This window comes from Simochromis diagramma, unplaced genomic scaffold (assembly GCF_900408965.1).
Source record: "Simochromis diagramma unplaced genomic scaffold, fSimDia1.1 OVJJ01000321.1, whole genome shotgun sequence".
NCBI classification, from domain to species: domain Eukaryota; kingdom Metazoa; phylum Chordata; class Actinopteri; order Cichliformes; family Cichlidae; genus Simochromis; species Simochromis diagramma.
In genome coordinates, this window is record NW_024386772.1 from 1209422 (window position 1) to 1349272 (window position 139851).

At 42.6% G+C, this 139851-nt stretch overlaps 10 protein-coding genes across 19 annotated transcripts; 4 read left to right on the top strand and 6 right to left on the bottom strand.

The window, feature by feature from the left end:
- The first annotated feature begins 1732 nt into the window (after positions 1-1732).
- Positions 1733-16326, top strand: LOC120739138. Its single transcript, XM_040040828.1, has 6 exons — positions 1733-1808; positions 3011-3488; positions 4335-4338; positions 10982-11426; positions 14839-14913; positions 15684-16326. Exons 2-6 carry the CDS (start codon positions 3042-3044, stop codon positions 16198-16200), a joined length of 1488 nt encoding a protein of 495 aa, XP_039896762.1. The 5' UTR covers positions 1733-1808; positions 3011-3041; the 3' UTR covers positions 16201-16326.
- Positions 16327-17601: 1275 nt separating this feature from the next.
- On the bottom strand, positions 17602-22760 carry LOC120739979 (dynein light chain 1, axonemal-like). Of its 2 annotated transcripts, none has more exons than XM_040042020.1 (8): positions 22671-22760; positions 22200-22238; positions 21482-21591; positions 21239-21294; positions 21096-21151; positions 20444-20570; positions 18893-19033; positions 17602-18813 (listed from the first exon to the last, which is right to left on the bottom strand). In XM_040042020.1, the coding sequence occupies exons 1-8, from the start codon at positions 22671-22673 to the stop codon at positions 18764-18766; spliced, it is 582 nt and encodes a 193-aa protein (XP_039897954.1). In that variant the 5' UTR covers positions 22674-22760; the 3' UTR covers positions 17602-18763. The 2 variants fall into 2 exon arrangements, with proteins under 2 accessions (XP_039897954.1, XP_039897964.1); XM_040042030.1 differs by lacking the exon at positions 22671-22760 and adding an exon at positions 22404-22632.
- A 2660-nt stretch (positions 22761-25420) lies between these two features.
- On the bottom strand, positions 25421-31429 carry LOC120739911 (gastrula zinc finger protein XlCGF57.1-like). 3 transcript variants are annotated; one of them, XM_040041907.1, is made up of 3 exons: positions 31332-31429; positions 30648-30906; positions 25421-28652 (listed from the first exon to the last, which is right to left on the bottom strand). In XM_040041907.1, the coding sequence occupies exons 2-3, from the start codon at positions 30841-30843 to the stop codon at positions 27148-27150; spliced, it is 1701 nt and encodes a 566-aa protein (XP_039897841.1). In that variant the 5' UTR covers positions 30844-30906; positions 31332-31429; the 3' UTR covers positions 25421-27147. The 3 variants fall into 3 exon arrangements, with proteins under 3 accessions (XP_039897841.1, XP_039897832.1, XP_039897824.1); XM_040041898.1 differs by having other exon boundaries at positions 30648-31030; positions 31332-31423; XM_040041890.1 differs by lacking the exon at positions 31332-31429 and adding an exon at positions 31134-31298 and having other exon boundaries at positions 30648-31030.
- A 669-nt stretch (positions 31430-32098) lies between these two features.
- rab40c (RAB40c, member RAS oncogene family) lies at positions 32099-54226 on the bottom strand. 2 transcript variants are annotated; one of them, XM_040041986.1, is made up of 7 exons: positions 53944-54226; positions 53041-53222; positions 46012-46072; positions 42265-42325; positions 42114-42191; positions 38645-38867; positions 32099-38141 (listed from the first exon to the last, which is right to left on the bottom strand). In XM_040041986.1, the coding sequence occupies exons 2-7, from the start codon at positions 53180-53182 to the stop codon at positions 37867-37869; spliced, it is 840 nt and encodes a 279-aa protein (XP_039897920.1). In that variant the 5' UTR covers positions 53183-53222; positions 53944-54226; the 3' UTR covers positions 32099-37866. The 2 variants fall into 2 exon arrangements, with proteins under 2 accessions (XP_039897920.1, XP_039897909.1); XM_040041975.1 differs by having other exon boundaries at positions 53041-54226.
- Positions 54227-56885: 2659 nt separating this feature from the next.
- Positions 56886-70253, bottom strand: pigq (phosphatidylinositol glycan anchor biosynthesis, class Q). Of its 2 annotated transcripts, none has more exons than XM_040041877.1 (14): positions 70198-70253; positions 68090-68280; positions 67712-67898; positions 67165-67334; positions 66833-67029; positions 65753-65884; positions 65537-65657; positions 64645-64771; positions 64368-64521; positions 61216-61327; positions 60203-60283; positions 59350-59464; positions 59194-59255; positions 56886-58229 (listed from the first exon to the last, which is right to left on the bottom strand). In XM_040041877.1, exons 2-14 carry the CDS (start codon positions 68240-68242, stop codon positions 58077-58079), a joined length of 1764 nt encoding a protein of 587 aa, XP_039897811.1. In that variant the 5' UTR covers positions 68243-68280; positions 70198-70253; the 3' UTR covers positions 56886-58076. The 2 variants fall into 2 exon arrangements, with proteins under 2 accessions (XP_039897811.1, XP_039897804.1); XM_040041870.1 differs by lacking the exon at positions 70198-70253 and adding an exon at positions 69337-69471.
- A 1005-nt stretch (positions 70254-71258) lies between these two features.
- On the top strand, positions 71259-74696 carry eef2kmt (eukaryotic elongation factor 2 lysine methyltransferase). Of its 2 annotated transcripts, none has more exons than XM_040041954.1 (8): positions 71259-71401; positions 71837-71899; positions 71974-72054; positions 72157-72258; positions 72433-72566; positions 72644-72888; positions 73024-73173; positions 73712-74696. In XM_040041954.1, exons 1-8 carry the CDS (start codon positions 71294-71296, stop codon positions 73810-73812), a joined length of 984 nt encoding a protein of 327 aa, XP_039897888.1. In that variant the 5' UTR covers positions 71259-71293; the 3' UTR covers positions 73813-74696. The 2 variants fall into 2 exon arrangements, with proteins under 2 accessions (XP_039897888.1, XP_039897898.1); XM_040041964.1 differs by lacking the exon at positions 71259-71401 and adding an exon at positions 71409-71714.
- Positions 73821-79978, bottom strand: alg1 (ALG1 chitobiosyldiphosphodolichol beta-mannosyltransferase). 2 transcript variants are annotated; one of them, XM_040041930.1, is made up of 13 exons: positions 79512-79978; positions 78208-78276; positions 78010-78113; positions 77640-77788; positions 77406-77495; positions 76801-76914; positions 76509-76615; positions 75822-75860; positions 75679-75738; positions 75481-75591; positions 75260-75374; positions 74977-75052; positions 73821-74393 (listed from the first exon to the last, which is right to left on the bottom strand). In XM_040041930.1, exons 1-13 carry the CDS (start codon positions 79888-79890, stop codon positions 74259-74261), a joined length of 1548 nt encoding a protein of 515 aa, XP_039897864.1. In that variant the 5' UTR covers positions 79891-79978; the 3' UTR covers positions 73821-74258. The 2 variants fall into 2 exon arrangements, with proteins under 2 accessions (XP_039897864.1, XP_039897855.1); XM_040041921.1 differs by having other exon boundaries at positions 78199-78276; positions 79512-79971.
- A 1156-nt stretch (positions 79979-81134) lies between these two features.
- On the top strand, positions 81135-90092 carry cunh16orf89 (chromosome unknown C16orf89 homolog). The gene is made up of 8 exons (XM_040041942.1): positions 81135-81524; positions 83284-83436; positions 84008-84158; positions 84449-84566; positions 85168-85327; positions 85910-86014; positions 87221-87310; positions 88538-90092. The coding sequence occupies exons 1-8, from the start codon at positions 81344-81346 to the stop codon at positions 88639-88641; spliced, it is 1062 nt and encodes a 353-aa protein (XP_039897876.1). The 5' UTR covers positions 81135-81343; the 3' UTR covers positions 88642-90092.
- On the bottom strand, positions 89907-108728 carry flr (fleer). 2 transcript variants are annotated; one of them, XM_040041849.1, is made up of 20 exons: positions 108533-108728; positions 108110-108175; positions 107143-107352; positions 104509-104565; positions 104244-104379; positions 103607-103711; positions 103379-103507; positions 100447-100496; positions 98917-99069; positions 96669-96734; positions 96482-96535; positions 95372-95437; positions 95045-95121; positions 94725-94932; positions 94573-94620; positions 93796-93867; positions 92956-93059; positions 92650-92728; positions 91027-91156; positions 89907-90453 (listed from the first exon to the last, which is right to left on the bottom strand). In XM_040041849.1, exons 1-20 carry the CDS (start codon positions 108578-108580, stop codon positions 90317-90319), a joined length of 1995 nt encoding a protein of 664 aa, XP_039897783.1. In that variant the 5' UTR covers positions 108581-108728; the 3' UTR covers positions 89907-90316. The 2 variants fall into 2 exon arrangements, with proteins under 2 accessions (XP_039897783.1, XP_039897793.1); XM_040041859.1 differs by lacking the exon at positions 94573-94620 and having other exon boundaries at positions 108533-108727.
- Positions 108729-109722: 994 nt separating this feature from the next.
- Positions 109723-117376, top strand: si:ch211-76l23.4. Of its 2 annotated transcripts, none has more exons than XM_040042008.1 (4): positions 109723-109859; positions 114321-114452; positions 114776-114905; positions 116014-117376. In XM_040042008.1, exons 2-4 carry the CDS (start codon positions 114335-114337, stop codon positions 116282-116284), a joined length of 519 nt encoding a protein of 172 aa, XP_039897942.1. In that variant the 5' UTR covers positions 109723-109859; positions 114321-114334; the 3' UTR covers positions 116285-117376. The 2 variants fall into 2 exon arrangements, with proteins under 2 accessions (XP_039897942.1, XP_039897933.1); XM_040041999.1 differs by having other exon boundaries at positions 109748-109879.
- Positions 117377-139851: the final 22475 nt, after the last annotated feature.

The window sequence follows — 139851 nt, forward strand, 5'->3', positions numbered from 1 at the left end:
CAACAACTTGGCCTGAATTGTAATGCTGTGTGATACCAAATAAATAAAGGGAGCTTTATAGAGGAGAGCAGTGTTTCATGATTTATGAGGTGAATCACCATCAACACATTTGAATGATCACTAAATCAGTGTGATTTTCACTTTCTGCCATAAATAACACAGTGAACACATCTTTCAGCTTTCATGTACATAATTAAACAGATTGTTTGAGACCTGGAACAGAAATGTGTCTGTGTCTAAAACACTTTAGGCCAGCTTCTGTTGTTTAAATGTGCTATAGACGTTAAATAAAATAGACGTGACGGGGAACGCTGAAAAGTTGTGACATTTTTCACTTAAAAAATAATGGATCATTTTCAGTGCTGAACTTAGACGATAGAAACAAAGTATCGACCCAGCACTGAAACCCTGTTGATAGCATCGATATGAACATTTTGCTACTTTGTCTCTGTTTCTGTCACCGTGATCACACTGGAGTTTTTTCACTGCTGTTCCACAGTTTTCTTTTATAAGGCAGCCCCAGTACAGCTGGTCAAATTTTGGTTTTTGGATGAGCATATAGTAGGAGTCAAACCTGATTTTCGACATGATATTTAAGTGATATTTGTTACCGCTTTCATTGTCTGAGTGCCAGCATGCACCTGCATGCACCAATTATTATCAGGACATCCTTTCCTTCTCACAGTAACCCTGACAGGTACATGAAGGTCGTTATCAACTTTGTAAAAGAGAATATGTTGACTTCTCCTCAAGCAGCAGAGTAAAAATTATAATTAAACAACACCTTTTCTTTCTAGGGAAAGGCCGTATAACTATATATCTTTGTGGTCTCCTGTCAAAAACGTGGATGTGGGACCTGCTGTTCTGCTAACCACACCTCATGAATACCATGACGTGTGACTTACAAGAAAATGTACAAGACCTGAAACAAAAGTGAAACTTGGATTTAAAACCGGTTGAATAAGCTAACAGGTGGCTGTGTTACTGAGAAACAAAACAACGATGATTTTTATTCCCCGTCCTCCCTTTAGATCTGCTTCTCCTGCTCCCTGTTCGTCACCTTAAAGAAGAAACAGCATTTTTCAACTCCTGCTTCATTCAAAGTGCATTTATTGGGTGTATTTGGCGATTGAAGAATATTCCATGTCTTTGCCTCGAGGTTACTTTTGCAGTTTGCTGTGGGCGTGCACTTTAATTTGACTCAGATCTTGATTTTTAAAAATCTTGACTGGATTTTAAACCCACTGTGGTTGTGTACAGAGGCAAAATTACAAACGTGTGCCATTTTCCAAAAGTCCAGGCCTAACAGCATGTCAGCCATATTCCCATAAGATGTTTTATGTGATGAGAAATGTAAGAGAGGACACAGCAGAGCAATGGAAACTTTAATACTGGTAGGAATGTAGTTGGACAGGTGATTCCCGTTTGCACATTTCCTTCTGATATTTCTGACTGCCTGTAATTCGTCTTACAGACCTATAGGAAAATGTACATTTTGAAAAGGCAAATTTGTGCTGATCATAAATCTTTCGTGGAGGAAAAGAAAGTTCTCGTAAGCCCGTTTTGTCTGATAGGCCCTGGGTGGTGTGCAGTTGGTTCTCAGGACTGAAACCTATGATAACTCCTGTACAGACCACTCCCAATAAATAACATCATCTACAATCTAAAGTGAAGGACGTAACAATGTGCAGAATCAGCTGATAGAAGGATTTCTATTCATGGTACTTCCTCCTGAAGGCTGAACATTGTTATTTAAATGAAGCAGACTGAGACACAGGCTGCACTTTTGGATGAACCTGGAGAGAGAGGTACGTGGACTCAGCTTTTCTTTTTTCCTCAAAGTCTAGATTTTCACAGATAGTTCTGTGTACATAAAGTGCCAATTAAAGTCCAGTTAGCTGCTTATTGACTAATCAGCTTTGTGACTCTTTCAGATGAATTGTTTATTTCTAGAGTTTCAGTCAATATTTAGAGATTATCAGAGCACAGAAACAACATTAGTGAAGGTTACCAATGACCCTCTGAAAGCCTCTGACAGTGCACTCTCTGGACCTGTCCTGCTAGGCAGCGTTCAGTACCAGTGACCATAATATTCCTCTGCAGACAGTCGAGTACTTTGTACTGTGGGTGTTGGTGCTGAAGAAAATGCAATGCACCTGTTTGGATAATTTCTAATAGGTTCTAGTAGATTCTAGTAATTTTTCATGTAAATATTCTCGTCTGTCTTCTTCACCCACAAAACGTAGTCACAGAGTTGCACATGGTTCTTGGGTTGGGACCAGTGCTTTTTATTTTATACATACTTTCCATAGGTGCTGCTTATTACAATAATACATACGACATACCCGGGCCTGTCTTAAAGACATAAAGGTCTAGATGACCACTAGTTTTTCTGCTTCTAAATTCTGATTTAACTGTTATTGTATTTCCTGCGAATAACCCTGAGAAACCTGGTGTCTAAGCAGATACTGACTGGATGGTATTACCTCCACTTAGAGGTCTCATTTTTATCTGCATTAAGATACCAACACTGGTATACTTGGTATCTACCCAACTGTGTTAAATAATATATAGAATATATTCATCTTATGATATTTTAAAATTGGGGGGACAGTTGTTGGATTTAATGAGATTTGCATTTTATTTTTATTATTATATATTTTTATCATTATATTCTGTTGGCTTTATGTTGACATCATAAAGCCAAACTCCAACTGAAATGAATCAAGTGTTTTAGTCTCTGTCTTTTTAAGATTCATGTTTTCCATTTTTTTCTTAGTATATTATTGTATATGTGGATTTTTATTCCATATGTTTGGACTGGAAATTATTTAAGATTAACTTTACTTAAAAATGAATTTAAAGTAAATTTAAATTGCTTTTCTGGACACAACTTTAAATTACTTGACATATAATAATAATAAAAATAAGCCTTTTTGAACCGTAACCCTTACCCTGTTTTTGTCTTAATTTGATGATGTCTTCATCACAATAACCCTTCTTCCTGCAGGGACACTGACACCGATATCAGAAAATAAAAAATGAGCATTGAGTGGGCTGAAGATGACGGTCTTCCTTCTGGGGTAGTTCGAGTGGACCGTGAAGGACCAGAAGATGGTAAAACCTATGTCATGTACCATGGCACAAAAAGGGCAAATGTTTCATCGATCCAGAAGTCAGGTTTTACTCAGTCTTCAGGCGGGATGCTCGGTCGGGGCGTTTACCTCAGCAGAGACCTGGAGAAAGCGAGTCGCTATCCCATCAATCACCCTGAGCATGACAGGGTTGTCATTAAGGTTAAGGTCAACGTGGGAAAAGTGAAGGCCATCAATCGTCAGGACCACCCACTTCAGAAGACCTGGCATGACCACGGATACGACACCGCCTGGGTGCCGCCCGGCTGTGGGATGGTGCCAAGTGGCCTGGAGGAGAATTGTGTCTGGGATCCCAAGCGAATCACAATCATTGAGACCATCAAACCAAAACCTGTCAGGGATACTCGAGCTGGTTCAAGACCGATCTCGATGAGAGAATTAACTTACTCACTCCCAGACCTCCCACAGCATAATCCCTACTCATATGATTATGATGATGATTATGATGCATGGTGTGCATGGATGCACTACAGGTAAATTCCACAAGCAGTTATTGTTGTATTTTGCATATTTGGAAGCGTTTTATATATTTTGATGTAAAAAAAAAAAGACATTGAGTTTTGTATGTGTCATTGTAGTCCAGCAGGATTTCAGGCCATGGGGTGGAGCGCACCAATGCCAGACAGCAGTTCTGATAGTGAAGGCGGTCGTGGTGGTGCTGGTCGTGGTAGTGCTGGTCGTGGTGGTGCTGGTCGTGGTGGTTCTGGCCGTGGTGGTGCTGGTCGTGGTAGTGCTGGCCGTGGTGGTTCTGGTCGTGGTAGTGCTGGTCGTGGTGGTGCTGGTCGTGCTGGTCGCGGTCGTGCTGGCCGTGGTCGTGCTGGTCATAAAGACTGAGCTTGGTTCATGTAGCCTTTGAACGACACTTATTTTGTTTTGTGTGTTTCTTTCTTTTGGGGTAAAATACAGGCTTGTGTGTCTTTTTTGTTTATTTATTAATAAAAACCTTTATTCTGTTGTCAACTTTGCCTCCCTGTCTCCTTTTTCAAACTGGATATTGTTATCTCGGTAACATCAGTTCAATATTTATTCATATTAAAGCATTTTTAGAGCCTACTATCTTAGTGAGAAGACCCCATCAGTGAAGCAAGACTTGGTGACAGTGGGAAGGAAAAAGTTCTAACTGGAAGAGACTTTTCGTACTTCGTACAAAAAGGTAAACGTCCATATATTCATTAACAGCAAAGTGCCTAAACGCACTGAATCCTCCCAAGTGATTGGCTGATTAGACAGTTTTGCTACTGTGTTTGCTGTGACACCAGCTTACAATAAATTTCTATCTGGTCAGACACTGTATAACTTGGTAACACAAAATGTTTATAAAAATGCATAAAATTAAAATAGTTGGAGACATGAGCACCACAGAGATGACAAAACTAAAAACTATAATGATCTTAAAAAAATGTAAAATCATAAAAAAGAAACAAAGATGTTCAAAAATCCAAGCAAAACAACACAAAAAGGGAAAAAATTGCTTATAAAGATTTTTTTAATAGCAAAGAGGACATAAAATAGCCCCCAAAAAACAAAAGGGGGTTTGTTGGGGATCTTGCTTTTTTAGGAGGCATGGGTTTGCTTTTTTAGCTTAAAAAAATACTCACAGACATTTGAAAGTGTAAATATAAAGTTAGCAGTAACCTTAAAGTTACAGTGATCACATTTATGGGAAATATGTTATTCCGGTAAACTGGTTTATGTTGTGTAAACGTAAGACAGCCTGCAGCAGAAAATGCAGCAGGAATCTGGCTGGGTGGGCGGTGCCTGCTACAAGTGTCCTTTTTGAGTCTTTTGATTCTGAATGAGAGCATGAAATCGTCACCTACAGCACATAAAACCTGGAGTCATAGTGAAGATCTGAAAACGTGTGAACATGAAAAAAATTCATAACAGAATTTAAATGAGTAGATTCATGTGAGTGACTAACAAGTTCATCCATGTGGCAGTGATTACTGTAGAGCCACAGCGCCCCCTGGACATGACAGCAGGCATTACTTTAAATTAATCCAAAATAAAAAAAAATTTAAATGAAGGAAAATATAAAGAATTTACACTAAAGTTCATAAAAACTGACAAACTGACGACTGGACCCTAAGAGTTAGTTTGGAGGTTTCTTCATATACAGGAGAGCAGGGATGTGAAATAGCACCAAAGTGGAAAAGTCAAGCACAGAAATTGAGAAGCAGATGGAAGATTACTGTGAATTTAATCAAAGATACGAGCAGAGTCTGAAAAGTCCAGAATAGTCAGATTGAGCTAGCTGAGCAGGAAACTGTGGCCTGGGCCAAAGCGAGCGTGCAGATAAGAAGATATATTCACTTTATTTGTTTTACCCAGACTCACCAAAGGTTTGGACTCAGGTTGAGTCTGTCTGCTGCAGCTCAGTCACATCTCCACTTCATGTGGGTCGTGTATGTGCAGCAGTACTAAGAAAGAAGTCTCCTGGTTTTCAGTTGGCCAATGAGCTGACAGATTTTTACTTTACCTTTTCTTATATCTTCCTCTTATCACTCCAGAAGCAAAAGGTTCCAGAGCTTTAGAAAATGCTCCAGTTGTAAAGACTACAAACCCCACATCACTAAATGATTTCAGGCCTGCTGCTTTAACGTCTCTAGTGATGAACATCAGGGAGGAGATTCTGCAGCAGGTGGAAGAGCTTCCACTGATATTTGCATACAGGCCTTGTATATACTCTACTGGTTCATCACAGTGATGTTGTCTCTCTCCTCTGCTCTATATTCTGTAATAGAATGACTGTCAAAGTACACATGATAACAGTCATTGTAAGTCACGGGGCTGTGGATGAGTTTGCTTCTTGGCGTCATTTTTAAAGATCAACACCCTGAAAACTGAAGACATGGTCACTGACTCCAGGGGGTCAGGCCCCATCCTGCACTAACAATAGTAAACGGTGCCAGCAGCCATTGAACTGGTGGACAGTTAGAAGTATTTGGAGGGTAGTTTTTGATGTTCTGCCCTTTGAGTCACATTTTGCTGCTACAAAAAAAGGTCCAACAACGGCTGTGTTTTTAAGGAAATTGAGTATTTTTATGTTTCATCTGAAATTATGATACATTTTTAATCTGTTCTAATGTTTTGTAGCGTTGTTTGGTACGGTAATCTGTCTCTTTGTCTCGGGACCGAACGGACTCAGGCTCTTAGAATGAAAAGTCAAATTTTCAGCTGCTTCCCTCAGGTCGTCGGTGAAGTGCCTGCAGTGAAGACCTGCTGTTGTTGCCAACACTGTCGCACACAGCATTTCCCTCAAGATTCAAAGATTCAAAGTGTTTATTGTCATGTGTCCAAAGAATAAAAAAGACATTTCTCTGTGCAATGAAATTCTTTCTTTGCTGTCCACCCACAGATGCCGATTAATATATGCAATAGAAATAGAACAGCTAAAATACAAATAGTACAAATAAATAAATGAAGACAGAAAGGGAGACAAAAATATTTTATTCTGAAACAGATGTGTGCAAAAGAGCCGTAGCTTAATATGCAGGATGGCCTGATGTGCAAAAAATTATTATTACTGTTCGAAAATAGGTCAGCTGTTCACGAGTCTGATGGCGGTGGGGAAGAAGGAGTTGTTGAGTCTGGATGTTCTGGATTTCACACTCCTAAACCTCCGTCTCGAGGGCAGAAGTGTGAGCAGTCCATGTTGGGGGCTGACATACCAAATTTCCTCAGCCTCCTCAGGAAATACAGCTGCTGCTGAGCTTTCTTGACCAGCTGTGTGGTGTTCAGTGTCCAGGTGAGGTCCTCACTGATGTAGACGCCCAGGTACCTAAAGCTGCTCACCCTCTGCACTTCAAGGCCCCGGATAAACAGCAGCTGGTGAGGCCTCCTCTTCTTCCTCGTGTCCACTATCATCTTCTTTGTCTTGTCAGTGTTGAGGGTGAAGATGTTGTCCTCACACCATGACATCAGACAGGCCACCTCTCTCCTATAAGCGACTTCGTCCCCTCCAGTGATGCAACCGATCACTGCGAACTAGAGGATGGGACTTTCTTGTAGCTCTTGATAAAACTTGGGCTGTTCTGTTTGTTTGTTTGTTTTTCAAATGTCTGTGTTGTTTGATGAGTGGACATGCTGCAAATCAATTTCCCATTGGGGACAATAAAATGATCACTGACCATTGTTATCAGCTCTATACACTGACCCAGGGTTTCCCAGTCCACCTATAAAGCACAATCAAAAAAAGAAGCAGTGTACACATCATATGACCGATCACACGCCTGGTCTGCCAGCAACAGGACAAAGTTATCAATCACAAAAACAACAACAAAACAAAGGCATTATAAATGTAAATCTGTGTGCCCTCTTGGGGAAAGTAAAACAATGAGTCTGCCACTCTTAACCGACACATCCAGTCTGCCTGAAGGTGAAAGACAAAGAAATCTGCAACAGAAAAAGTTAAACATGGATTTACAACAGGTTCAACGACATGACAGGTAGCTTATTGTTAAGCAACAGAACAAACACACAGGTGAGTTATTTATTCCCTTCCACCCTCTCTTTGTTCTAAATATTTTATGGAGGTACAATGGTAAATACCAAAAGTCTCATCCTGCCTGAAAACACCTGATCTGTGTGTTGCTGTGTGGCAGGAGTGAAACCTAATTCACACACTGACTATGGAGTCAAGAGCCACGCGCATCAAAATAAAGAATTCTGTGCTTAAATAATAATTTGTAGAATAAATTCTGCACTTTTAAATCCATGTTTGAATTCCAGTTTAATAAACTTCATTTCAAACCACTCTGAGACATCCTTCTTTCAGTTTTGTTTCACGTGCTGTTGTTAAGTCAATATTTACTGGGTGTGGTCCTAAAGTGACTTAACAACAGCACGTGAAACAAAACTGAAAGAAGGATGTTTCTTTTTAAACAGAGCAGAGTGAAACACAGGTGAGTTATTTATTCCCTTTCCACTCTTTCTTTGTTCCAGGTTACATTGGTCTTCCTCACCTAGACCACCTTGAAGGGAAGTTCAGTTGATTACGTAATTCATCAGGTGAGATTGATACATGAGGTTGTATGTGAGGAGCAGCCAATGAAGGGAAGCCAAAACAGGAGAAATCTCTCTCTCTTTCTAGTCCCTGTCAGGACTCTTGCTGCAGCATTTTGGATTAACTGAAGGTTTTTCAGGGAGTTTTTTGGACATCCTGATAATAATGAATTACAGTCGTCCAGCCTGGAAGTAATAAATGCATGAAGTAGTTTTTCAGCGTCACTCTGAGACAGGATATTTCTAACTTTAGAGATGTTGCACAAATGGAAGAAAGCAGTCTTACATATTTGTTTAATATGTGCATTGAAGGACATGTCCTGGTCAAAAATGACTCCAAGGTTCCTCACAGCGTTACTGGAGGACAAGGTAATGCCATCCAGAGGAAGAATCTGCTTAGATACCATATTTCTAAGATTTTCAGGGCCGAGTACAATAACCTCAGTTTGATCTGAATTAAACTTATAGCTCTTTTTCACTAGTACCTACTTGGCTCGACTTGACTTAACTCGGTTCCGGTCATGTTGATGTAATTTCTGTGCGACATGAACGCCACAACAGCACGTTGAGGTGATGGTAAACCTGCTGCTCAGTCTGGGCCTTTGTGTCAGACTCGGGGGCCACAGTGTTGTTTTTTTCTGTACACATTTCCCTCGTTGCCAGGTTTCAAAATGGCGGTTTAGATTTTTGTAAAGGAGAAGCTCTCAAGACTCATCGAGTGACACCACTGACTAGCCAATCGGTGACATGCCGTCTGGTGACGTCACAGTTTCGTATCACCTGGATCCTCAGCCGAGTAGGTACTAACAGTAGGTACCAGGCACCACCACCTAATAGAAAACCCCAAAAAGGAGTCGAGGTGTGCAGAGCCGACTCGAGTAGGTGGTAGTGGGAAAGGGTTATTAGTTACAGCACTTTCAGAAAGACGTCTGCTGTAATGAACTGTATACCCCACAGCTGTATAACCCATTATCGTAAATTGAAGTAATGAAAAGACAAAAGAAGACTGTTTAATGTTCAGTTTCTATGCTATCTATGCTAGCAAATGTGTGACTAAAGACACTGATGGGCTCTTTTATATTTTGAGAGAAGTCAATTTAGTGTAATAATAGATTCAGGCCGTCATTTTCAGCATCAGTTAGCAGGAGCCTTAGAGCCATAGCAGGAGCTAGGTAATATAGGGAATAGGGAAATATATCAGCCAAATTCCCGTAAACTTTCATTGGTCCAAACGAAAGTCAGTCTGCAGCAGAACAATGGAAACATTTGCATATACAGCAGGAATCTGACTGGACGGGCATTTCCTGTTACGTGTTTCTTTTGATAACCTGTGATATAACTCATCTGCATCTGAACAAGAGCATAAAATTATAAATATTAAGGAGACAAATTTCCTTTAATATCACAAAACTTTTATGGAGGAAAATTGGAAAGTGCCAAACGTTTCATTCTGGCTGAAAACACCTGATCTGTGTGCTGCTGGGTGGCAGGAGTGAAACCGAACTCACACACTGACCACACCTAGTACATATTGTCTGTAACCTAAAGACAAGGACGAGCAACAGCACATGAAACAAAACTGAAAGAAGGACGTCTACTGTTAAAAGAAGCAGAGTGAGGCACGGACTCCATTCTTGGACCAACCTGCTGAGAGGTACGTGGACTCAAACAAAGTCTGAATGTTTACAGTGAACGTTGTCAGTTCTGTGTGTATGAGGACATATTTAGACTCCGCTGTGAACTTCCTGACTAATAAAAGCAGATTTATGTCAGTTTAATCAGGACTAAACGATCCAGTGAGAAGCAGCAGAAAAATGTAACTTAGCAAACCTGAGCTAGTTTTAAATTGTACTTAATGGCAACGTTTCAATGAGTTCAGTGTTCGAAAACTGTCATTTGAAAATGTATGATTGTCCCCAGACTTTTACACCTATTATATTTACATTTTGCCATAAAAACATTACAATATTTTGGTATCAGCTGCTCAACTTTAATGTCACACTGTTTTAAATTTATTTGTATTTTTACTTTGAGTTAATCAAAGTAATTTGGTTCTTAGCAGGTTCTAAAATGATTTATAGCCTCAGATGAACAGAAAATTAAGTGAAACTGCACAGTGTGGAAATCTAACTACACTCTATCATTCAGGAGCTTTTTGAGGGGTCAGAGGTCAGACTGTCATTTATTCTGCACTTGATAAGATTCAAGCACAGCTTTTAATGCACGGGCTTTTCGATCAGTGTGACTCGAGTAAAAATCTTTCTGGACGACTTCCTAACTTACAGGACCCAGAGAGTAAACAGTGTTGTGTCTGAGGTTGTGACATCGACTGGTTCAGCAGAAGGATGTTCTGTCCCCTGCTGTTGGTGATTCTGTACACAAACCTGTGTCGGAGCACATCTGACAGTAAAACCATTTGAACGTATGCAAATAACACGGTTATTGTTAGGTGTTTGCACGGCAGCAAAAACCAGCCACGGATTTGTTGTTGAGCCCTGATCACTGATCTCCAGCTCAACATATTGAAAACCAAAGACATAAATGTTGTTTGTTTTTAGAGAGAAGAGGCTTCGTCCTCTTTTTCTAATTGTACTGTCATGAACTTTAACCTTTAACGTGCTAACTCAGGCCTGTAGAGTCACATGGGGTACATTTGCTTGGACGTTCACTGAGGAAAATTCTTAATTTCATAGCTAATCTTATCTGTTTTGTCTTTTTGGCACAGATGTCAGTAACATATTTTTTCTACAGGGACACTGACACCAACATCTGGATCTGAAAAATGAGCTTCCAGTGGGCTGAAGATGACTTTTTGCCTCCAGGTGTGGTTCGAATGGACCGCGAAGGACCAAGAGATGGTAGAACCTACGCCATGTACCACGGCACCACCAGTAAGAGTGCTCGATTGATCCTGAAGTCAGGTTTTCAGCGGTCTAAAGATGGGATGCTCGGTCCAGGGGTCTACCTCAGCAGAGACCTGGAGAAAGCGAGTCGCTATCCCATCGGTCACCCTGAGTATGACAAGGTTGTCATTAGGGTTAGGGTCAACGTGGGAAAGGTTAAAGCCATAGATTGTCAGAACCACCCACTTCAGAATACCTGGCATGACCATGGATACGACACCGCCTGGGTGCCGCCCAACTGTGGGATGGTGAAGAGCGGCCTGGAGGAGAATTGTGTCTGGGACCCGAATCGAATCTCAATCATTGACACCATCAAACCAAAACCTGTCCATGGCGCTGGAGGCAGCGCATGTGGCTATAGGTAAACTCAGGAGCAGGTTCTGATTATTTTGTACGTTCAAATGTATTTTTATATATTTGGATAAGAAATCATAAAATGACATATTTTGTAACCATGTCAGTGTAACCTGAAAAATAAACGTGCCATAGAAATGACTTTACTATTGTGTTCATTGCAATATTCATATGTAAATAATTAATTATTCCATATTTGTATGCATAAAAAACACCGAAAACACATCAGATGTCTAAACTGAGACATTTTACTGTTTAATAAAAAGAAATTGTTGGAATTTGATGACAATGACACAGCTAAAAACAACTGGGATGGAGGAAACAAAGGCCTGGAAAAATTAATGGTGCTAAAGAGAAACTACAAGAGCCACAGTTTGCAACCGGCCAGCAACATGACTGATAAAAGAAGCTGAGAGTTGCAGTGGATCTAAGGAGCAGATTTGCTGGTTCATTAAAAAAACGTAGCCACCAGCGGGCATTGGTTAGAATGAAACTCCTTTATTGAAATTGCACTTGCAATTGCATTTGTGTGTTTGCTGATGTTTGATGAGCTGATAGAACACTTAAAAAAAGTCACTCCCTTTATGCTCGCTGCTCTTAGTAGAGCTGGATGCCACCAGCAGTTTCCTCAGGCAGTTTTGATTGGCTGTCATTTAACAGCAGATTTTGCCTATGGGAGGAGGCTGCCCTTCATCTCATAAAGATTCATAGAAGTAAATATGTGCAGGGGTTCCTCAATCTCCACAAGGAACAGAAAGTGTCTGCAAGTTGCAGAGCTGTTTTTAAAATAATCCTCCTCAATCTAAACCTGTGAATACTTTGAATATGTCATCATGTGCAGTACATAATATCATCAGAAGAGTCAGAGAAATCCTGGATGCATATGAAAGACTTGTGAAAAACATCTTTGGCAGGATTTGAGAAGCACTCAGACTTTAAATTCAGGATTATTTAACTCTGATAAGATTAAAGCTGAGACTTGGCACTTTAACACTATCTCTACTTTTAAGATTAGGCTTCAAACTTTCCTTTTTGCTAAAGCATATAGTTAGGGCTGGACCAGGTGACCCTGAATCCTCCCTTAGTTATGCTGCAATAGACGTAGGCTGCCGGGGGATTCCCATGATGCATTGAGTTTTTACTTTCCAGTCACCTTTCTCACTGACTATGTGTTAACAGACCTCTCTGCATTGAATCATATCTGTTATTAATCTCTGTCTCTCTTCCACAGCATGTCTTTATCCTGTCTTCCTTCTCTCACCCCAGCCAATCACAGCAGATGGCCCCGCCCCTCCCTGAGCCTGGTTCTGCCGGAGGTTTCTTCCTGTTAAAAGGGAGTTTTTCCTTCCCACTGTCGCCAAAGTGCTTGCTCACAGGGGGTCATATGATTGTTGGGGTTTCCTCTGTATCTATGAAGCGCCTTGAGGCGACTTTTGTTGTGATTTGGCGCTATATAAATAAAATTGAATTGAATTGAATTAATGGAGCATCCATTATTTTATTTCCTGCTGAATGTGCTGAAAGTGAAACAGCTGCTGTGTGGATGCGATCAGGCGTATTTCTGATTTATTCTGTGTAAACATAGAATAAATGAATAACATAATATTAATGAGTAGATTCATAAAGAGCCTGTGAGTGATTAACAAGTTCATCCATGTGGCAGTGATTACTGTGGAGCCACAGCGCCCCCTGAATATGACAGCAGGCATTACTCAGTGTTCTTAATCAGGAGACACACTCAAAAAATAAAGTGTAGACACAGGGACCATGACACTGACCAATAAGACTGGACTGGGTAACCTGGTTAAAATGGCTGGTCAGACTTCAGGGAGGTCTCAGGTCCAGCTTTTGGACTTTTATAACAGGCAGGTGCTGTGGAAGGCGACCTCTGTCATGTTAAGTTTAAAACAAACCGTCTCTTTAGAGATTTTCAGCTGCTTCCTTCAGGTCATCGGTGTGAAGTGCCTGCAGAGAAAACCACGAGACATAGTGTCTTTATACCTGCTGCTATTATCGTGCTTAACAACACTAAACCATAACTGTTGTTGCCAACACTGTCACACACGGCACTTTCTTGCAGCTCTTGATAAAACTTGGGCTGTTCTGTTTGTTTTTCTTAAATGTCTGAGTTGTTTGATGAGTAGACATGCTGCAAATCAATTTCCCATTGAGGACAATAAAATGACCACTGACCAGGGTTTCCAGTTATTACAATAAAGCAATAAAGTGACACCAGTTAGATTCAAAAGGACCAAAGATGTACAAAAAGAAAGAAAATATCACAACCGCAAAGGTACAAAATTTTAAAAACATGCAAAGATGTAAAAATATCGACACTAAAAAAGCAAAGAGGGAAAAATGACTGTCGGGAAATACACAATGGTATCAAACAGACAGAAGAATGACACAAACACAAACTGTGCTCATAGTCTGTGTTGGGTCACCTTTTACATGTCTGTGCACACAAAACAATGAAAAAATATAGTTTTAAAAAGATGCTCAGCGACCACAAGAAGCTACAAAGCAACACAACGAGGAACAAATTAACTGCAGGAAGATAAAAGAGACGTATGAAACAACACAAAGAGATCAGCGTCGATGTCTCTGCACACAAGCCCTCATCACTACAGGACATCAATGTGATGATGTTGATCCTTAGAGTCACACTGATAATGGGAAATATGTCAGCTGTATCCCTGTAAGCTGGTTTATGTTGTGCAAACGTAAGTCAGTCTGCAGCAGGACAATGGAAACTTTTGCAAATACAGCAGGAAAATGAGTGGACTGGAATTTCCTGTTTCCTTTTGAGTCTTTTGATAACCTGCTGTAGAGCTCATCTGCATCTGAGCAAGACCATAAAATTCTAAATAAAAAAGAGACCAATTTCCTTTAAAACCTTAAATCGATCATGGAGAAAAACTGGAAAGTACCAGAATTCCTGTTCTGCCAAAAAGTCCCTGATCTGTGTGCTGCTGGATGGCAGGAGTGAAACCTAACTCACACTAAGTACTCCAGCACATACTGCCTATAACCTACAGTGAAGGACTTAACAGCACGTGAAACGAAACTGAAAGGAGGATGTCTGTTTGTGGTATTTCCTCCTGAAAAAGAAGCAGAGTGAGACACAGACTCCATTTTTGGACCAGCCTGCAGAGAGGTACGTGGACTCAGCAAACACACTTTTCTTCTTTTTTCCTTAAAAAGTCTGAATGTTTGCAGTAAACGTTGTCAGTGCTGTGTGAATGAGGACATATTTACACTCAGCTGCGAACTTTCCGACTGATAAAAGCAGATTTATGCCAATTTTATCAGGACTTAATGATGAACTTTTCAACTGTGTGAAAGAACTGGGAGAGGCTGCAGGAAATGTGATTCAGAAAACCTGAGTTTGAAATTCTACTTATTGTGAAACAACTTTTCAGTGAGGTGATGATTCCTGAAATAAACGTGAACATTAAACAGAACATCGTCATCAGGCTTTCACAGCTACATGGACAGTGAGCCAGTTCAAACTTATTCTATTACATGTTTCTTTTTCTTCAAATATTCATTTTTCCATTAATAACAGTCAAATTAAGTCAGAAAGAGCCGCTGACCTCTGAGGCCAGACACTCATCTTTGGCACAGCAAGTTTATCTTTTGTTTGTTTTTACTTTATCCTGTCTGTCAGCTTTTGCAGTCAGAACTATAATCTGAACACACTGTTGTGCCAAATACGGTTTGCTTTTTAAAGATCTGAGGAAATAAAAAGGGGGGAAGAGGGGAGAAAATAAGAACATGACAGAGCACAGATAGAAATGCACGATGTATCACCAGCTGCTGCACCTGTGAGAAAAAACAAACATACAGCACCTGAAACACAAAAGCATGAAAATGCACAGATACATAAATCAACAATCTTCTTGTGAGTGTGTGAGAGAGAGAGAGAGCGGCATGAGCCAGAAACAGGAGCCCAGCACCCAGCAGAGCGTCCATGCCCACTTTGATAATGAAGTGATAATTCCCAATTTGAGAGATAACAAAAAAAAAGATTAAATGTATCTCATATCGTCAGATCTGATGCAACACAACGAAACACAACACCTGCCTGGACTGGAAAGTATTTAGGATTAACCACTGTTATTTTATAATGAGTTATAAATACTGTAAAAATCATTTAAATCACCTGATTTCTTATAATAACTCCCCATTTAATATAACTAACTCTCTATTTTAAAGCTCAGGCTTCTTGTTCTTAACGCTGTGATGTTCTCATGATTTCCTGCAGAGACAATCACACCAACATCCGAATCAGAAAAATGTACTTCCAGTGGGCTGAAGATGACTTCCTGCCTCCAGGGGTAATCCGAGTGGATTGTGAAGGGCCAAGAGACGGTAAAACCTACGCCATGTACCACGGCACCACCAGTGCGAATGCTAAAAGAATCCTGATGACGGGCTTTGGCCAGTCTAAAAATGGGATGCTCGGTCCGGGGGTCTACCTCAGCAGAGACCTGGAGAAAGCAAGCCGTTATCCCATTGATTACCCTGAGTATGACAGAGTTGTCATTAAAGTTAAGGTCAACGTGGGACGGGTGATCGTCATCAACTATCAGAACCACCCACTTCAGAAGACCTGGCAATACAGTGGCTACGACACCGCCTGGGTGCCGCCCGGCTGTGGGATGGTGAAGAGCGGCCTGGAGGAGAATTGTGTCTGGGACCCGAATCGAATCTCGATCATCGGCACCATCAAACCAAAACCTGTCCATGGCGCTGGAGGCAGCGCATGGGGCTATAGGTAAACTCAGGAGCAGGTTCTGATTATTTTGTACGTTCAAATGTATTTTTATATATTTGGATAAAATAAATGACGTGTTCTTCTGTAACCGTGTGACTGTAACCGAAGAATAAACGTGTCATTAAAGTGAGCTGCTCTCTGTGTGTGTTCAACACGATTTTTATATACAGTAGAACCAGTCATATATGAAGCCAGGTGAAACTACAGGTGTGTCTTAGACATGAAGGCCTGGGCGACCTGTAATTTTCTACTTTTAAATTAAGACGTCTTTAAAACATTTGGCTCTAAAAATCAGACACACGGTGTCAGCACAGTGAATTACAGCTGCTTTTCAGGCTGAGAAAGACACTTTCTCTCGTCTTAGTGGACATATGTTAACTTTGTATGTCACATTCTTTTGCAGCTTCGTCCTTGAGCTACAGAAACAAATGAAACACTGTTTTTCACTGATACCATCCAAGCCAGTCTTACACTGTGGCTTTTCAAGGACGTCACGTTACATCAGGTCACACTGTGCTCACACTCTAGTGTCTGTGTTGAGTAACAATAATAATCTTCCAAAGACAAAGAAGCAGCTTTATGTAGCACACAGGACTTCATCAGTGACTTCAAAGCTGAGCAGTGTTCATGAGACTTGTGATGGGAGGCTGTTCGTCCATCCTGCACGTGCAGCTGTTTAAATATCTGTCTGCTTTTGAACATGGACCACACCTCCCAGTTTAAATGCATCCCTGACTTCAGTTGCATGTGGACGCTGGCAGCACCTGCAGTTTGATCTGTGGTGGATAAACTTTCACCTCATGCAACCTTGTTTATAAAGCTGGGTGTAGCTGCCAGTGTTATTAACAGTTAGATGCCTTTGTGATGCCAGTTTTGCAGGCTGTGACTCACCCCGAAAGACACAGCTGCTCATAAGAGCGCGAAATGAAGAGGTAGTCAGCGATCAGCATCTGTGAGGTGGTTTCACAGCCCAAAGTCTCTGTGCTGACTTCATAAATCCAGCTTTGCACTTCATAATCGTTGCATTATTTGCCTCAGTGCCTGTATGCTTTGTGAGTAATGCTCGAATACTACGAAATTAGTATTTCTGTGTGTTTTTGCTTCTGTGACAGCCTCTCGTGATTTGTTTGGATTCATATAAAACACCTTCCACAGATGCACCGCAGCCTGAGCATTTCTGCACGTTGGAGCTGAAGTTGAAGTCCAAATGAGTTAAATCAGACATTAAAGCTAAAGCTGTCAGTTTGCCAGTGAACGGTCTGTGTAACTTTGATCACGGCTGATGAGAAGAGGAGCTCACGATGCAGTCAGAAACAAAACAGCACCACTAACAGGCTGATCGGAGGTGCAGGGCACTGGGTATGTTCTGGGCGTAGGTTTGTTGTCTGCTGTGAGTAAAGACATGTTACATCAACAATATTTATTAAATCATTCCAAGGACCATAATAATGTACAAACATGAAATAACTTAAAACACATGAGAGAGACAGTGGTGGATAAACGAGCAGGAAACACCTTCTTCTTCTTCAGATTTGTCTGGTGAAGCTTTGCAGCCTCTGCGGTGGACACACGCCGAGTGACACACGCCGAGTGACACACCGAGCAGAGGAGGCTGATCTGAGGCAGCAGCAGAGCGTAAACAGAGATATTCCCTTTGTTTCCCATCAGAAGCTCAACTTCTAAGAGGTCAGCTGATATCAGTGCACAGCAGGACGCCACTATTGGCTGGATTATGATTGACACATTTGAGAGGTTGCTCACTCCAGAGCCAGTGGGCGGAGCCTCACCTGGCCCAGCCTCACACTCCCACATCGACATCCTCTGATGCACGATCAACCCCGTGAGTCGTTTTTAGACCTACGACCTCAACGTTAGTGGGTTGTAGGGGTGGCAGTTTCAGAAGTGGTTAAGCTCAGGCACTAAAGGGGTCACTTACAGGTCACACACAGTAACCAATGAAAGGCAGGCGGCACGTTTGGAGACAGCCTCTGGTGGACATTAGAGGAACTACAGCTCCATTTTTCAGCCTCAGAGGCTGGAGTCCAGGGAGGTGGGAGGTAGGCTCTGCAGGGAGCAGCACTCGTTAAAAAGTGGCGTTAACTATTTAACCATTAGTGACTCTTCCAGTGTTTAGTCTTCTTCTATTATTACTCAAACAGCTGCTGACACCACTGCTGAGAAGTTTTCCTTGTCTGATGTAGTGTCTACTTTATAAAGTTGGTTTTAGTCCAGTGTGATGTGAACGGAGGGAACACAGAGTTCAGTATTTACAGCCAGAAACACCTGGTGTGATGCTAACAGTCTGAGAACAGGAGGATTTGATGCTCTTGCACCGTCACAGTTAACAACAATTAGCTTTAAAATCCCAGTCGGTCAGTAAAAGGCTGTAAACAGCTTTTAGGAAATTAGCTTTAAAAACTCTAAAACAAACATTCTTGTGCTTGTTGATCTACAACAAAGTCTGTGCTGTCATTAAAAAATGGTTCATATAAAAGAAAGCACCGTAACAAACCACAGGAAACTCAAAAAAAGAGGAAGACTCTGAGGGAACGCAGGGCTCACGCCTCTCAGCTCTCTCCTTCTCCTTCATCCACTTCCTGCTTGATGACCGGAGTTCCTGAATAATGCAGAAGAAGAGATCAGTTGCGGGCTGCAGCTCGGCACTATGATCCGTTCCTGCTCTGAAGCACTCGTACCGTCCAGTTTCTTCAGATTAGGGAGTCTCTTCGTGGCCTCGTCCATCCACGTCCCCTCGGCCGAGTGTTTCTCCTCCAGAGGATTTCCGACAAACACGAGGTCAACGAGGCACGGCAGCTCCGCCAGCCTCACAAACTCTCCTGCAACGCACACAAAACACAACATTCACCACAGCAACAAGTTAAAACAACAACGCTGGATTCAAGAAAAATAAAAACTTATTTCACCTAAAGAAAACTTTCACAGTAGAACAGCAGCAGGCGCACCGGCGCTCTATAGATACGTTAGTAAATCTTAAAACACGGACTTGAGTAAATATCAGCCGACTGTCCTCCATGTTGTCCTACAGCTGATAGCGCTCTGCTCAATTATAAATCCCACTTTAGAGGACCACGACTGTCATCACCAGCTGCAGTCCAGCATGGAGGAGGAGGAGGCTGTCTGACCGAGGGAGCGTCCAGAATCAGATCAGCCTGCCGGTGAGCAAACAGGAAGGCCTGGAGCTCGATGGTTACCAAACACTGTGTTATTAATAATACCATAGAGCTTTAATGCAATTGCACAGCAATGTGCCATGCTCCGGGTGTTTCACAGAGGGGAAATGATAGAAGTTTTACTTCATGAGTAATGCTCGAATACTATGAAATGAGTATTTTGATTTGTTTTGCTGCTGTGAAGCCTCTGGACGCTATAAACACTACACAGCTTATACGAAAGGCAGATTTCAGTCAGTGAACCTAATCAGCACCACCTTAAATATAAACTGATGTAACAATAATTCACCACAGTGCAAGACTGAGATCACCAAAATCAAAATCATTCCTGCCTGTGACCATCTCCCTGTACAACTCCTCCATCTAATACACATAACATGTTGTATTGTTAAATAGTCTAGCCTGTTTTTGTTCATGTTACCGTGCTTAAGCAACTGTAACCCACATAATTTCCCTATCGATTAATAAAGTAAGCCGATTCTGATTCCTGTAAACTTCATCACATCACTGCAAACTAACCAGTTCGGTCTGCACTAAACTGGCTGGTATGTTCATCCAGAAAATCAGTAAAACTAGTTTGTTTTGCAAGAAATTTAACAAAAACACAATTCAGAGAAACATAACGTTTCTCGTTTGATTTATAAACTAAACTAAAATGAATGAGGCCAATACATGTAAGATCTCGCAGTCCTTAGTGTAAAAATAGTCTCTTATCTGCCCCTCCTGTCCTCTTTCATCTTCCTCCATCCATCTCACACATTGACATTTTTTCTCTCCCTGGAAAACAAAGCAACTGTTCATTTATCTCTCAGACAAACTGCAGACAAAGTGTTTGTGTGTGATCATTGTCGAGCTGTTTGAAATCACCTGACACTTATATAAATATTACTCTATTCACGCTCGCTAGTCTTTTGTAGCTGGCTAAAGGCGCAGCAACGGCAACTTTACATCGGCACCATGAACCCGTCACAGCGATGAAGGAAAAAGGACCGCGGGATGTTTTTGTGTTCTTATTACTGAGCGAGCATCACCACACCTGCTCTAACCCCCGCTTACCCCAGTCTTTGACCAGGTTGTTGGACATGTAGAGGACTTTCAGGTTCTTCAGGCACTGGATTCCCTTCAGCTTCTCTATCTGGTTATAAGAGATCCACAACTCCTCCAGTATGTCACCTACAGCCTCCTGCTCACACGCACACACAGAATCAATGTAAAATAATTCACACAAAAAATGGATCCTAATAAAACCTTGGTTATTATTATTACTTTTAGTTTTACTGTTATGATTATGAATGTAACAAAAGCATTTTCCAAATATGTGATGAAGAATCATCTCGTTATCTTATTATTCATGTGACCTCTCGCCAGGTTGTTGATGATGATGTTGGGTTAAGTGAAGCCAGATCACAGACAGACATCCTGGATCTGTTGAACCTGCGTCGTAGGTTTTCAGGTCAACATGCTGATGCTGTCATGTTAATAATGTCGGGATAAACACAGAGTTTCTGGTGGTAATATTCTTTTTATGACACAGGTATGAAAAGATGAAGGAGAACATTTTGCATGGGTGCTCGTGATTTGTCAAATCTAAAGCACTTGGAAACTTTAGACCCGGCAACAACTCAGTCATCATGCGTCTTAACTTGTGGCCGTGCATTATTTGTCTCACCCACGCCCCCAGGACGCCTCAGTGTCCCGTGTGACTCACCAGCCCTGCGAACGACTTGATGTTGTTCCTTCCTAAAGACAAAATCTTCAGGTTCTCTGGAAGGACCAAACATCCCATTACAACAACACGTTTCCATCTGTGGTCAGAGTGTGTGTGGGTGTGTGTGTGTAGTCAGCACTCACTCAGGCCGTTGAGGTTTGTTATCTTCTCGATGCAGTTTGTGGACAGAGACAGTTTCCTGTGAAGAAAGCGACACAACAACACGTGATGGATTTGAAGGATGAGTGTTTGGCCCAAACCTGCCACTGCTGCTGTTTTTAAGGCTGTTTCTGGGTGTCCTCCTGTTCTGCTGACTCTCACAGTTTAACATGAACAAGTGAAGTACTTCTGACTTTATGAGACGGCGTCCCGTCTGCACGACTCACTCGCAGTTTGTTAGCGTGGAGAGCGATGCGTCCATCTTCTCTATAGGAGGAATCTGACCGTACAGCTTGACGGCTTTTGCCTCGCTTCGTTTCTCGCCTGACTTCTCCTCCTGCACACACACAGTCACATACATGTACACACTGTGGCAGCCAATGTGTGAGTCTGGGTGGTGTCGTTCTTGGACATTAAGGTGTCTGAATCTGCAGAGCTGATTGTGGAATTCAAGATGAATCCTATGACTGTCTCTCCTGTGGTGGTAAACTATTTTGTGTAGCAGTGTAAATATCTTGGCACGTGAATCAGTGATGAGCTTCAGGTGGACAGAAAAGAATAATGCTCATAAAGACCTTTAAATCTTTGGACTATCTGCCTTCTGAGCTCAGAATGTTGACATTATTTTTCAGAGCTCTGGTTGGTCTGATAGGCAGTGATTTCATGCTTGATCTTGGACTAGAGCTGCTGGGAAGCGGGTTAAGGTCTGCAGCACTGGTAACCATGGTGATATAAAGCCAAAGTTTTCTGAATAAGTCTCAAAGCCTGTTTCAGAGTACAGCCCACTGCTGTCTTTCTAAAGGAAATTATTTTTCCATGTGTTTTATGTGATGTTTTGTTTGATTTACATCCGAGTCCACTGTATTATGATTGATTGATTGATTGATTGATTGATTGATTGATTGGCTGGGTGAGTGTGTGTGTGTGTGTGTGTGTGTGTGTCACCCATTTGGCCAGCGCGTCTTTCACAGTCATTGCTTTTGCCTGGAAACATCAACATTTAGACCAATCAGAAACATGTCTGAGTTAAAGTGTGATGACAACACAAGCAAACACTCCGGTTTGGGCTAACATAACAATAAGAACCATCTTAATATCAATGATAATAATAGTTCACTATAGATTTTTAATATTGGGCTCGATGCTGACTCTTCACACACAGCCGAAGCAGAGATTAATCCAGCTTCTCCTTCAGGACTCTGCTGCTGTTTTCCGGCTACTTAACGAGCTAAGGAGCTAATTAAAGTTAGCCCGTGTTAGCCGGCGGATGTGGCGCTGCTTCGTGTTTCCGGCCGGTAAAACGCTCAGACATGAGGTGACTCCGAGCTTCTGTCAGTTTTTAGAGGTACCATCACTCAAACAGCAGCTCAAAAACGGCAAAAAGCTCCAAAACCAACCGAAAACACAAACACTCACCATGTTCGCGTCTGATGTCCACTGCTGTTGCTATGGTACTGTCGGGGACCGGCTGCACATGCGCACTGTACTTGACCCGTATTAGAGGTAAAATTTAACTAGAAAGAAATAAAATTAATCTGCTACAAGTCGTTGTTGACCTGATAAAAGCAAAGGATTGTTATTCAAGATTATACCATTCAAGACTGTAGTAGTAATAGTACTAATAGTGATAATATAAATCACTGTAGCATAAAAGGACACTTCATTTGTTTCCATTTATTTAGTTGAACTTATAAAAAATGCCAAAGATAACAGTTTTACAGGTATAAAATAGTATTTTTGCTTCAAAAAGGTAAATCCCAGAGCCAAAAACGTGGGTTATCTCAGTTGGTGTGCAGTATGTTCTTAAAAAAATTGGGTAAGCTAGACAAGTAAAGGAAAAAGATAGTGTCAGGCCTATAACAAACTATCTACAACAGAAGAACAGCATATGAAAGTCATGCCCTTAAAAAAACAGGAAAAAAAATCCAGATCCTGACAAACGACATGAGAATTGCATCTGGACCTTCAGCTGATCCATGAAGGAAGGGAAAGAGGGAAATGTTTGGTTCAATTTGTCAGTATATACGGAGGAGGAGAGAGGTATAAGTGAGGGTCTACATCCATCTTTAAAACACAGTGGAGTGTCTGTCGTGGTTTAGAGCTAAGTTGTAGTGGGTGGTGTTGGAGATCTTTCCAAAACTGATGGAATTCTGAACACAGAAAAGTTCATTTTGATCAACCATGCAGTGTCATCTGGGAAGCATCTGATTGCTAACAGCTTCATTTTTCAGACGATGACACCAATGCACTGCAGTAAAATCATATAAAATATAAAACACACTAGAAAACCTTCAATCGTGGATTTCTGAAATGCTTTTTAAAAAATAAACAGCTGACAAGACAACAAGGATATCGATTAAAGAGACCCACGTTACCTGTAATCAGTCTTATTTGAATCAAACTCTGACCTCTTGCAGGATTAAAAGGCACTTATAAGGTTTGTGTTTTTACCTCCTTCACAGGACCTGCAGTCCTGACTGTAGAAAACAAAGAATCATGTTTCAGCCTGATGAGACGAGCATTGGAAGTGGAGATGACAAATCAACTAAAGATGCATGAAGTTAAAAAGGAAGCGGCTGAATTAACTGATGACACATAAACCTTGTTTTTAAACCTCGGCTTCTCAAATCTACCAGAACAACGAGTCAAATGTGACACATGAGTCATCAGTGATGAAGTTTGTGCGCTTTTGCTTCACTGCTTTGATTTCTAATGTTGTTCCCATTGTTTGGACTCTGTGTCATCATCGTCTCATCTAACAGGCAGAAATCTGAAAAATTGAGCAGTTCTCTAAAAAAAACACTAGAGTTACATCTGCACGTACGTAGGATGTTTTTTTTGTCAAATTTAATTTGCAAAATGTGTCCATCCAGATCAAAATAAAACAGTTTGTTAGACTCTTCTCTCTAGCAGTTTTTCAAATGCTCCATTTTCAGAGATTCAAGATGCCAAAACCCAAAGCTTACCAAAATACCTGTATAGGTGTGTACATATTCCTTTTATTCCAAAAGACTGGCATAAAATATAACTGCAGTAATACTATGATAACACACAATATTACACAGTTTGCTTAAGAACCTACAAACATGTTTAACTGCTTAAAGGTTAATCAGGCTAGCTTAATGAAGTAGCAGTAATTGCTATTTTTGTTCACTTACAATGTGCCATTTAAGTAATTACATATAAAATCTAATTGAATTCAAATCAAACTAGAATAATAAAGAATAAAGAGAAACAGGAACTCAACATTGTGAGTAGCTCACAGCATTTACACAATTAACATGAACACGAAAGCTACCAGTAAGAGTTTGTTTGTTTGTAAGCTTTTGGGGCTTTACCAGTTCATAAAAATAAAGAAAAATTAGGATTAAAGAAAATAAAATAATTTAAAAAAACATATACAAAAGAGAGTTTAGCTAAGTGTGTTAATGTTTATTTATATGTTATATATGTGTTATAAGTTATTTATTCAGCACTGCTAAACGCTAACTAGCCTAGCTTAGTAGTGCTATGGCCTGATTTTAATGCAAATTATTTTTATTTGGTAAAGCCACCTTTATTTCATATATTTAAATGCTTTCATTGAAAAATGAGAGTCTATTTCACTGGAAAGTATACTGGTCTTCTTTCTGTGACATTATCTTATGATAATAAAATTAAATTTTAATAATAATAAGAAGAAGAATGCATCACACAATGTAAACTGTGAAAAAAACAGAGGATGACGTTTTACTGACCCAATAATCACAACTAAATGGTCAGTTGTTACTGCTGTGAGTGTAACATTAATTATTATTACCTTTATTATATATATTCAAATACAACATAAGATCACAGTATCTTGTGAAGATGTCTTTGTCGTTCTTTGAAATGTATCCCTTTTGCTAAAAGCTAACCAGCCAAGCTGAGCAGAACAAAGAAGACCCCTGTAATTCTCCATCCATCCTCTTCCACTTATCCAGTCCAGGGTCAAGATGCACCCCACCTCCTGCTCCACCCAGGGTCTTCTTGCTATGAGGCAAAAGTGCGAACCACATGCCAGCGTAATTCTATAAAGCCCAATTTAAAAAAAAGAAAGAAAAATACTGGTTTTAATCACATTTTCTTAAACTCGCTGTAGTTCTTTGGTCATCTGTGCACTGTGGAGAAATAAGCAAGGAAACAACCAAAGTTGACTCAGAGTTTATTAAGAAAATTTGAGCAAAAGATTAAAAAAAAAAAAACCCCAACAAAATCTAAAAATTAGTCTCCATCAAAATACAGAAGGCATCTCTCAGCAAACAGCTTTGACCAACTCGAGTTAGCAGCTCGACATTAACTGAGTATCTGAAGTCGTGACTCCAAACTGCTGCACATTATCAGTCCGTCAGAGGCACGATGTGAAGCACACAGATTTACATCATGTAACCACCTGCATGTGTACTAAACAATAAAACGTTACATTGTTGTCGTTTGTTTGGGGCTTGAAGTACAAAGTTAGACCACGAGGCCGCCCGTGTAATAGGATAAAACGTCTGAGAGCAAACTTTTGTTATATTCTGCGATAGCGTTACAGCAGGATGTTAGTGTTTGATGCTCGACCTATATGTGGGTGAAGTTGGAATAATGACAGAAAAGCATTTAATGAAACAAAGCGTTAAACATGTTATGGGGGCTCTTCAACGTAACTACCAGAATTTCTGCTTTGGTGTGTAAACTAAAAAGCTGGATTTGATTTTTAAACTTTGTTTCCTCCCTGAAAAACAAACAAACGAAAACATTAACTTCTTTGACATTTACACCTAATTCAAAATTTCAAGTTATTTTCTCAGACGTGTGAGACGCGTTTTGATGCACGCTAAATCATCCAGGTAAAGAAGCATTGGGAAGAAGCATTTCATCCAAGTGACTTCTTCAGTCTCAGCTGACAGTGAGCTGTGAGCTCGGTTCTCACGATGAAAACACTTCGTCCAGAAGAAAATCAGCTTTCTGGGAAGTTTCAGGTGCGTCATGCAGAATTTTGGGTGGTAAATTTGTTTTTTCAGTGTCGTAAACAAGCTTCCATTAAATCTGACGCTCCTAAGAAGAACGCACCAACAAAAAACAAAAACTGAGTGTTGCCCCTCGGGAAGCTTCTGGAAGATGGCCAATCAGAATCAAGTGGGGACTTAAGGAGACAGGAGCTGAGGGGACTGAAGGGCTGCAAACGCAGGATGAGATACAGAAAACATTCCCCCCCCCCTCTCTCTCTCTTAGACTCCAGGAGCTACTCTAGTGGAGTCAATAGAAATATGAAGCTGATGAATCTATTATGGCTGCTATAACCAAATATGGCTTTAACCCCTCAATGCCTAGTGTATTATATTTGATGTTTTTGAGACTTCTGCATCATCCGTGTGATTTTTTCCCCCAGATGTAACAAATATGATACAAATTAAAAGTCATATATGGAAATAAAATGTAATTATTTTTATAAAGAAATTTGTCAAATGGTTCAAAGACTGGCCGTTTTCAAAAACTCTTAATTTTCTGGCACTTAATATTATTTTACATTTTGGGTTTTAAGTGATTGAAAAGAAAACAAAACTGTGCTGGAGATTTAAAAAAGTCTAATAATTCAAATGGTCCCTTAGAAACATCGGACTAGTCAGAAATGTGTTCTCTGCCTTTCTTTGGTGCAATGTGGGTCGTCCTTTAGTCTTTACCTTCACCGTGAGTCACGCCGAGCTCAATATTACTGAAACGTTTGGAGCCACCGCCGCCTTATTTTTGGAACAATAAGCCACCTTTGGATATTTTCCTTCCAACATTATATTCAGGACCAATGATGCATGAAGATGATATAAATTCTGTCAGTTTTTCACAATAAAATTCAAAAACATCTTCATTTTCAAAATCTTTATTTACACAGCGGTCACTTCCCAGACGTGTGGCTCTTCATGTGCAGCCTCACGTACGTCTTTCGGTGGAAGCCTTTCCCGCAGACCTCGCAGCGGTACGGTTTGACTCCCGTGTGCGTGCTGCTGTGCTGCTTCAGGCTCGTTTGGTCGCTGAAGCCTCGGCCGCAGACGTTGCACAGAAACGGTTTCTCCCCCGTGTGCGTCCTGATGTGCCGCAACATGTTGTGTCTGCAGTTGAAGGATTTCCCGCACTCATTGCACAGAAACGGTTTCTCCCCGGTGTGAATCCTCATGTGCATCTCCAGGTTTCCGTGCCCGTCGAAACACTTACCGCACACTTCGCAGACCTTCCCGCTTTTGTGAGTCTTCAGGTGACTTTTCAAGTTTTCCTCAGAATCAAAATTCATCCCGCACACGCCGCAGACATCTGTGGCGTGACTTTTGGCGTGATTCACCAGAGAAACCACCGAGTGGAACATTTTCCCGCATACTTCGCATATAGCCCGGGACTTTTTTGACTGCGATGTCTTGAGCCCCTTGTCGCCGTCATCGTTAACCGATGAGTTTTCTGGATTGCGGGTTTTCTTGCGGATATGAACCAGCAGGTGGCGCTTAAGAGTCGAGTAGTCATTGAAGCATTTCCCACAGATGGTGCAGGTGTACGGTTTTTCCCCCGTGTGTATCCTGATGTGTCGCACCATGTTGTGACGGCAGTTGAAGGATTTCCCGCACTCGCTGCACAGGAACGGTTTCTCCCCCGTGTGGATCCTCATGTGCGTCTCCAGGTTGCTCGAGGTCCCGAAACACTTCCCGCAGACGCTGCAGATCTCCGCTTTCACGTGAGTTTTCACGTGACTGTGAAAGCTCTCCTCGCTGTCGAAACGTTCCCCGCACACGCCACAGACGTCCTTGGGGTGAATCTCCATGTGGTTCACCAAAGAGATGTTGGCGTGGAAGCCTTTCCCGCACACTTTACAGCAGATTCTGGATTTGAGTTTTTTGGCCAGATGCAGTGTCGGCGCCATCGGTACACGAGGCCCCTTCTTCTTCTTCGGCTTCCACTCGTGGCTTCTGTCGCTGTCGTCGCTCTGAGAATCCACGCTGGCCCTCCACTCGTCATCGCTGTTGACAGTCGAGGAGCTGGAGGAGGCCTCGTCATTGTCTTCCACAGTCACTTCCTCCTGCGCCTGCTCCTGTTCTGTGGACGTGCTGGGTAGAGGATCGCCACCGCCTCCTTTAGTGCTCGGAGAGCTGGGCTGATGCTTGAAGATGAACCCGATGGAGGCGCTATCTTCCTCCCCTTCAACCTCTTGCAGCGCCTGCTCTTCCTCCTCCCTCAGCTCCTGAAGCGGGTGCTGTGGCTGCTCCTCGTCCTCCTCCTGGTTCTTGTCCGTCTGTAGAGATTCTTCATTCTCCAAGTCTTGACCGGGGCTCCACTCCAGCTCACACTGCTCCTCTGCCTGCTGCTGATCCTCAGGGAAGTCCTCGTCCCAGACAGTCAGCGTGAGCTGCGGCTGGTCTGCAGAGAGAGAGAAAAAAAAAAGTTAAAACTTTCAGAAAACAGTGATGTCATCAAGAGCCATGATACAAACTATACTCCAGATACCACCACAAATAACTGACTGAGGGCTACATTTTATTCTGATCTGCAAATTTGACAGATAAACAAAAGTGTTCATCAATGGTTCAAGACTGACATTTAAAACAAATAAAAATCAGACAACTGATATTTTGTCTTCCAGACAGGAAGAATGAAGAGATTTCCCCTAATATTTGTTATGCATAGTCCCCGCCCCCTGGAGGGGAGGAGTCTGTAATCAGGTCTTTTTGTCTGTCTCTTAGTAATCTAGCATCCAGAGTTTCAACATATCATTTTCTAACTTTGTGTGATTGTTGATACCAATAACGGCTCAAGCTGATTTAGTTTTGCTGCATATTTGGTCAAAGTCGCACCAAACTTCATATTACCCAGTTTTCTATGGATCGTCTTCAAACTTCACAATAATACACTAGACCTCAGGGCACATGAGTGCTTAGGTTTTAGAGCTCTCTTATAGAGTGTGTTTCACCTCTCTATGCTGTCTCCCCCCCTTATCCTGGTAATGCTGGAGGTCGCTTCCTGTTAAAAGGGATTTCTTCCTTCCCATCCTTGCCAAGATCACCTCACAGGGGATTGTCTGACTGTTGAAGTTCCCTCTCTTTGTATTAATATTCAGCTTTTAAGCCCTAACTTAAAGTTAAGTTACACTTAGTAGTTTTAAGTTTAGCTTAATTCACTTTTATTTATATGGCGCCAAATCACAACAACAGTTGCCTCGAGAAGCTCTACAGTTATGATCAGTCACGGATCGGCCTCCCCAGAGCCCGGACCTCAACATAACTGACACAATATGGGATCATCCCGACAGAAAACAGAACGAAAGTCAGAAATATCCAAGGAAGATCTTTGAATGTCCTTCAAGAACCCTGCAGAGCTATTCCTGAACACCACTTGCACATTCTAAGGAGCTTGGATAGAAAGCGACTGGACTTGTTTAAGTTTGTTGAAGACGTTTCACTGCTCATGCAAGAAGTTTCTTCAGTTCTAAAACCAAATGGTAGAGAGGCCCAGGTATTTAAGGCCTAGTGGGAGTTGTCCCTTAAGTGTGTTCTTTATTAATCACGTGCCTCATCATATGAGTCAAGGTGTGGACAAAAGCGTGGGTCATTTTTAGCAGAGGTTTCAGGTAAAACCACTGTGAGACCTTCACTCCCTGACTGAGAACCTACACAGACTCTGCTTGGAAATGTTTCAATACAAAGAGCATTGGCGTTGCTCAAGACTTGTGCAGATCACTGTAATATTTGCATGTGGAGAAATAAAATTGTCTTACTAAATGTGTCTGTGGAGTTTGGTGTCCCAGCAGCAGTCTCTTCATGAAAACCAGCCCGTAAAAGTTCATTTTTCTCAGACTGTAGAGCAGCTCGGTGAATCACTTGTCAGACTTAAATGTCATGCTTGGGTAACAAACAAATATATATATATATATATATAGTTTGAGAGAATTTAATGAGCAAACACTGTCTTTTGAACTGTTGAAATGAGGCCAAAGAAAGTTTGTCAATCTAAACTTAAAGCAGTTAATTGAATAACAAAGCAAGTCACGCTAGTCAGAAATAGGCTTCCAGACTTTGTCAGGTGAACATCTTTGAATTCAGAGGCGGAAACTGTTTATTTCGAAAAGTTCGGCGCCCTGACGGTCACCTTTCAATCAGTCATTTAAAGTTTCTATTGCTCAGAGTGTCAGGCAGCTTTGTCAATAACTTTTATGCCGAATTCAAAAGCATACTTTGAAATTAAGGAATGTGTTTTTATTGAGTTTGGGACCTTTGCTTTTAAATGGGAAACGTTAAATCTGCAGATTTTTGAATGGGGTACCACTGGGCAGACATGCTGCCCCAGATGGGCCTGTTTCCAGTGCGGCCTGTTAGCGGACAACCTGAAGGGCTGAAGACACGCCGGCAGCTCACAGACCTGAGTGTTTGCCGGCGTACGTCTCTGATCTGGACTCTCTCTGCAGCATCCGTCGCTGGCGGCGGATCTCCCGTTTGGACAGCAGGATCTCCTCCTCATAGCCCGCGATGGTCTTCTTCACCGCCTCCAAGATGTCGTCGGCGGCCGCGGCCAGCCGCTCGTTAACGAGCACTCTGAGCAGCTGGATGCTGGACATGACCGAGAGCCCGAAGAGCCAGAGACGTGGAAACAAGAGCTTTCTGTTTTCAGACGCTGATTTCTGAAGAGAAAACAGCAGCACAATGTGCTAAAGGACTACTGTCAAGATGGCGCCTATGTTCGTCTGACAGGAAGAATTCCGGTTAGCTGGGCTTCTTTTCAAAATAAGAGCTTCAAGTTGATAGCTGTTGAGATTATTGCATAAAAGCAGGTTTTAGTTGGATTTTGCACAGGTAAATTAAGTTTGTTTTTATGATAAACACCAAAATGACAGAACAGGGAGCTCACTTCTTTCTGACGCACATCAGAGCTTTACAAAATCCAAAGCATTCCTAACATGAACATCACCAGGTAGGAACCAAGATTACCCTTTAAATCAGGTTATATAACCTATTTTAAAAGGTAATCTTTCTCCTTTACAGGTACTTTTTGTAATTACCCTCTACATGTTTTAGCTGCAAGTGAAACCAGGTGGCAGCATTTTACCAGGAGGTGATTCGAGGGGTTTTCAATTGCGTGCTTCTCTTTATTCGTTTTTAGTCTAACAGGACTGGAATGGGATCAAATCGGCGCTGGCTCTACTCTCTCTCTAATGCAGGAGTGGGGGAACTCCAGGCCTCGAGGGCCGGTGTCCTGCAGGTTTTAGATGTGTCCTTGATCCAACACAGCTGATTTAAATGGCTAAATTAGCTCCTCAACATGTCTTGAAGTTCTCCAGAGGCCTGGTAATGAACTAATCATTTGATTCAGGTGTGTTGACCCAGGGTGAGATCTAAAACCTGCAGAACACCGGCCCTCGAGGCCTGGAGTTGCCCACCCCTGCTCTAATGCTAAAAACACATTTTAATTAACCCAAAAAGTAAATACTAGATTTTGGAAGATTGTACTTGCTTTTTAGACCACAGACTTTTATATAGTAAACTGAGACGTTTTATCTACTTTATTCTGAAATAATTCTGAATCACCTCTGAACATAATTTTGTTTTTAATCAATCAATCTTACCGTACAGATAAATGTAATCTAAATGATTTTATTCTTGTAAAACACTTCCAACTGCAGTCTAAATACTTCCGGTTGGACTTCTTTTCAAACTAAAGCAACACAACCATCCACTAGATGGCAGCCTTCTCTAATAAAACACTGATTCATGGACTGTGCTCATGTGTTATGTGCATGAAATGATTTATAATTATTTATTTTTTTTGAGGTGTTTATCTTTTGGGCTGTAAAATAAACAAAATCCTGAGACAGGTTGACGTCAACATTCAATACTTTTATTGTGAAAAATCTTCATACACATCGCCTTAAACTGTACAATCAATAATTTAAAAACAAGAAAGAAAAATGTTCAGCTTGATGTTTAAAGATCATTACCTCTCTCTCTCACACTCACACACACGCACACACACACACACACACACACACACGCTCAGCAGCTTCAGCCAAAACGACAGGAGTAGTGTTTTACTGGTCATTTTTCTTCTTGCTGTTACAAACATTCCCACAATCCTCTGAACGTTTTTGTGGTTATTCAAATAAAAAAAACTGTGGTTGGATGAACAAACACAACAACACATGAGGTTTGTTGTGCTGATGTCGAGAAAATAAAAGCCTCAGAGTGGGAGAAGCTAAAAACCTAAAAATGTTGGCAAAGAGATGAAACCTGATGGTGAGAGTGTTTTTTCCATTCATGAACTTCTGTAACAAACGTTTAAAATACGTGTGAAAACTGCAGGAGAAGAAAACTGCTGAACCACGCTCACAGGCTCCTCGTCAGGAGGACAGTTTCTTCACTTCCTGCTGTTGTGACTACGAGAGAGTTTCTGCACGTTTACTAAAAACCATGTGATCATCACTGCTGATTTCCTTTTATTCAGCTGTGCTTCAAACGTAAAAGTTCCTCCAATTATTTACATGTATTTTCCATAGTGTGCAATAGGTCAGCAGCCTTAACATGAAATTTCCCACTCGTGGTACTAATAAAGGTATCTTATCTTATCCTGGGACTCCATCAGAGCAGCGCCGCATGACTTGCAGATCAGGAATGACCTTATTTATCGCCGCCCGGCCTTTCTGTCAAACAAGCTGACTTTCCTCCCGTTGCTTAAAGGCACCCACCTTCCTGAACCTTCTTCTGACTGGCTAAAGTCTGGACGACTGCTGAGGGGCAGTTTTAAGTATTTGTGAGCTGTGCTGTCTGCAGAAAGGACGGGATGAAGAAATCTGCTTCTCTAAACCTTAATCAGAGCAAAAAGAGGCTGAACTTTGGCTTAACAGGGTTACATTTACATATTGTTGCCTCATTATTAGAACCAATAGACATGTTTAATATAGAAGTCTGGCATTATAACAGAAACATGCAGAGTGCTTTAAGTGTAGTTTACAATCCTGCATGAAATGAGGGGTATGTTGAAATTTTTAGGACTGAAAACACAAAAACATTTAAAATGAATCGTCTTAATTCACATTAAAGTTGGTAAAATGATGTCACAGAGAGTGGACATGCCTAATATTGTATCTCAGACCATCCGATTGCACGTGGTAGCCAATCAGAAGAAAGCTGGTTTAAACGGGGAGGAGCTAAATTACTCCGTTTCAGGCAGAGGATGAGCTGAGGGGCTGCACAGAGGCTCGGTTTCAGATAAAGAAGGGTTATTCTGAACTGTGAATCATGCAAAGCTGCTCTGAGGGAGCTGGAAACGAGCTGAACAGGTCAGCTGTAAATCTACGTCATGTTTCTCCTTTAATCAGCGACTCATATCTCTGCAGTTTATCGAGAACTTAAACTCAGACTCTTCTTTATTTGACCTTTCAGGTGACTTGTGCGTTATTTTAGATGAACAGCATTCAGCCCGATCGAGCTTCTATTTTTAGAAGCTTTGCACTAAAACACTTTCAGTGAGAGGCCGAGCACAGATGCTGTTTACTGGGCTGAGATCAGTGAACATTAAACCACCATAAACAAGACTCATCTCATGGTTTGGCTATTCTTAGAGAACATTAGGCTGGTCCTGAGGGTGCTGCTGGAACTACAGTTAATGTGTGTGGTGGAGGAATAATCTGACTCTGGATCAGTGGCGGGCATCATTAAAGGTGAGAAAGGAGACAAAACAAAACCGAGCGGATGGAGAGGGCGCTCCCACCGACCGCCTGAAGAGACGCCACAAAACCTGGAACGAAGCGCAGAGAAAAAACGAAGGAAAAGAAGGCAGAAGCAGAAACTGAGGAGGAAACAAACCACGCAGCGAGCAGAGAGGAAGAAAGAGACAGAGATGAAGCTCTTCAGAGATCTATGAAAGGAGCATCTATTATTCAGCAGCTATGAATCATGGGACAGCGTGCGGAGGCGGCGGTGCAGATCAGAGGCAGAGAGAGAAGAAGACCTGCTGCTTTGGTTCCCGTGGGAGATCCAGTCGGAGGAGTTTAAAACGCAGCGACTCGGAAGACTTCACGTGTTCCGGCTCGTTTCTACACGAGCGGCCGCTCGCACACGGAGGCCGACGCTGCGCTGACAGGAGGACGAGCAGGGCGGGAACACGGACGGCAAACACGAGGCGGACGGTCATTTAATTCCACCCTCGTGGTCGCAGCGTGATTCAATTATCAAGAGCTCACGTTTAAACGCAGTCTGCTGTGTTTTTTATTTCAAACATCAGGAAAACCAGCAGCAGACATCCTGAACACACGTCTGTGCTTCAGTCCCCTGAAAGGACCTGCAGCTCGCTCCCACCTGACCTCTGACCCCCTCAGAGTCAGCTGATTTCTGCTGAGTGGTTTATTTAATGACGCCGCGCAAAGTTAAAAAGTTATCCCAGCAGACGTGTGGGATACGCGGCCACACGCCTGCTTTTTTCTACATTTTGACACCGCGGTCGTCTTCGAACTCCGACTCCTTCTGGGTCTAAATTATTAACTAATGCAGTTTTTGTCACTCGTGAAAGGAGCTGATGGTTGTGACGGAAATGAAGGCCAGATTTTATCTTCAGATTGAGACTCTGAGTGGGCGGGAAACTGATTTGGTCGCAGTTTATCTAAAACACATTATTGATTTTCTCTGAAATGTGACGAAAACCACAGAATAAAAATTGCAAACAGCATAAAAAAGGAAGTTAAGCATCCTGAAATGAAGTGAAACTGTTTATGCTTCCACTGAGAGAAAGACTTTTTAGATTTTTAACATCTCCCCATTAATGTTCTGCTCTGTGCGACGTCTCAAAAAGTGAAACGAGTCGATTAAAATGAAAATGTTCCTGTCGGCTGACACTTTGCTCTGAGAGTTGGTTATGAAAGACAGCGAGTGACATTCAGAGCGCTCCGATAAACACGGGTCACTGTTTACTATCAATACTGGAAAGTTTCCACTGCAACACGAGCCTGACCAGCCGCTGTGACTGGTTTCCTGTTTGCCCTCATCAGAACTTCAACTGTCACATCATCAACAGCTTCAGAAAGTCTCGGGCGTCGCTGCCTCTCCCCACGAGAGCTCAGGCAAAGACTGAAGCGTATGGAAACACCTCCGCAGACAGACGCGCGGGACGCCCGCAGCTACAGCAGAGTCACAGGAGCGCAGTAAGCTAACAGCTGAGGGGACTGTGTGGGTTAAAGATGTGACCGGATGGTTACAATGACTCGCCACCCAATGAAGAGCAGCAGCTGTGCTCGGGTTAAACTCGTGAAAATAAAACCAAACATGTTACACAAAGAGCGGGCGCGACACTCAGCGAAGCCCGAGTGATCGCCGATCCACCAAAATCACCAATCAGCAACCAAAACAGAAACACGTGAGCCAATCATGTCGCAGCCAAGCTTCATCACAGTAAATATGATCATTTTAATCGGAAACAGCACCCCGACGCTTCAGCGCCGTGCTGGGAAACTTCAAACTGCATTCTAGGCCAAAGAAAAGCTGCGTGCTGAGGCTCTCTGCCCACGCGTTCAGATCTGAGCACAAAAACACTGTGGAGATTTCCTCTGTGCTACTTCTGGCTCCTAATTAACAGTTTGCAGTTTTCAAATCTGCACGATCGGCCGGTTTTCTTTGTCTTCTATGACTTTAAGTTCATTCAATTTGAACTTTTTGCAGTGAAAATCTGAGAAATTCAATGACAGCTGGAACATCTTTCAGCAAAGTTAGTGTGATTTGGGTTTTATTAATCAGTGATCAACTGTGACACTGCAGCCATTAGGGTGACACCATATATTTGCTTCACTTCTTTGTGCTCAATTTAGAGCTTCAGCTGACGATTGAGTCATAAAAGAGCGAAAAACCACAAATAATCTGTTTAAAATGCAATAAAACCCCAGAAAAGCAGCATTATTTAATGAAAAATCACTCGGTCCCTCGTCTCTGGGTCTCTCAGAATCAGCTGAATTTTTTATGTTCAATAACTTTAGTTTATTTAATGAAGCCAAGCAAAATTTTACCATCACACATGAATATCTTCAGAGTTACAGGCCCTCTAATTACATGGGAAAGGGTCCAAATTTGCAGTTATTCTGCATTTTTTGATCCCTCACAGCTGACATATCCATGTGAAACTTCCAGGGCTTAAAAAGATGTTGAAGCTCTGTTAAAAAATGCAAACGAATCGGTTTTAAACCCACTCCCAGCGTCACAGTTTGTGCACGAGTGTGAGGAGACGCATGTATAATGTTCTTAATCCACCCTGATGTACTTCAAGATGCCATAACTCTGAAAACATTCAGAATGTGAAGGCTTCATCAAACGTGCTGAAGTTATCGTACGTTGCTGTTTTCAGTGAAACCAACACATGGATTAACGGACTGCAGCAGTGTCACTATCTGCTCCGTTACCAACACGTTTGGGTGGAGCATCGCTTCGAGGCGAGTCTGGATCGGCGGCACGTTGTCAGAGAAGCAGCAGGTGAGCGCAGACGAGACTCTGCTGAGTTAGAAAAGTGTGACACGACAGGTGAGGCGTGAAATCTGAAAAGCGCGATGTCAGGAAGGAGTGGGGGGAAAATCAAGTCGCTGAAGCTCTCGGATGAAAAAGAAAACAGATGCACCACTGACACATAACCACACTCCACACTAGAACACCAAATGTGGATCACTCCTCCACTGAAAATAGTCCCAAGCACATTTCCACCCGTCTGAAAAGTTCAGTTTGGGTTTGTACATTTGATTGGCTGACTGTCATGTGAAATATTGAACAACAAACACATTTTCCTTAAAAAAAATGTATATAAAAAGCGTGTTTAAAATAAATTCCTCAGTATAATTCATCACATTTGGCTGCATTTAAGCGACAAATGGAGACCATCAGAAGATCAGAAGCTGAAGGGACTGCAAACTAAAAATAGGAAACTCTTTCTAATTCATGGTTACTGTTGTGCTTTTAGCGATCTATCTGCTGCATGCTCGTTCACTTGGGCTCAAGGCACACTAACAAGTCTGGACTCGGCTCGGGCCGGGTCCTCCAGGGGTTTTTTGGGGGGTGGGGCCTCTAAACCTCTGTGGATTTATAATATAAAATCACTTTAAAACACGTGTGCTGACGAAAAGCGACTGATCTTTTCTAGTGTTTTGATGGTTAGCTTATCAGTCATAGAACAAAAAATAACGGAGGTGTGGACAGAAAAAGGAAACAGGAAAGGTGTGAAAGTGAAGGCTGCGGTGATGCACAGACACTGAGTGGCGTGCATCATGTAGAGTAACGAAATATGCGTTGGTGAGGGATCTCTGTTCATGTAGTAGCCTCTCCAGCAGGGAGGAGTTTCTGGAGTCTTTTCCTCTTGTTTTAGTGTAAATAAGATCAAAACATTTGTAGTTACTCTCTAAATTTCCTGAGGCACCATTCGAACCCCTCCCCCTTCACCTGCAAAGAACATTAAACACTTGAAACATGACCTCGTGTAGGTGGGAGGTAGCGCTCATGCATCCCTTTATCCATCATTCCTGCTCTTCGGGTTCAGGGATTTCCTCCAGCTAACGACACCCTGCACATCCGTCTCCTGATCCCACGCCCGCTCCAAGCTGCGATCCGGGGAGCGGCGCTTGTTAGGAGATCTTACAGTTGCTGCGGGTGCAGTTCTGCGGCGGGCTCTGCGGCGGACGGATAGACTTTGAGCGCTTCAGGCTGTTGCCTTTGGAGCCGCCGGCTGGGTTGGCCAGCGAGTAGGAGCGTCCGTGCATCATGACGGCATTCATTCCGTTGGCCATGGAGAAGGACTTGAGGTGGGACTTGATTGCGACGGGCAGCGGGAGCTTATCGATGAGGTGGACCGGCGTGCAGGACACGATGGCTCTGCAGCAGAGGTCCTGCAGGCTGAAGACTGCAGAGAGGGAGGGCACAGAGACGAGGTTACCGTCAAACATCCGTTAAGGGAAAATGTCAGGTTTTAGATAAATGCTTTTTATTACCGATTTATGAACAGATTGTAACAAAACTAGAGAAATCAGACCTCTTTCGACTCTTATTGCCTCGAATAAACTGAGGACTGACACACAGGAGGAAGCTCAGACTGAAAGAGGCGAGTTTCAGCACACTGAGCCCGACTCTGTTCTCTATAAAGTCTCAAAGGACGTGCAGGACATCACTTCCCACTGCTTTATACTGTAATTACACACGAAGGAGACAGAGCGATGACAGGAATGAGCTCAAATTAATTAGTTTGAGAGAGCTTGTGTGGCGATATGACATCCATCTGCTGATGGGCTCCACAGTGCTTCACAGACTCATTTTCTCTTGCTCTCGGGGGTAGTGAAAATCCAGCAGAGTGCAGTTTAACAACCCATCTTTCCTCACTTTGATGACCCCAGCTCCACATCCACCCACCTCTGTTGGGCCTCCAGAACTTCTCCATGCCATGCCTCATGAGGACGATGCGCGACAGCTCCGTGAACGACTCAATGACGTTGAAGTTGCACAGCGGGCTCACTTCAAAGAAGGTCATGCCATTCTTCTCGGCGTACGCCCTTGCCTGCTCGGTGGGAACTTGCCGCTTGAAAGCCAGATGTAAACGGTTACCCACGAGGATCCGAGGCACGCCTGGGGCATGCTGGGAGAAAGAAAAAAAAAGTGAGATGATGTTTGAATTGGATTATTGGTGCTTTTTGCAACTTTAAGTCCCTGAAAGTAAAAAGGGGTTTTGCAAGTTAAGCACAGGACGTCAGCATGCAGCGCGCACCTCTCTCTAATTCATCCCAGTCTGTTCTGCAAACTGAATGAAACATGACTGCAGTGACCGTCACCACTAATCTGTTTCTTCTCAGAGTTTCTGTTCACTTTTCACACTCAGACCACCTCCAATGACGTCATCTACCTTTGCCATTGGTACAGGTGTTCCACAGGGACCTATTCTTGGTCCTCTTTTATTTATCATATTATTTAAAAGTACTCAGCTATTCACATATATAAAACTTCTGTAACTATTTCAGACTCTGGATGGATGTCATTAGTGCAGGTGTTCCACAGGGAAGTATTCTTGGACCTCTTTTATTTACTCTATTACATCTTTGACTCAAAAACGAATGCACATTTTTACGCAGATGACACTACGTTGTATACCACTGGATCTTCCCTTATCCTGATGACTGCAAAACTACAGCCTGCTGATACATTAAAGAAATATTTCAGCAAATGTAAATGTGTTCTAAACTACGATAAAACTAATCACATGTTATTGGTGAGGTCACTAAAAACCATAATTTGGTCTATACTCAAACCCTTCATGGTATTAAAATGTAAAAATTTGATTGGTGTAAAGAGTCGATACCAGACTGACTCATATGGAACACCTACCAAGAAAACTGAAGATTAAGTTGGATTTTGCTAAAGAAATACATCTTTTTTCCCTTTTTTGAGGTTGTAAGATCATTCCACAATCTAAAATTTATCTGGACTTGTGGCGATGATGTTTGTATTCATGTTTGGCACATCCTGTCGCCATCGTCTTTGGGTGTTTTCCACTATTAGAAACACCATCTCATATGCCACTGGCTCTTCCAATGATCCCGCACGATAAATTTGCAACCTACAAATTTCTCTGTGATGGTGATATTATTACTGTACTGTATATGAAGAAGCCAGATGGTCCTGCTTAGCAGCACTGCATGATGTTTATTTATAAGACTACTTCATCTTACATCTGAGCCCCTGCTGTTGCGTTTAAATATAATAACACTGTCTGGTCACAGGACACTTCTAACATTAGTTGGACGTTTTACTCACACTGAAAACTGGATTTAAATACTTTGCAAACCTATAAGTGAGCAACAAAAACACTGGATCATGTATTTGTCTTTCCCCTTTTGCACATCCTTTTCTTAAGTGTCGGTGTCTCTTAAAATTAGATCTCAAAACTGACCTGTTAAAATAGAGAACACTACTACTACAGAGAAAAAGAAGAAGAAGGTGATTGGTTCAGTTTCTCTGTTTGTTAGCTGGACAGCTCAAAACATTATGCTTGAAAATTTTAAAATCAAACTGACTCAGGAGTGATAACCATCTTAGAAGGACTCTTTACCATTGTGAGATTATCTCATTTTGCCCTATCATTGCAAATACAATCACATTGAAACCTTCTGGGACTTTTCTCCGCTCTTTAACCACATTTAGTGGCAGATGCATCGGATTCATCCTCGCAGGCTGATCGTGTCTCGTCTCGCGGCTGAATTCACAGATTTTCTGCTGGCTGTGCAAATCATGATGTGTGCAATTTAGTAATAGTATTAGTATCCTCACAGCAGCAGGATTTAAATTTCATTGATGAGGTTATTTGACCAGAACGGTTCTCATTAATCAACAGGAGAAGAAGGACAGAAATGTGAGTTATTATCACCTCTAATCTGAGATCAGTTTTTAAAAAAGGAAAAATGACAATACTGTTGTAAGGAGACAGAAGCACAGCAGAGGATTCAGAAAAATTATGTGTCAGCATCTGTTGTGCAGTTCTTAAGAATGTGGTCACGGCCAAAAGTTAAAGGCTGTGACTTTTCATTAGACCCGGTGCTTTTTGGTGCAAATAAGACTCAAACAGCACTCAGATGAACTGTTAAAAGTATTTCCTGTCTTTAATATGTACTGCTTTATGTATAGAAGCATTTAAAGCTTCAAACAGGAAATGCTGACTGACTGAGCCAGAACAGAAGCTTGTTTTTGTTTTTCATACCCAGAAGTTGCAAATCCACACAGCACAGGAGCTGATTGGTCTACAATGTTATCTTAGCTACTCTGGTAGCTGTAGGCATCACAGATTTGGGGGTTTCAGGACTTGCATTAGACGCACTGCAGACTTTCAGAAAATCTGAATATTTCAAACTTCTTTTTAAAGCTGAACGTCCGTCATTAGGGACCTGCTGCATCATCATCCCTGCACACTTTGCTGTGTTAGTTTTTTCTTTCCTCTTCTGTTCCTGCAGCATTAGATTTTATCTTTCATCTTGCAGGGATTATCTTAGATTAGTTTAATCTTACACTTTAACTTCGATGCTGAGAAAACATATATGAGTAAGCAGTGAGTTACTTTGTATGTGTGTGTCCTTCCTGCTGATTTGGAAACAAAGAGGATGTCCTCTTTGTCTGTGTGTGTGTGTTGGTATTTTTGGCCTTTGGAATGTGCGTTCCCGTTTGGCCTTTCCTGCTCCACCTCCACAGAATTAAACACTTTTAAGGACAGAAATAAAAACGAGATAGTCGACTCAAGAATCTCTGGAAGGCGAAACATAAACAGATGACAACTGATGACAGTTTGCTGGCTGTAAACTGATTACATTCAAATATTTGATCACCAATTTTCTGCAACAAATGTTGCACCAGATTTGCCTGAATATACGTTTAGATGTTCATATATTATTTTTTATCCTTTTTCCTCTGATGTTCACTGGTTTGTGTTACGGCTTGTTTATAGGAATCTCTATAAAGGACTCGGCCAAGAAAAGCTGCAGTTCCTCTAACGTCCAGCAGAGGCTCCAGCAGTTAGTCAGTCCCCAGAGACTCCCGACAGAAATAAACATGTTTACAGCCTGACACAGAAACGGTTTTGTCTCTACAGATAATTTCTCCTTCATAACAACAGTACAGGAGGAGAATGTTTTTATAACTCACCTGTTTACATCTGAAATCAAAGTAAGAGCATCAATTAAAACTAAATAATCATTTTAAACACAGCAGGACATGATGTAGAAAAGAAACCAGGCTCAAAGTGTGTGCAAACTCTTTATGCTAATGCAGAGAATAACTCAGGTGTGGGTCACATGGTCAGACTGGATTCATTAGAAACAAAGCCAAACTCTCAAACGCTCACCTCATCGATCTCTCTGATCCACCTGTCGATGCCGTCGAAGGACCACCTGTTGGTGATGTCATACACCAGCAGGATCCCCTGAAGAGAGACAAACGATGTCAGCGTGCAAACTCCAGCAGCATTTAAATGAATGCAGCTGTTTGCTCCTCACCTGAGCTCCGCGGGAGTACGAGCGAAAGATGGTGCAGAACCTGCCCTGTCCCGAGGTGTCCCTGAGGAAAGGCAGCACATTAAACACTCAGGTCTGTGCAGCTGCAAGCAGATAAATCCTTCTTCTGCTTTCAGGGGTAAACAGCACAAAGCGGCAGGCTTCAGCCAACAGGACGGAAATCTGAGCCGACTTCTTTTTGGGGGTTTCAGATTCAGCAGAGCCAGCGATGGTCCTCCAAACGGAGGCAAAAACATGCAACTCAATCCCCTTCATCCATCTATCTACAACACTTTCAGCCTGCTCGCGCTCTGACCCAAACCCTCCATGATCTGCCGCAAATGCCACAAATTTATATCAAAACGTGCAACTTGATCAAAGATAAGAGTGCTTTGGTCTTTGGTAGTGAGTCGCTTTAAGTATTTTTTATACAATGAGTAAACGACTGCACTTTTTCCCACCACTGAAGTGATTTTGAAACCATCTTAAAGAGTGAAAGGTCCCGCCTGCTTTGATGGTTTCCTGGTAAAATACTTCTGAGAGCACCAACGTTTAAATGGGTCACGGAGCTCTGAGGGAACGGCTGTTTGGATCTCTCTCAGGCTTTTTCACAATTGCACTTTAAGTTTTGAGAAGATTCGAGTTTTCCCTTCACTCTGCATTCCAGGGTGATGACATCCACTCCAAGTTCTCTGCCTGGAGATTACTCTGGGGGAAAAAATGTCTTTCCCATTGTTTCACGCCCGGACCCTTCCCCTCCACAAGCACGAGTTCTACATCGACGCGCCGGCATTTTTCTCCTCTTTCACCTGATGTTAGAAAGGAGTTACTGTTACGACACAAACCCCAGAATGGAGAGCGTGCCCAACAAGACTTCCACAGGGACGCATTATAAAACAGCTCCCAAACTTCAGCTGGAAATCAGAAGCAAATTTAATGCTTCAATAACAACTACACTGGGGATGAATCCACCTGGTTAACTATACTCATTATCTAACAAATAACACGGCCGTACTGTGCTAACAGACTGCTCAACGAGCCGATGCCGGCAGGAAGGTCAGATCCGACCTCCAGCTCTCTCAGTCCTCATACAGACGCGTCCCCGGGCAAGACGATCAATCCTAAATTGCTCCTGATGCACCGATTTGAAGTGTGAGTGACACAGAACAGGCTCTTAAAAGCAGGGAAGAAAGTGCTGCATTAAGGTGTGTGTGAGCTCTTGAACGTGGCTTGTAGTGCAGAAGCAGTAAAAGTAGAAAAGCATAATAAAACTATCAGTGCATTTACGGCTCCCTGTCATCCAAACATGGGTTCAATATATAAATAAAAGACAGCCAGACGGTAACGACGATGGTGGTGGGGGCTTCAGTGTTTAGACCCAGCCTGTGGTCAGACTGGGTCTTTGTTTGCATCTAAACCTGTGGCGTTCGCTGTATCTCACACACTGCATTTCCAACCCACCACTGTGTGAAGTGTCTGTGAGGTAGTTCCTACTACAGCGAGCGGCAGCAGGACTGCACATTCCTACAACTGCATGCACACAGACTTAAAATATGGTAAATCTAAGGACGTCTGAGCCGTGGGCACAAGATAACAATAGACTCAAGGCAGTTTAAATTACATATAATCAGTGCAGGCTGTGGGTTTGGCTCAAACTCAGAATCACTTTATAGTTCTGACTGGTTTATTCTCCAACACAGTAACTTATTTATTCAGATACTCTGCAGGTCAGACGTGAGCTCAGCCTGCAGTCTCACACAGAGCTGTACACACCAGAGAACTCATGATTCTCAGATTTATGCAAACGGGATTGACACACGGAGTGAGAATAAAATCTCTTTTTTCAGGTTTAAAAAACAGCTGCTCTGCTTTTCCAAGCAGCATCAGTCCATCTACGCGCTGCCGTCTGAGAGGATCATCTGTTGTGCAGCGTACCAGAAAACACAAACATTTTCTGGCTTCTTTACGCCTGCACACCTCCAACTTCACGAACCGCATCCTTACTGAAGTGCTTCTAAAAAATCCCAAATGTTCATAAAACAGCTGCATGCTGATGGTTTTCCCAAGGAAAACAGTCCCTGTGCTTGTTGGGGACTATTTTCAGCAGCAGATTAATCCACGTCTGGTGCTCCGGTGAGCATTCGTGGCACCAGGACGGCGTATGTGGGCTTGAGTCACAGTAAACTAATGAGGGGACATGTAAACAATGGACAACATGGAGCCTCAGAATAACAAACGGATTCTTGTTAGGTGAAACAATTTCATGTTGTGCTTTTGGTCTTATCGTGGATTTGATGGTAATAATAATCCCAGAAGTTTTCAGTATCTGCCGTTTTCCAACCCAGAGACTCCGAGGAGCCCGAGTCACCACACAGAAAAAAAAAAGGACGCCGAGGATGAAGGAAAAAAAAGAAAAAAAGAGGAAGAGGAAGAGGGGGATATTGACACTGTAAAACAGCGAGGAGAGGAGGCGAGACTGAGGCAGCAAAATAAAGATCCTGCATCACGCAGCTGCCTTCAAACTTCTTTCTTCACACAGAAGACGAGGCGTCGGTTCCCCCCTCAGGAGTCGAATTCCTTGCCCTACTTCCACCAAACAGGCCTCGCCTAGCACTGCAGACAAATACGTGAATCTGCTGCGACTCCACAGATACAGGATTACTTCACCGGCATGACAGCGTGCAAAGAGACCGTGCACGTGCACCTCGCAGCTTTAAAATCATGGCAGTTATGAAAGCTGTGAGCTGAAAGTACGGGCACGTGACAGAAGGGCTGAGACACGGAAGACGATAAGAAAAAACTCAGCGTGGGAAACAGATCTGACTGTAGTGCCAGTAAAGGCTGTCTTCATTGCAGTGAGATTCCTCTTTATCTTCAGAAACATCTACTGGACCATCTACTGGCAGGTGGAGGTGCTGTTTACTTCCTCCTAAGGAAATGACTTCACCTGTATGGGAGTTGATGCGAGCTGGTTTCCTCCTGAACTGCCTCTCTCCTGGAGGCTGCTAGCTATTCATTGACTTTGGTTTGATTGTGCAGCTTCACGTTAGCGCCCGTTCTCTGTGGTCTGCTAGTTTCTGTGCTGTTGTAAACAAAGCGAGGTGGAAGACGGTTCTGCAGTACTTTGACACAGAGGCTGTAATCCAGTCCACTTATTACTGACCCACTCTCTGTACAGGCGTGATGATGCTAGCCACACAGCGTGTGATGCTTTGCATGGTGTGGAGCGCCACAGACGACTCACAGTTTGTACAGGTGATGTTTGGCCTCGTCCCTGCTGTTGTAAGTTTAGAGTCTTTACTTTCAGACCCATCGTTAAAGTCTGTTTTTACTCCAGTTTAAACTTAATCTGTTTAATATAATCTTCTTCTATTTGTTCATTTTTACAAATTTAAAAACATTCCCTTAAATGTTAATCTGCCTTTGCTCCCCTCACTTCGGCTCATCTCCTGTTGCTTTTAAACGAGCTACATAAACAGTAACTGAGTCACATGCCTCACTTCTTCTCTTCATTCCCTCCAACTCTGTGTTCAGACTTAGAGACAATAAAACTGTTTTTCCAAACACAGAAACAGAAAGAAAAAAAAAAAAACTGCTATCAATAAAAACTTTTCCCATTCCTCACTAAACCAAAGGCATGCTCCATTTCTGCTTTAATGTGACCAAACTCTGGCTTCAGGCCACAGACACATACTGCAGGATTTTAGAGTGGATGCAAGAAAAAATACAAAAATAAAACCGTGTCCTTACCACAGCTCCAGCTTCACTCTCCTGCCGTCCAGGAGAATAGTGGTGGTTTTGTAGTCGATACCTGGACAAGAAGAGAGCGAGAGATGGACATTAGGGAGATAGAAGCACAGAAAACGATAAAAATCAATCAAGTACAATACTCAGTCAGAGAGGCTGGAGGAAGTGACTCATCACCATGAACACTTGAAACACGACGCAGACGACCGTGACGTTCTTTAAAAATGTCCCAACCACGTGTTTAGGAATGATAACAAACACAATGCCGCTCTTTCATGGCTCTGATTCTATATCTAAACAGTGTATTTCATATGGCTTCAGTTGCATAACAGAAAATATCAACTCCTAAATAATCAGGTGGCAGTTTAACGCTTTGCTGTGCTGCCATAACGTTGGGACTGAAAGCTTCACCTGATCCTTCAGCTGAGTTTACGTTTTAGCCATTACACCTTCATCCGTCCATCACAAAATGCCGTGACAAACTTTTGCGTGTGACCTGTAACGAGCCTTTACACGCCGCGTTTACCGTTTAGCCATTGTGATGGAAGCGGACTGTGGCGCGGCGCCACACACAGCTAACAGCTCGTTCTGTTCTGTCCTTGTTGTTCAGCTCTGCTCTGACAAACCTGTCAGACCGCTACACCTGCCACCCCACCGCGCCACGTCTGGACATGTTCCTGAGGTTTGCACTGAGCCTGCTTCCACCTGAGGCCTCACAGGTGAGCCTCACAGGTGAGCCACTGAATACTCCGATTCTCACCTCTGATAAGATGTTTATCTTTTCGCTCAACAGGTTCTCGTGTCACTAAATGGTTTTTGTGTTTTTATCCTGGAGTCTAATTAGCTTTGCATGATTCACAGTTTAAAATAATCCTAAAGGCTGACCACAGACTGGATTAAGATCAGGGATGTTTCCTGACTGTGGATCTATAAGGTTATTTGATAATGAAAGTTCTCACTTCAGAGACCGCCACCAAACCTCTCCTGGAAGAAGTTATTTGTGTTTGGTATGTTCAGCCTTTAAAGAGCAGAAACACACAAACGGGTCAGCCTGGAGCTCTGATAAGAAGGGCGAACACTGTAAATAAGGACTCTTTGTTTCTCAGTAAAACTCTTTGAAACTCATGAATGTTCTTCACTGTACCACAGAAACATGTGAAAGTATTCACACAGACAAGTCCTGCGTTACATTCCCACAGTTTCACTTTTCCTCGCTGCCCTTTAAGGCAAAGCTCAGCGAATCTTCAATCCACAGCCATTATTAACACTAATGAAAGAGACAATAGCTCTATCAAATGTTACTGTGTCAGCCTCCGGCGGTTAGCAGGACCACATTACTAAGATCTTCCAATTTTCCCGGCAACATGAAGCTGCTGCCGGGCTAAAGTGCTGAGCTCAGGCTGGCCTAATTGAATCGGAGCGAGTGCAGGGCTTCGTAGCGAGCGCTTCCTTCCCCCTCATATCCAGGGTGCACTTAGGACATCCCAGATAATCAATAGCTCCTCTAATGTCTCAGCTGAAAACTGCTTCTATTCTGGGAACAGACTCACTTTGTGGGAGAGACGTGTGAAGCTTCAGGCTTTCAGCTTTTGCTCAGACCGCGTCGAAGAGGCTTTGACATGGTCGCAAATTAGAGCGCCTCATCTAAAAGCGCTGCGCAGTTAAACTCTTTCCACCAGAAACTAAACACAAGCCGACATGCTGCAGAGACTGCTCCTGTCTCATTCACAAGTCCAACACAATGAAAATGCAGCTTGATGCATCATATTTCAGTTTAATGCGCACTTCCATCTGTCATTTATAAAACCTGCAGACATATCACATTACCAGCACTGACCATACTGCAGGAAAACACTGATGGACCAGCTGCGCAGTTCATCAGCTGCTTTCACCTGAACCTTCTTCCTTTTTACACCATCAGAGAGTGATCATAAATACTGCATCTCCCAGCATCTGAGGAATCGTGCCACAGGACGAAGCCGCCTGTTGGCACTCAGCAGCATCACGGAGACCCTCCCTCAGTTCGTGTGTGTGTTTGGAGATGGGTACACTTCAGCCTCTCTAAGCCAGATTAAATGTTTCACTGCAACAGCTGCAGGTGATAAAACCCTGGCTGTGACGGGGGTCCTCTCCTCCACTTCATCCCTTCACTTCCAGCCAGTTTGAAAAACAGACATTTCCCAGAAACAACAACAGTGAGCATAAAAATAAATTAATTAATTAATCAGACAAACTCCAAGTCCACTGTGGACTGAAGCTGGTGGAGTCTGCTCTGCTGGCTCAGTGTGAGCTCGGTGTAGCAGCACATAAACCAGTTCTCCACCTGCTAGTTGGAGATTCTCTCCATCTTACAGATCAGAGCTGCCCTCGCCAGCTGCAGTCGATGCCCGTCCTATTACAGGACTGGGAACTAATTAACACGGAGGACCACCACGCCAGCAGCACGCACTGAAGAGCAGACGCCTACCCTGGTATATATCATAACTGTTTCTACCATCAGAGAGGAAACAGCTTTGAGGTTTTGGACCAACTTCTTAGAGAAGGAAGCAGTTTTTGCATTAAAAAACAAAAACAACAAAAAAAATCCACTCAGGACTGTTGCTAGCTGATCAGATGACAGATGAATGTTTGTTGCTGCCCCGCTGTCAGGCCAGCTCCTAAACAGTCTGTAAAAGAGGAAGCAGCCCCATTTGATGAGAGGAAGATCAAAAGAATTCAAAGAGCTTCATTAAATATGGAGTGCAGAGTGGATCGCAGCTTCGATGGGATGTTTGTGCCGACGGAAGCGCTGCTATTGATTTCCATCCCTCTGGCAAAGGCAGGCTAGAGTGCCTGCGAGGACCCTGAATATTTCAGAAGGGAAAATCAGGACAGATTTTGATTGGATAACGCTGTCCTCAGGCTGTGATTAGCTGGCTGTCAGGGTTTGGGGGTGCCAGCTGGATAGACCGGTCTGTCACATTTCCTGCTCTGTCATTAGAGTTTGTGTGCTTTATCGATCACAAATCAGACGTCCATCAACGGCACAGAAGATACAAAGACATGTCTGCGATGCACGAGAAGACGGCGACTGTTTTCATCATCAAACCGATTATAGATCGAACACTTCACAAACCCACCGTTTCATCCATACCTCAACCTTCTTCTCTGGTGAGGATAACTGGAGTTCACAAATCTATGCATGTGTTCATGCTGAGGGTCTCTACAAACAATCCTTATGAACTGAATGATAACGAGGAATAATAAGGAATCAGGGTTTGACCTTTTTTTAAACTTATTCTCGTTCAAACAAAGCAGAAGACAGAAGGTCACAACAGTGACGAGCGCATTAAAACCAGATCTGGGAATTTCCAAACATCTGGGGATAAATGAAGTAAATCTTTTTATTCATCAAAATGACTTCCATCCTTGCTGGATGTCATTAGTCTAATTTCTTTGAACTATATCCCAGTGATGCTGGAAGAACTGCGTTTAAGCCGACCAGCCAGAAGGAGGAGGCTGTTCCAGCGTTTAGGAGCCTCAAAAGCAGCTAGACGAGTTAACCTGATGATCAGACTGCTGGAACACGGTCTCAGAGGCTGCTTTGCAGGCTCGAGCCGTGTCGGGTAATTAACGACATTTTAAAATGATTTCACTTTGAGGCAATAAAGAGAAGCAAAACATGGCTGACGTTAGTTCTAGTTAGCAGCACAGCTGCTGTGCATTAATAATTTCTAAGAGGATTTCAAATAATTTCCCCTGATCTGAGATATGCTTCATGGCTGATAACAGCAGGCTTTAGCAGAGAAGACAATTAACAAAAGCTGGAAAGACATCTCAGCGCATCAGTTAGACAAATGAGGCTCTTAAACCTTTCTTATTTCAGTGCACAACAATGAAATATCCCCCCAGGACTCGACCAAGCTCAGCCCTCCATTGTGTTGTTATTATGATGGACTGGTTCACTTGACAGCATCACCGCTGCTGCTTGCAGGCCGGCTCATTCTCTTCCTCCTTATCTTCTAAAGTGACGGCGGGTTTAACACGAGGAACAAAGAACTGGAAGGTAAATGAAAAGTTGAAGCTGGACTAACAGACTGACACAGTGCCGGAGACGCACTCTCACCGGGTAATTAGTCATAATTAATGTTCGTTTCCATCTGAAGCTTTAAAGCATTTTGATGGTTGTGATTTTTTAAATGTAAAAGTTTGTCACTTTGTCTGTTTTTTAAAGGTGGTTTAAAGCTTTTATAGCACCTATATTAACAGAACAGGCTGTCGTCAGCTGGATTCATACTAGTTTACTCCTCCAGTCTCCATCTGCTCCACTCTGTGTGCGAGGAGGTGCACTCGCAGTGAGACTGAGAGCCGTGAAACTAATGAGGCCAAAAGTAACAACAGGGATACTCTCACACTGAGATGAGTGCATTTTTCACTTTACTTGTTATCATTTATTTCATTAGTAAACATCAAGTTGACTCTAATGACAAAAACGTGACTCCCATTTTCTTCTTCTTCTGACTGTGAAATACCAGCTTATTGAATGTACCCTGGTATTGAATTGGTGTCTGCAGATACTGAAGCAAAGCCGCTGGCATTGTATCGGAAACAGAATAAATTGGATCAGTGCACCAACTATGCATACGCCCCAGGTGGCGCTCTTCAAAGAAGGATAACAGGAATGACTGCTCAGCCCTCAGCTGACCATGTCCACAAAAAGTATAATACCTTGATTACAGACGGACAGCTGGAGACCCGACGGCTGAGCGCTCCTTCCCGCTATACTTCTTAAAGACCACCGGTTGGGTCACGTGAGTAGTTGGTGAAAGTCTGCGTGGCTACAAATAACAGCCAGGCACGCGCACGGTCACCGTCTGATGATGGTCCCAAAGTCAAACGAACACTGCGGCATCACTGAGAGTTAAAAACTGTCTAAATTCTTTCATCTGTAATAAAATGATCAGCATTGCTGCTTTACCAGGTGTAACTATTAAGTTTAACATCCAGGCATCCATGAAAACAGAATTTATTACATTTAACGGAGTTAGACGTTAGCGGAAGTTAGCTCGCTAGTTTCGCTAGTTACCTAAACATGACATAGCATGTTCTGACTGAGAGATTTCTGAAAAAAATAAACCTACAGCTCTGCTATCACTTCCAACATAAATAAAGACAGAAAACTAAACAGCAGTGACGTTTGTAGGGTTACTGAAGTTGGGCTAGCTGCTATATAACGATGTGCTACGTGATCGCTAGCTACACAGCTATGTTAGCATAACATAAACAGGGAAACTTTTTTCCACTCGATAAAAGTTAACGTGAAGGTTCCTGATGGTTAGAGACAAATGCAATCGCATGGCAGGATGCTGTAAACGGACCAAACTTCAGTCAGAACAACTGAGATAATCCATCCACAATACGAGGTTAGTCATTAATATACTGCAACAACACGGGAACAGAGCCGCTGTGATAGAATCCAGCATTAATGAATCAATGGTACAGAAGAGGAGGAAGCAAGAAGAATGAGCTGAATAAAGTTTGATTTATCTGACTGCTTTGTTTTGCTTAATGTGTCTTATATTCCCGTGCACCTTATGGTCCGAAAAATACGCATTTGACTTTTTTATTTGGCACACTGCAGTTTAATGCTGCAAAGCTCCTCTTTTTAACTTCAGTGGATATTATACATGGTTAACTCAGGATATGTCAGCACATTTCTACTGGAGATCCCTTTTGGTTAAACTTGCAGCAAGGAATTTGCATTTGCACTGTTAAATGTTTATATAACTTTAATGCACATAAAAAACAGCTGCTTGTTTAAGTGAAAATAAATGGATGGTTTTTTTGCACTAGTAAAGTTGTGGAGTTGTATTTTGTCTCGCATCAATTATATCGTCAGTTATATCGTTATCACAAATTTTCAAATATATATCGTGATATATATTTTTGGCCATATCGCCCTGCTCTAGCTGCACTATTCTCTCGATCATTGCCACTCAGACAAAACCTTGACATCACTGCTGCTATATGTAGAAGAAGTCGAAACCAGGAGCAAAGAAATCACAGTTTCCCCCCCAAAAAAGTCTCGTCTATTGCAACATCCACCTCTGTATGATCCGTGCTTCTGTTATTAAATATGATTAAAGTCACGGCAAAAAAAACCCACACTTGTAAACATGCCTGTCTTCACCACACGAAGCATGTGTCGAAGGGTACAAAACATAAAAGGTGCACGAGTGGCCAAAATGACACCAAAGTGTGCCTTGTGGCAGTGACAAGGATGAAAAAGGTGAGTATAACAGGCGCCACTGTCATGACCTTAGCTTCATCCCAGGTTACGTTCTGTGAGTTTCTGTTTAAAGACTCCTGGTTTCCACTGACTCGTCTGACAGTATGCTCTAAGTGCAACAGAGAGTTAGGAATACATTTTATACATGAAACCTGTTCAGTTATATTTTACTAATGCCATCGGATGAAGCTGTGCAGCAAAGTTCCAGCTGAAAATGCTTCCCACTGTGTCGGGAATTTGCATGTATGCTGTTGGTGATGAATCAGTCATAAAAATGTTTTCATGTTTAGTCTGTTTCACACTTCTGGAGCTGCAGTTAGTTGATCAGAGATCTATTAGAGAGACATTTATTTCAGTTACACCTCACTGAACTCCTACACTGAAGGTGAGACCTTCTGACCTCCATAGCAGCTCAAAAACAGCTGATGTTGTTAAACTAAAACACGCCGGCTCTGTTTTTTCCCCCCACAGTTGGCCGCGGCTGAAGGTGTTTAGGAATAAGAAGAGGAACTACGCTCACTGAATAATAACCTGTTTTTACACTGACATCAGAGAAAGCATTGTTTATCCACTATGTGCAACAACAATGCACACACACATCCATGACCGCCTGACTCACTGCTGTGTTGTGAAGTTCAGTGTATGTGAATGTGTCATTGTACGCTCTCCACAGCAGCAGCGGTGGTGGCGTGCGCAGCTTGTATGTTCAGGACTTCAGTGATGAGCCAGCAGGAGCCCGATCAGCTGAGGTGGGAGTGACTCACCACTACTGTAAGCGTAAGGGGACTCTGCAGATCCATCCTGCAGGCTGTCCAGGATCTCGCCTTTGCCCACGTCGCTGTCTCCTACCAGGAGGAACTTCAGCAGGTAGTCGTAGCTTTTCACTGGGCTGCCCTGGCTGCCCATCCTGTCTCACATGGAGGTCGAGGGAGTAGTCTCCAAGAAGCTGAAGGGGAAACCAAACAGCACCCTTACGCGTTGCTATTCCCTGATACACAGTCTGTTATGCCATGAATGTCCCGCATGCGGGTCTGGGAGTCTTTGTTTTGCCTGCTAACAGTCTTCAAAACTGTAGGTAGTTTAATTTCAGGCAAAGAAAAAAAAATAGGAAAAAGGGGGTCACAGTCTCAGAGGAATGTCCTGTTTGGCTGCCAAAAATGTGGTTGTGGAAAGTAAAACATTGTTTAAAGATAAGAACAATAATAGTTTTGGGAGGGAAGAAAAACTGGCACTGACAACTTAAAATTATGTTAAAAAAAAAAGAACAAAAGACTTTTCTTTGCGAGATTAAAGATTAAAGTGTAACTGGAGCTGTGGAATGATTGTTGTAGTTGCAAGAAAATATGATTACTGTCTGCACTTACTTTAGACTAAGTCTAGCAGCTGTTGCTTATTTTTAAAGCAGATCTTTTTGTGACACATCAAACTCTCAAACCTGGAGGGTGTCTTTTTGTTGTCATTTCAGCGCAGCTTTCCGGCTAACAACAGGCTAGCCCCAGCCCCGCTAGCTAGCTTAGCTATTATCCCTGCTGCTGCTATCCCAGACTGCTAAAACAGTAATCATATAACGACACCAAAGCGCTGATTTTAGCCATGCACAGGTTTAGCTTATTGAATAACTTTCTACAGAATAAAACAACGATATTGCTTTGTAACAGGCAGCTAACCGCGGCTGGGCTTCAGCTGGAGTCTGAGTGATTTCAGGCCGCCTGGATGGCTTTCTTCAGACCGAGATGACAAAGATTCCAGTAACTTCACTGTAATCCAGAAAATTCCCACATCTGTGGCGGAATCAAAAGGCCGCGGAGCATCTACGTCCAGTCCAAATCTCTGTGAGTGATCTCAGTCCGTGCTGTTTCCATTTTTCTCCATTATCCTCAGTCATAACCACACATAAAGCCCCTCAGCGCTGCTCGCGGATACAGCGACGACTGACCGAGTTCAGCGCTGACAGATCCGTGCTCTCTGCTGTCCCCGCCCACCTACAACATCGCCCCGCCCATTGGGTCCGCGCCGACACGAGCCGCGGCTTCCATTGGACAATGGAAATACCCATCAACGCGTGCTGTCAACGCCGCGCAGATGGCGCTGAGGGAGAATGTGCACAACAAAGATGATTCATTTCTCTGTGAGTGTAAACAGAACAAAGGCAGAAAATTCTCATCACGTGGGATAAACTGGATCAAATCAAAGCTGCGCCCCGTCAGTGAGAAAAGCAGAAAATAACCGAGGAAACAAGCAGAAGGACGAGAAATAAATACATGCATAAACGGTATGAAAAAGAAATCGATAGGAAAATGAATATGAACGAAATTAGGTTAAAGAGTAAAAAAATATATAAACAAATATATGAATGCATAAATAACACCATACCACTTACTTATTTATGTATTAATATTTTCTCTTCATTCCACCACTTATTTCTTTGTTTATTCAGTTCAGCAGTTCAGCAAAACTATAAAGAGAAGATATATAAGATATTTTTAATAGAAAGTAATTTTTTTTACAAAGTGGAAGGTGGAATATTATATAGATTCAAGATTCTTTATTTCTCACATGCATAGTCATACAAGCACAACACACAGTGAAATGTGTCTGATAAGAACAGACACTACCACTAGATATTTAAAGTATTATATTATTTATTGTGTATTTATTGTGTTTTGTTACTTAGAATAGAAAATCAAATAAATGAATGGGGTCAAATAGAAAAACACCAAAGTAAGTAAATAAATAGGAAAATCAATCCAGTAACTTATAGTTAATGTTCATCTTGCTGCATTTAATAACATGTGTTGTAATTCTGCCACCATCACGTGTTGCTGGGTTTATGCACCAAAATTCACATCCTTTTCTGTTTTTTTATTCATTAGGTATTTGATTGGCACTTTAGGGCCTCCGTATATTTGTGTAAGATCATTTTTATGGGGGGATTTGGGGAAATCCCGTTTGCCTTCTTGCAGTCTGTATGAAAAAAGACAATCGGCTCAGTTTAATCTCTGATTATTTTCGGACAAAACAGGCTAAACTCAGATTAAAAGACATGAAAAACTGCATCAAATCTTTCATGTGACTCATCAGACAAAACTCCCTGAAATGCTGGACTGTTCATAAAACACGCAGTTTTTTACATTTCCTATAAACAAAGAGTATTTAAAACAATAACAACTGAAAGCGAAATGTTTGTGGAGAGTGTCATAATCTGCCCTGTTACTGATCATTTTTCAGTTTTCACTGTCGTAGGGGAGCAAAATACATTTGGACCATTTCCCAGAATATAATTCATGTTGTGTAACCACGGTAGGAATAATATTATGAAATGTGATGTACAGTAGTGGGCTGAGAGTGTGTTTGATTATGTGTGTCAGGCCTGTTTTTATAGCACCATGACTCATCTCTCGCCTCAGCCTCCTGAGGAAGAACACCTACACGCATAATTAATGAAGTGTTCTGGCAGCAGCAGCTTGAATGAGGCAATCTAAGATAAAATAGAGATTAAAGTGTATTTACATCTGGGATGGATCATATTTATACTTTTCATGCAGTGGAAATAAACACTGACTGAACAGTCTTCTATGCGTCTTCAACAGCTGTGCTTTTATTCTGAAAAGCTTACAGTCATTTACAGGGTGTTTTCCCCCATAAATGCTACAGGATACCCTGCTTTATCATGCTTGTTTACTCTAATGGGGCCAAAGTTTACAAAATGAACATCATAATGATAATGCATAATACTGGATACGGAGGTCGTACAAACCCAATATTCTACTTTTGAGACATCCCTGTATCTGTGCAACAGCAGAAAGGTTTTTGCCTCTGTGTGTGAACTGAAGCTGTGAAACACGCTGAGTGATGCACCGAAGCAACGTCCCAGAATCACTCTGCTTAAAAAGTGGTTGAAAAATATGATTTTTGTAAAGCACAAGGATGTGTGTATAAGTCTGTATATATCTGTAAATATGTATAACTATCGGCGTGTTAGTGGGGTTCTAAAACCAAATGCAAATTGTAAGCTAGTATTTATGATATGATGGGGAATACACAGGAAGAAAAAGTGAAAAGGGACATGATAATTAAGCTAATGCTTCTTCTTACTTCTTTTTGAATGTTATTATTATTATGCTTATCATCATTATTATTATTTAATTGTTTGTTTGTGCTTTTTTTCCTCTTTGTGTTCTGTTATTTTTACATGTTCAAAATACAACAATAAGAAGAAATTTCGAGGACCTGATAGAAAATAACCAGTATGTGTGTTTCCACGTCACACTTCAACATAATTGTCGTAATGGAAATGACATTTAAAAAAAAACTCTCTCTTTACCTCAACAGTCTTTTTTCCCACGATGTATTTAAGCACAAAGACAGCAGCAGTGATGACATCATCAGTACGTGCCACATTAACGATGTCAGCTGAGTTAACATTCATTAGTATAAAGTCTCTCTGCTGTTTGGTTGCCACTCATATACACTGTATGTAATGATATAATAATTTGTCACCTTATTTTTCTAAACTTTCCATTATTTATTGTTTGAAAACAATAAAAATATGTTGTGATGTTCCAGCTGACTCAGCATGAACACCAGAGGAGGAAGGACGTGCTCAGAATCCTGGATTTTCCCCAACGTTTAATGAAAAGCTGAATTTAGTCAAAAGGTTTGATCAGACATAACAAAACAGGCACATTACATTTAAAATGAACGACAAAAATCAGACTTCACGGCTGTAACAGACGTGCAGGGTCAGTGAGTGGAAGAAGAACATTCATTATTTCATTTAGACTAAATCGCTCTGAGGTTAAAAACAGACACGTAAAAGACATCAAAATAATTTAAAAAAAATTTCTGGTTACAATTATTTAAGGATTAAAGATTCCAGCTATTAACATATTCAGTGCAGTTGGTTAATATAAAGAGTCCTTTGATCGAGTTTGTGTGTCGGCACTGAAGGCGAACAGTTTACGGCTCCACAGTTTTACTCACGTTAACACAAAACAACAAGATCAGGTCATTCTTAAAAAGCTCCTTTACAAATGTACCACTCGCCATAAACACAAGAGAACAATATTTATATTTTCTCATTAAAAACATGACTTTGATTGAAGCCTTGGTGCATGCTGGTGGATTAACCAGGGCAGCTGTGGCACACGTCTGTCCAAAAGTCCTCCACAGTGATGTGAGACTGATGAAAGAACACCTTTAATTTAAGTTTCCTCAAGTTTAGTTGCTGCTAAAGTGGTTCTACAGTTTGGAGGGGGTAACTTTATTTTAAAGTGACTGTACAAAAATCAAACAGAGAATTAGACGTGTGTTTGTTACTTTTTATGGCTGATCACAGCTCGTACAGGAGTTGTTTTGGTCCAGTTTTGTTGTTCTTCCTTAAACATCAAGTCTTTTATAATGACAAATAAAAATGTAAATCTGTGAAGTCAAAGGAACGATCAGGTTAGTTGAATTTTACTCTGAAAGAGTGAAAGAGCTTCCTCGAGTGTTTTTATGCCCACAGCTCTTAAACCAACACCAGCAGGACGTGACTATTTGCTGGTTGTCCTGTTTCTGGTATCCGTGTGAGCTCAAATATTCATCATCCACCTTCAGGCTGAGCAGAAAGCTGTAGACGCGATGAGTCGGCAGCTTCAGGCGATGTTCTCTGTGACGCTCTTCCCATCAAATATAAAAGCATCTCCCGAAGGTCGTCCGTCTTTTTCCTGTCCGTTTCCATCTCTTTATTTATTCAGTCTCTTCCCTTTCCTCCGCTCCCTCGTCTCTCCTCTTCCTCCATCGCATTTCTGGCTCTCTCTCAGTCAACCTTGGTGCTTTTGTGTCTCCAGGGATAAATCAGCTCCCCGACAAACAGCTTCTTGACCAGAGCGGCCCATGAGTCTCTGGGGTAGCAGCTGTATGTCGGGGTGCGGTACAGCTGCACCACAGTGCTGCACTTCAGAGGGTTTATCTGAGGAAGAAAGCATCAAAATAATGGCTTACTGTCAGGAGGAGCACACACTGATGACACATTATTAGCACGCTGCAGTAGGAAGTAAGGTACAAACAAAACAAATACACCTGCAGTTCCTATAAAGTCCACTAGAGGCGCCAGCAGTGAGTCGGTCCCCGTGGACTCCCACGTTAAACTTTACAGCAGATAGAAACACGTTAAAACTGACACTTAATGAGACGGTTATTTACTTAAGTGTTGTAGTCTGTAAGTTTTTGGTTCTTCTGTTTTTTATTGAGCTTCATCTGATATTTCCCCTCCTGAGTTCCTGGATCACAGCGGCGTGCCAAGTCTGAGTTTTCCTGTTCCTCGACCACCAGATGTGACCTCAGCATCTGTTCCTGCACCAAACCTGTCAGACGTCTCCTCAGGACCATCCGTCAGGCTCTGCTGCTGCTCGCCCTCCAGCGAGGTCCTGCCTCCACCCTTTTCTGTTTCCCTCTGCAGCTCCATCATGTTAGTTTTCTCCAGCGTTGGCTGGCTTATGTTTATTTCCTGTTTTACATTTTTCTTTCAGTGTCTTGTGTTAATTTTACTTCCTTTTTTTTTTTTTGATCGTCCGCCTCGCCCAGATTGTTCTCACCTGTCGTGTGTGTTTATAGCCCCGTCTTCCTCTTCCTGTTTTTAGAGGAAGTCAGTAGTTTACCTGAAGTTTTACTAGATTGTGTCCTGCTGGAGCCTTTGGGTGAATTTTTAATGTGACCAATAATAAAGTTGCTGTGCAGTCAAGAAAAATAATTTGGCCTCAAATGTAACAAACTAAGTATTTAGCATTTAAAACAAGCAAACAGCTGGATGATCATGTAAATTTCATCCAGCTGTGATGATTTGAACACGATGCAGCTTCCTTGTAGCAGCCAATGAGGTGCCTCCATGTTTAAATCTGCGTGGTGAGACAACGAAGACCTGTGTGACCTCTTACCTCCATCAGCAGGTGAAGGGCGGTGCCCGGCTCCTCACACAGCACCTGGAACTTTACACCTTCTGAAAACGTGCACAAAGCCTCACGATGAAAACCTGCACACCTCCCCCACGCAGTTATTTAAAGGCTTTATAAAGACGGTTCAGTAAAGCGTACCTGCCAGTCTGTAGGGCCTGAAGAGGCGGAGGCCCATGGCAAACAGCGGGAAGGAGTTGATGAAGTCCACGCTGAGGTGGAGGACGCCCTGGAACAGCACCACCACGAGCCGGAGCTGCACGACACAACGAGACCCGGGAGTCAAAAACAAACGCACCCTATTGCAGGGGGCGGGTGTAAAATCTGAGCACGGACTCGTCAGACTGGATGAAAAGGACGACTTTCATCTGGTAATTAATATTTTGGATGCGTTCCCAGTTCACAGGTGAGCATCACACTTTCATTTCACAGGAAGCTGAAACAAAAAGTCCATGAAAATAAATGAAAAACACTGACAATCACTTGTTTTTGGCTCCACAGTATTAGGCTGCTTTAGATTAAAGACTTTAATCACACTTTATCAGAAGTATTCAGCATGATTTGACTTGACTAAATGTTATAAAAGTCTAATAAACATTTTTTGACAGACTGTGTGATAAAATAGCAACGAACAGACTGCATGAGACACATTGTAATTACATTCAAACACAAACCGTGTCTGTTTTTATGAAGCTGAGCTTGACAGCACTGATCTCGGCTGTCTTATTTTCAGGAAACTGACTTCAAAAGGTTTTTAGATTTTAATAATAATAATAGTAGTAATGATGGATTGCATTTATATAGCGCTTTTCGAGACCCTCAAAGCACTTTACAATCCCACTATTCATTCACTCTCACATTCACACACTGGTGGAGGCAGCTACGGTTGTAGCCACAGCTGCCCTGGGGCAGACTGACAGAGGCGAGGCTGCCATATCGCGCCATCGGCCCCTCTGGCCAACACCAGTAGGCGGCAGGTGAAGTGAAGGCGTACCAGAGTGAAGACCAGGTAGTAGAGGGCGGTGGTGGGCAGCAGGAACAGCAGGATGGTGAAGAGCAGCGTCCCGATGAAGAGCTGGAAGAAGCACAAACACAACAACACTCAGAGAAAATTCTCTGCATCTCTAAGAATTGATGAAGATTATGTTGAGTCTGAGGCTCTCGATGCCTCCTCTTCCTCATGATAATTCATTTTTTAAATAAATGTAAAAATCTTGGTATTAAAGCTCTTGAGTTAGTTTGGGTTTGAAGCTCCTGTGATGAGGTTTCAGATCAGTCTCAGCATCCAATCGCTGACAAACGTCCCTCTAAGAGGGGGCGTGTCTCCTCCACACAGTAGGAAATTAATGCGCAACCAAATAAATCAAATTACGTTTGTTTATTCAGAACATTTCACACCAGAGTCGAGCACAGAACAAGCAAAATCAGGAATAAGTGCAAGAAACCCAGATGTGATGCTCCCATTTAAAGACTGCTCAGTAGAAATCTATGAATGCCTTTAAAGAGCCAATCAGCAGCTGAGCCTGGAACCATATGAGCCAATCATGCTGCAGAGCTCATTCACAGCTCCTAAAGCTGAGTGGAGGACGACGCATTCACCGTTCTCGACGCGGTAACAAACATCTTTCTTTGATTTCTTTGCCTCCCTGATCCTGGTTCTGCTGGAGGTTCTTCCTGTTAAAAGGGAGTTTTTCCTCCCCACCCTCGCCAAGAGCCTCTCACAGGGGATCGTCTGATTGACGGCGTCTTCTCACCAATATTTAAGGTTCTTTATCTTATAAAGTGTTGTTGTGAAATGGAGCTGTATGAATCAAACTGACATCAGTGGTGCTCAGATATACATATAGTGAGGAAAACAGCTTCCGAATCCTCATTTTGGGATAAATGTACCATTTTTTTTTTTAGCAGTTTTTAAATAAGATTTGACTCTCATCTACATTTGTAGAAATGTAGATGTTGAATTCATGGATCTCTACCTGTTTATTCTCACAGGTGTTTGTGGGTTACCTGGTCCACGTCGTAGGAGCAGGAGTCCACTCTCTGCCGCAGGACGTTCCACTTCTTCCCTCTGAAGAGCCTCCAGAGCGACGAGAGCCCATAGATCTTCAGACAGTACAGCCTGACAGGGACACAAACAGGTGATGAGTGACTGCTTAAAAGGAACAGGTAGATATCTGACACAAAGACAGGTTTCATAGAAGAGCTCTGCAGAGGCCTGTTCAGCTGGTAAACCACCAGCTTTATGCGCAGCAGCACTGACAAATCATTTCAAGTGTAGTCACAGAAAAAGCACCACGAGCTGTAATAGGAGCAGTCATTAATGACACACTCAGTCTGTCTGATAAAGACTAAGAGAGACAGAGAAGCTTTCCGTTTGAAGCACAGCGAAGCTTCTTCGACTTTCATCCTCTGCAGAGCCGAGCTGTGTTCACGGCAGGAGATATTTTTAGACCCGGGCGCGCAGATTTAATAATAATAAAAAAAACTCAGACAAAAAGCTCTCAAAGCGAAGAGCCGGCGGAGCATAAATATGTGAGGAGGAAAATGGGTAATATTTTACTGTGCACCACGGGGCGAGGCACTGCTATCTTTAGAGCAAATACATAATTTAGTCAATCCTTCACGACAGCACTCAGACTCCCGTCACACCACACGGCAGACTAACAGACCTCATTTCTCCTGTTAAAGCCAAAGCAGGTGAGTGTACCTGAGAGCTGACAGAACAGAACCAAGATTTAAGAAAATGAAGATTTAAATGTCATCGAGCTCATCTTTTAATCCTCAAACGGGATTCAGCAGCGATGACGTGCTGTTTCTGCAGCTGAACACGTCTTCAGGTTAAAGATTAAGAAGAAATACTCATTAGTCCTGTGATGCTCTGCAGTTACTGGCTGACCTACTGAAGGCAGCAACATTTCCTGCTGCAGAAGTTTCAGTTTCACATGCTTGTGCACAAAATATTGTAAAGAGTGTCATCTCCAAACCAGATGTTTGCTTAGTTTGAGTTTGACAGCAGCAGCCTGAGAGGACGTATGACAGAGTCATCGGTTCATCTGCAGTGTGGTGTTACAGGGATGCAAGCATGCTGTCTCTTTTAAATGGTAAGAAGCGCTAAATAAAGGCTGCCAGGGTGGTACCAGAATTTAACTTGACCCTAAAATCTTCCAGAACCAAAAAACTCATCATGAAAGTAAGAATGCCCCAAATCTGATCCATGCATGATGCTGCATGGAAGGGGCCCTCAGCACCCAGACATGAAGAAGGCCCAGCAGAGGCTCGACTTCTTCAGGGTTCTCAAACAAAAACAGCCCGTCCTCCCACTGCTGCTCCATCAGCACCACCGAAACCATCACCAGGTTCCCACCACCGCTGCCTGATAAGAAGCACCAACAGAACCACGAACTCGTCCCTGATAATACTAATATATTTATATATTCATGTGCTTGTATATTTTCTGAGGATATTTTAATACATTTGTATTTCTTATTCTCGCTTCCTTTCATTGTACTTTGTTCAAAGACAATAAATTCATCTGAAAAGCAATTAATTGATTATATTAGAATATTTTGCAACAAAGTGTTGTGCAAAAATCTTAAGGCACCCTCATTTCTTTATATTTGTTAGTGAAATGTGGAACAGTTGCAGGGATTAACTGAAACATGTGCAAACACAAAGAAATACAGTAGAAAATTAAACAGAATAAGTTAATATTTATTATTATGACCACCTTTAATCTTCATCACAGCCTGAAGTCTGAGGAAACTCTCTGTCATTAGTTTAAGTATCCTCAGTTCTCCAGCCTTCGTGGAGGACGTTCAAAGCTCTTTGGATGTTTCTGCCTCTTGTTCTGTTCTCTGTCAGGACGATCTCACGCTGCTTCAGTAAGTCTGAGGTCCGGCTCTGAGGAGGCTGATCCACGACCGGTGGTGTCCCACAGGTGTGTTGGCATCACTGTCAGTTCATAATCGTCAACACCGCTGGTTAAACTGCAGCCCACATGTCCATCACTGATGCCCCGTCACAGATTTTCAGTCCAGTTCTTGTGTAATTTCCATACCTCAGCCTTTCCTCACAGTTTTCCTTGGCAATGGCTTCTTGACGGCCGCCCTTCCACTGAGACCATTACTGATGGCACGTTCATACTGAAGGGTCAGGTTTCACCTTCATCTCTCTCTCATGGTTTGGACCCTCCTCTGAATCTTCACCATCTTCTCACAGTCAACAATGACTCTGTTCAGCAGCACAGTGCGAGTGTGAACATCTAAAGCAAACAGGCCTGCAGAGCAGAGCGTGCACCAGCTTAGGCGAGGCTCTTCCAAATGTCCAACCCTGTTATGTAACCGTGACGTCAAACAAAACATCCTGCAAGTCAGATTTGGTTCTTTTGTGAGCGGCTGCAGAAATGAATTATGATGCTCTCATCTTCATCTTTCAGTTTTCACTGTTGTCCAAAAGGTATTTTATAGTAAATTTACCGCCTGTGTAAAAGTTTTTGTGTGTAAGATTTTAAATAGTTTCTTTTTGAATGAACTGCTTTTAGCAAACGTCCCAAATATGATCTTCAAACCCACCAATTTGGCCTCCATCACCTCAGTCCGCTCATAAAGGCGATTATTTCATTATTAATAAATTCTCATTTCTAGACCATTCTCGGGCCATTTTCTACCAAGAAGTTTTTTCTAGATGCACAGAGGAAGGAAAAGATTTGAAAGCACTGCCCCCTGCAGGTTATCAGAAGTACCTCCTCTCACAAAGCTTTACCGCGTGCTTATTCAATAAGGTGGGGAGATGAAAACTAAAAAAAGTCCTAAACAGTCCACTCATCCAGGTCCAGAGGCAGACTCGTCCTCAAACCCAGCAGAGAAGACTAATCTCTGCGGAGAGTCCTGGGTCTGTCCCAGGGCTTCCTCCCATTAACACCTCAAATGGCTCCTGTTGAGGTGGAGGAGCATCAGTTTCACTTCCTCACCATCCTCGCTCTCTAACACTGACACCCACAATCTCATTCTCTCCTCACAGCTTGAAGAAATCAGCAGCTTCACCTTCACACAGACACTGTGCACATCTGTCGGCCTCATGCTCCAGGCCTTGTTGCCTTCACCGATCAGAATGAGCTTTGCTTCATAGCGGAGTAAAAGCTGGCCGTTTCTAAGACATACCTGGCTCCGTAGACGTAGAAGCAGTAGATGTGGAAGGTGAGCAGGGCCACCATGTCTGACAGCAGCGAGAGGGCAAAGGTCAGGCCAAGGCAGGCCGACAGACCTCCGTACCACAGGATCCCCTCGATGAATGGAGACATCAGGTGGATGTAGCCTGGATGGAGAGACCAAGCATCACAGTGAGAGTCACCACAAGCTTCTGTGTCACTTCAGCGTGAAAAAGATTTAAACAAATTAAAGGAAATCTCAACACTGCAGAAAACCTCCTGATACTCACTGATCCAGAGGTGTATGTGGTACAGGAAGAAGCGGCCCAGAACCTGGTCCAGGGCCCGGTTCATCTTCAGCCCGGCTGGAGCTCCCATCAGCCACTGCAGCAGCTCCTCCAGCTCTTTAGCCACATGCTGAGGAGGAAGCGCAGGAGTTTAATGACAGAAGAACAGAAGCTGAAATTACACCAAATCCAGCCGGTTATTAGCGACTTAATGAGGCCTGTCGGCGCTGCGCAGGGCGCTGAAGTCTCTACATTTATAACATGAAGAGTTTTTGTACCTTCAGGCTGTTTCCACAACATGATCCAAACACATGTCTGAGCATCATTAGTTCACTTATCAAGAGACTGTTTTTGTTTTCAAACCTGGAGTTTCTATAAAGCAACAAGCTGAAATTATTAAAGCTAAACTTTTTCACGTTTTTCCGATCCGGCGCGCAGCATCCTCTAAACTGCTTTTCGTCTCCTGGATGAAGCAGCAGTAATGTCTGATTATGCTCCTTCGATCGTCTCTTGCTGGCAAAGGATGCTCATGAAGTGCAGGCAGCACAGGTCATTGGGCTGTGCCCCTCAGCAGGCTTCTGGAAGTTGGCCAATCAAAATAAAGTTGGTGTTTTAAAGAGACACGAACTAAAACAGCTTGTCTGAGACAGGAGGGCTGCGTGAAGGCCAGCATGAGGTACACATGGATCCTTTTTTTAAACAATGAATCATGCAGAGCTGCAAAAACAAAACCAAGCTCATATGTCATGATGGCGATTCTACATCAAAGACACGACCATGAACCTGTAAAACAAAGACCAGTCTGCGAATCGAGGACATTCATTCAGCTCCAGCATTACTCAGCTGGTCCCTCACACTTGCACACAGCAAAAATCTCCACAGAGCAATAACTTACATCAGCTGCAGGCATCAGCATGTTAGCCAGCGTGGCGATGTGGTCGTCTCTGTAGAGCCACGACATGAGCAGGACGCCGAGCCCCACGTCCACCAGGAACGACACCAGGATGTTGCCTTTCCTGCCGACAGACATCAAAGCGGAAACGCGGCGTTACAGTCGGCAACAGTTTCAGTACAAACCAGGTGAAGCGCCATTTCTTCACCAGACGCCCACCTCATGAACTGCTTATGCTCGATGGCTGGTTTGGGCGAGCTCAGCGTCCTCATGTGTTCGGTCCTGTAGCTGATCTGGACACATGTGGACAGTTTACTGGACAGGAAGCGCAGCGGGTAAAGACTGAAGATCCTGCATGAAACAGAAGAGACAGCTTAGAGCTTTACAGCCGCGGTCAGGACTTTCTTACAATAAATGTTGGACTAATAAATAAGAGCAAAACAAAGAAGGAAGCAGGAAAAGTACGTCGCTTCTTCAATTCAAAAAATAGTTTTTATCCAGCTTTGCATTGCTCCAAGTCTGTGGAGGTGAACAGAGAGTTGAGTTTGAAAGCAAAGCTGTCGATTCACCGGCTGAGCTACATTCTGACCATGAGACCAACAGAGTGAGTCTGAGGATACAAGCAGCAGAAGTGAGCGTAATGATGCTGCACCTCCACATTAAAAGGAGCCAGCTGGGGTTGTGCAGCATCTGACTCGATGCCTCCTGGCTGCCTCAAAGCTGAGGCATTTCGGGCATATCAGAGTGGGTGAGGTCCTGCAGCAGAGCCAGAAGCTGCTCGATAGCTTATCCTTCTCTGCTAGCGTGGAAGGATCTTAAAGCTCCTCACAGAAGTGTTAGAGGAGGTGGAGAGGGAGGCCTGTGCATCGATCTACTATACAGCTTTTCTATCAGTCTTTATTAGCAGATTAAACACACCCAAACGCTGAGATGTAATAAAGTGTAACTACCTCGAACTTAATCCGTGCTTTGATTTTTTTTAGAGGATTTTAGTCTTTTGCACAAACAGGACTTGCGCAGATTGCTTGAAATGAGTGTTTTTTATTTCATTTTTTAAAATGAATAAACTCACTGAAATTAAAACACGCAAAGTGAAAAACACTGAACAAGAATCTTCTCGTGCAGAAACTGAAACGGTGAAAGAAGGCACGGCAGGATTATAGTTTGTGGTTTATTCAACATGAATTAACTGGATGTTTTGTGCCGTTTCCAGCCGGGGGAGGACAACCAGCGATAAAACAATCAGCACATTGATCAGTATATAAAATTATCTCTCAGCTGTAGCTCTCTTCCTCTTACCGGATGCTGCAGAGCCACGTCCACAAGGCGAGCAGCCAGCTGATGAGCACGCACAGCGGCACTGAGGCCTGTTTAAGCAGCTCCACGATGATGCTGGCCTCCCGGCCTTCAGACTGCCAATGCGTCGACTTCAGCGGCCCGTCGTCGTAGCGATCCAGGAAGAACAGAGGCTGGCTGCGCGCTACCGTCTGGAACACCTGCAACAGGAAGAGGAGGAGCATGTGAGAGATCACCAGCTGCCCACATCAGGGATTGGACGCATGTTGGTGGAGGAGCTGATTTGAGAGCTTTGCACCAGCACGGAGACATCACAGTTTTTTTCTCCTCTCTACCTGTTTCAGCTCAGACGGTGGCTCGGTGTTTAGGTCAGGATCTCCACTCTCAGTGGGGTGGAGCTGCGACAGCATCACCTTCCTCTGCTCATAGTGGACAAAGATCACCTTCTCCTCCTCCTCCTCATCATCATTTTGCTTTTTTGCTTCCTGCTGAGTTTCTTGCCCATCTGAAAGTTATTCAAATCAGAGCACAGAAACTTTCAAATTAAATGAAGGACATTTTATTGGACATTTAAAAACAGAAAAGAAAAATAATCTTAAAAACAGAAACAAACTGTCAGATAAAAAAATGAAAGACAGCTGTGAAAAAGGAGAACTATCATTCCAGGGTCAGCAGGCTTAAAAGAGTGGGAGGAGCTAAAGCAGCTTAGTTCAGACAGGATGAACTGCTAGGCTGCACCAATGCCTGCACCTGTTTAAGATAAATGAGGATTATTTTGAGCTGAGAATCATGCAAAGCTACTCTAGCACAGTCCAGAATAAAAAAAAAAAGTATGGAAAAGAAAAGCCAAGGAGGAAGCAGATTCCAGTCTGAGGATCTTACTTTGGTTCCGGTTGACGACCTCACAGATGAAGCCCATCTTTCCCATTTGGCGACTGACCTGGAGCCAGCGCTGCTGGGGGAAAATGGTGCTGAGGTCCTTGAGGAAGCTCTCCATGCTCTCCTGACCCTCTTTAGGCAAACTCCAGGAGCCGAGTACCGTCAGCTCCACCCCGCTCTGGGCCTGCATCTTAGAGACGAACACAGAGGACGGCTGAGGGACTGACGTCTGGCTCACGTTGCTGAATGGATTCATCTGATCATCTGCAACCTGACTAAAAGTTTTCCTCTGCATTGTGTTTAATTCAAAAGTCAAAGGTTAACACCTATTGGACAACTTGTGCCCTACAAAGACTCAGCTCCCTCTTTATAATCACCAACCTGCTGGATGTACTGTTTGACCTGCCCGGGGATGAAGGGGTAGTGAATGACCGCCAGCACCACGGCTGAGTCATGACCAGAGATCCAGCGGCCCACCAGCAGCCCGCTCTCCGCCCGGTTACAGCACTGTGGGAAGAAAATCTTCAGCACCATGACTGCACTGTGGCTCAGAGTCCAGCAGCTCTGATGATCTGAGGGAAATAAAACAAGCGGAGGTAAACTTTAACTTCAGTTACAAGTTTACAGTTACCGCCCTGACGGAGAAATCCTTCATCACAGATACGCGTGCTGATTAGCGCGTGCAGGTCCCTCATTGGTGTCCACACCTTGGTTTGAGACACTCGTCTAACCCTGGAAAACTCACTGCCAGCAGCAGATATTACAAAAGTCCAACTTGGAAATCAAAGAATTCTGAAATAAAATTTATGTGAACATTTTACAACAGCAAAGATGGCGGTAAAAGTAAAGCGTTGAGGAAAAGCCTTTAAAAAAGTTTCAGCCAGTGTCTTAAAAAGGGTTTAAAGCCTCTTCTCTCTAACCTCTATTCTACTGGTGCTTTCCTGACGTGAAGCCCAGCATCAAGGCTCAGTTTCCCAGACATGGAATAAGCCTGGACCTGTTTTCAGTGGGACACATTCACGGAATACTTCTCATTTAGGAACAGGTCTAATCCATGTGTACGAAACACACTGCATGTGTGTATATACACACAAGAGTAACAGTAACCAAGTACGAAATACCCGCCGAGGGGACAAAGAAGTCCTTATTAATGAAAAATATCCCCGCGTTTCCATTTAAGTGCTACGGCAGGAAAACCACTCAATTTTCCATTTTTTGAATGGAGTTCGACAACAGAATGGAACAGGGTTAGAGGCGGCTGTCCTCATTTTTTGCCCTTCAATCAGAAACCCGATTGGAGCACAACAGGAAGCCCGGGGCAGGGATGACATTGATTTCCGAGACCACGAAGCCGGTCAGCTGCAGTTTTATCTGCAGTGTTATTACAGAGTAACCGCGGGAACATAAAGAAATTACCCAACACGTCAAAGAGAAGAGTGACACCCCAACCTGCTGGTTTATCATGTCCCCCACCTGACAACCACCTCAAAGTTCTTCGCATTTTTCATTATTTTTCGTTAAAAGTGTTTTAAAATCAATGAACTGAAGCTCGAACAAACAACGGAAAGATCAAAGTGTCTAACATCACTGCGGAGACGAGACACGAGTGTTAAAAATGCAACTTTTACCTTGTTCAACACGACAACAAGAGTTCACCTTCCCTCTGCAGCTACGTGCAAACCGTCGGCGCCATCTTCGTTGTTGACAGTCCGTGCGATAAAACGCTCCGGAGAGAAACACGCGTTAATGACTGTGCTGTGTTCCTCTTACTGCGATTAGATTTCAGTTTTTGAAAGAATTAAAAGTCTCACTTTTTTTTTTTTTTTACCAAAGTTTTTTTTTATTTGAAAGTGAACTCTTTCAATAGAGAATATTAATAATGTTATTTTGAAAAGTCACTATATTAGTTTACATTCCTTGTTGTTTTATGCTAATAGTTTGATCAGGATTTTCTGAATTGTAATGTCTGAATGAAGGTATTGATCCTTAAGGGGAAACGTTTCAACCCAAAACATCACAGAACAATAAAATAAGCAGTTAAAGTCAACATGTAGTTCTCCTTACTCATAATTCCAGTTTACACTGAATTTATTACGTTTGCTTTAAAATTGAATTTTACCACGTTCACAGGCTTCAGCGTTGGCCACAAGACGCTCCTCTGATTTTGACAACAGTAATTCGTGTCGGCGTTATAAAGGACTGTGTTTCTGCTAATCCTTTTTAATTAATTTATACGGTTATTTCCTCTATGAAAAGCATTCTATATTCACTGTCTTCATGCAGTCCTTTTAAAATAATAATAAGATTTTATAATATTATAACAACATTTATAATTTACCTGGACCGAAAACTTTATGGACCCAACATTGAGATTAAAAAAAATCCACAAATAACCAAAATCGTTAGTTTCTCTTAGGTTCTTCTTTTCTGTTAAGAAAACCAAGTGAAATGATCCAACTGATGTTTTAAAATAATCAGCTCATACTCACCAGTAAATGCTCAGTGTGCTGGAGCTGCTGTGAATGCACAGTTGGTCCAACTGAAGAGATTTTATCTCCGGCTGCAGTGACACAGCAAGAAAAGAGCGCGAGGAAAAAGAAATATCAGAAACCTTCTGGACGAAGCGACGTTTGTGAGCGGGCAGGATTCAAGGCCACAGCAGCAGATCTGACTGAAGCTTCACAGATATCAGCAGATATCACAGGTTCCTAAATGAACATGAGTGTGGCTCGGCCCTTTGATTTATACCACAGTAACCTTTTATTCATGTCACCGAGCTGCTGAAGCTGGCATAAAGGGAAGGTTTCAACACGCTGCTGGATTCAGGTATAAAATTCAATAAGAACTGCAGCTGGACTTGAACCTTGAGCCTCAGTGTTTAAATCCACTGACAGACAGAACCAGCCGAGCTCTCCAGCAGCTCTGATGGATCAGAAATTTACTCTGAGGTTACAAAACATGCACACGAACAAAACAGACAAAACCTCCTTAAAACAAAAGTATACACGATTTTAATTCAGAAAACTTACACAGAAGATCTTTAAAGCATAAGACTACCTGCTGGAGAAGTGGGTCATCTGGAGGTTTGATCTCATGATGCAGAGGAGAGCCACAGGAGTGGCAACTTTTAATTTTGACCTTAAAAGTAGAAAAACATATTTGCTGGACTTGAATCCTGAACCTTTTAGATAAAATATGATGAGACCATAATCAGAGCTCTCCAGCAGCTGATGTCTGAAGACCCTCCAAACTAAAAGGAAAAGGAAAACACACAGAGAGCAACAGAAACTGTATAAAAAGGTTAAGGAAAGCCCCAGAACACACTCTGGTTCAAAATGAAGTTAAGTTCTAATTAATACAAAACATTACATTTAAATAATAAATGTCCACTAATAAAATATATAACATTAAAAAGAAGACTGTATGTATGTAGTATGTATTAAACACATGCACCAGCTCTCTGTAGCTTTAAAAAAGGCAGCCGATGCTCAAACCTACAGATAAACTTCACTACCCAGAGGCACTGGCGAGAGAGGGTCGCGCAGGATTATGGGTAAACAGGAAGTAAACAAATACACGTGTAAGATGGCGCTTTCAGAGCGGTCCTCGGTTCAGGGGTCAGTTAAAGAGGTTTTAAGGGAGTTCCAGGTGTCGTTTTTCGCTCTGACTCGGCTCCCTTCGTTTCCCTGGACTGTGAGTACGAGTCTGGCCGAACTTCATTCAGAAATCTCCGCATTTTAGCACCAAAGCTTTTCAATCAGCCTCTGCCTGTGAAACATGAGTAAAGCAATGCTTGTAATCAGTCAAGGGACCTCCCTGAATAATTTTGGTCTCAGTTCATAAAGATAATTTTTATTCTTTCTTTTAATTTGTTTTTATGTTTTCAAATTGGCCACGGGCTCTCTGAGCCTGCTTCTGCCGGAGATTTCTTCCTCTTAAAGGACATGTTTTCCTCTCCACTGTCGCCCTGCTTGCTCGTAGGGGTCGTCTGATTGTTGGGGTTATGGTGGGTCTACCTTACAATATAAGCGCCTTGAGGCGAGTGTTGTGATTTGGCGCAATGTGATTGACTTGAATTGAACTTAAAACGTGACTTACACAGAGGTTGAACTTTTTATCTGCTTACAGTTTGTAGAAAAAGACCTTCAGAGCAGCGGGTCATCAGAGCTCATTTCTCAGGTGCTGAAACAGGTGAGTGTTCCTCCATCGTGCTGCAATCATAAAGCAGCTTCGTCAGTGTAATGAACAGTCACATGTTTTTACAGACGTGCCTTCATCCCCTGTGCCAGAAGTTTCCACCTTCAGTCAGATACAGGAGGCTGTTTCTCTCCCAGCTCATCAGACGGGTAAGGAGAGGTTAACTCTCAGATTATTAGTTGAGCTTTTTTTTTCTCTGGGCAGAAAGATGTTGAAGTACTCGATCACAGTCCTGGTTTCTTCCTCCACAGCTGGAAGCTTCAGGCTGTGAACCCCTGGATGAGCTGTACGATGCTCTGGCTGAGGTGGTGGGCGCTGAGGAGACCATGGAGTGCTACAAGAGCTACCTGCTGGTACCGCACACAGAAAACCCCTCAGTGTCACTGTTACCTTTATATCAAATTATTTGTTTTGTGCCGTAAAAATATCACGATCTGATTTTCGGTCTGAATCGCCCGGCCCTACTTTTGCCAGCTGTTGCTTGCAGGAGTCTTAATTTGAAGTGCAGCGATGTTTGTGTCCTGCAGCCTGCTGGTGGCGCTGTGAGCTTGATGGAGAACATTGCTCTGATCTCAGAGGGCACCACCGGGCTGGTGACGTGGGAGGCGGCTCTTTACCTGGCAGAGTGGGCTCTGGAGAATCAGCAGGTCTTTACAGGCAGGTAAGCGGAAGGATCTGCAGGTCGTCGCCCTCCAGGTGGAGCTTCTGCAGCTTTTAGATTTGCTCCTCCTCCTTCAGGACGGTGCTGGAGCTGGGCAGCGGTGCGGGGTTGACGGGTATCACCGTCTGTCGGTCGTGCAGCCCGAAGCGATTCATCTTCAGCGACTGTCACTCCACAGTGCTGCAGAAACTCAGAGACAACGTCCGGCTGAATGGGCTGAGCGAGCAGACGACCCCAGCGGTCAGCGTGGAGAAGCTGGACTGGACGGCAATCTCAGAGGAAGAGCTGAGGGAGATCGGAGCTGATGTCATCATCGCCGCAGGTCAGATTTTTGGAGATGGCGTGGACACACATTCACACACCTCAGTCTGTTCTGGATTTTGTGGAGCTGTTGACAATCTGCTTTCTCAGATTTGGAGTTAAAGCAGATTCCTGTTGTTTGTTTGTCGTGGTGCAGACGTGGTGTACGACCCCGACATCGCAGGAAGTCTGGCGAAGCTGCTGTCCATCGTCCTGAGGTGTTCGTCTGCCGAGGGTCTCCCTCAGGTCTTCATCTGCTCCACGATAAGGAACCTGGAGACGTACGGCGGCTTTAAACAGCAGCTTGGTAAGACAGCGCTGAGGAGGAGGAGGAGGCTGTGGTGAAGATGGTTCAGATTAATTCAGACTTAAACCTGATCAGAGTCTGGTTTACTTAAACCTGACGTTCTGCTGTGGCTCTTTGGCTCACGCTAACTTCACGTGATCGACCTCATGCTCGAGTCTGAGTTTCATCAGCCTCGCCCACAAAAACGCGTTTTCTGCCTGAAATGAACAGTAAACATAACACAAGGGGAAAATACTGTGGTTTGCTGTAGTAAGTAGTTCTTTAACCAGCTGTGCAGTGTCCACAATTCATGAAGCAAAAAGGACCTGGAGACAGCTCACAGGAAACACTCAGACGTTCCAGTGTCGACAAAACGAGACTGCAGAGAGAAATCTGGCCAGATTTGATCCTGGATACTTCCTGGTTGCAGTGGGAATAAATAATAATAGTTGTTTTTGAGGCGTGCTTGGGGAATTATGAAGATGATTTTATAGAGATCAGGATTTTCTCAGTGCAGGACGTTGGTTTGAACGAAGTCATTGTTTGTTTGTTTTGGCAGAAGCTGAAGGAGTCGGCCATGAAGTGATCCCAGCACCCGTCAACCACGTGTTTCCTTATAACAGACAGTCGGCTATAGAGCTCATCAAACTGCGCAGATGACACGAGGGGAGCATGATAAAGATTTTATTTACAAATGTACATCCTCATCGTCATGACAACTTCCTTTATACATTCAAGTGAAGAAAGAAAAACGCCAGGAATAAAAGAAGAAGACCTCAGAAGACTTCGTCTTTTCACCCACTGATCCATTTAAATTTTAAATGTACATTTATCAGAAAACACCCCAAACAAACAGTTTGGTCCTTTATGCTCTCAATGCTGTAACTGGTGCTCATCTCATCCAGGCATTCACTGGATACTGGACTCAAAGGCTGGGCCTACTTTATTCCATGAAGTGCTCACCAGGCACAAAAGGAAAAAAAGGCTTGTTTCCATGGTGATGTCTACTGCACGTGCCCAGTAGGGCTTACAAAGCGAGACTTTCATGAATAAAAGAAAAGGTTATAAAACAGCAGCGCTGTCTAGCTCTCTAAATAGAGCCAAGGTTATCTCGGAGCAGTGATTAGAGGCAGGACGTTCTGGTCCCAGTTGTCATCCCAGCGCTGCCCCCTGCTGGAGCGGAGGTTCCTCCTGAAGGTTCCCAGTTTGCCTTCTGAACTGGGAAAGTCTGACAGGAGAGTCTGTAATCATAAACGTTCAGCATTATTTGAAAGAAGTCAAAAGAGCGTGTCGATCACCCTGTTTGTGTTTTTGAGAATAGAAGAAAGAAGGTGGAGTGCTAAGGTATCAGCTAACGCTAGCTAGCTACCATGCTATATAAATAATTAGCTATTAACTATTATTTATCTGTAACATCCAATTAAAATCCTAGAATTTCACCCTCAAAACTGTGGCTCCGGCTTCTTGGACAGTCTGTTAGTACAGTCACCTCACAGCAGCCATGTTTTTGGTCACATGACGTTATTAAAAAACCTCCAACAGCACAAACACGGTCCAGAGGTCCAGTTCAGTTAGCCGAGGTGAAGCCTAACGGACATCTAGCTGCTACAGCCGCCTGTGTCACCCTCTCATCACAGATGTGGCCACTTCACTCCCACTGAGGCTTCAGAACCCACAAAACCATCTTTTATATACAGTCTATGCTTAAATCGTGTTGTACGGTATTTTCAGAGAAGAATAAATGTTGGTAGATATTAGAGTCCATATCAGGGTCTGCCCGAATCTTTCTCCTGATCATGTGACTGGTTTACAGGCATCTCTCACCTTCAGCTGCTCGGCGAGCTCTGCAGAGTCTTTGAAGATCAGCCCGTTCTCCTCGTGCTTCACCAGCTCATCCAAGCTAGGAATAAAAATACAGCTGAGTCAGGTTTAATTCACGTTCATGAGCTTACTGGAAGCACTTTCTCAGCTCCAGTTTAAATAGGTGGACATCAACACAGAGAGGGAAGTATTTACAGAGGTCACTGATGAGCATTTTACTTTGCAACCAGTGGAGTCGCCCCCTCCTGGCCACTAGAAAGAATGCAGGGTTAAGAGGTCGGCTCACCAGTTGAAGTGGACGGCGCAGACGGGGAGGCAGCAGCCGAACATGTCCACCACCTTCATGGGCAGATCCAGACCGCTGGACGACTTGTGGAGACAAACACCCAGGTCTGCTGAGCCTGGACGACAGAGAAGGAAACTCCTCCAACGACCTGCAGGAACCTTTGTGCGCAAACACGAGTGAGACTGAACTGGTCGAACAGACCAAAATAAATACTAAAATACCTAAAAGCAGAGGGTAATCTTCTGCCTCCAGCCAGGGGGTGCAGATCTCCACGTGCTCCAGGTGCAGGGAGTCGATGAGCTTCATGTAGTGTTCCTTCTGAGGACCCTTACCTGCACAAACGCACAAAAACACACAGAGTGGAAACATGTTCTGAATAAAGGAAAATCTTCTAATCTGTAAGCAGCGAGCTGGACTACCTGTGATCACGCAGAGTAAAGGTGGTAAGGAAGCTCCTCCCCTAATGAAACCTTCGTACTCTGGTGGGAACAAACAGGCGACAGGTGAGGAAACACGTTTCATGGATTATTTAAACTTTCGTTTCTGGAACAGCAGGTCGCACCTTCGAGGGCCGTCAGCAGGATGGAGAAATCTTCGTCCTCTGCAGAGAAAAAATGTCCTGAATCAGTGATTCAGTGTTTCCAGAGATGAAACACAAGGTGCAAAATAAAGTGAAACTGGCTGAATTTGGAAAATTTTACATTCTGTTTACAATAGAAGCTGCAGCCAGAAACCTTCAGTGAGCGTCCTCGCGCATCCCGACATTCCCGCATCGTGTTTACGTCGATGATGAGGAACACCGGGAGTTTAATTCCCCTTTTCCACGAAATTTTTTTTATTTATTTTCGCACTGAGATCACGATCTCTTTACCCCGAGATTCACAGCAGGACTTAAAGCGAAACCGTCGCTCCCAAAATCCTTTCCTGTAAATCCTGAACGGGCCGAGGACGCCGCTGAAGCGGAGGTCACGACCTCCAAGCAGTAACTTCTGTTTTGTTTCTGTTTCTTCCTGATCATTGAAATGTGATTAAAACCCTGCAGTGAAGCTGCCTGTGTGTGAGCCGCTGAGGGAAAGTAAAAGCTTGTGAAATTAAAAACAAAAGACTTTTTGAACTCCTGAGATGAACGACTTCAGCGGAAATGTTCGAACAGCAAACGCAAAACAAAAAATCAGTTTCCAATCAGAAAACACCAAAAGCTCGCCGTGGTTTTCGTTCTTAAATCGGGGAAAGCGTCTCTTCCTCAGACCTGTCCAGCTGGTGCTGCTGAGCAGCAGTGCTGGTCGCTCCGCCCTCAGGGTCACGGTGCCGTCAGCGGGGTCACGAGCTGAGAAGATGGTCCTCTCCGCCTCAGACCTGAGAGAGTAGGTGAGCACACAGAGCTGATGTGTTTTTTTCTATAACAATAAACTGAACAACCGAGGAAAAGCCGACAGTAAAACTCTGCAGCTCTACGATTGCACACATTACACAAACTTCCTGTTTTGTGGGCGATCAGCAGTGTTTCACAGGAACTGCCCCCCGACGGCGTCATCACTCACCCCGCGTGTCTGAACTGAGGATAAACGGCGGCGAGCCTCACGAAGAGCTCGTGCTGCAGCTTCAGCGGAGTCTCTCTGAAGATGGAGGCCGGCCGGTCGTACAGAGTCGTCGCCCTGCAAACGTCAAACAGTAAAACGTGGCGCTGCGATCCAGAGTGAGAACAGAGTCACTGCGGTTAGTTTACTGGTTTTTATTAACTGCATTAAAAACTCGGCCCTGCAGTGAAACACAAACGTGAACATCAGGAGCCTCACAGTGGACGGATCACGGGACCGTCCACAGCAGAGCCGAGACTTCGAGCAGGTACGAGTTATGTGAACACATCGTCCGCAGACCTGGAGCAGCGTCTCCTTTAACTCCGCTCCTTCAGTGTCTCCTCAGGTGTCATAAACATCACGGCCTCCAGAGGCCGCTAGTGAGACATCTGACCTTTGTTTCAGTCTTTCTTTCCTTCATCAACTTTACTGTAAAGTGACACGTCTGCATGTTTTTATTGGTGTGTTGTGAGAATCTTAAATTTCAAACATCTCTCAGATTTTCTGCTTCGAGCATTCGTCAGTGAATGAAAAACAGCCATGCAGATAATAGAAAGAGGAAGTCATACTTGATGCCCCAGTTTTTCTGCAAGTCGTCCTTCATGGCGTTGGTGACGCACAAGTTGTGAGACGCCAGAGGGCCAAAGAAGCGCTCGTACCTGAAAGACGAGAACGAAAGCGCCCATCAGAGACGACAGAGACAGAAACACCTCGGATCAGGATTTAACATTAAGTATTTTTATCACAGTCCTGAGCATCAGGACACCGCAGAGCGCCACCTTCAGCCTCTCAGCGGTACTCACCACTTTGCCAGTCGGACTATGGGGTGCGCCGGGCCGTGGCTCAGCGCCATGATGGTGTAGCCGTAGTTGTGCCAGTCGATGATGAATCTGCTGCCACGCAGCAAACACACGAACCAGGTCACTGCGATGCTGGGCAGCCCAGGAGGATTCTGGGAAACAAAGGCAGTCGTTAACAGAGTGAAGTATTTATAGCAGAGTTCTTTATCGTTCCTCCAGAGTTCATTTAACTCTCAAAATAAACGTTTTTGAGTCAAAATGAGGATTTTTGTCTTAATTTAAACAAATAAAAAAGAAGAATGGATGAACCAGTGTGATGTTTACGTCTGTACGTGAGTTACTGTTCCCCCTGTGAGAGTCACAGGTAACACACCTGCATCAGAACATGCGCCTGCAGCTCCATCGTCAGCAGGACACGGAGCAGCTGCAGGGACTGAACCGTCACCTTCGTCACATACGAGACCACTTTCGGTCCGACTGCGAAACAGGAAACGGGTTCATTAAAAAACAAACAGTAAAGAATCACATCCTGTTTGTTGTTTAAGCGCAGATGTAAATGTACCTCGGACACCTTTCACCTCTGCGATGGGCACTATGGTGATTTTCTCCTCGCTCAGCACGTCTTGATGAGGTTTGGTTTCTGAAAAACAATCACAGCACAAATTCTTCACTTTCACAGCCGACACGGGAATTTTTCAGGCACGACGAAACGACTTCCTGATTGTTTTTAGTCCAAAGCTCACATTTCGTTTTTTGTTTCTCAGAACGACCGACTGTTTGTCTGAAACTCTTTTGGTTTTCAGGGCCGTAGAAACAAAAGGTATTTATTTTCTATCAGGTCATGTTTATAACGCACAGCTGAAATGAACTCGGCTCAGTTAACCTGGATGTGCTGCACCGAGTTTACGTTTTAGTAATTTTAATAGAGTACATGATATTACTTCTTTCAAACACCACCTTTACAAAGAGGATCGGCTCCATCTCGGATCACTTACCTGCTTTGAGGTGATTTCTGTCTGTGGTCATTTTGCATCCTTTTTTTTCTGCATATACTTTACAGTCACGTCTTTTTCTTTATCTAAAGTTTGATTTATCTCAACCTGCTGAAAGCACCAGTTTTATACTTGGATCAAATATTCTTTTCTTTAGATTTTTGATTTGGAACTTTTACGAGTAACGACATGTAAACGCTGCTTCTTTAAAAGCACATGTTTCAGGAACAAATAAACTCGCACAGTGAACCACCTCACTATACAGCTTCAACAGCTCCAACAGGATGTAGACGCTTCAGTGCTTGTTTCCCCTAAACCTCCAAACATTAGGAGGTATGGACCTCCTCTGTCACTCCAGCCCTCCTTCACTACATCCATAAATATCCTCAGAGGTCGTCCTCTTCTCCTCCTGTGTATATCCAGTATATGTACGCTCCCTCCTCTGCACACCTCAGCCTCTCTGACTGAGATGTCCCTCTGATGGACTCATTTCTAATCCTTGTCTCCACCCACGCCGCCCTGCCTGCACGTTCTTCTTCACCTCCTCTTGTGCACTGTATGGATGATTGACCCCAGGTATTTAAACTCATCCACCTGCACTGGCTTCTGTCCTCACATGTCCACCTGTCAACATGTCTCTCTCACTCACGTCTATTCTGTCTGCTGACCAGAGTGGGCTCAGGGTCGATCCCTGATGTAGTCTCACCTCCACCTTAAACCCAGCTCCCCACTGTCTCTCTGTCCTCATACTGGTACGAGGATACGCTGGTATCGGTACCTACCTGAACATGTCGGTACGAGAAGTGAAAGAAGCTGACTGTTTGATCTCAGCGGCAGGTGGGAAACAGGTGAATGAATGTGTCACAGGAAGCTTCAGTCTCACCTGAAAACCCCACGAAGGTCACATGGTACCCGTGTTTACTCAGGGATAAAGCGTGATACTGCATCCGAGGACTGCGCCCGATGTCCCCCAGCACCAGCACGCAGACCCGCCGGGAGGTCCCGTCGTCCCGCCGCCGTAGGCTGCGGCCCCACAGCGGCAGCAGCGCGGCAGCGACCGCCAGAGACACCGCGGGCCACCTCACAGCCGAGTGTGGCGCCAAAAGTCCCGCTAAAAGCGCCAAAACCGTCAGGGAAACCGCCAGCAGAGCCGTGCAGGAGCAGCGCGGCGCCATGTTTGTTTGAGATCTGTGATGACGCGGCTCATCACAAATGGGCGGGGCTTGATGTTTAAAGGAACCGCGCATCGTATCGTGACGCATTCATGTGCAAACCAGGAACTTTCAGTCTCAGCCGTCAAAGCGTGTGTTAACTTCTATTGTTATCAAAAGATTATATTAAAAAACCCACAAAGAAAAAATTAAAAAGTAGGGCTTTGGTAGCACATTTACATTTTGTTTTTTAAAAAAGAAAAATCTCAGAAACATCTTTTCACAAACATTTTGGAACAAAGAATAAAAAGTTTGACTGAGCAGATTTTTGTGAAAATATTTACACAATTAAACATTTGTTCTGAAGTTTTGTACTTTTCAAATGTGAAAATCTACTTTGTATTAACCAATCTCTCTTTAGGATTTTTTCGGTTCTATTCTTCATTTAGAAACAGGAGGATATAATATATACACATCAGAATCAAAACAGGATTCAGGATTATACTTTACTGTCATTACACATGTATAAATACAGTGTAACGAAATACAGTTTGCATCTAATCAGAAGTGCAAGAGCAGTAAGTGCAATACTTTCTTAATCCCTGAGGAAATTATATTATACACATATACACGTATAAGAACGCGTGACATTGATATGTAATATATGTTTTCCAGTGCCTTCCAGAAAATATATTCATAAAATGTATGCATTAATATACTATAAATAAAATTGTTTAAAAAAATCTAAATAATAACATATACATATTCATCAATTTGTAAATGAGCCTGAAAATTGTACTCGTGCTGTCCACACTGTATTTTTCTGATGAAATAGTCTGACTTATTATCCGGGAAATGCCCTGCACACATAAACAAAAACAAACAAACAGAAACAAAAGAACCAAAAAATTCAACATTACTGAAATAAGAAAACTGCCTTCAGATTTCTAATTTTTCTTTGTACGTTGTATTTACAAAATCATTTACATTGTAAGCAAATTATTGAGAAATTTACTTATTGTTACTTCCGCTTGTAAATAATTTTAAAACCAGACTGATCTTCTATACTAACCTTTTGTGGTCAAATATTCTGGCTCCCTGCGCCGCTCCGCTGGAAAATCCCGCATACATAAACCTCACCTCACTGTGGGAAACTGCGAGGAAATATGATATTAATTCTGTGTACATTTTCCACTTTTTGAACAGCTTTTGTCTTCCATGCGTTGCAGCTTTCAGGCCACTAACTGACTTTTTTAAAATGTAATTTTGTTTTTTGGTTTCGGTTAAATAAACGTGTAAATGGTTTCACTGCACATCACTTTAAAGCCTCTTAGGAGGTAAGGTGAGCTTTTCTTGGTGTATTATTTTATTCTAATATTAATTCAAATTAAACGCAGTAAAAATAAAATGTAATTTCGTGAGCCCCTCTGACGTCATGGATATTTCCTCCCCCCATGCTGAGCCCTTGACTTTCCTCCCCCCGTGTTAAAGCGGAGACAGGCTGTCCTCCTCCGCCTCTCTCGGTCTCCCTGCTAGACTGAAGCTGTCCCGGACCTCAGACCGGATGATGCGGGTTTCGGTGCTCCGGCTGGCCGCAGCGCTGGCTCTGTTTGCCGCAGTGTGCGGCTCTCGGGCGGAGATGATCGATGACATCCTGAGCAGCCTCTCCCGCGGAGTGTCCTTCCTGGAGCAGCAGCATGAGCACATCAACCTGGACGGAGTGGTGGGGTTCGTCATACTGCAGGGTAGGACTGTTTACCAGCTGCAGGAAAACATCTGGAGAATAACAGCTGTTTATGGTTTGCTTGTTTTGGTGAAACTCACTGATTTGAGATGCAGGTGCAGATCGAACAGGTTACACAAATATGCGAAAGCTTTTAAAGTGAAATGCTTTTAACCTCAGTGTCGACTCAGAGGTTTTTGTCTCGCAGTGCCTGAAAGTGACACATTTTCTGCTTCACTCTCAGACTTTTCACTGATCTGTTTTATTTTATAGTAAAATACAGTAAAGTACAGCGCTGCCAGCACAGCTACTGCTCTGACATTTGATTTTATGACAATGGAAACCCCAAAGTAATCTAAAAATAAAGTAAATCTATTGTTTTAACCCCTTCTGTCCAAAAACAAATGATGAACATTTCCAGATAATAAAAAGTGTATCCCCCCAAAAAACGTTGATTTTGTGGCCGTAGCTTCTTAAAGAGCTAAAGTGGGATCATGTGTATTCAGAGCACAGAGGATAAAATGATGGCCAGTATTTTCTGCACGGCATTTAATATTCTGATTGGCCAGCTTCTAGGTGCCTGCTGAGGGGCAGCAATCTGTGCAGCATTAAACTGTAAAGTCGCTCAAAGGTCACGTTACACGTTTTTAATGTGAACGTTTGATGCTGTAAGGACAAATATAAAGGAAGCGTGTGACTCCGCTCCACAGTGACAAACATTTAAATCTTGTTGGTTTCAGCAGCTTTGAAGACAAACAGTCTTTGTTTTGCGTCACACTGTTTTCAGGTCTCACCACCGCTCGGCGAACAGTCCGCAAGTGTCTGCAGACGAGTCAGGGTCTTCCATGTGTAACATTGTTAAAAAGATGCAGATTACAGCTCACTAAATGACACAACACTGACTGAAGCTGCGCCGCCACATTTGGCTAAATAGCTTCTGCCGTGGTTTGTTTTCTCACCAGGAAAACGAACTGACTTTAATGTGAGGCCGTGTTTGTCCCAGCAGAGATCATCTTCATGCTTTATTATCTTTCCTCATAAATGCAGATGTGCAACAGCTGCTCTGCTGTTTATGAAACAGAAAACAGCAGAAAGTAACAGCTCAGTATTCACCATCTGCCTGCTTTTCTCATTTTAGACACAGACTGTGTCCGTGAAGTGACGTAATTTGAACCTTTATATTTTCTGTATGTTGACAATACACAGCAGCCTTGTGAGAATCACAGTTTCTAAGTTATAAGGCTTTTTGTCAATTTTCTACCAATCATTCATGAAGCTGACTTTGAAGACCTCGGTGGATGTAAGTCGGCATTTACAAACAGACATGATGCCACTCAGGAGCTACACCTGCAAACCTGTTGGCAACCAAAGCAGTCACACAGAGGCCTTCTGTGCAGCTGACCTCTTTGCATATGCAGCTGATTTCATCAGCCAGCGGTCAGGTAATATCGAGACCAGAAGGCTGCTGGCTGGTCTGCAGGTCTGTGTGACTGAGGCTGAAGTAAAAACACTGAAGAGCTCACCTTTGAAATAAAACAGGAAGTAAGCCAAAAGAGGGAAAACACAAAGACAAAAGCGAGGACATGAAAAAGAACAAAGGAAGAAAGTAACAGATCAGAAAACCAACTAAGGGCCTACCTTTCAAAATAAAACAGGAAGTAAACCGAAAGAGGGTCCATCCACAGGAGGACACAGGCAGAGGAAATTAAAACCATAAAGCAAGTTTACTTACATCCTTTTATTTTACGAATGAACTCTTTCTTCCTGTTTTTGTGTCTCAGCTGAGCTGAAGGAGGCGGTCCGGACGTGGCCTCACACCGACCCGGTCAGCTGGGCTCAGAGAACCACTGCCGTCGCTCTGGTCAGACGTCTCGACCAAAGTGTGGAGAAGGCGAACGCTGCACTGGAACAGGACGACCCAAAATACTACAGAGGTGAGACTTTCAGACTCCGTGTCCCAAAAGTCTGCAGGTACAGTGCTGATCCATTTAGTGGTTAATTCTTGGAGCTGTTATGGTTTTTATGTGGAAGAAATATCTTCAGATATTAACACATGAAAAGGCTCAGGGCAGTCTCAGATATGTATTTTTTATTATCACACCTTATATTTATGAAGGTAAACGTGTCAGTGATGTTACAAATCTGTTCTTCACAGTGACACTGAAACACTACAGGTGAGTGAACACAACATCGAGAACAGACAACAGTCAGAAAGCTGAGAGACAAATTTCAGTTTCACTGCTGTGACATCTTCTGTAGGTGTTTCCTGAAAAAGGAGGAGCTTATTTAAAGCCTGTTTGAACTTATAGGGGCTGTTTTTGAGTTAAATTTGTATCTAATTATGTTTTTAATCATCACGACGTATTGATTAAGGTTTAATTATATAATTTAAATATCTGACTTGAGAGAAATGAGCAGGCAGGTGTTGCACAGACGTGCAGGTGAGGTTTGTTGAGATCCTAGCAGACTTTAACACTTGTGCGTTTCTTGCATCCTCCTCTCAAGAGTTCGAGCCCCTGTTGTCGTGGAGTTTCTGGCTGATTCCTCAGGAATGGTACACCACAGATCCCAGCCTGGTTTATCCCTCCACCATGACCACTGAGTGTTACGACGAGCAGCTCAGTGACAAATGTCTGACCCTGCTGCTGGGAACCTGGTAGGAACCCACACCAACGCCCCAAAGAGTCCGGCTTCAGAGGCTCTTTACTGTGCTGGTTCCCCTACATTTGGATTGTTGGACTGTGCAAATTATTCACCGGCCGCAGCCTGTTTTTTAACTTTAAAAATGCTGATTTACACTAAAAAGAAAGTTCTTTATCTCATTGTAACTGTCAGTAGTTTGGATTGTTTTTCACTACTGTGTAATTATGTATGAAGGTAGCAATACCTGTTAGCTGAGGTGAGGACACTCACCTGCCCGAGTCGTGTGTGTGTGTGTTCGGACAGGAAGATGAACGGGACGCCGTGCATCGTCACCAAGCCCTGCCGGGACACCATGACTCGTTTTGGGTGTCCACACTACTCTCTGTCCCACCAGCTTCTCTACTTCATGATCGGAAAAATGGTGAGCAAACAAAGATGGAAACAACACGTAAAACCACTCAAAGACCCACAGATGTGTGTAACACTAACAAGCATTTTGGAGAAAGAAACAACCTCATTTTAGGAAGCCTCACAGAAAGAGGCTCGAAACCAGATATGAGCCTCCTGTGTGGAGTTTGCATATCGGCCCAGAACCTCCGGTTTAACTCAAAATACCAGATCAATGCTGCCTATCTCTGCCCAAGCTGAATTTTAAATCTTTTACTTCCTGGTAAGACTCATTACATTTTCATTAACAATTTTCATTAAGAGTCTTTACATTTGTATGTTTTTCCCAGTAAAATACTGAGCCAAAAGCTCAGGCTGAAGGCTGCTCTAAAAGCTGTGAGCACAGAAGCCCCACCCACCCGCTCTCCAAGACATTCTGTTTATAATGTGCAGCCAATCAATAAAAAGCTGTCTTAAAGTGAGACCAGTACAGAGCCAAAGACAGAGCCTTGGGGAACACCGCAGGTGGCAAAACTACTGTTAGAAATATTTGATTAAAGTAGCGAGGACCATGATTTCAGTACGAGGGGAATTTATGAGCTTCACAGTTTGACTCGTTGGTATTTCCATTTCAGAAAGGCTGCACTAATCTGCTGAAAGGTGACACACGAGCATCCAGAGCAAACATGACTGAACAGAACTACCAGAGGATCTTCTGCTCCAACATGATGAAGACCAACCAGGACATCAAAGACGGTCTGAGCGAACAGATGGTCGACATCTTCATCGAAAACAGTGAGTGTCCACATTTTCCTGATCCGGTGTTATTCCGGTTTGATGCAAAATGAAAAAAAATGTTCTTCCTCATATTTTAATATTTTCATGCAAAAAAGCTTAAAAATGAATTAATTTATAAATATAAACCACTAATTATGATAAACGTAAGGATAAACTCATAAAAATGATTGACTGGAATGGGAAAACCATATTGTCAAATACTGATGTGTCCTTTTGAATGAGATAAACGTTTACATTTTTTTGATGACTACATCACCATTTCAATATAAAAGAAAATTATGGAATAAAAGAGATCACAACAAAATCTGAATTTCAACAAAATTCAGAGTGTTGGTTGTAGAATTTGGGGATTTTAATGTCGAGTCCTGACTTTTCAGGAGACATTGAGGCTCGCCTTCAGAGAATTCATGTAACAAAGAAAGTTTTTTCTTGTTTTAGGACTTTTTAAGACTTTTAATTTAATTTTTGTTTTAGATTAAATTGAAACGTGTACAGGGGGGAATTTGGATGAGCAGTCAACTGTAAAAATGTCTGAACTGTAAATAAATTAGTTTCTGAGTTTCCTCTCTATGTTGGCAGTCCTGATTTGTGGATTGTCTGGATTCTCCGACTTCCACAAAGCCGACTGGCTGCAGCACATTCTGAGGCTGCAGGACGAGGAGGTGGGCTGCTTTGGGAGAGACAGTGAGTATCACAAACCTGCTGAAATATATGTTCTTAGTCAAAAATACCAAATATGTCAAACCTCAGAAATGCAGGTTTTTTTATGTGTTAGGCAAATAAAACACAAAGAGCATTCGTACAAGTAACGTGGCGATCAGATCTCTGTCTGACGTTATGTCAGTGAAAAATCTGCACGAGATCTGAATTACCTGCAGATTTCTTGAGAAAACTTTTGAGGAAGTGCAGTAATTTGTTATAGAAGACACTTCAGAAATATTGTTATAATTTACCTACAGTTTCTAAACTTTTCATGATTTATTTCTTGATTTCTTTGGACAGACCAGCAAACAAAGACTGCAAACAGAATTTTCTGCTCATTTATTGTGAAAACTTTTAATAAGAATAAATGTTTGAAGTAGTCGTCAGGGATGCTGGTGAATAATAATGCTGCCCAAGAGGTGTCTGTGTGTGGATAATACAAACTGAAGAGGACCTAGAATACTTCCTTGAGGAACACCATATTTAACATCAGCTGCCCTGAACCATTAAATCACTTTTTACTTCAATTTTTAACTTTTGAGTAGAAACAATGATAATGAGAGTAGTGATTAAGAGTCCTTCCATCTCAAATCGCTGCCAAAGTTCTATATCTGCACATACACGCTAATAAAAAACTGAAAGCCATGCAGAGTAGTTTACAACACGAAATTCTTCAGTTAAGTTGTAGCATTTTAAACTCTGGGAATTCTTTATGTTGGCCAAAGGCAGGATGTATAATGGAAACAGGTTACGAGCCTGAAACTTCCTTGAAGAACATAATTTCAACAACAAATGTCGTCGACACTAAATCACCCGAGTTACAAATTTAACTAGAGGGATGGAAAATCTTTGGGCTGTTCAGAAAATTTGAGGTTTTTGGGAGCTTTTCGTCACAATTATTATTGCATTCCTGCAATGTTCATGTTTTGGATCCTGTAGTAAGATATATAATAAATAGATTTAAATATCTATTTGAATACAATAAATAATAAAATCAGCCATGGAACAGACTTTTTATATGCACTGTAATGATGTATTAACCCATTTGATGTATTTTGAAAGCAATTAGGTTTAAACAAAAAAAAATCTCCTAATTACTGATGTGGATTACACAAGAATCAATTATCTGTATTTATCTGTATTAAATTACTTATTTCTGGGCAGTTCATTCTCTGTTGTTCTCCTCAGAGAGCATCATCTCACAGATCATTGGAGACGAGCTGCTGGAACAGCTGCAGCCTCACAGGAGAGTGAAGAGGAGGGAGAAGATACTTCCAGGTCCGTTTACATTTTTCTCAGCTGAGGATCTGTCACGGTCTGCAGCTGCAGAATGTGTGAAGTGATGATGAGGCGGTCCCAAATGCAGGCTTAACAAAAAACGAGCTGCTTTATTCATAGGCTGCACAAAAACAGAAGCAAATGGCGAATGGAGATAGAACTAAACTAGGTAGACTAAAACATGAATCACAAAAATGAAACTAAGAACTTGGACGTGGACAACTGGACAAGGGACAAGAGGAACCTGACACAACATATATGCACACACACCCACACCCACACACGCACACACACGCACGCACACACGCACGCACGCACACACACACACACACACACACACACACGAGGGTGATTAGGAAAAGCAGAAACACACGGGGAACACAGCTGGGACGAATTAGGTGTGACGAGACAGGGAGGAAGCAAACACACTGAACACAGGATGGCAGACTGTCAAAATAAAACAGGAAACACACTAAGACACAGACTAAAACACGCAGCATGATACAGGGGCCGGGAGGAAGGAAAGCACACGGGACCAAGACAGACTGGAGAGACAACTGGATGAGACACAAACAGTTACAGAGGCGAGACATGGAGGGAGAGAGAGACAAGACAGGCTGGGGAGAACACACATGGACAGACATGAGTGGCTGTGGAAACACAAGGAGGGGAACGTGTGGACACAGAAGGGAGACGCAAAACAACGACCCGACTAAGACATACACAGAGGGTGAGGGAGCGATAGACACCGAAACACAAACACAGACGACAAGACAGATTCTCACAGGAGACACGACGACAAGGGCACAAAAGGGACCTAACAGACCAGAAATGACCAGTAACTCAGTGACATGGAAAGGACTGAACTCAATACTGAATGATAGAAAACTCAATCATAACATCTCAGGAATCACAAAAACACAATAAACTCAGAACTGGACCAAATGACAAGATCGTAACAATCACATCAGCTGATCTTCAGCCACTGTGGCTAAAGAAGCTTGTTACGTTTGTAGGTTTGGAGGAAATCTGAAGAACGCTGGTGTTGTGAAGCCAGCGGAGGTCACATTAAAAATGCAGTTGGATGCAGAGCTGCTGGAGCTCATATGCTGATAATTTCTTGTTATGTGTGAAGCTGGCATGAACAGTCTTTACCACCTTAAGTACTTCATCTGATTTGGGGGTTTTGTTATTGTCTGATAAACTCTGTTTTCTTTCATCTGCCAGACGGCTGTTCCAGTCACATGACGGCGGTGGCGGTCGGTGCTCTGGGAGGATACCTGAACTACTACCTGACAGAGCAGGACATTACAAAGAGGCCGCTCTCCTGAGGGGCGTTCTCACGAGAAAAAAACACTGTAGATCATCAGGTAGAGACTTTCGTCATCGGCGAAACGAGGCAGACTCTCCACACCACATGTCGCTTTAAGAACGTAGTGTTAACATGATGAAAACGCCTAATGCAAAGCTGGGATGTGGAAGCTAAAGCTTTATTTTCAGTCATGTTTTGTTACTATAACAATAAAGCTGATTTTTTTTTTACCATTATTATTGTCAAACCTAAACAAGATGTTTGAAAGTAGTGATGCTCCAACCGTAAAAAAGGATGGCGTACTCAATAAGTAGGACCGTGGTAAAATGTCAATGGGCGTTTTGGAGGATGAGACTTGGAGTAATTCGACTTTTCGAGGTCATCACGAGATTTTTTCTGGCTCCAGGGGTTAAAGTGGGCCACGGCGATCCTGAAAGCCCACCTCCAGTTAATGAGTGATTACATTTGATCAGCAGCTTTTAATATTAAGAGTTCATTTTTATTGCAGCTCGGCTTTGTTTCCAGCTGCTCCCACCTCAACCAATCAGACGGTGACACACGGCTGCATGCACACTCTGAGCCTTCAATCCTTCCATTCGTGTCAGAGTTCAAGCTCACAATAAGACTGGAATCTTAATACTTTAGCATTTAGCCATCACTACAGGAGTCCACAGAAAGTGCTGTATGAAAGTTACAGTGCTGAAGTCCCACACTGAGCTGTAATGGTGACGAGGGCAGAGCTGGTCCCGATGTTTTCAGCTTTGAGAACTGAAAATGCACAGCTAAGAGTTCTTATACAAAAGGTTAAATTAATTCAATTCAGTTTTATATATATATAAATTTATATCACAACAAGAGTCACCTCAAGGCGCTTTATATTGTACGGTAAAGACCCAGGAAATATACCCACCCCCCACCAGCCCAATCCCACTCTAACCCCTGTGCATCAGCGACACTGTGTCCACAAAACAGTGTTTTTTCTTTGATGTAGCCTCTTTAGGAGAAATTTGTAGTTGCGATGAGTGAACAAGAGATCAGCTGGACCTGGAGGGGGGTGGGGTTACCTTTGTGTGAACACCACAGTGAGAAAAACACAGAGGACACAGCGTGATGTGGTCAGAGACTCGACGATCTTTGAGGTCCGATTCTGCAGGATTTATTTTTAAAGTTTATATAAAGCTGAAGACGCTGATTGGAGCATCTCTATTTAAAACACATATTTACATTTACTTTGAAAAAAACATCAGAATCCACCCAGGTTGTTTTCCTGGTGAAAACCTTGAGTTAAGTTCTAAAAATATCTTTATTTACTTTAAATCGTATTGTTTTTCACACGTATTTAATCGACAAACAGAGTCGGGAGCAGCGGCTGCAGAGGATCTGCATGAACCGAATGCATGGAGAAAAACTTACATTACTATCATCATGTATGTTTATGTTAGTGAAATAAACATAACCAATAAAACTAAAGTCTGTTCTACAAACCGTTGTGTTCATAGTGATGATAAATGCAGCAATGTGATTATATCAGATCTGCTCACTGAGATCACGTCCTTCAGCCAGAAGTGTCCCAGCGCAGAGAAGCCGGACGAAAGCTCCACAGAAACACGTCACTGTGTGCTGACCGTCTTCAAACCGAGTTTTTGTGGAACTTATTAAACTGTCCTAACTCAGCCGGTAACACCTTCGTGATGTCACTTGTTCCAGCCAATCACCTCGTAGAACAGGGCCTTGAGAAGCCGAGCCTCGTAGGTGACGGTGTTCTTGCCGATGTGAATGCGGACCTCCTCCAGAGGCTGCTCGATGATGGCCGGCACCTCCTTCCCATAAACTGCAGGAAAGCAAAGAAAACAGTTGTTCAGAGCATTCGGAGTACAAAATGACTTTTTACCGCAGTACTGCAAACAATTTTACACTCCAGCTAAACAACCTAAAGTCCCAGCGTGACTGTGATGGATCGATCACAGTTTGAATAATGTGCAGTTAAATATCTGTGACGCAGAGGACCAGAAACAGGCAGTAACACCCTGAATGTTTGATCCGTTTCCTGATTATTCACTGAAGAAAACTTCAAAAAGTGTGTTTGGATGAGCTTCAGAGGCTCATATCAGCAGGTGTGACCTTCACTGGTTTCTGACTTCTGGACTTATCATAACTCTAAGCATCAACATTAGCTGTTTAAGTTGCCACCATGTTGGTTTCTCAGAGCTGAAGGGGACTGGAGCTGTGGTCAGTGTCTCTTACAGCGATTTCCAACTGTGTGAAGAGACTAAAGATACTACACTATCACCAAAACGTTAACGATCACTAAAAACTGGGACCCGTACACGAACATTTTAATCTGAAGAAACAGAGTAATCCCATTAATCGTGTCGTCACAGGCGTGTTTGTGACGGCTGCTCACCCTCGCAGTGCTCCAGGAACTGAATGCACTCCTGTACCACGGTGTCCCTCAGCATGACCATGTGTTTGGACATGTTCTCCAGCAGGGACAGGAAACAGCGCTTGGCGTAGAACCATGTGTCCGTCCCCAGCTACACACAAACAGAACAGATTAACAACATATAACCAGACTGAACGCCTCAGCGCCTGCCAGCAGGATTTGTTTTGTGAGCATTGTAAGCTGTCGTCGTGACAGTTTAACCACGCAGGACGGTTTCCTGTATAAAATGATCTGAAGTAACCAGAGACGAGAAGCTTGTGTGATGGGCGTGCATCTCGCCAGGTTTCACATTCCTGTCGTGCTCGCTGGTTTCACTGTGGATGCGACTGGATGGTGATTGTTGGAGGGGATGACAGGCTCAGGATGATGGCGCGTGTTCTCAGCTGGATTTTAGTGGACTCAGCTGCAGCTGGACTCCGCTGATGTTGTGACCAAACGGGATCAAAAGGTTCCCAAAAAGAGCAGCTCGGCCTTGGAGAAGGTGCTCCTGCAGGACTGTATTTGTTGTTCAGATATTTTTTAATCCTTGGACACAAAGTCCGAACACTGCAAGTGGGATTACCTGCATTTAATATTAAATTAAGCTAAAGCATGATTAGATTTCATCAGACTGTACAACGAGCTGTAAGTGGAGTCAGATTGCACAGAAACTGCAGATTTATGAATAAAACTAAACCATGAAGGATGAAATGTTCAGACTGCTTTTGATAAAACTGTCCATGTGCATGGTTCTCTTTTTAAGTCTTAATCTAAAACTACATGCATGAGTCTCTAATCTATAAGCATGAACGTGGACATGGAAGTGAAGAAGACTGTCCGGGTGTTAAGCATATTAAAAAACACTCCATGAAGCTTGTTTGTTCCTGTGCCTCCTGCTGCTCCTGCAGCTGGTGGGGCTGGTTTGGGCCTGGGCCACCAAGCATCCTCACTGTGGCTGTGTTTTTCCATCACAGCCATTAAAGGCTTGCATTCTGTTATGCTGTGTGTCCTTCCAGTGTTAAATGACACAGAAGTGTGTGGTCTGTATGAGCCCTGCTCGTTTTTGTGTGGGAAAAGGAAAAATCTTCAAATTAAAGAAACAAGATTTGAGTTTTCATTTTTTTCATCCATCTGTTAGAACGATGCCATCCAGCACTGATTTACTCGGTTCAGTCGGTGCTAAGCATTTAGCCCCGGCCCTTACACCACTTACACCAACACCAGGCTCTGATTGGAGGCTCACTCTCCCAACAGATGGCCAATCAGCTGCAGTCCCAAGAAGCAGGACTGCGGAGGGAGACTTGAAGTGTTCCTGAGTGGAAGCACAGTCGGCACCTCTTCTCTCACTAAAGCTGATCGCCCGGTTGAATCATCGTGATTACAAAAGTACTGGAATCAAAATCTTCTGAGTGTTGTTCACAGTTTGAGGATCACCAGGGTGACCTGCTTGATTTTCTTTTCTTAGCTGCAGGCACTGGGAGCCAGTCAAACACCAGGGGCATTAAACTGGGCAGTAGGAGACGACGTTGTGGTCAGCCTCGGTGACCCGAAGGTCTCTGTGATCTTTTGTATCTGACTGATACAATTGGTGGAAAAATGGCTGACCTTCTTGTTGTAAGGCTCCAGGCTCTTGATGACACGGGAGATGCCAAAGTCGTAGTTTCCCTTTGCACAGTACAGCGTCCTGAAAGACAAAACACAAGTGTGCAAAGAAGGTTTCACAGAGATGATCTTACTGATGAAAGCAGGACGTTTTTGTTCTTCCTCTCTAACCTTCACATCAGAAATGATACAAAATAAAATACTTAGGACTGATTTCTGATTGCATAGTAACTCCCTTTCATTACAACTGAAGAATACAGTAAATAGCTGCTGACTGTCCCCATAAAGCTCTTCCTGTGTGGGACTCACCCGATGACCAGGTTGACGATGCAGAGGTGAAAGACCTTTTTGTCGGGGTCGTCGTAAGAGATCTGCTCCTCTTCTTTCTCGATCTTCCTCATCAGCTCTTCAGCCTGTTAAACCGGGACGACACGCAGAGATCATCAGTCAGAGAAGTTATGCTGTCCTGTTATTGCAGAGGCTCGATTCTGGGCTTTGCTGCTCTTTCTCACACATTTCCTTTCTACTCTCAGACACAACAAAGGCTCCCCCCAAAAAAGCCATCCATCCTGGACAGTGGAGCTCGAGTTTGGATGAAAGTATCACACAGGGACCTGATCAGACTCCCAGCGGGGAAAGGCTGGAGCTAGCTGTCTGAACGTTCAGGCAGTCTAACAGCACTGCTGGATTTCAACATGTTTCCATGCCCGGCTTTTTGTTAATTCTGTCACCGTCAGTGTGGAGAGAAAGTAGTGCCCGCTGTGGCTTTACTGCATAACAAAGAATCAACAGTGACAGTGGCCATCGCACAGAATGAGTACAATAACCATATGTGTGCATGCGTCTAAACAGATATCCTCTGTGCTCCCTCTCTCTTTAGGAGGACATCCCAGTGGACATTAATCTAATCTTCTATCAGGATATAAATGCTGCTTCATCGTTTTTCTCTACAATGATATATATTAAACTGGAATAGGGTAATTCATTTATTTCGTTGACTTCTTTTATCTCATCTGGTGTGTCTCTGTTTTTTAAAGCAGTGCTTTGCATGAGTTTCATTACTTTCATGTGTGTTATAAACGTGTTCCTTCTGGATACAAATCATATAGAAACACCTTTGGGCTGACAGTGACCGTGTCTGTACGTTACCTCTTCGTTTTGGCTCGTCATGATGTAGGACACGCACAGGTTGGCTAAGACCACTGCGCTCACGTTCAGGATCTACAGAAGCAAACACCAACATGGATCAGAGGCTTGACCAATGATTTTGCAGGAAATCTTTTCAGTCAGCAGCAGAACCTTTAAATTATCCCACTGATGTGAGGTTAAATCTGAACTGGAACATATAAGAAACCTGCAGGTGTTTTCACAGCTATAGTCTGTTTACTCTGGGTTGGTAAACTTGTAGCTTTTTCTCAGGGTTTGGTTTCTTTTCTTGTGTCACTACAAACCACATGAGAATGTTCAGTCTACTGATTGGCCAGATGTGTCTGAGGTGAGAGAAACAAAAGTAAATACAGGAAGAAGGTTCTGCACTACCGCACAGAGCATGGAGAATATTTTAGCTGAAACCTACAACGTACAGCTGGCTTTGGCTCAGATCGAGGATGGATCACATTCACACCATAAAAAATGCTCTTTGTTCAACACTGGTGCAATTACTGCGTTCACACCTGCACAAACCAAAACGAACCAGAGTTTGAATTGAACAGACTAAAAACCACAGGTGTGAAAACATCCTAAAACCTCTTTGTTGTCCAGTGTTAGTGCGCTCTGTTAAACACTCCAGACCTTCAGCCATGTGACTGTCTGAGGTTGTACAACATCAGAAACACCACTGCAAACCATCACACTAAACAGCGGATTCATGCACAGATAGAAACTGCAGAGGCAGAGAAACAGGTGTTTGGTCTGTTTTTTGTTTACCGATGGTTTGCACTTGCAGGGACACTCTTGTATGTTACACTGCTCCACCTGGACAAAAAGGCACACTGTCAGCTTTTACAGCTGACGTCACACTGTCATCATTTGGTGCCCACAGTTGAACAGGCGGGTAATCATCCGCCCTGAGCACTCACGTTGTCGTAGTGCTTCTTGACGATGGGCTCGTAGAAGCCGATAGCCTCCTTGTACTTGTTCTGCATGAAGAGCACGTGAGCCACGTTCAGCTTCCAGGTGTCGTTATCGTTGCAGTACTCCACCGACTTGCGAAAAATCTTCTCCACCATCTGGAAGTTCTCGCGGTTCCAGTAGATCTTAGCCTGAGCCATGAGGACAACGATGTACCTGTGAAGAGATGCGGCCAATCAGAAAGTAATCCTCTGTTACTGAATTTGCTTTGTTTCCATTGAGGAAATGAAAACACGGCTTATTTATGTTTATGTTTGCGTGTCCTCACTTTTCCTGCATCAGTTCGAAGTCCTGCACAGCTTTCTTCAGCAGTTCCTCATCTCGAGTCAGCCTGGTTTCCTGCAGCTTGAAGAAGATGAGTGATTCACACAGACATTTAATTTGTATTCAATCCTGTCCTGCAAGAAATCGGCAAGTTCAACTGCAAGCCCCTTTGCAACCAGCCTCCAAACCACGTTTTATAGTTCTGAGTTAACCCACAACGCCACTCCTATAACAAAAGCATGTCTGATATATAAACCCCATGAAATAAAATACAGGCAGTGTGAAAATGCTGTGTGCAGTAAGACAGAAAGAGCAGCGTGAGGTAAACAACCTGCTTTGATAGCTTGCGTAGCTGTTCCGCCAGTTTTCCGTTCATCTCTTCAAACTTCCTGAAAGCCTGAAAAAAGAACGCAGGTAATGAAACATGACGGATACAAAAGACACAAAAACAAATCTGATGCTGAACCATCAAACCGGTCTTTTCCAGCCGACTGTCATCCACAGCATTAGCTGTGTTTCATTCACAGTGTTGACTGGTTAGCTCAGCAGGTTAACGTACTATGGTTCATGTTTCTAGCACTCCAATAACGAGTATTATTTTGTAATTTCATCCTTCTATACACTCTCTGCCGATTGTCCAGGTCTGGATTGTGGCAGCAGCAGTCTAAGCATAGGTGTTAAGACCCCCCCCTCCCAGCCATCTCCTCCAGTTCTTCTAGGAGGCTGGTTAAGTGTTCCTAAGCAAGCCAAATTACAAAACCTCTCTAGAGTGTCCTGGTTCTGCTCTGGGGTCTCCTCCCAGTTAGATATCCCTGAAGCACCTAGAGAGGGTCCAGGAGTCATCCTATTCAGAGGCCTGAATCACCTTGACTGACTCCTTTCGATGTGGAGCAGCAGCTCAACTGAATGACTGAGATCCTCATCCAATCTATGGCTGAGTCGAGAAACCCCTCAGAGGAAGCGGACGTGTCTTCAATGCTGCTTTCAGTCAAAACACAGAGCTCGTGGTGAGGGAACGTAGACTGAGCCATAAAGAGTTCCTCTTTACCACAACGGACCGCTACAACGTCCTCATTGGTCCATCTGTCAGTCTCGTCTCACTTGTGAACACCCTCACATAACTGAAACTCCTTCCCCGTCCTGGAGTCTGCACTCTCTTTGTTTTCCAGCTCAGGTGTAAAGGTACTAATTCTCATTTCAACCACTTCACTAAAATGATCTGTTTCATTTACAGTCATTACAAAGAGACTCAGAAAAATCTTGCACATGAATCCAAGTCCAAGCTGGAAGTCGACATTTCAATGAGAACAGTTTAAACAGAGCTTAAATATATTTTTCGGCCGTGAAACTTTCATATCATGTGGACATTTGGTTGATTTCATACAGATCATTAAAAATAGCTTCCTATTGTTAATAAGGTGTCAGGTGTTTTGTACCGTACCTCCTCTGGTGCCGTCTGGCAGGTCAACAAAGCATCAAGAAACTCGTACATGTACTGAAAAAGAAAAAGAAACAGATGATGACTGTTTTTGTTATTACTAGTCATATTTGTGCAGACGACACTACACCAGATGTGCTAATTAGAATAAAATCAACTGGCTGGTCTCTTGAGGATGCTCGTTACTCACCGGGGAGAGGAACTTGTAGGTGAGATGTGCGTTTTCTGCCAGGACATCAGCTGCCAGGTCAAAGTACTGTGAGAAGTCCAGCAGAGAAGTTAATGCCATCTTAATGAAAGACTTGCAGCTCTTTGTTTTCAGCTCTTTCCACTGGAACTCACACCACATGAGTCCAAATCCCTTTGCAAACAGTGTTACTCCCTGCGTGGATGCTCACTGGTGGAAACTGCTGACATGCCACAGAGAGGCGTCGTGGTGTTTTTGGAGAACGGCGATAAATCTCTGAATAATGAGGTCAGCGTGAGCGCTGTCAGGGAGAGGAGCTGTTCAGAGTTTATAGGGCTGCCAATTAAAACGAACTGAATGGAAAATTTTAATTTACTGAGGAAAAGTAAAGAAAAAAGCATAGAAATTAATTGTAAAACTTTGTGTTTTTGGAGCAGTAGATCTGAATATTGATGCTTAAAGTCAGAGATTCTTTATCTGTCTTATTTAAACTGGCACGGTGGCGGATGCTTTTGTGAAAGATGTTTTCTTGATTAATTTCTTGTGAGATTTATTTTTGTGTCTTTTATGGTTCAGTGTCTACTTGTCTTTATCTTTGTTTTTACTTCTGTCTTATTTTGGTAATCTGCAGCAGCTACTTCCTGTCGCCTCTGTAATTTTCTGCCACACCCTGATAAATTTCAGCTGTGTCTTCTTCTTCTCAGTTTTTGGTTACTCCACCTGGTTTCCCTCCTCGTGCTCCTTTGTGTTTCTGAGATTCCTGCGTTGTTTGGCCACGTGGATGTTTTTTAAAATGTTTTTTTTTCTGAACCTTTGGAAGCTAAAACTGCTTGTTTCAGTTACCTAATTACCTGAACTAATCTGAGCTGCTACGAGCCTTTAAAGCCACGGTGGAGTGGGACAAATTATTTCCCACACTGTTTTCTGGATCACAGCAAGAGCCTGTCTGAAAGTCCAAATAGCGCTGAGTACAGCACGTTTCATATTGATGTTATTGGTTATTGGTAACTTTATTGTCCCTAACGGGAAATTGATTTGCAGTATGTCCGTACAAACAAACAAACAGACAACCAACACATCACATACACACTCCAAAATAATATAATATAATATAATATAAGCCTGAGAAAACAACCTAGATTTTTCATCAAAAAAGTGCAATGTGCAATGGCAACAACACTTATGGTTTAGTGTTATTAACTATGATAATAGCAGCAGGTACAAAAGACAATCTATGTCTCTTTGTCTTCACTGCAGGCACTTTATAACGACGACCTGATGGAAGCAGTTGAAAATCATTAAAGAGACGATGATCTGTTAAGTCTGGTCTTATTATTCAGGGACATATTACCGTACCAAGCGATGATACAGAAAGTTAAAACAGATTCAATAAAACTTTTATAAAAAATCATTTCAGATGAAACATTGAAACCTCTCAACCTCCTTAAAAAGTCTTTGTTGAACCTTTTTCACTGTAGCAGCAACATGTGACTCAAAGGACAGAGTCTTATCAAGAACAACCCCCAATACTTATAACTGTCCACCAGTTCAATGGCTGCACCATTTACCACTGTTAGTGCAGGATGGCGGGATGTCTTCCTGAAGTCAATAACCATGTCCTTGGTTTTCAAGGTGTTGATCATTAAGAAGGACTGATCACTCCACGAAACAAACTCATCCACAACAGGCCCATGGGAATCCAGGACGCTTACAATGACTGTGTCATCTGCATATGTGTTTCTATAGCAGAATAAAAGTCTTCAGCAGGTTTGCTACAGCAACAGGAACAATTACCAGGATCCCATTGTTCTAATTTCTGTGCACATATTTTTGCTTTTATTCAAATGTACTTTTTACTGAGCCTCTTAGCTCATCATCTGTCTGAAACAAGCTGTTTTTAGTGCCGTTTAAGACAACCTGCTTCTGATTGACTGCCCCTCAGAAACACCGGGTTATAAAAGCAGCTGCATGTGATGATCACAGTAAGGAAATATACTGTCACAGGCGTCACGCAGGGCCAAGAGTAGAGTGTTTGAAGCAGCCTGAGCTTCTGGCCCACAGGGAGTACTTGTACATACGCTACACTGACTTTATCAGACACTTTGCTCATGTTTAATATGAACATCCACCGCTGGAACATGAGATACATGACAGAAAATCAAGAAAAGCATCTTTGACCTGACGTTTAGCAGGTCAGTGGGAGTCTTTGCTGCTGTAGTTGGTCTCCTTCAGATAAAATACTGCTGCGTACCTCGTGTTTGCAGTAGAGCAGCAGCAGGTTTCCAAAGGTGACGGGGGGGAAGGAGGGCTGCTGCAGGAGGAAGGCCAGCTTCTCGAAGCCCTCCGACGGCTTCGTGTCCATGTTCAACAGAGCCTGGTTGTGGAGTGTCACTGGGTCCAGTTCCTGTAAAAATACACATAATATAGGAGATGAAGTACATAATACTGCACTGAGTGTACAAGAATAACTGCACTTTTTCGAATTGAAGCGGGGCTGATTGCTTTTATAATGAACCAGATAAAACACAAGTTGTAGAGACTTCAACAGAAATACAAACTTTCATCGTTTGTGAGTTTTCAGTTGCTCATTTTGTTCTTTTTTATTGTTAGTGTATAAAAGAGGCACAGCTGGAGGGAGAAGGACTCTTTGAACAGCCTGTTTAAATTCTTGTTTCAGTTTCTAAAGATGAAGAAGCTTTTTCTCCTTCACTGTTTCTGTGTATGAGCAAAAACACCAGGTCTGGAAACGGTCACTTCGCTCCTCGTGGTGAATTTAATTAAAAGTGTCCGAGACTATAAAAATGTCACGAGCACTGTTACACCTGAGATCATGAAAAACTGCTGTGGCTACAACAGAACAGTTTATGATGATGTCAAACATCATATTTAATTGACATCATTTAAAATGATGCTCAGAGTCGAGGATGGCTCATTCTGTTAGACGGTGTTTGTCTCGTCTCCTCTCTCCTCGTATCTCCTCCTCACCTCCTCTGCTCACATCTCACGTGGGAGGGACGAAGGAGGATGAGCACCCTGATCCTCCCTTTGTCATATTAGGAACAGAGACATCCTTTAAACTGGCACACTGAGACTGAGCTGCAGGTCACAGTCAGGAGGACAGAAGAGACAAGGAGGCACAGGTTAGAGAAAAAAGCCCCCCCCCCCCCGCCCAATGAGTGGTTGTCTATAGTGATAAACAGTAAAACGATGGTGTTTACGTTCTGTTCTACCGATTATTTAATTCACAAAAAACAAACACTTTAAATCATATAAATGACTAGAATAAGAGTGTATTTTTTACACTCTGGATCCATTTCATTTGAGTGTTGCTGTTGTGGTCCCATTAATTTCAGCCTGTAAAAAATTTAGGTAAAACTTCACTTCCTAGTATTTCTGACTCAGTGCACTTTGCATGGATTTCCACTAGGGGGCGCTAGTTGTTCATAAGCCATGACTCAGAGGCAGTGACAGGCTGGACCAAGGACAGTGTCCCATCTGTACATTAATTTTAATGAAGTCATCTTAGGATGATAAAAATACCATCATTACCTCCATGTAAGCCTTCACACCTACGTCTCCATTCTAATCTTGAATTAATCTCTGTTATCTACAGGCTGTCAGGCTCAGCGAGCCCAGGCAGCCTTAATTCAGACAACTACTGAATAACAACACAGAATCATTCGTTTCCTTCCTTTCGACTGAAGTCTTCACCCTAACAGTAATGAATTTGTGTCCATGGGGGCCTCCAAACGTGATTGTGCAAACAGTTTCAGGTCCTTACCTCATCTGATCTCGGGGGCATGTCTGTCAGAGCCTCCTGAGCTGTTTTCACTGCAGGAATCCACATGGAACACAACAGAGAAGAAAACAGGTCGTTTCGGTGCACATAGATGATTTTTTCTGAGAAATTTCTCTTTGAATGATGAACTTTATGAACCTGGGAAACTTAAACAGTGCAGAGTCTTGAAAACCTCATAAGGAAAATCGATAATCATCATCTGCAGGCGCCCCGTGGAACTGTTTTCAGATGTACTGAGTCAATTCCTCAAACATGAGCAAAGCTGATTTTCATCCTCACTCTCTCTCCCTACCTACCTGTCATTTAACGCTCAATATCTAATAAAATCAAAACTGCAACACATGCCACAAAGCATTTACACTTTTTCTACAAAAGTTTTTCTGGAAAACAAAGTTCTGATCACTTCTTATTGGACTAAAAGTATCCCACTGGTCCTCTGGGCTTATTGTTAGGTTCTACCTACCCCTTTAAAAGGATTTTCTCCTGTTTGGCACTCCCAGCTGGAAATCTTTTAACAAAAACCTGTAAGGCTGACAAGTAACGTCTAGTTTCTGAAACTAGGAGTGTTTAGACTAACCCTAACCCTCTCTCACAGTGGTTTTCCGGTGACCTGGTGGCTCTTATTTGGGGTTCATATCTTCCTGAAACACACTTCAACACGCAGACAGCAGAAGCCTGAGATCAAATCACCACCAGTGGTGTTGATGAGGTTAATAAGAAATGTCCAATAGCCAAAACGTGCTCGGGATGCCCCCTAAAAACGTTTCTGAGCTCATCCCTGCAGGCTGGGTTCAGCACATCTTTCCATCCGTTTCATGCAGCAGGTGACGCGACTCTCCGTCCGTCTGACAGAGCCGGCCGTTTGATGTGGGCTTCCTTCCTGCATGTCGTCCTCTGATCACTGTTCTTTAAAGCTTTGGTCTGATAATGTGTCAGAGGGTGGAGAAAGAAAGGACGACAACCCTGCTTTTGAAGATTAAAGGAAGCTTTGCAAGTTCTCTTGCAGCCGATTTTCATCTCTTTCTATCGGTTTCTGTTCCTCTTATGAACAGGGAAAAGTTTACGGCTGTGACCTGGTTTAGGACACAAGCACTGAGCCTGCAGTCAAGTAAGAAAACACAGTCCCAACACATACATCAGTTAAAAATTCAAAGGACTGAAAAAGACCCAGGTCATCAACACTGACAGGTTCAAGGTTCGAGTCCCTCGGTTCTAACCTTTATGGCAAACACAGTTAAACGCTCACTTTTTGCATTGAATGTAAAAGTGTACAAGCTCCTTCAAAGGCTTTTTCAGTGTGTTTAATCACATGCATACGTTTTGCTTTAGCTTGCTTAAAGTAGTACCTGATGCTTAACAGACAGACTGAAACTGCACTTTGTTAATGTTATTACAGATGCTCTGAATAGGAGAATCTGGTGTGCAGTTGTTGTGTCCATGGTCATTTATTCATTGCTTTGCAGAGTATTTTTTGATGAATAAATGACCATGGCATGTTGCGTCTTTCACAAAATTTCTTAAGGTCTAAAACATTAAGGAGCCCTGGCCACCAGACTCACCTCAGTGGAAACTTCTGGATTTGTTTCTTGTCGCAGACGCTGTTTTCTCTGCACTGGTGAGGTTTTACACATGTGAAACCACAACGAGCGTAAACAGTTTTACAGGCCTCTTCTTGATAATTGCGGCCTATGCAAAAATATATATTGTGCTACGCCACAAATGGCTGCTGGAAGCAGTGACTCTGAACATCGTCGAGGCATCCAGCTCCCGTAAAACACCAACGCTCTACAAACTCCAGCTTTAGGGAAAGTTTTCATGTAAGAACGTTCTTTTTATCCAAATGTAAACTAAGTTACAGTAACGTGCAAAGGTTTTGAGCCACCCCTCATTTTTTTATATGTTGCAAATACAATGGGAAGTAGATGCAACGATTTATTGAAAGACATGCAGACAAACACAGAAATCGAGTGTTTACGGCAAAAACAGAGTTTGTACACCTCTGAAGAGCTTGAAAGTCTGAACTCTCTTAGGGAACCTTCTGTAGTTTCTTTCTTCTCTTGGTGTTCAGGAAGGGTTCTCCGGGGCTTTTGAAGGACATTCAAAGCTCGTCTTTGTTTCATTCTCTGCATCAATAATGTTGAGTTTCGGGCTCTGGGGAGGCCAATCCATGACTGATGGTTTCTATCCATTTAGGCTTTTACTGCATTGGCAGTAAATCAAACTATTGCCAATCAGACACTTATCTTTGCTGCATTTCTTGTTTCTTGTCCAAATAAAAACTTTGAAAGACAATTCAGAAAGCTGGAGAACTATTGTTCAAAAGGACTTAAAAAATACAAGTCTGGCTCATTTGAATCAAAATATAAAGTAATGAGGGATGGTTCAAGACTTTAATCATTTATTCATTAATTACTACAGTTATTATTAACTTTAACCGCCTGCAGACTTATATCTATGTGACTGAGCAAAACTTTGTGATAGCTAGCTAACGTCGGCTTGTTGTTCTCCTCACTGTGACCTAAAACCAGCGATTAATCCACCAGGAAAGTGTTTACTGTGGTTGGGGGGAAGGTTTAAGGAGCTTTTACGATGGCTTTTCTTATCAGACCCAGGACCCACATCCATCCTTTATAATGTAAACAGTGAGAAACAGCCGCTAACGTCAGGTTAGTCAAACTAAAGACCAGCTCTCAGCACACCCATGTGTCTTCACAGAGGATTTAGATAGCTATGATTGGCCACAGCATGGATAGGTTTGTGATGTTCCTCAGCTCTTGTGTGGTTGGTGTCTGAATACTGACTGTGGTTCACTTTACAGCCACAGTTGTTATCAATATTTTTTTTTTTACGCGGGCTCGTCTGCCACCTCACTACCTCTCTAAGTGACGTGTTGGAAACAGATGGAGGTTCTTACAGTTCTTCAGCTCGTAATTGATTGCAGCTTTGAGGTTAAAAGCTTCGATCAGGGCCGACTGATGCAGGACCAGCGTGTTTCCCACGCTGTGGATGTCGATGCCTTCGGTCGTCATCCCGACACTCAGCTCTGGTACGCAGAAAAAAAAACAACCCTCATGCTGATGACAAAAACATGATCTAAAAATAATAAATATCTAAAAGAGGAGAAAATCACAGCTATTTTTACCTGGATGTTCCTTGATTCCACGGTCTATGATCTCTCCGATATACTTGAGGGCCTGATTGTGGTTCTTCAGGCTGTAATAAGTCAGGGCGATGTTGTAGGACAACGCTGAAAATAAGAGAAAAAAATGACACAAAAACCCAGAGGTGTACAATCATTTTATCAATTTTATTTAAATTTATGATGAATTCAAGTCATGTCCAGTTTTTGTTTTGGTTCTTTTTGTTTAACAGAAATAGAAACTCATCTCATCTGCAAATATTTTCGGTTAACCTGAAAATTAAACCCTTTCCACTGTAAAAAGTAGTGCGGAGTTGATTACAAAAACCCCAGAGACAGCTGATATTCTCCCACAGACTGTGGATTCTCCCACAGACTGCGGATTCTCCCAACGGCACCAACTATAAGAAATGAAGGACAAGATGATTTCTGCAGGAGGAGCTGTTTGGGTCAACATTGCTTTTTTATAGAGATGGAGCAGATGAAGATATGTTACTGGACCGTCCTTCCAGCGGATAGACAGACGGGTGAATATTTTTGGGTTTCCAGAAACACTCCAGTGACAGTAAATAAATTGTATTTTGATTTCAGGTCAGTGCATAGAGAACAGCTCACTGAATGTGTGTTTTTAACTGATCACCTGGCACGTATCCCAGCACTTGCATGGCGGACATGAACTTCCTGCAGGCCTCCTCATACTTGCCGTCTTGGTAAAGCAAACAGCCCATATTGTAGACGTAGTCCGGGTCGTCCGGCGGCAGCTGCTCCAACAGCGACTACAAAAACACAGCAGAAAGTGACGCTAATGAAGGCGTGTCTGGCTGTGCATAATAAGGATTAATCTGATGCTATACTGAGCAGAAATGGTATCGTGTGTTAACAGATGACGTGTTAAAGCTCCTCACCTTGGCAGCGGAATAATCTTCCTCACAATATTTAATGCAGGCCTGCAGCTTGACCATCTGTGCCAGAGAGAGACAATAAACCGAAGGTAAAACAGGGACACGGCAACAGCAGGCAAGTGCTAATTTTAATATGGGGCCAAAAAAAAAAAGAGCCAGTACAAAGTGTAATCTGTAATGCAAACTGTCATCCATAACCATTTTTATGAGCTTCTTTTCCCCATTTGGACCTTTTCTCCAAAACCTCTGAACTTTTCTTCTTGATATTATCACAAGGACAAAACAAGCTTAACCCTCTGAACCCCAGAAAGCTTCTAGATGACACTTTTACTCTGGTGCGCATTAGCTCCACTGAAGGTATGTCACAAACCGTCCACGGGCAAAGGAAGGGAGGATAGAGTGGGTCATCAGAATAAAAATAATTCACATAACAGGATGGCAAAAGGTTTTGTTGTAAATTTGTAAATTTACAAGAGAAATCTAACCCAGTTACAGTTAATGTATGAAAATTTGTCACCAGCTTTCATCATCAATGTTTCCATTTTTTTCTTGTAGGTTTTAGTTTTTTATAAATAGGAGATCAGGAGATTTTTTCTTGCAAATTTACAAATTTAAACTTGAAACTTCTGTGTCTGTAAAATATATTTGGGAGTATGTGTGCGAATAAAAAAAAAATAGATTCATCCCCAACAAATGGCTAAATTGTCGTTACGTGACTACGGCTCCTAGCTGACTCAGTCTTAGCTTCTCGGGACTGTTTAGCGAAAACGATGTATTTTTGCTTTAAAAGTGACACGCTGACTAAATTAATTTTCATAAAATGCCACATTATTAGGCATAGATTATAGATTAGCCTTCATTCTCTGCCTTGGCAGAAGTTTGCCTTGGACAAGTCAGAGAGACGCGCCACATAAAACAGCGTTTATGATGCTGTTTTAAATTCATACACACAAACACACACTCGTAGCTTGACTTATTATCATTCAATGATTTATAATGGTGCTAAAGAAAATTTGCACTGATTAACTTACAAGTTGTTACCCTGCACCTTTTCATCAGCGTATTAGAGCCACTGAAGGTACAATCAGGGCGTCGACTCTTGTGATTTATATCTTTGGTGATTTTCAGAACCTGCTTTATCACTGACGCTTCAAATATCTCCTGGAGGAAGATGGAGGGAGCATGCTAACTATCTCTTTAGACCAAACTTTGAATTTGATTTAATTAGATGTCATTATACTCAATTTTCCCTGAATTAGACCTTTGGAAAGCTAAAAATCGATGACGGAATAACCAAGGAGGTTATGTTTTTGGTAGCATTTGCATGCGTCTGTAAACACGACAGCTTTTGAATAAATTCTAATAAAACTTTGTAGGGGTGTAAAGTGGAGTCATGTTAACAATCCATTAAAATTTGGCTTACACCCACTGAGGTTGTCAAGGTCAACTTCATGATTTATTGGTCTAATATATTATAAACATAATATCACATCTGACCTCTGACCTTTTCTTCAAGGTCAAAAGTTTGATCCGAAAGTCAAAGTGCTTCCATGTTTCTCATTGCCATTGTTCATACTGACAACAGCAAGACATTTGTGAGGATTCTAAATATCACGTTACTTTGGACCTCTGACCTCATTTTCATGGTCAAACTTGTCAAATCTCTTTTATGTGCAGAATTATGCTTAAAATTCTACTTCCTTTGTTTGTATTGGTAACAGTTAGGAAGTGATTCTGGTGTACGGGGATTCTAAATATCACATTAGAGTTTGCATCCAAATATCATGTCACAGCTACTCTGACCTCACTTTTACATTTCACATCTGCGTTTCTTTCAAATTGACCCCAAATGTGATATATCTTTAAATAAAGTATTGTCAGGAGAAAGAGAATGAGCTGTTAGGAACACAGAGTTATATTACTGTAGTAATATTACACAATAAGATCAAGTAATTAATTTCAGGTACTTACAAATCTGTACCTATAATTCCTTGCTGAGTCCTTTTGTGTAATCAAAATAAACATCTTTCATGATACCTGTATCTAGTCTTTACTGCACTACAAACTTCCTAAAGTCTTTAAGTTCTTAAAGTAGATTTAAAAGAACAAAGAATACAAAATGTATCTTCAGAGTAAATATCACCCAGAGAGTGAGCTGCCTTGACGCAGGTTTGTGTGCTCCGAGTGCTTCTTGTTGCATCTGTTTTTACACCTTCTGGTTTTGATGGATGGTGTTATTTTTGTGATTTTTTTGTAAAACCAGACACTTTTTCTGGTTTGGGGGTTCAGAGGGTTGACCCTGATGCACAGGCCGCCTTCTTGTAACTTTGATAAAAAGTGTGGCCCTTGTTGCTGAATTACAAACATTTTTGTTTGCCTTTGTTCATTTATTGTGCATTTATGGGCCATATGCATTCGCTAGAACACGTCTGGTGAACAAATGTTCCTCGTGATGGAGATCGTCCAACAGATGGTGTTAAAGAAATTCTGTACAAATAAAGTGGAATTGTTCATAAACTGACAAATTTGATGCAATGATGAAACACCTGGACCACAACACTTCCAGCTCTTCGTTTATTTATTTAAATGACACACACATGCACACACAGCTGGGCTCAGTGTGTGTGTGTGTTGTACCTTGGTTTGGCTGCTGGGGTTGTCGAGTGCAAATGAAGCCTTGGTGGCCTCGGGATAAGCACCAGCTTTGTACAGGGACTGGGCGTAGTACACTTTGTACTCCTCCACCTCCGGGTGCAGCTGTGTTAGCTGCTCGTAGCACTCAGCGGCGTTGGTGAAGTCCTGGATGTGATAGTAGCAGAAACCAAGCAGAGACAGCGCCGCCCTGGACTGAGACACAGGTGAAAGGAGGAGAGAGTGACCAGCTGAGGCACATCTGTAGAGAAAAACACACAGCTCACCTGAGGATGTCTGAGCACAAAATGCAGACATCTTCAGCCCACCAGGGTTCCTGCTGCATTTTAAGATTTTCTTTTCTGTATTTTAAAAACAGTTTCCTTTTTAAGATCTCAATAAATAAAAATTAAGAAAGAACAAAGCTGAAAACAATGTCTTGCAGCAGTGCAGTAATCCCTACAACTGAAAGTGCGCCAGATTTACTGAGGTGCAATATGCAAGAATGCACTTACAATGTGCTAATTTAAAAAGAAAGATGTAGCCAGTTTATTTCAGTCATAATGAAAGAAATGTACTGAGAGCAGAGCAAATTAGAAGGGAAAAAAATTAGTGACTCAGATGAGGGAGCGAATAATTTACTACCCAAAGTAATATAGTTTCATCACAGTAACAGTGAAGCAATTCAGATCAATGACAAAACACTATAATAAAATTAATCTTATGGATCCAATGATGAAGTCTTGAAAATGAGCCCCATTAATTGCTGCTTTTGGACAAACATGTGTGTAATAGCTTTCCACACCAAAAAAAGCCCATGTAACAAACAAACAAGAAAATCAAGTTGTAATGTTTCAGAGCTCTCTGTGTGCACTGTTGAGTAGAGACAGGAAGAGAGAGGATTACTGTTTCTTTAAGTCTTACATCGCGGGTTGCATATCTCCTTTCCCCCCTTGAAGATTGGCAGACTTACCTTGGTGTGTTTTTGGAGCTGGCCGTTCAGGATGTGAATGGCATCCACATACTGACCATCTTTAATCTACAACGCAGACACATATTTATTGGGAAAAGCTTGAGTATGTAGACTGATTAACACTCGCTCTCTTTATCCAATCACTTGTAGTAAACTACAAGGACTGGAGCGATAAGAACTTCAAAGATTAACCACCGGTACAAACACTGCAGTTTACATTTTCTCTATGTTTGTTATAAGTTTAAACTTAAGCCGAATTTACGGAAAGTGCATCTCAATTCCAGAAAAATATAATTCGTCTTGGATAAGTACTTCATTGAGAATGAAACACTAAAATAAACGATTTGTGAATGGAGTTTGGTTCACGCTGTGTAGCTGCTAGCTCAACAAGCTAAGAACCCTAACTAATTGGCGTATTCTCACCAGTTTGTAGATCGTAGCCGTGTACTCTCCGTCTTTTATAGCAGTCATTGCTTCAAATCTGCACTCTCATCAAACAGACACTACTTGTGGCTTCGGGTTTTCCCATAATCTGGGTCGTAGCATTTAGCTAGCTTCTGCTTGGCGAAGCACGGAGAGCATAGGAGCTGTTACTTAGCAACGGAGGAGAGCGGAAAGGGACGTTTGCCTGGCGTATGTAACAGCCAATCACCTTACAGTTTGAACGTATTTTTTTTCTAGAACCTTTATTGTCCTTGTTGGACAAAGACAATCACCGTCCCGTAGAAAATATAAAACTTTCCTACTGTCTTTAAGTTTCTTTCTTTCTTTCTGTGGCATTTTTATAGTGTTTAAATTCATTTGCAGCTTCCCCCCCTTTGGTTTGACAAAGAATGTCTTATATTAAGTGTCCTTCTAGTTTCTAGTTGTACTGGTTTTGTTTTAGCTTGTCTCATATATTGCGTCGCCTTTTGGCAGTTTTACAAATCGTTAGTAGTTTTGAGCCTGCGTGTGTGAATTTGCAGTCATTGTCTTCCCGCTTGCATTGGTTTTGCATGTGTGTTTTTTTGTGTGTTTTTCTTTATTTACTTTCTTCTCTTTATGAATTACTTTAAATCTCTTTTAAAGAATTTTGAGTGTCTTTGTTCTTTGTTTAACTTGGTTTTGTAACTTTTGTTTTACAACTTTTTTTTTTTATAATTTTGCTTCTCTTTTAAATTTTCTGTCTATCTGTTGGTGTTTTGTGTCTCTTTGTGATTGTTTGATTTACTTATCAGCAAGAAATACTGACAATCATCACTGACCAGGGATCTCTGTTCCTTTGTGCTCCTGGGCCTGTGCTTTGTAGGGCTGTTCTTCTACACGTTTACAACTTAATGTCTCTCTTAAAGTCTCTCTGTTTTTCTCTTTCCTTCTTATCCTTCAGCCAAGCACAAGCACAGGCTGGTAAAATCCACAGATGATCTCATATCTGAAGGATTCAGGAGAAGGAAATATACTCACCAAACAGTGGCTAAAACAGATGAAACCTGGAGTGTCGCCTCAAACCCAAACCACAGTGTGCTGACCACCGGGCCTCCATAATGACGGAGGAAAGGTTTGATGCTGAGTGTGTGTGAGAGAGTTTCAGAACGTGAAGTGTTTTTTTTTAGTGTTTATATGCATGTGCATGCATGCTTGTGTGTAGGAGGGGTGTGTTTTATGCTTGCGTTCTCTCCTTCTGGTACTTTCTGCACTTCTTGCATGCCTGTCACTCACTTCTGTTGGGACGAGTGAAAAGATCTGCAGCAGAGGAGCTGCGAAACAACAGGTACATATTAACATTAGCAGGTATGTGCAGAAATATCCATCATTTACTCACATTTATTTTATAGCTGGCTGGTTCAGAAAAGGAAGAGAAGCACTATCAGAGGGCTCTGTTTTTTTTTTAAAACTGTATTATTTTTACATTTTCTTTATATTTTCTTCTTGTTTTCTTGTTTTGCGTTATTTTGTTAAAAACTGTTGCATTGCTACTTTGCTTTGCAAGAAAACACTTATTGTATTCGTGCTGCATGAAAGCTCGAGCTCCATAAGTCTAATGCATACTTGAGATGCACCTGAATGAGGTTCTTTATTAATGCAGAGCATGTACATGAATCTGGCATCTGCCGTTGTAATATTGAAAAACTCTTGGGAATGTTTCCATGTGACTTTCTTCACTGCGAGGCCAAACTTATTTCATGGTTCCCAGATTGAGACTGGTTGGAGCTGATGAGATTTTGGTGGCTTAAAATGATGTTGAGGAGAAAAACTGCAGCAGAGACGAAGGCAAAAAGATGTGTTTGTTTGTGTGTGTGGTTATCTTCTTTGGATCCTGTGGGAGTGTGTATACTTTCACTACGGGTGGTCAAGTGTGTTCCATTGGTTTAAGGATATGTTTGAGTCCTAAGTAAGTGATGGGTTTGCATGAAAATAATCTGGTAGACCTTCAGAGAAAATCAAGGTAACTTAAGGAACTGTTGTACTGAAGGCACTCAGTCTGTGTGGCTATGATTAGGCAGCTCAAAGATGGAGAAAGACTGGGTCATAGTTAATAAAAACATTGGTTACATAAGTGTTTTTTCCCCCCTGATGACAGAGTTTATTTAAAGGTGCAGTTCCTCTTCTGATCGCTGGATGATGCACCAATGTGCAAATACAAAAATCAATACAGGTTTTGGAAATCATATTTTGGCATCGCTCAACACCAGGCCACTAATTATGAGTGCTGCTGGTGATTTTTATGATCATGTATAATATGTGCACAGTATGCTGCCTTTATTTGGAGTTTGTGTGGAGTCACTCCAGGGCCTCTGTTTTCCTTCGACAGCCCAAAAACGAGTGATTTTAAACTGGCTGGATAGTTAGATAGATACTCCCCAGGATGCTATGTTTATGAATGATTCAAAAGAGACTCAAATGATAAGCACAGACACGTATTCTAAAAAGACGACTACAGCTGTAAAACAAAAAACTTTGTTATCCAACAAGTCTTCTCAGAGAGAGCCAATGGAAAACATCGCTGGTTGAAATGAACCAGAATTATCCCTGAAATGGCTTCAAACCCCGTCCGCTTCACTTTGAGCTTAACGGCAGGTTTATTTCTGTTTAAACACACATGTGCAGGAAGGCCGGCTGTATAGTCTGCTGCTGCCTCTGTGTATTTTTGCAGGCATGTGCGGAACAAACACAAAGCTGCTGAGGTAGACTGTACTCGGCGTGCCTCTGCAGCTCTCCTCTAAGTCGCTCTGTCAGGTCTGGTTTGTGCATCGGCGCTCTGGCTCGGGCTCGGACTCGCTCTTTAATGCGAGCTGACTGCAGGAGCTGAGAGTTTGTCGCTTCTTCCTGTGTTCCACTCCTGACAAGCCTGGAAGACTTAGAAGTTTGTACACCCAGTAGTTAGATTTCCTTTCTCTGCTTTATTAGGATTGATAGCCACGGTGGTAGTAAAGCCACACAAGGCCTTACACAGTGCTGAGGAATAATCAAATCTCTAGACCAAACTCGCTTCGGCCGTACAGAGCAATGTTTCCAGACAGATATTGTGCAGTTCAGCAGGAGGCAATCTGCATTTCATAAGGCTGAGCACAAAGAAGCAGCTTGAATATACGATTCAATTATTTTAATGTCATGCAAACAACCAAACTTATCGACATGTCTGAGTCGTTTGGGTGTGATGCTGAGCCGTTGGTGGTTTGCTGGTGATTCAATTAAATTGCTAGAGTGCCTTCGTTAAACCATTGTTGCCAATTATTTCTAAATCAATCAATCACCCAGTCAAATAATCAATATTCACACAGCAAAATTATTTAAAGTGCTCAATAAAAAACGAGGTGTCAAAAGAAAAGCTGCGTCTGCATGTAAAGCCAGCAAATAAGCAAAGCAGAGCAGAATAAACAAGGATTAAAAGAGACAAGTGGGACACATGTCAACATTTAAATGATTGAAATAAGACAAAGAAACACAAGGGGAAGATTTGAAAGGACCCGTTCTTCTCGTTTTCAATTTTTAGAGCAGCTTTGCATGAGTCACAGTTCAAAATAATCCTTCTTTATCTCATACTGGGGCTCCTCCACCTTTAGCACAGCTTTCTTCTGATTAGCTGCCCCTCATCAACAGGATGTGGGCGGGGCTTCTGTTCTGAGGTAGACCTGCGGTGTTTATCCTTTTCATTTGTACAGTTGTAATCGCAGTAATCGCACTTGGGTGCGGAGCAAAGCAACTGCACCGAAATGCTTTGGAGGAGAAGGTTCATTTACCATGTGGAAGTGATCTGACTTCTGACTCCTAGCAGGAGTACGTTGCAATTTTGAGCAAATTAAATAAATAAATAAATAAATGGCAGTGTATGCTTTGTATTCTGGTATACAGCGAGGTGAAAGGTCTGTATGGGCTAGCAACTATCCGTGAAATGAACGTTAATTCTCTGTGTTCTCCAACATTTGAGAGTGCAGCATCTTCTTCCTGTATTTACTTTTGTTGCTCCCGCCTCAAACGCATCTGGCCAATCAGCAGACTGAAGATTCTTACGTGGTTTGCACTGATTCCTTTTGGCTCGTTTGGAGTTCGCTTGGATTTTTCTGTGTGAAAAGAAATCAAATCACAGAAAACTACAAGTTTACAAACTTGTCAACTGATTCAGACCAGAGTAAACGAACTATAGGTGTAAAAACAAACAAACAAACAAACAAACAAACCCCAAAAAACCAAAAAAACCTCTAAGGCAATAGACAGGGGTCAAAGTAGGTGGTAACTCTCTCCTCTATTTGAGCAGTGTATTTATATGTTAGGAACTAATGAAAAGTAATGCAACAGTTTATTCTAGAGGAACAGAGTGGCATTTAAAGCTTTATAGAAACAGAGAGCAGCTGGGACAAGTCGCCAATCTATCACAGGGCCAACTCAGAGAGACAGGTAATCATTCACACTCTTATTGACACTAACAGCTAGCTTAGAATCACCAGTTAACCCTAACAAGGATGTCTTTGGACTGGGCAGGAACCAGTGTCCCAGGAACCCATAAAAAGCATAATATCCTCTGGGATCAATAAAGTATTCTGATTCTGAAAGCGTGCAGGCAACAACAACGCCACAGAGAAAGGCTCCAGTCAGTTAATGATAAACAGTAACTTTTCACATGTCTACATATCTGTAGAAAAAACCAACCGTGCTAGAGGGACATGAAAAACATAATTAGGGCAAAGTCAGGGTTACGTGATCCAGCTCTAACTGTATGCTTCATCAAAAAAGTCCAATCTTAAAAGTAGAGAGTGTGTCTGTCTGCTGGACCCAAACGTTTAAAGTTTATATGTAAATAAACTGTTTTACAAGAGCAAAAGTCACAAAATGTTTTATGAGATAAATAAAGGTTAAAAAACTAAAAGTGTTTTATTGGAAGTGTAATAAAAGTTCCACAACCTCAAACACACGTCTCCTTTTGTCCTTAACCAGCACTGATCAGCTCACCTCAGAGATCCAGTACTTATTTATGGCTGAAGTTCTGGTCTTCAATAACTCTGTGTGTGATCACCAGATTTTCAAATTGAACCCTAAACCTTTTGTAGCCGGTGTAAAGAGGACAGTGTCACGGCGGGAGCTCTGAGAGGACCTGTGAGAAGCCTCGCAGTCGCTTCCTACACTGTTTATAAGAGAGGATGTGCTCAGGCAGAGGACTCATGAATAACTGAGGCGTTCAACAGATGATAAAAACAAGTTCGCACAAGACAACCAGCATGTTTATCAGAACTGTCTGATCAGAAATTTCACCCAGCTGGAGGCTCTGGCTGCAGCACAGCTCCAAGTGCTCTGTTAGGATAAGACAACGAGGTGTTTAAGACCACACGGGGCCTGATTATTCCAGACGCTGTGTTGGAGGACTTTAAATTCACTTATTGAGAGAGAAGCTAATACCGTAAAACTGAAGACTTTTCATGGCGTGTTTGTAAAGAGACCACACTCGCAGTAACAGATCAGTGTGCTGGTCTCTGACACAGGATGCTTCTAAAGATGCCAACACTGATGAGACTACAGAGGGTTGAGATCTGTTCAGTATTTCCATTTTAACTTGGTTGGATTTATGTAACCATCATGTTTTGGGTTAAATATGTTTCAACCTCTGTGCTGGGCTGGACAACAGTTATTCATCGATTTAACAGGGTGGTAATGTTAAAACTGAGGGCTCAAAGTGGGGCTCAGATGGATTGAAATCACTCTTCCTCATCATCAGATCATCTGCTGCTTCTGCCTGCAGGTGCGAGTGCGATCATGGCCTCCAAGCTGAGCGTGCTGCTGCTGGTACTGACTGGCTCCACCTTGACGGTGCTGGCCCAGAGGCGACGCCCGGCGTCCAAAGCCACCGACGAATGGAACTTCAAGGAAGGCTGTGAGCACCCAGATTACTCTCTGTTTACTCTGGGTCAAGGGTCAAGTTCAGGGTCCATCATGATGAGGTCAAAGGTAGAGGTGAAAGATCACACTGCTCAGAGAAAGCCTGCCTGTTAAACCTGTACATGCAGGTTCCAAGCTGGTGTCTTAAAATATGAAATACTCCTTTAAGAGGCTCACACAGGAGCTTCCTTGAATCTGAATTTCTTTTGAAGTAAACAGGACCTCTGGGGCTTATTATGGTGTGTTCTCACTAATGGTTACAAAGTGAAGATGGCTGAAAATTAACAGTGAAGTGTGTGCTGTGACTTTCTGTCCCAGCTGACAGGGTGAACATGCGCAATGTGGCCAACCTGACCGAGGTTCTGGACAACTGGCGGTTCGACATCATCAACCAGATGAAAGGGCTCCTGCAGAATGACCACCAGTCTCTCCTGCCGGACTACGCCAGGTACGAGAGAGGGTCTCATTTATTCGTTTATGACGCCACAAAACCTCTGATGTGCCTTACAGTTCAGATCTACTGTGTTCCTTTTAGCTGAGTGTTCCTGCCATAATGCGACTAATGCAGTAGCTGAATTTTGCCATTTGCACAGCTGATAGGTGCACAAAGAAGTCCAGAAATCCAGCACGAGCTCATGAAGCTGGCCGGTACACTGACAACTGTGTGCAAAACTGTCATCAAGACAAACAGAGGCTGAAATAGAAAGCATATATTTGGGTCTTTTCTCACTACATAAATCCATGACAGTAACAGAAGAGTGTAAACGAACGAGCAAACTGTTCCCCGTGAGTGAAGTGAAACAGTCTCTGAGAGGCACCACAGGAATGCGGTTTAGCCGTGGGGCTGAAAATGAAGTCGGGGGTTTACTGGGTACGCTCTGCGGCCGATGTCGTCAGAGGAAGCTGCAGCTGAAACGGCAATTTAAACGTCAAAATAGAAACTGACCGAAAGGAGCTCCGGTTTTCCAGAGGGGGACTCTGCAGCTTCCTGCCGCTCACCGCAGGTCAGCAGACGAGACATCGCTGTGGTCCAGAAGTTACATAAGCACAGCTGCAGACATGTTTCTCCCTCAAATTTAATTTTCTTACATAAAGTCTTTTAGTTCAGTTTTTCTGCTGATCCACTGATCAAAGTCTGTGTTTGTCATAACCCACAGTTTGATGTTGTGATTGATCCTGGACTGTTGGTCGCTTTCATACATGGTTTGCTTTATAAATGTCTACATTAAGGAACACACCCACTCACAATGAGAGAAGAGAGTGTGCAGTTTGCAACAGGAGTATAAAGAAAGAAGTCTTTGTAGCCTATATTTCTGGGTAACTAGACATGAACATAATTTACAGATGTCATGTAAAACCTGCAAGAAAAAGACTTTTAAACTAGAACAGGGAGCACTAACTGCAGCGAGGATCACACGTGTGCTGCCAAAGAGACTTTTAGTGAAAGTTATGTGTGTGGCGAACAGGCAGCAATCTCTACTAGCACAGGATGAAGAGGAAGCTAAAGCGTTGCGTGTGTGTTTGATTTATATTGTCTTCACTCGCCCCGTGTTCAGGATCCAGCCGCTGTCTGAGGCCTTAGACGACCTCTTCAAAGAGTTCAACGCCCTCAAGACTCGTCTGGGCGATCTGACCGATAAGTTCACCGCCATAGAAACTTTTATCGATGAGGTCAAAACCAGCCGCGCAACCAGCTCCAGCGCCAACGCCAACGCCAACCCGAACCCCAACACCAGCGCCAGCACCAACCCCAACACTGGCGCTGCTGTGGCTCCAGTCGTCAGGCAGAGGCGGGTGATGAGGAAAAAGGCCCCCACCTCGTCCTAAGCGGACGGCTACGACGAGGCTTTTCCTCTCTGACGTTTGCTTCTCAGGCTGTTTGTGTCTGAAGCTAATCTATTCTTTTTAGCAGGCTTTACAATATTATGAGTTTCTGCATAGCTCAGCTTTTTATAGGGAGATCTAACATCTCTCACTCTCATTTGAAAATTCAGAAAAATGCCAAATCAGCCATTATTCGCTAATCAATGCAATTAGTGGACAGAGAAACTAAACAAATGTGCTCTATGCACTGAGTTTTACATTTTATTTTTATTCAGAACCTCTTCATCATCTTTATCATCAGGTGAGATCTCACCTGCACGGGTGTATTAACCTCTTTAGAGTCCCCGGAGCCCTCGGCCTGGAGCTTTCTGCTCACCTCCATTATACCTGTCAGTTTTCTAATTTCCTCAAAGCCAAGCAGAGCTCACATGTCAAATTAAAACAAAACTCTAATAAATGACCAGATAGCTGCTTCTTCACGTGTTATTCTGGTGCCTAAAGAACAAAAAGTGTTTTTAAACACATTATAAAAGAACACAATGGCCTGACCTGATGACCCTGACCCCTGACCTGGTTGAGGTTTTCTTTGTGTAGATTATTTTTAAAATGAAAGAAAAAGCAAAGCTCACCTGAAAGCAGAATCTGGAGATCCAGAAGGATACCTGGATCTAGATCAGTTTTTGTCTTTGAGAACATCACAACAACACCTTCCACTTTTTACTTTGTATTGATGACGACTGTCCTTTCTTGCAATGATAAAGAATCAAAGAATCCTCCTAAACTTCCTGGTTCCAGATCCGGAGCAACTCTGAGTATCAGCCCACGTCTGTGCCTAACCTGTTCTGCACAGGTTAAGATCAGGTTTGAAGACACAGTTTGGTGAATAAACTGAATACTCAGGGATTCTGCCATTTTACTAAAATATCATCAACAATTGGACACAAAAGTCTAACACACCAAAATCATCAAGATAATGCTGCCTTATTCAAGCCTTCCTGTGTCTGCACTCTGCTTGCTTATTGTACAAACATGCTTACTGGTTTGTACCTATTGCTGCATTGTATAACCTGCAAATAAACTCACTTATTGCATTCAGCTGAGAGTTCTGCTGTGGACTTCTTCAGAAACGAGGTTCGTTTGATCTGAGGAGCAAAGCTCAGAATAAAGCTTTGGTCTTAACTGCGTGACTTAGATTTCCTGTAATAGTCTTAAAGCAAAGAATCAGTGAAGTTTGAATAGAACCGCTAATTGTGACGTCACTAACGCAATGCATTATGGGACGGTTCTGCACGCAAGCCTGAGATGTATGCATGGACTGTACAGACACAGTCTTTTGGGGTTTAAACGTTCCATGTTGACATTAGAAAGCTGTTTTGTTGTAAAATGACACAATGGTACAAATGACGAGGACGGAGAAAGTTCTTTGAGTTTTCCACAGTGGGAGGAGCAACAAGGAGCTGAGGTCACAGAGCCGAAGACAGCAGCTGGAAGACAGAAAACCATGAACTTCAGCAACATTTCAGGAAACATGCAGGCACTGCTAATTATAATACTGATCGTAGCATACGTATGTTAATATGTGCATGTTTACCCTATAACAGCACAAACATGCGAAACAAAGAACTGCCAGTAAGATGGGTTCTTGCTGGTAATTTAAAATATTTTTACACGTTACCTCAGATAAGGCTGTTATCTTAGCTGTCGCCACACAGCAGCCAAAGAAAATCTTCATGCTTTTGTAAGAGCAGCTTTCAGAACGTGACAGTGTGATCTTTTGGGTTGTTTTGCGACCGGCTGTTTTCAGTGTGTTTTCTCCCTTATTACCTGTTGGCGTCTATCTCTGCCTTGCTTCTGAGTGAACTGCATCATGGCAGCTTTATGTGGTGCAGAGAACTCCAACCTTCGTGTCGAGTGTGGATCTCAAACCTTTCAAGTCTGATGTTTAAAAGGACTTTATCACAACTTTAAAAGAATTTAAGTGTTTTTCAAATCTCAGTTGCCTCTAACAGCCTTTAGACTGATTTCTAAAAGTGCATTTTCTGCTAAAATCTAAAAGATGTCTTGACCGCGCTCACTCCCAGCATCCAACATGAGCAAACAAATAAAAGATTCAATTCAATTCAATTTTATTTATACAGCGTGAAATCACAACAACAGTCGCCTCAAGGGGCTTTATATTGTGAGGTCGACCCTACAATAATACATACAGAGAAAAAAACAACACTCATATGACCCCCTATGAGCAGCACTTTGGCGACAGTGGGAAGGAAAAACTCCCTTTTAACAGGAAGAAACCTCCGCCAGAACCAGGCTCAGGGAGGGGCGGGGCCATCTGCTGCGACCGGTTGAGGTGAGAGAAGGAAGACAGGATAAAGACATGCTGTGGAAGAGAGACAGAGGTTAATAACAGATATGATTCAGTGCAGAGAGGTCTGTTAACACATAGTGAGTGAAGAAGAAACACCCAGTGCATCATGGGAATTCCCCGGCAGCCTACGTCTATTGCAGCATCACTAAGGGAGGATTCAGGGTCACCTGGTCCAGCCCTAACTATATGCTTTAGCAAAAAGGAAAGTTTGAAGCCAGATCTTAAAAGTAGAGATAGTGTCTGTCTCCTGAATCCAAACTGGAAGCTGGTTCCATGAAGATAAAAGTGGAGGCTCTGAGGCTTTTCCACCAGGCACCCTGTTAAAGGTAAAACCATAAAATATTTAATCTTAGGAGCAATTAAACAAGCAGAACAGACTGATGTGTACTGAAGTCTTGATCAGGGTCAGTCTTCGTAGTTATATATCTGCTTTATATTGTGTCCGGTATTTTAATTTGATAGACTCCTATTTTATTTTATTAATATGTTTGTTTCTTCAGAATTTTTGTAACAATTTTAATTGAATGCAATCTTAATTTTGCTATTTGAAAAGTTTTGATTTGTCCGGCTTATAATATAATTTACTTTTGATTTACATGTTTTTATGATTTTACCTTTGACAGAGTTCCTGAGAAATGTCTCTTTTATTGAGCAACACAAGCTTAGCTTAAAAATAGAATTAAAAATAGAAAATCCTCTCATTACGAACGTCACCCAACAACCGTCTTCTAGCACAACATAAAGCAAGAAGAAGTGAACCTGCCAGCTGTTACTGAGCTACACACCATGCATCAGCTTCATTATACTTATACTTTATACTATTCATGTAAACAGTGTGTAAACTGTACAAACGCAGCTGCTGTGTAACATATATGACACAGTACATGCAACAGTGCAGCATAACAGTGCAGGACAGTCTTCTGTGTTCTCATTGCTGTTTTAGTCTTTCCAAACTCGCACCTAACTTAAAATTTAAACATTTGGGACCTTGAAATGTAATCCATCAGAGGCTTCAGTTCAAAAGTGTTTGCAACAAAACACTAAAACTCGGCTGTAACTGGGTCTCTGAGCCGTGACCCACATATGCATTACATCAGAGCCACGGAGAGAGGCTTCAGTAATCCCGTACTATAACATACTGTGTGTAATCTGTGGTTGCTCTCAATTCTGATTCACTGCAGGAGACGACGTGGGAAGGATCACACAGGGAGGCAACAGAGGAGGTGAAACTGTGTGAAAGGAACATTAAAGGGTGACACAACTGTGGCGGCTGTCAGCCACTTAAAACACAAAATATAAACTGCAGCACTTACACATGACTGTTTTAGCGCTCTTATAATACTTCCTTTGACTCCGTGTCCTCTTTGCTGCTTATGAAAATAGCTGAAATGCTCCATTCTAGCAGAAGATAAATAAGAACCTGCAGAAAGCCTTTTGACACTCGGGCTAAAAAGCCAAATGTCGTTTAAAGCTTCTGTATTTCTGTTTACTGTGTATCTGTAAACACTGAAGTCTTAGCTCAGAGCTTTGTGTGCAGTTATGACACACAGGGTTTGATGTCCCAGAGTGAGAAAACATTAAAATGCTTAAATTTAACCGAGTACTTGTTATCTCGTCCGGCCAAGGCACTGATGAGCTCATGACGTGGCAGCATCGAGGTGCTCAAATCTGCAGAGGAAAACACTACAAGCAGTGATGAGTTTTGGAAGGAGATGCTCTGCTGTGGCAGCATCACCAACTTATATAACGACAGGAAACCAAACAGAAAAAACGAGCAGCAAAAGAAACAAAGACAGGAGGACGGAAACCCCCAGACTCAGCACAGAGGTCGGAGGTCACAGGCCTTTCATAGAGGTGAAGAATAACCAGGTAGCTCATATACCGATGACAGTAATGTTTCAGTCATGACCACAGATGGGTTAATGTAATCCAATTACTTTTATCAAGTAACGAGTAAAGTAAGGGATTAAGATTGCAAAAAAGTAATTAGATTACCATTACTTTCCCGTGACATTTGACATTCACAGAGAAACCCCCGGATCCCCCCACTGACACGACCGCAAACCTCCTCCTGCTAAACAGGTGACAATAGACTTAAGACTGACAGGACTCGGTGCTGCTGAACCTTTGATTTTATTTATTTTTTGCTGTGTTTGACTTTAATCTATTTGAAAAACATTATTTTATTTGATATGCTGGAAATAGGTTTAAATGTTATCAGTTAAGTAACTTGACCAACACTGGTCATGACTGGTGTACAGCTGCCACAGAGGCCAACACAGAGAGACAGACGACCCTGCACACAGTAAACTTGGAACCACCAGTTAATATTATTCTCTTTTATCATTTAACACATTTGAAACATAAGCTCACCCAAAGTGTTTTTAAGAGACGCACATTTAGATTCCAGGTCTCTAAAAACCCCAAATTCAAAATCGATGAAAAGCAGAAAGGAGCGTTTACTGCTTGTTGTGGAAAGCAAAAATCTGTGATTTATGTGGTGGTCATTAAAATGTGTTCAGAATTTGCAAATCATCTCACAGGAATAACATGTAGAAATAATCAAGCTCACCGTAATTGTGCATTAATTGAAATGATTTTATGTTTGTTTCGATATAAACAGACAGACACGCTGGGATTTCCTGTTTTGAGGCGGCTCCAAAGAAAAGCCATGAACTCCAGATTCACTCGCTTCGCTGACAGCTGGCTGAATCACCTGATGAATACAACATGAGAGCAGGTGCTGGAAAGAAAAACTCCAGCCCGGCACTCACTTTCATGCTGTAATTCGTGGTCACGCAGAGTTATTGCTTTGCTTCACTTGATCAGTTCATGAGTGGATTGACTGGCTGCAGCTCTTCAGCTGTCCTACATATAATTCAGTGTCAAAGAAGCTCCAGATCAATGCCACATTTCATGCCTTATGGTGTCAGCGACACACTGCACTGGTGTCAGTATGGCTGAAGGAAAATCACCGCTCTCACTGAAACTTTCTCCTGAGACATCTGCAACGTGATTTTTGTTTTTCTTCTTCTTATTTTCATCCAGCTCAGGGCAGGAAATCCTCTTTATCCTTTTCCTCTCTGCTGCTGCAAATGCACTTTGACCTTTGACACCTCATTTGAAAGGCAGTCACATTTTACTGTGCGTCACAAATCTCTCTGAATCAGATGTGACTATTGATTTTACAGCTCATCTCTCAGGCCGGCCTTGACCTAATGTTGAGGTCAGAGTGAGGCATCACCTCCATCTGAGAAGAGTGCATCCTCTTAAATCAGCCGCGAGCCTTCAGTCATCACCTGGAGTCGGCTGCTGAACGTGAGCAGCAGAGCGTGTCATCTCTGCATTCTGACAAAATATGTCTTTTGCATCCATTTGTGGTATTTTTGTTTCTCTTTGTAGTCATTTTCATTATATTACAGTCGTTTTGCTCAGCATGCTAGTGCTTTTCTTACGTGTGCAATGAAACAAATAAAGTGGACCCAGGTGCAGATAAAACACAGAAGGACTGGCAGGGCGGTAAAGGGATAAAAAGGTACTTTAATTACTCGGTGAAACATAACATTAAAAACAATCCTCAGAAAAGGGAGAGACTACAAAAACCAGTAACAACGTTCAACAACAAAGAAATCCAAAACAGCAGAAAACAACAATCAAGACTCAGGAACATGAAGGATTTTGCTCGGGGGAAATCTCCCCTCTCATTTTTTTGGTGCTTTTAAGCTGCAATTGCACACCAGCAGGTTGTATCAGTGTAAAAACTACCATAGCTTTTAAAAAAGGAGAAAATTAAAGTATTTAGTACAGCAGAGCACCCTGAGAGTGTATGCTAGGCAGGAGGGAGGCAGAGGAGTAGTCAGTGTCACAACCATGGTCCAGGTTGAGACAACAAACATACATGAGTGCATCAGGAAGATGGCCACTACTGACCATGTGCTCGGTGAATACTTCAGGCAGCAGAAACCCAAGAATGAGGAGGAACCATCATGAGAAGACAGGCCCTTGCATGGTATGTACCACGGGCAGAGGTGGCTGACATCCAGAAATCCTACCAGTGGTTGTGTAAAGATGCCCCTGAGACAATCCAGCATGTAACAGCAGGGTGCACGATGTTAGCATACATGGAACGCCATAAGAAGTGTCCAGCATAGTGTACAGAAACATCTGTGCCGAATATGGCCTGGAAGCCCCAAGGTCAAAATGGGAGACGCCCCCGAGGGTGGTGGTGAATGACTGAGCTAAGATCCTGTGGGACTTCCAGATACAGATGGTCAAGCAGAGGAAGCCGGCCGTAGTGATATATGTAGCCATACTGAATGACAGCAACATCAGGAAGAAGGAACATGAGAAGAGAAATACCAAGGGCTCAAAGAAGAGCTGGAGAAGATGTGGAGGGTGAAGGTAACGGTGGTCCCCGTGGTAATCGGAGCACTAGGTGCGGTGACTCCCAAGCTAGGGGAGTGGATCCAGCAGATCCCGGGAATAACATCGGAGATCTCTGTCCAGAAGAGCGCAGTCCTGGGAACAGCTAAGATACTGCGCAGGACCCTCAAGCTCCCAGGCCTCTGGTAGAGGACCCGAGCTTGAAGGATAAAGACTGCAGGGGCAAGAGGGGCATTTATATATATTACCTGATTTACCTGATCTTACCGTTGTAACAGGACAGGTGGATTTTGAGACAACCTGCCCCAGAGTGATGAGCACTGCAACATCATAACTTCCATAAAGATGCATTTTAAGACGAATTCCACCTAAAAATCTCAGCGTGATGGTTTTTTCAAGTAAATGTTGCTGCTTCTCTCAGTAAAATGTTTTCCAAAGGACTCGTAGCTTTCACAGCGTCGAGGTGCACTACGGTGATGTTAGACTTTCTGTGTCCTCTCATATCTTTACCATTAACCCGGTAGCCTCACAGCATAACAACAAAGCTGTTTTTGATCATATGAACAGCATTTTCATAATTCTACAAATAAAACTTTCACCATATCCACGCAGCTGCTTTTGGCTTGTGCTGGCTCTTCATACCCCGTTAGCTCTTGTTGGTCTCTCGTATCTCAAACTGCATCGGTTGCAATGACGCACTCAAAATTTCTTCTTTCATAAAAAATCAAAACTAAAAATCTGCACTTCAAAAACCTACCTGTTTGTGTAGTCGTACATGCTCGGGCACTTGAATTTCTTTTTCAGAGGTGCACTGATGATATATGCAGCATTTGAACGGCTGGCTGTAAAACACCAGCATGCTTTCAGTCTTACCTGTCCTGCAGGAGATGGGATGATTGCATCATTTTTCCCCGGTGACGTGACCTCCTGGGGCCGTTTACATCATTTTCTGGATTTAAGAAGAGATCCCTTAGCCAATAAAGTAAACAGACTTTTATTACATATAGCTTAATGGTGAATTTTCTCAACAGCTTGTGGTGTGACTTAACTGAAAAAAGCAAGTGAAAGATGAGAATGAACGCTCATAAACTCTGGTGGGGGAACATTGCACTGGAGGTCGATTAGTCAGCAGCGAGGTCTACGCCATGCAGCGGGATGTAATATTAGACACAGATGTCATTTTTCCTAAAGTGCGCTGGGTTTCTGAAAGGTTCAATTCAAGCAAAGCGTTGCATGAATAAATTAAAGTCAGGAAAAAGGGCGGCTGCCACTTTGCTTTATTTCTGCAGTGACCGTTCTGATGCTTCGCCCTCCACAGCGAGAGGCAGTATCAGACTGAGAGTCTGCAGCTTTAGACAAAATTCAAATTAGAGGGTAAACCTCTCAAGGCCCCTGAGGGTGAAGGATGTGATGAGCTGCCTCCTCCCCTTAATTTTAAGATATTAATCTGTATGAGTTACTTTACAAACTCCCTCGTGTGTGTATGCAAAATCTGAATGGAAGAAGGTTAATAAACTGGGTAACCCTGATTCTGCTGCTTTGAATTATCAGCTCATCAGATGCTCTTCAAGTTCATAACTAGAGTCCGGCCTCACGTCAGTCACTAATCAACAGTTAAGAAAACGCACAACCATCTTTTTTATTAAGATTTTTGTTCCCCTGGTAAGCAAGAAAACTGCAGTTCCTCTAATGTCCATTTAAAGCTCCAGCAGTGAGTCATTCCCATGGACTCCCATGTTAAAATGCCAGATTTACATCAGAAATAAACACGTTTACAACTTGACGCGAAAACATTTTTGGTCTCTATTGCTACTTTTTGTCCTTCATTAAAGCTGTATGGGTTTGAATTTCTTTACAAGACATAAATTTGGATTATGCTGAGGCTTAAAATTGGGGATGTGGCCACTTTGACAGATGTGTTTCCATTATATCTATAATTTAGACACGTGTTGGGACTTAGAATAGCTGAATGTCGTCTGCACAGAGGGAGCAGCAGAGTACGGGCAAATAAACACAAATATGTGAATCATGTGCAGTAACACATCATCACAAAACATCAAAAGCAGTCAGACTGACCAAGGAAACTATAATATATAGTATATAATACATCCATTTGCTGTCACGGCCTGGTGGATCAGCAGGACGTTGATCAGCCATTTCTCCCTTTCTCTCTCTCTCTCTCTCCTCCTCTCTGTCGCCGGGGCGGAACTCATTGTGGGTTCACGCCCACGGAAGGGGAACACACCTGATGCCCATCAAGGCGATCGGCATTTAGACTAGGAGGAGTCTGTTGGTCTTCGCTGGATCGTTGTCTACCACGCGTCAGTGAGAGTCAAAGCTACAGCTCAAGTTAAGTCAAGAGTCTATTGGGAACGTTGGATACCTTCCCTGTGTGAATCATTGTGTCAAGTGTGGAGAGTGGAACTGCGGTCGTGAGTGTGAGTGTTCTAAGAACGAGTGATTACCCCCTTTGGATTTTCCTGGAGCCCCGTCACTCATGTTGTTGTATATAGCACTGCCCTGCACTTCCTGTATATACACCTGGTGGATTCTGTAAATAACTGCATGTGTTTGGACTGTGGGAGGAAGCCAGAGTATGGGAGGGAACCCACGCAAACACGGGGTGGTGGAATTGAACTCAGGACCTTCTTGCTGTGCGGCAACAGTGCTAACCACCGTGCTGCCACAGTGCAATGAAAATAAAAGAGGACCTAAAACGGGCCCCTGAGGGACACCATATTTAGTTTAAACAGGGGGTGTTCAGGCAGTGATGGTTTTACCTTTTAATAAGTTAAAAGGATGTGGGTTCAAAGGATGACTGGAGGGGAAAGGACAACAGTACTGGTTTTGCCCTCCAGGTGGGAGTGTCCCAGTAGCTCTGATGTCACATAAAGACAAACTATGGCTATCCAGTCAAATCCTTGTAATAATTAGCACAAAGGCTTAGACTGAATTTTGTTGTTTAATTCAACATTATTTATCTTCCAACACGTCACAGATTTTCCCTCAAAAAGCCCTGACCCTGTGTCCCTCACTTTAATTTGGTAATCGCATTGATAGCAAACGCACTTTTTAGAGCCGCCCTGCAGATGTCAGAGGGGCTGAGTGGAGACACTCAAACCCAGCTTTTACCCACGCTCCTGCTTTTAATCATGCTAGGTTGAAACTGAATGTGGTATAGCTGCTTAACCATCTCTGCTGATCTCTAAACTTCGCTGCTGAAACGGCTGAACTTTGTGAGCTACCACACCCACTCTGATCATTTACATGTCAGTGACTCCTTTCTCTGATCTTTTCTAATCAGGCTGCTTCCATTGAGAGCCGGAGTGTCTTTCTCTTTCCCTGAACTTTCTCGCTCTGCTGTCTTTTCACTTTAGAAGCAGACGCTGCACAGCATCAAAGGCAGCAGAGGAGGGTTCATTTAAATTCACTGCACTCGGTGAGAATCTAACCGAAACAGCTTTCGCTCAATAAACGAATGAAATACTCTACCGACTGTCCGGCCAGCACCGCGTTACTGTCCACTAGTTTAATTTAACCCTAAAAATGTGGTGAGTTATTACTGTTTTTAATAAACACTGTAGTTTAAGTCACTTTGGTGTTCTTTTCCCTCTTTTATCAGATATTCATTTAAATATTCACTCGTTCACGTATTAGTTTCGTGTTCCTTGTCATGTAAAACATTTTGAACGGGATGTCTCAAATGAAAGGACAGCGCATATCCATTACTACTGCTGCTCGTAGAGCCTCCCCAGTCTCATCTGCAGACGCAGAAATCCTGCTCTGATTTCATTATTTAGCAGGTGCAGATCTACAGTTATCTTTACTGTCTGAATTCACAGATACAAGCGTCCGATGTGATTCCTCATAGGCTTTCTTTACATTACTATGCTGGGAAGCTCTCACCAAAAAGAAGCAATAACATCTGAACAATGAAACCCACAGTGAAAGATGAACAACCTCAGTTTTTGTAATAAAAAATAAAAGAACTGATTGATTTTATTTTGGTAGAAAGGTAACTCAGAGGGACTCGAAGTGCTGCCTGTGAAATAAAGTGGCATATTTGGAGCAACATTTATAAAAGTGAAATGTTAGCAACTGCAGAAAGAACCTAAATCCAAGTTCTCCAAGACAGTGACTACTTTTCTGATCAGGAAACGCATCCCCAGCCGCTCACGCCCCGTAGGCACCGGGCAAAATATTTATTCACCAGACTGGAAAGTAATTAAATGATGAACAGGAGCCTGATTCAAACAGCCTCACCCTCTTTTTTTAAATTTATTATTCACATAATTGCAGAACTGAAGTATCCTAAAGGACTGTAGCTGTTATAATGAAACATTTCCAAATATTAACTTTCATGTTTTCGTAAAGAAAAAAAGAGAAATCTCTGCTGCTTGATTAAACAGTGAAACACAGTAATAACAGCCAGCTTTATTAAACCTAACAAAGTGAGTGAAATGAGATTCATTCAATATTTGCTGAAAGGAGACTGAAAGTGAAAAATGCATTTCTGAAGATGAGATTTTTAAAAAATGTGTGCAAAGATTCTGCAGAAATAATGTTTTCTGACCTCCTGATGATGCCGTACCGAGTAACGGAATAGATCAATAAGATAACCTACAAAGCAGAAAGGATTATCAGACGTCCATCCATCCATCCACTGATAGTTGAAAATAATCATTTTAAGCTGAAGTGTTAAAAATGATGCAGGGAACGAGTCAGGTCGAGGACTTTGTAAAGTCGGAAAGTTGCAGGAATGAGAGAATATGGTGAAACAAAGGTGCGTTTGTCTAAACTGTTACAGTCAAATTAAAACAGAACGACTCTGTGCAGATGATCAAGTGACCTTTAACAAGTGTGAGCACCTCTATAAAAGCAGGCATTTTGTCAGTTTGCTGGTCTGGAGTATTCAGGTGTTAAATCAATCCCACAGTCTTCCCAGGAGCGGGAGCAAATTCAGCCCAAGGTCAGAGCGTGCAAAAACGGCAGAAAAGCCGAATACTCCGCCTCAGACTCTACAGGCCTCAGTTAGCAGGTTAAAGGTTAAAGTTCATGCAGGTTGTTTTTTTTTGGAAGAGTTGCAGGAGAAAGTCTCTTCCATGTAAAAAGAACATGGCCCCATGACCCAGGTTTAAAAAGCTGAACAAAGCACAAGACTTGTTGAACATTGTTCTTTGGACAGACGAGACCAAAGTGCAGATGTTTGTTCATAATGCACAAAACTGAATACAGCATGTCAGCACAAACACCTCAGACCGTGGGCACGGTGGTGGAGGGATAATGATTTGGGCACCTTGCAGTCACTGAACTTGTCTTTATACCAAACTGCTCTACAGTCAGGCCGTCTGTCCTACAGCTTAAGCTTAAACCAAACCGATTCATCAACAGGACAAAGATCCTGAGCTCAGCAGAAAATCTAGAGAGTCAAGGTGTCCAGACCCCAAGCTGACTGTCTGGAAAAAGTCCAGTGAAAACAACTTTAGTTTCATCAGAGTCAGAAATCTGAAATCTGCCAGTTTTCAGTCTTCTCACTTACCAGTTTCCTGCCACACTGAAGTAAGATGGTTAAGCTCAGGATTACAGTGAACTGTCTGAATGTGCACAGAGTATCATACAAGGTCTGATCAGAAAGTTGAGAGAACAGGTCCACGGGAAGAAAACAAATCTAATATCTTACTTTATTTAAATTTGAGTTATCTCCAATTTAAGATTCTTGTCTATGGACCTGTTGTATCCTGTTGTACTTGTAAAATCACAAAATCTCAACCAGCGTGTCAAAACGGCGATCCCTTAACTCACTTTTTATTTCCAAGTACAAGGCCAAAAAACTGTAACTTTCAATTTCTCTTGTTTTTATCCGCTCATTTGACTGAAGGATGGATGAGATCATGTCCATCCATCCGTCCATCCATTCATCCATCCATCCATTCATCCATCCATTGGTAATTGGTCTTGTGTCTGCCTCTTTGCATAAATGTCATCATTAGGTTTACTGGTCTTAATAATCTTCTAACCATGATGCTGTTAGGACTCTGCCATCATGTACATCAGATGCTAGATGTTGAAATATTGCTTTGCCAAACATTGGATAGCATCCTGTCAGGTTGTGATGATCGTGATTTTATTGGTTGTACTTGTGAACATGCAGCTGACAAATCTGTACCATCTGAGTGATGCTGTGATGTCAATATGGACGAAATCTCTGAGGAACATTTCCAGCACCTTATTGAATCTGAGCCACGGATAATTAAGGCGACTCAAAGGAGGGTCTGACTTGGGACTTCCAAGGTGTGCCTAATAAAGGGAATAATTAAAACACAATATCCAAACTTTCTGGTTTGTGAACACTTTCCAACAGCTGTCAGGAGATTCAGAGACTGTGCTGTTTCCCTGGCTGATCGTATACACTTCTGCCTTTTTTTGCTTGTCTTCTTCTAATAGCAGAGCAGCCACTCAGACCAGCACTCTCAGACTCATTACATCTTTTTTCTTCTTCTTCTTCACGCTAACGCAAACAAACTGAGGCAGGAAAGCTGAAATGAGGCAGGCAGCGTAATCCCTCCTCCATCTCCCTGTCATGGCTTCTAATCCAAGTCCCAGATGCCCCGGGCTCCTCAGCCAACTAGTGTGTGTGTGTGTGTGTGTGTGTGTGTGTGTGTGTGTGTGTGTGTGTGTGTGTGTGTGTGTGCGTGCGTTAGGTCGCTGCACTCAGTTCACACAAACACAAAGACGGATTTTGTTTGGAAACAAAGCAGGAAACAGCTGGAATCAGGCAGCATCTTGTTAATTTGTTTGGAGACTCTGCAGACTTTTCTGATGTGAGTCACAAACAGCAGAAGGTGTTGCAGCACATCAGACTTCCTAATGGCTCACTTTCAATTTTAAACTGGTAAAGGAGCTGGCTCACCACCAGGCCAAATAAATCGTAGTGGTGGAAAACAAGCAGACAAACCAGAGTGTGAGAGATGCTGTACACGTCGGCTCGGTTCATCCTTAGTCAACCTTTTCCACCTGATTAAATGACTCCAACTGGGTAATATGGAAGGAGCCAGTCATGTTTTCCTGTCTGTGTTCAATATTTATAGTTTATTTCATGTAGCAATCTGTGTTTTTTACCTTACCTGGGTCCTGTTGGCCACATTACTGCTTTACTGCAACTTTGTGTTCCCCCTCAGTCTTTTTGTTTTAATCACCCTTCAGCTCTCCCGTGTCATGACTGACTTCACCTGTGCCTTATTATTCCTCATGTGCATTCAGTCTATATATAAGAAAACTAACGTAAATAAAAGAGGAAGTAAACTAAAAGGGATCAAAACAAACAGGTTAGGTCCTGATGTAGCATTCGGTCCTCACTTTCATCCCCGTTTCCTTTTCAGACACTTGATTTTTGTCTTGATTGAGTTGACTTGTGCCTTATTATCCATATTCAGATGTTTTTGTTTATCTTACAGTTTAAGTATCTTTGCTGGAAAACTGTTGCTGTTGTCCTCCAACTAAACAGTCGTATTGTTTGTGTTCCTCAAGCTGCTGAAAAACAAAGCCAGTGCCAAAAATGACCAAAAGCTTTGTTCCACGTCTACTCGATGCTGGCTCCTAAAGTGAGCTTCACTTTAACTTGGGAGTCTTCATAGACTCCCAAGTTAAAGTGAGCTTCACTTTAACTTGGGAGTCTTCATAGACTCCCAAGTTAAAATGTCAAACTTTACAGCAGAAATAAACATTTTACATCCTGATGCAAAACCAGTTTGGTCTCCATGGAACATTCTTCTTCAGTCCTTAAATCATTATGTCTTTACAACCAATAGATAGCTGATCTTAAGAAGGTGGAGCGTATAAAGACTTTTTAAAAAGAAATGCTCATTAAAAGATTAAGTTTTATTGGAAATTGAAGCTGAAAAAACTAAAAGGTCAGATTATTGAAGCTACAGGTTTGAAAGAAGCAAAGTTGAGCATCCACAGGTTGATAACAGGTTTGATTTTGGTGGGAATCAGGTCAAGGTGACACTAAAGGTCACACTATTACCGGCAATATTTTATTGATTTTCTTCTTAAAACCTCACAACAACATGCCAGGCCTTCAGGGACATGAGTGCTAGGTTGGCTAAGCTTTTGACCTTTACTGTCATTTTTAGCGCCCAAGCTCAAAGTTGACCTAGAAAAAAGAAACCACATCAACAAACTTATCTTGGAGGGAGCTGTACAACACACTTTATCTTTTCAATACGTCGTCACAAAATTACACAACATTCATGAACACCATTCATCTACATCTTAAAATGTAAAGTTTTGCAGCTTATAGAAGCCAAAGATTTCAGCCAGTTGTGCTCCAATCACACAGGCAAAGATATAACACACCATTTCACTATGTAATGCTTTAAGGTTAGTATGGCCTTTGCCCTCTGGGGCTCTCGGAGTGCTCTGAGAAAAACTTACCCTGGATGAATCTGGGATTGTAAACATAGATTTCAGAGTTGAAACAACACTTCACACAGTTTTAATTTCCCCTCAAAGCGTTTTATGATTTGACAGGCCGGTCTCTAAATGCTAAACACACAGGACGCCTTTCACAGGACACTCAGGAGAAATGTCAGATGAGAGCGGTAAAGGCCAAGAGCACCGAGGAGGCTCTTTTCAACGGCAGACACCTTAAAATGCTAGCCAAAAAATAAAAGAGAGAGGAGGGGGGATAGAAAAGGCGTATGTCATGTGTTTCCCACTGGGATCTTTGGCCCTTGACGGCTGTGCTGACATTTACAGTGGCCTCGGCGACAGCAGGTCGCAGGCTGTCTTTCAGCAGGGTGTCGTATCTGTCGCAGGAAATCTGGAGGACAACAATGCGCAGGATGCGGAGACCCTTCAGAAGCCAAATTGGCCACAGAGACAGGCTGGTTAGGTTGATTAGGAGCCAGAGACGGTGGCGGCTCCATTTTCTCGAGGAGGCAGTTTGATTACAGACACTTTGATAAACAAGTAGGAGACACCTGAAGCGGAAAATTTCCCTTGTCAATTTGATTCTCTCATCTAAGCAGCCTCACACACACACACAGGCTTGTCATCTCCTTCTAATAATGCCTTAACTGTGCTCCTGATAGAAGGCACTGTGCCGTGACCGCACCATAATAACCTCATCCACCTTTACCTGCCTGCCACAGACCATCTGTGGTGAGGCTGGAGATAAACTCCATGAAATCTCTCTTCAAACCCCTTTTTAATCCAGAAAATATGACCTGATAGAAATCTTCAAAGCTTATTTTTTATATGTTTTCTTATTTAGGAATAGAAAACATATAAAAAGACACAATATATGTGAGTGTATCAGAGAACCGGGGTCGTTGCAGTGAAACTCGTAACATTTTAACCCAAAAATCTGCTCTTTAAAGTTTGATAAACTCGACCCATCCTCTCCAACATTTATCAAATACGTTAGTCTTTAGTCTCAAAGCAAATGTCAAATTTTCCATTACAAAAATGTCACGCATCACATTAAACCAGCCTCTGTTTTGTCCTGTTTGTGTTCACTCCCCCCGCCATCTTTGTGAGCCAACCACCAGCAGCAGATGTCTGTGCAGGTTCTCAGTTAATCAGGTCATCGTAGTCTTTGAAGGCGACTCGACTTCTTTAAGTTTTTCTGAATACCTGAATCCAGGAAGCTTCCTTCAGCTGATGGGAGACACCTATGGTGTCATTTTCAAACCTCTACATCCTCTTGTTCGAGTCATTCACACCGCCTGCCTTTTATGGCTAAGGAGTCGCCTTCTTTTCAAGCTAATGAGACCACCAGCAGCAGATTGCTTCCCTGCTGGTGCATCACTAGCCATCTTCCTGCTGAAAAAAGGGAGTTTTTCTGTCCCACAGTTGCCAAATGCTTGCACACAGGGGATCATCGTTTGCTGGGATTCTCTCTGGAATGCCACAGTCAAAGGTTTAGTGTTTAATGTACCCGAAGAGCCTATAAAGACAAACTGCTGTCATATTGTTATTTTAATATAAGTGTACATTCTGTCTGTGTTTAGTCCTGCCTCTCCATGCTCTCTTTCTCCTTACCCACCAACTGGTCAGACAGACCACCGCCCCTCCCTGATCCTGTTCTGCTGGAGGTTCTTTCCTGTTAAAAGGGCGTTCTTCCTTCCCAGTGTCACCAGATCTTGTTCATAGGGGATTGTGTGATTGTTGGGGTGCTTTCTCTTAAAAACCATCCTACACATAAAGAACAGATGATATGTCCAAGGAGAGCACTGAAATGTGAGGAAGCTCCAGAGCAGGGAAGTCATACAGCCCATTTTAATCTCATGCTGGCTGAATGAGTGAAACTCTCCTCCCTGTCAGTGCACAGAAGCTTTAATCCCAGAGATATCTTAAGAAGAGCAGTCATAACTTAAATGAGAAAGTGTGTTGGTTTTATATTCAATACAGAAAAGCTGCTAAGAAATAATCAGCAATAAGAAATGACAAAATTCTGGTAGCTCATTGTGCAGATTGTCCTGTAACCATAGAACCCAAAGTTTTTGTTACTTTGTAAAAGAATCCTTTTGTGAACTGCAGTCCTGTTGTAACAAAAAGAATCCAGGAATAATCACAGTAAGTGGTGTAAAAACAGTAACGTGTCATTCCAGTATTTATCTATCAATTACTTTGTAGTATGAATGGTGTGTGGGAGGTCTTTATCAGCAGGCAAATCTGTAAAATACAGGGAAAAGTCCAAAATTGGTTTTTGATATCCGAGTACAGGGATATGTGCTGCTGTTTGGGCCTTCAGGTGAACCAAAACGCGTCTCTACAAACCATGTGAGAACATTTAGTCTGTTTATCGGTCAGATGCAAAAATAAATATAGGAAGCTGTGTTGTGGATAACAAGGAGACTTTACGTTCATTTTACGGCTAGTTGCTGCCTTGCACTGCGTATCGGCTACGGGAAGGCGCTTAGCTTAAACTCACATACTCCTGATAGTTGGTTTGGTTCTCGTTCACAACATTAACAAACGGCTCTGTGTTTGAAACCGGACCAAGACCAAACGGTGTTGGTACCATTGCACCTGAGTACGATTAGTGCTCCCATCTAAGTGCCTTGAAGCGACTGTTGATATGATTTCACATTATATAAATAAAACTGAAGTGAACTGCACCAAGGGCAAAAATGAATCAGAGTTCGACTTAAGATTTTTAAGGATTTAAGGTGTGAAAACATCCTAAATGGAACTGAGCTGAATGCCAACGTTGTGCAGTCAGTTTGAGATTAAATCAGGAGACAGAAGGCTCTTTGGCAGCCTAAAAACAGCCCCAAACCAGATCTGATGCTGACAAATCGAAATTAAGTTTAAGAAGCTTTGAAGTTCAAGCGAGCAAATGGAGTCAATTATGCCCATGGCTCTGTTTTTACATGTGTTGTCATTATAGTTTTAATCATGAATTTGTCAGTGTACTTCTGCAACTTTTCATGACAGAGATAACAGCACAGAAACCGTTAAACAAATAGTTTTTATTGAAATGATAACGGAAGTCTGAACAAACAAGGGAAGCCTGGCATCTCTCGGCCACTGACAGACGGCAGAACGGAGGCAGTAAAATAATCTTCAGTTTCTCAGCGGCTGACAGAAGCAAGCCACAAACACTCTGTGTCTAATGAAAGTCTCATTTTTAAATGTCATTTAGCCGAACCTTTGGATCGAGAGCTTAAACAGTGGAAAATACACTGCACAGGCTAAATGTATTTGAATGGTGCTGCTGGGGCCACAGCATAATGTCAGGCTTAATAAATTAAAGCAGTGGCAGTGAGCCCATAGTGTCAGCTGTGAGCGCAGACTTTGTGTTGTGATTCACTCTGTGTTAAATTTGAACTCACAAGGTCAGACAGTAATTGACCTGCCAGGGATTCGCTGTCTTTGATTTAAGACAGTCCTGATATGCAGCACGTATCCCTGCGCCGGGATACAGAGGAGAAAGTAAATAACACCGCTGCTGCTGCGGGGGTGAAACCCCCGACGATGGAAACATAAAACATCGACGACAACAACAAGGACCCAAATTCCACAATAAAGGCAAACAAAGATCTGCAAAAAGACCTCACATCATTTATCATTTTAAACACAGCACAGTAACATGGATGCAAACATCTTAAATATTAGATTTGTAGGATTGTAGAGAGTGTTCAGGCTAGTGTTAGCTTAGCAACATGACGGCTTTGACCTCAGAAGGTTACGCTGCATATATTCCAGTTTATCTTTCTTATTACTGATAAAATTGATTTAGTATTCCAGTATTTGTCATTTATTTAATTTTGGTTGAATCATATTTAAGAAAGGTACCACCAATAGTTACATATACTTCTTTATCATTTCTATGTCAGTTTATTTTGAGTACAAATACACTTTTACACTGTTGTTGCCGTTTCCTTTAAAGTGGGCTCAATATTGACTAAAAGTGTGATCTCATTTCTTCTGCAGCTGTCTGCACGTCTCTCGTATGGATGCAGCCTGTGACACAGTGGTAACATCCACCTAATATTAGTTTAGAGGCCTACACATAACACTACACTCAATTTTCTTTCTTTAAATATAGGATTTAATTTACAGGATAATAAATAACTGGTTTTGGGTTGGAATTAATTTACATACTGCATTTTAAAACAAGTGCGCACATTTTGGTTTGCACTGTTAGGTATGATTTAATCTCTTTGTTTCCTGAGTTACCTCAGTTGCAGCTGCTCCGGTCCCTGGTTGATGGGCTAAGAGGTGGGGAAAGGGGCGGAGCAAGCCTAGATGGAGAACTGCAAATTGGCTCACACCATAACTCTGGATCTCATCCTTCATCTCCTCTGTAATTTTTTATGTTAGTTATTATGTTAGTTTCAGTTTGTTTTTTTGTGGGCTGATCTGCCACTATTTAAGTTTCCTCTTTGTGGGGGTGATGTAGGAGGAGCGACATGTAAAGTTTCCTCTTTGTCTCGTTTGGATAGGTCAGTTTGTTGAGTTTCCAGTATTGCTTGCTGGTAACTTTTGAGTAGAGTTCTTTTACTTTGACGTCTTTTATGGGCCCAAGATTTTGATTTTTTTGTATAATTTAACCAAATTTGTTTTGGGGTTAAATAAAAAACCCTTCTTTTGGACTTTAACCTGTGCCTGAGTTTCCTTCACTGCTTGGTCCATCACACAGCCCATCAAGTACCAACTCAGTAAAAACAAACTTCATGAATTTCAATCTTTAAAGAAAAGTATAAATGTGTAGCCACACTGGAGATTATCAACCGTGAAGCAGTCACCTGCAGCTGGACAGGACTGGGCTTATACTTGTCCCAAGAAGTGTCCTGTGATATCCTCCGACATCATGTATTTCGATGAGTCCCCTATAAAAGGTTAATATGGTTATATGGTATGTGCTGGTGTGTCATGTGCGATTTAGGAAATCGACATCAAATCTTATGACGTAACCGGAAACTCCTCCGTGGACCTCCTGAGAGACACAACTACACGTCGGGTCGGTGCAGCCCGCAGTGGAAGGTTGTGGTGTGGGATTAAGAGGGATTTCCGGTTACATCGTAAATCAGGACGTAGATTTCCCTCACAGGTCTTACATCAAGCTTTATTCTCTCTCCAGAGGCTCTTTTCCCTCTGAGTGGCAGATTTACTGCCATCATGTCCTCCTACCACTTCCTGCTGGATCACCTGTGTTGAAGTGCCAGCTCAGTCATCACACTGATGCAGACCCAGTGGCAGTGACCAGTCAGGCTTCTCATCCTTCATCTCAGCTTCTCTGAATCTTCTTTAAATGAAAAAATCTTTGCAAATCATTTCTGGAAAGAAGGAGGAGGACTCGCCAGCGTGCACACTCACTGTCACCCCTCTCACCACCAAAACTCGCCTCTGGGAAGCACTCACCTGCTTCTCTTCACATCATCGTGAATTCTCCCCCAGCTGTGGGTCCGGTCACTCTCCGGCTTCTTTCCAGTCTTTATAAAAAATACCTGAAAGCATGCTTCCAGTGTCTGTGTGGGTCCACAGGCTCAGACGCCACCACTCCAGCAGCTACAGGATGATTTGTTAATAAGAAAATGCTGTAGTTGATATAGAGAGGCCGCCATGAGGATGATTGACTGCGACTCGTGTGCCATTGCGACTGATTCTGCAGCCCTCCACTCAGAGCCGTCTGACTGCCAGTGAAGTCTGAGTGTGGGAGAGTTTAAAGAGCGCGGCATCTCCAGGGACATGTGTCTGCCTGTGATCCTGTTAGCTTTGTTTGGAGCTTTTCTGCAGAGTCGGGTTTATCCCAGTCCAATCAGTCCAAACGGAAGCAGCTGAGCCCTTCCAGCATCAAATTGGGTGGACTGGGAACAGTCGAAATCCCAGTCTGAGGTCCATAAAGCTCCTTTCAGTAAATCAAGGACACAAATTTGAATAAAGTCTCAGCGGGTGATGGCTGTTTCATTTTAAAAGATTCTTACAAACTGTGTTTTCTTTGAGCTGGAAGGAGGAGGCACTAATTTCCAGTAAAAAGTGATTTTTGTGCAAAAATGGATCCAATTGAAAATATTTCACGCTAACCTGAGTGATGGAAACATGCTAACACTGCGGTAAGGACTTACGCCCGTCACGGTCTTTGTTCTAAATACCGACTCTTGGATTTTCTTAATCTTTGGTGACCCCATGTGACGTTCCATTTGTCCATTTTCACCCTTCGTCCCGTTGGCTCAGTTTTGTCTCTTTATGTCATCGTCTTAAGGTGTCGTGCTGTTTTCAGGTTCTTTGCTTTATAGGATTTTCTGCTGGTCTGATTTCTTTGCTAATCTAGTAGATTTTATTTTATTTGTGGTCATAAATTAATTCCTGTTTTTATTTTATTCTTTTGATCAATTTTTCTTCAACTCTTGATTTTATTATTTTATTATAAAAAGCTATAGATAAGTTCCCTCAGTGTTTCTCTCTCATCTTTCTATAGTACCCCTCTTCTATTTTATTATTTGTCTTTCAGGCACTTCCTGTTTTACTTTGAAGGTTCAGTTTCCGTCTATAGCCTGTGCTAGCTAAATGATTACCTGATTGCTCTCACCTCTGGTAATTTCTTCCACCTGTGCCTCCTTTGCTTCCTGCGGTCCTTAGATAGTCTGGCCTTCCTCTTTATCACGTTGCGATGCTCCTGTGGACGTTCCCTTGTGTCCTGCCCTGAGTTACTCTTGGTTGTTTTCTCCCGATTTGGGACTTTATCAGCTAATAAAGACGGCTCCCCCCCAATTTTCTTGGTAATATCCCGACACTGTAAAATTTAAACAATGATTCAAGGCCACTCGTGTCGGGTTTAGTTCAGTGCACGCTGATTTGTCTTTTTGTTCCATTTGAATTGTTCAAGTAACTCCTCTCAGTTAAAAAGAGGTTTCTTCTGGTACAAAGGTTTATTAAGGAAAAAAGCCGGGTTCATTAAATAATTATCACCTCAGTGCTGACCAAAGTATTTGTAGCTGAGCATCCTCACCACTGTGCAGGAACGGCTTCAGAAAATCAGAAACTAAATCGATTCATTTCAAACGAATGTGTCCAAAGACTTTGTTAAAGTTAGATTTTCCTCAGACATCAGTGTGTTTGGTTTTATTTGAGACTTCAGAGATGAACTCTTCCCTCCCCACGAGACACAGAGGAGCCTCCACTGTCAATGATGCCAACCATAACAGATGCAAACACACACACACACACACACACACACACACGTAATTCATGCTGAACACTATTGTATCGCTCCACAGTAAAAGACACAAAAAGATTGACACAATAACACATTTTTGTCTCTCTCTCTCTCTCTCTCACACACACACACACACACACACACACACACACACACACACACACACACACACACACACACACACACATTCATAAGCTGGTCACGGACACGTAGCAGACGGTGGAGGTTGGCAGTGTTGTTGAGTTTTGTGTTTGGCCCTGGCCTGAAGGCCATGTGGGACCCACAGACGGTGGGACTGCAGCCCATCCACAGGCCTGTCTTCATGTCTGGATCTGTAAGATTTTGTAAATGTGTTTCACCAACATCACACAATGAACCGAAATCAGTGAAACAACACACACACACACACACACACACCTCAGCCTAAATGACTGTACCAGTTTACAGCAGCTCAGGATCCTCTGTTTCATGGTCCTGAACACTATTTTCCATCAGACCGGTCTCACATGTGCCGATTGGCGTCTTTGTGCACAAAATGAATGTTTGGAGGTTGGAGGGTTAGCATTAGTTACATCTTTATATTAATTATCATTAAGAAATGCTCAAGTTTAGAAAAGTTTTGTGGTTTGGGTAAAAGACAAATTTTCCATCGTTCCCATGGAGACACATCCTTACTAAAGAGTCTTGACTCCTATTGAAACATATTTTGTCAATAAAAGTAACCATTTGTGTGACCAGCCTGTGTTCAATGAAAAAAAAAAAGACCTCATAACACATTTTGCTTCCTGCTAAACTGATAAATATTTACCTTTTAACTGGGAGTTCATTAAATCTGATTGGCCGTGTTGGGCTGTTTACTCGTGCAGGTGTTCGTCTTTGGTCCACAGCCCTCATCATCATCACAACCAAAACTTTGTGGCTTCTCTCCACATTTCTGAGCTCCATCTGGACCCTCCAGCTCTCCAAAAAAACAACCCATTTATCCTGCTGACGAGCAGCACCCCTGGGTGCCCCGTGAGCCACAGCACGCTGACACAGAGCCCCACCAGATCCGAGACATATGGTTTAAAAATGCACACGATGCATGAGTGACAGTCGTGGCAGCAGTCCAGCAGTTTGCAACTGTCTCCATCAGTGCTTCAGCAGACA

What these genes read in the sequence shown, in the direction of transcription:
- pigq (XM_040041877.1), bottom strand. Translation starts at nt 68,242, where the DNA reads ATGGTGCTGAAGATTTTCTTCCCACAGTGCTGTAACCGGGCGGAGAGC. An exon ending in ACGTGGCTCTGCAGCATCCG is followed by an intron (nt 65,885 to 66,832) that starts GTAAGAGGAAGA and finishes TGTTTCATGCAG; the next exon opens with GATCTTCAGTCTTTACCCGC. An exon ending in CCACATACACCTCTGGATCA is followed by an intron (nt 64,522 to 64,644) that starts GTGAGTATCAGG and finishes CTCTCCATCCAG; the next exon opens with GCTACATCCACCTGATGTCT.
- eef2kmt (XM_040041954.1), top strand. Translation starts at nt 71,294, where the DNA reads ATGGCGCTTTCAGAGCGGTCCTCGGTTCAGGGGTCAGTTAAAGAGGTT. An exon ending in TTTCTCAGGTGCTGAAACAG is followed by an intron (nt 71,900 to 71,973) that starts GTGAGTGTTCCT and finishes ATGTTTTTACAG; the next exon opens with ACGTGCCTTCATCCCCTGTG. An exon ending in TCTCCCAGCTCATCAGACGG is followed by an intron (nt 72,055 to 72,156) that starts GTAAGGAGAGGT and finishes CTTCCTCCACAG; the next exon opens with CTGGAAGCTTCAGGCTGTGA.
- LOC120739138 (XM_040040828.1), top strand. Translation starts at nt 3,042, where the DNA reads ATGAGCATTGAGTGGGCTGAAGATGACGGTCTTCCTTCTGGGGTAGTT. An exon ending in AGCGCATGTGGCTATAGGTA is followed by an intron (nt 11,427 to 14,838) that starts AACTCAGGAGCA and finishes ACAACTTTTCAG; the next exon opens with TGAGGTGATGATTCCTGAAA. An exon ending in CTTTCACAGCTACATGGACA is followed by an intron (nt 14,914 to 15,683) that starts GTGAGCCAGTTC and finishes GATTTCCTGCAG; the next exon opens with AGACAATCACACCAACATCC.
- LOC120739911 (XM_040041907.1), bottom strand. Translation starts at nt 30,843, where the DNA reads ATGTCCAGCATCCAGCTGCTCAGAGTGCTCGTTAACGAGCGGCTGGCC. An exon ending in GTACGCCGGCAAACACTCAG is followed by an intron (nt 28,653 to 30,647) that starts GTCTGTGAGCTG and finishes CTCTCTCTGCAG; the next exon opens with ACCAGCCGCAGCTCACGCTG.
- si:ch211-76l23.4 (XM_040042008.1), top strand. Translation starts at nt 114,335, where the DNA reads ATGGCCTCCAAGCTGAGCGTGCTGCTGCTGGTACTGACTGGCTCCACC. An exon ending in ATGGAACTTCAAGGAAGGCT is followed by an intron (nt 114,453 to 114,775) that starts GTGAGCACCCAG and finishes TTTCTGTCCCAG; the next exon opens with CTGACAGGGTGAACATGCGC. An exon ending in CTCCTGCCGGACTACGCCAG is followed by an intron (nt 114,906 to 116,013) that starts GTACGAGAGAGG and finishes CCCCGTGTTCAG; the next exon opens with GATCCAGCCGCTGTCTGAGG.
- rab40c (XM_040041986.1), bottom strand. Translation starts at nt 53,182, where the DNA reads ATGGGCAGCCAGGGCAGCCCAGTGAAAAGCTACGACTACCTGCTGAAG. An exon ending in AGAGTGAAGCTGGAGCTGTG is followed by an intron (nt 42,326 to 46,011) that starts GTAAGGACACGG and finishes GCCTTTCCTCAG; the next exon opens with GGACACCTCGGGACAGGGCA. An exon ending in CGTACTCCCGCGGAGCTCAG is followed by an intron (nt 42,192 to 42,264) that starts GTGAGGAGCAAA and finishes GTCTCTCTTCAG; the next exon opens with GGGATCCTGCTGGTGTATGA.
- flr (XM_040041849.1), bottom strand. Translation starts at nt 108,580, where the DNA reads ATGACTGCTATAAAAGACGGAGAGTACACGGCTACGATCTACAAACTG. An exon ending in TTCGAACTGATGCAGGAAAA is followed by an intron (nt 94,933 to 95,044) that starts GTGAGGACACGC and finishes ATCTCTTCACAG; the next exon opens with GTACATCGTTGTCCTCATGG. An exon ending in ATCGTCAACCTGGTCATCGG is followed by an intron (nt 92,729 to 92,955) that starts GTGAGTCCCACA and finishes TTTGTCTTTCAG; the next exon opens with GACGCTGTACTGTGCAAAGG.
- alg1 (XM_040041921.1), bottom strand. Translation starts at nt 79,890, where the DNA reads ATGCGTCACGATACGATGCGCGGTTCCTTTAAACATCAAGCCCCGCCC. An exon ending in CCTCAGTTCAGACACGCGGG is followed by an intron (nt 76,616 to 76,800) that starts GTGAGTGATGAC and finishes CTACTCTCTCAG; the next exon opens with GTCTGAGGCGGAGAGGACCA. An exon ending in TGCGCCGTCCACTTCAACTG is followed by an intron (nt 75,053 to 75,259) that starts GTGAGCCGACCT and finishes TTTTATTCCTAG; the next exon opens with CTTGGATGAGCTGGTGAAGC.
- LOC120739979 (XM_040042020.1), bottom strand. An exon ending in TCCACGCTAACAAACTGCGA is followed by an intron (nt 21,295 to 21,481) that starts GTGAGTCGTGCA and finishes CTTTCTTCACAG; the next exon opens with GAAACTGTCTCTGTCCACAA. An exon ending in CAACCTGGTCAAAGACTGGG is followed by an intron (nt 19,034 to 20,443) that starts GTAAGCGGGGGT and finishes TGTGCGTTGCAG; the next exon opens with GAGAGTTTGTGAGGCTGGCG.
- cunh16orf89 (XM_040041942.1), top strand. Translation starts at nt 81,344, where the DNA reads ATGATGCGGGTTTCGGTGCTCCGGCTGGCCGCAGCGCTGGCTCTGTTT. An exon ending in ACTTCATGATCGGAAAAATG is followed by an intron (nt 84,567 to 85,167) that starts GTGAGCAAACAA and finishes TTTCCATTTCAG; the next exon opens with AAAGGCTGCACTAATCTGCT. An exon ending in CGACATCTTCATCGAAAACA is followed by an intron (nt 85,328 to 85,909) that starts GTGAGTGTCCAC and finishes CTATGTTGGCAG; the next exon opens with TCCTGATTTGTGGATTGTCT.